The sequence below is a fragment of the Nelumbo lutea genome, chromosome 2 (genome assembly GCF_056320005.1).
Source record: "Nelumbo lutea isolate HS-2025 chromosome 2, American lotus-T2T, whole genome shotgun sequence".
Classification (NCBI taxonomy): domain Eukaryota; kingdom Viridiplantae; phylum Streptophyta; class Magnoliopsida; order Proteales; family Nelumbonaceae; genus Nelumbo; species Nelumbo lutea.
Window position 1 is genome coordinate 30,942,364 of NC_142685.1, and position 105,298 is coordinate 31,047,661.

At 37.6% G+C, this 105,298-nt stretch overlaps 4 protein-coding genes, 1 long non-coding RNA gene and 1 other non-coding gene across 10 annotated transcripts; 4 read left to right on the plus strand and 2 right to left on the minus strand.

The window, feature by feature from the left end:
- Positions 1-13,367: 13,367 nt before the first annotated feature.
- LOC148869620 (ethylene-responsive transcription factor ERF003-like) lies at positions 13,368-14,593 on the plus strand. The gene is made up of 2 exons (XM_088968279.1): positions 13,368-13,654; positions 13,751-14,593. The coding sequence occupies exons 1-2, from the start codon at positions 13,572-13,574 to the stop codon at positions 14,223-14,225; spliced, it is 558 nt and encodes a 185-aa protein (XP_088824405.1). The 5' UTR covers positions 13,368-13,571; the 3' UTR covers positions 14,226-14,593.
- Positions 14,594-22,736: 8,143 nt separating this feature from the next.
- Positions 22,737-35,276, minus strand: LOC148869621 (gamma carbonic anhydrase 1, mitochondrial-like). 5 transcript variants are annotated; one of them, XM_088967831.1, is made up of 6 exons: positions 34,901-35,224; positions 28,610-28,753; positions 27,771-27,896; positions 27,501-27,652; positions 23,954-24,234; positions 22,737-23,172 (listed from the first exon to the last, which is right to left on the minus strand). In XM_088967831.1, exons 1-5 carry the CDS (start codon positions 35,013-35,015, stop codon positions 23,956-23,958), a joined length of 816 nt encoding a protein of 271 aa, XP_088823957.1. In that variant the 5' UTR covers positions 35,016-35,224; the 3' UTR covers positions 22,737-23,172; positions 23,954-23,955. The 5 variants fall into 5 exon arrangements, with proteins under 5 accessions (XP_088823957.1, XP_088823956.1, XP_088823955.1 ...); XM_088967830.1 differs by having other exon boundaries at positions 23,935-24,234; positions 34,901-35,216; XM_088967829.1 differs by lacking the exon at positions 22,737-23,172 and adding an exon at positions 23,582-23,829 and having other exon boundaries at positions 34,901-35,276.
- A 6,826-nt stretch (positions 35,277-42,102) lies between these two features.
- TRNAG-UCC (transfer RNA glycine (anticodon UCC)) lies at positions 42,103-42,174 on the plus strand. Its single transcript has one exon. It is a non-coding gene; the product is annotated as a tRNA-Gly (tRNA).
- A 170-nt stretch (positions 42,175-42,344) lies between these two features.
- LOC148869623 (uncharacterized) lies at positions 42,345-49,429 on the minus strand. Its single transcript, XR_016106867.1, has 3 exons — positions 49,001-49,429; positions 48,743-48,869; positions 42,345-42,609 (listed from the first exon to the last, which is right to left on the minus strand). It is a non-coding gene; the product is annotated as an uncharacterized LOC148869623 (long non-coding RNA).
- A 2,173-nt stretch (positions 49,430-51,602) lies between these two features.
- On the plus strand, positions 51,603-73,907 carry LOC148869624 (uncharacterized). The gene is made up of 10 exons (XM_088967832.1): positions 51,603-52,140; positions 64,967-65,051; positions 70,011-70,085; positions 70,175-70,211; positions 70,723-70,806; positions 70,884-70,944; positions 71,051-71,157; positions 71,372-71,437; positions 73,382-73,536; positions 73,631-73,907. The coding sequence occupies exons 1-9, from the start codon at positions 52,056-52,058 to the stop codon at positions 73,475-73,477; spliced, it is 696 nt and encodes a 231-aa protein (XP_088823958.1). The 5' UTR covers positions 51,603-52,055; the 3' UTR covers positions 73,478-73,536; positions 73,631-73,907.
- A 22,596-nt stretch (positions 73,908-96,503) lies between these two features.
- LOC148869625 (uncharacterized) lies at positions 96,504-97,622 on the plus strand. Its single transcript, XM_088969923.1, has one exon. The coding sequence runs from the start codon at positions 96,504-96,506 to the stop codon at positions 97,620-97,622; it is 1,119 nt and encodes a 372-aa protein (XP_088826049.1).
- The last annotated feature ends 7,676 nt before the right edge of the window (positions 97,623-105,298 follow it).

A 105,298-nucleotide genomic window follows, 5' to 3' on the forward strand; every position in this document is an offset into this window, starting at 1 on the left:
GTCCCACACAACCCCCTCTATCTCTCTCTTAACATTGGGCCTCACTGGTCACCATGTCCCACACAATCCCCTGAGTCTCTCCCTTGACACTGGGCCCACTGCATCCAACATACAACCCCCCTCTTGATACCCAAAATCCAAGGTCGGATCTGACATTTAATCCTATTATCTCAGATTCGGATTATGTAATTATATAATCGGATCATATTTGTGTTACAATCTACATTTCATTAATAAACAAATCAGATTTGAATTTAATCCCATTCAATCCATTTAAAATCCAAAGGCAATTATATTATAATATTTATTAATTTTAATATATAAGTTTTATATTTCCTGCCCTGCATGTATGCATGGATACAGTTATGATGAATTTCGGAGTTCTCAACAGATGATGGTATTTAAGGCTAAAATTTTATTGAAAAAGTACAAACAGGTCCAAGGCAGATTTCTGAATCCCATTGCAGATCTATAAACATTCAAGATATTAAAAAAAATCTCACTTTATACATCGATGCTCGCCATAAATTAGCATCAATTTCGAACTGACACCTACCCTATACTTAGGTCTAAAAATTCTGACCTTGGGCTGAACCTTTATTCTCCCAAAATGTATTCCCTCGTCTGCACGTAGTCATCGTTGCTGCATCTCACGGCTCCCCTGCACAGAAAGCGTGCTTTGCCGTGATTGGGTCTCCTACTTCAAAACACGAATCCCTCGAGGGAAGTGAGTGAAAGATGAAAGAGTAGTATTTGGATGGAGGTCCTTTTAACTTTAACTGCTTAACAGAATTCTCAATCCTGCTAAAGATATTTTGATGCCAAACTCAGGAATTATATCCATCAGATAATCTGATCCCATGATATACATTTTCCATTCTTGTAGCTCAAGAACAAACAGGTTCTCTCCTCAAATTTTTGGTCCAAACTACTTTGGACTAGGATCAAATCTCCTTTCAGATGATTTCCTCCGGTAACACTAGAGTTGCTCGGATTAGCATTTTACCATAGTTTTTCTATTTTTCTCTCCCTTTTCCAGCGTTTTATCTCAGGAATCTTTTCACTATTTATGGGAATTCATTCTTTGCTCTTCCCTTTTGCTTGATTTGGGATCTCTCATTCTTAGATGGCTTTTCTCCATCAGGTTATCTCCTTTAATCCTCACCTCCTGTGAGTAAACAACATTTTCCATCTCCTTTTTCACTGGCTTAGTCTCCAAGCCCTTTTGCAGAGGGCCTAAAAGTTAGCCTCAATATGCTTTTGTAGACGCATTCTACGTTTTTTCTTGTTGCCTTTAACCCCCATTTTCGTACCTTCAAATAAACTGTGAGAAAACTAGTGACCTGTAAACCAATGCATCAAAACAAAATCAACTAGAAATCTTTGCATCTGTTTGGCATGGATGCTTTTGCTCTAGAAAATGGTAATATATCAGTGTTACATCAGAAAAACACTGTGCTCTAGGAAATATCCATTTGTTTGAAATCGTTTTTCCAGTGCTCCAAGCCATACCTTAGAAATCTAGAAGGTGTGGTTTGGAGCAACGCCAAATTTGATGTTTTCTCACATTGCAGCTCATCTACCAATAAGGACGTGATGTGCAGTGACATGGACTTCCTATAATGGGTATCAGTACTAAAAACAGACATGAAGCATTGGTACCAAACAAAAAGTGTTACCGTTGCTCTAAGAAACACCCACCTAACAGCGACGTTTCTAAATAGAAAAAAAAAACACAATTTTCTCAAAAAATGATGCTTCCAACCCACACATCACATCAGCAAAAAACGAAAAAACGATATTGTATCTATAGCATTGATGCCAAACATATACTTTGTATATAATTTAAACCATATCTTATTTGCTATTCAAATAGTAGCTTGGTAAAGGTGGATATTTCAATTGGATTCGGTGGAATTATGTAACAGTATGAAGAACTACCATGGCATTACCACAAATATGGGAAGTAGTGGAATTCAGGAGATTGAAAAAAAAAAAAATTCCAACCAAAATGGAGTCTATTTGAATAAGTCAAAACCCAACCACATCTATATAGATGCCCCAACCCCAAGGCCCCCATCCACGATAGAAGAAGCATCACAGACCTCCTTTCAAGGTTCAGTTCCTTACCCCTGCATAGCTAGATTCTACAAATCCAGCCGATAAAGGTTTTTAACAACAAACTCTGGTATGAATAGTTGAAATATCTATATCGGTGAATACTAAGAAAATTCCCGATGGAAATAAAAGCAAAATCTATACTATTTGAAAAAGTATTAATAGCCTTAATAATATTTTTCAATTTTTCTAAGAATAATATTTATTCCTCTATTTAAATTTAATGATAAAAACATGAGGGCAAATAGGATAATTGGTTCTTAATATTAAATGAGTTGAAAAGAAATAATTTAAAGATATTAAATGCATTCAATATTCTCATTAAATCCAACATTTAATTGGACTGGTCCAAATAGGTTCAAAATATTCATTGGATTGGATTGGACCTGGTCCATTTATAATAGACTCACATTGGACTGGATCAGATTGGATTAAATCTAGTCCAATTGACACCCCTAGTTATGTTCCTTTTCTTTTTGTTGCAAGTTCCGAAGAAACAAAACAAAACTAGTTTGTTTGAAAATAAAGGGGGAATTCAAAAACATGATTTTTTTTTTTTGTTGTTGTTTTCAAAAACAAATCAAAACCACCTGGTGTGTGTGTGTGTGTGTTTCTGAACCAAAAATGTCTTCTTGAATGTCTAGTTTGAAATTAAAGACGTGTTTTTACTTTAAATCATACACCATAGCCCATCATCTTTCATAAGCATACAATCTGTAGACTCCAATATTTTCTTTTGTTTTAAAAATTATCATTTGATGGTTTCAAAAACATGAAATGATTTTGAAACAAAACCAACTTGTTTTTTGCTTTTCAAGACAAAAACACAGTTTAATAACATGCTTTTCAAAATTTTAACTGATGAACAATTTTAAAAATAAATGAAAACAAAAACATTATTGTTATAGAACACCTCCTTAATCTACACCCCACCATTCATCTAACTAGCTACCCTTTTCTCAATTTGATAAAGGAAATTTCAACATTCAACTTGCTATTATATATAAACACTAAGGCCCGGTTTGCTTTTCGGTAAGTTACTTACCCGAGTAAATGACCATTTTAGTCATTTACTCGGGTAAGTGTATTTACCCATGTTCTTTTATTTTCCAAGTATATATGGCAATGACCATTTTAGTCATATAAATTGTTGGTTAATAGGGTCACTGAAACTTTGGAGGAGAAGCTCTAAGGCGCGTTTGAAGGTATTGTCTTTAGAACGTTATTTGCCCCCATTCAGTTTCACTGAGTTTGCCATTGGGTTACAAGCAAATCCGTTCCCAGGATACAACAGAGCCTTGGGCGAAAATCTGCAACAAGCAAAGTTGAAGAGTCTCCGAAAAAACCTTCTATGAAATTGTAGTAGACCGGAGAGAGAGAGAGAGAGAGAGAGAGAGAGAGTGAGTGAGTGAATTTCGAAAAATATATATTTTAGAAGTCTGATTCATGCTCCTTAAAGAGTTTATGAAGAGGTATGAAGAAAAGGTAGGTGCTGGTTCAGAGAAGACACCTTGAACAATCACAGTTTCTAACATTGTGACTGTTTAAAAGGTAGTTAACAGTTAATGGCTGTTAACTTTGAATAGTGCCTCTTGACCACACCCGATCGAATCGTGACCGTTGATCTCATCAACGATGATCAACAGTCAACATCACACCAAAACCAAAGCCGCCCTTCGCGAGCCACGTGGGTGTGAGCAAAGTGCACCTCTAAAGCGTCTCATTGCGCTACACACACGCACGCACATGCATTGCGCGGTATCAAACCTCTATACTCTCCTCTACTATATCTAAGGAGTGTAAATCATCTCCTATTAAAATACCGAAAACAAAGCTTATAATTTTCTAATGTATGACAAGTTCAAAACTGGGTTTTGTAAGAGAAAAGCAAATTTTCCAAACAAGTGTGCAGGTGCAACTTCTCATGTAATCAACCAATCAAACCCATTGGATTTAATCTCTTATGAGATTAAAATCCAACAGAAACTCATTATTAAAAGGGGCATTTTTGTCCCACTCAAGTGTTGACAACTTTCCCCCTATGTGGGAAAATTCTTTACCCACCTAGGAGATGAGTATCACTTTCCTGGGTAAGTGATACCCAGGAAAATAAATTTTCCCTAGTCTCTACATAAAATTGAAAAAATAACATGGGATTCTTGGTCAATGAGAACTATGGGTGGATTCGAGCCAAATAGTACCAGACTTGAGCTCGGTTTGAGCCAGAACCTTGAGTTCGAGCTTGGCTCAAGTCAAAAGTTCATAAGCTCAAGCTCGGCTCGACTCAACTCATTTTATATTTTATAAAAATATTTATTATATATTTTATAAAAATAAAAATTATATATAAAAATTTATTTTATATTTAAATTTTAAGAATTATAATATTTTTATTATATATATATATTATTTTCTATTATTTTATTATAGATATATTATTATATATATTCGAGCTGGCTTGCGAACCTCACGAGTTGAGCTCTAATAAGCTCAAGTTCGGCTCATTTATTAATCGAGCCACTGAATTGGGCTCAAGCTCGGCTAAAACCGAGCTAAGCCGAGCTCGAATAGCTCATGAAAAGTTCGGCTCGTTGCCACCCCTAATGGGAACCAAAATCTCATTGACCAACTTTCCCCCTCTCAAAATCCAAAAACAGAATGCCCCCTAAAAAGTGGATTTGATTTACCCAAGTTTCAAGGACAAATGGACTGAAAATAGAGAACATGCTTAATCCCTTGGTTCTTACTAGTTTCATGATTCTTTACTCGTGTCTTTTCTATTCTTCACATGATTTACTCGTTACATGAAAGCAAGTAGATGATTTTATCCATGTGGATAAGGGCCTCTTTGGGATGGCTTAGTTGAAGATACAAGCAAGCTGGTTCAACTGCTTTGAAACGCTCTAGATAAATTCTTCAAAAAGGTTGAAGATTTGGGCTATTTGTAATTATTCACTAAATGTAGATTATAGGTTATTTCTGTGGATCTTACACTATGTGTTAACCCTCTCAAATGGGCATTAATGATAATTTACTTAAACATGCCTTAAGTTGTCCAAATAGGCTAAAAATACCTTTCCAGTGTTATCTTAAACGTCTTGCACAAAAGAAAAAATACTTTTGCCGTTTATATATTAAGACGTGAATTGAAATAGGGTCATCTTCCACCTTGGAAGACCACCCTTTATCGCCCAGAGAATTGTTTAATCTCTATCTTTAGCTCTACAGCTCTTGACATGAGGGCTCAGTTTGAAAGAAGTACAAATACAAATATGCACAGTACAAATTCATATAAAATAAAAGGATTTGCACTCACTTGTTTGCATTTGTATTTCTTCCAAACTGAGCCGAGAATTCTGGACTCTGGATAACATGAAGCTTGCAGGGGGCAATAATCTGAACCTCTTTCTCCTTCAAGTCATAGGTCTCTTCAGCTTCTTTGGTGCTTTTGTCCCTGTTTTTAGGCTCGGAGGCATGTGAAAACTTGAACTCATTAGAGCCATGATGAAGAGGTAGGGCTGTCTTTTAATTAACATGTCTACACGAGAATTCTTTTTCCATCAAGCCCGTCTTTTTTTTTTTTTTTTTTGCCATTTATGGGGGTAAATGTTTCCCGGAAAACACTTACCCATTAAGGGGGCGTTTTTTTTTTCTGGATTTTGAGAGAGGGGAAGTTGGTCAATGGGATTTTGATTCTCATTGACTAAGAATTTCATGCTCCTTTTTTCAGATTTATGTGGGGACTAGGGAAAGTTTATTTTACCCATCTCCTAGGTGGGTAAATAACTTTCCCACCCAGGGAAAAGTTGCCAACACTTGAATGGGACAAAAATGTCCTTTTAATAATGGATTTTTATGGCTAAAATAGTCATTGCCTAATTTACATGGGAAATAAAAAAACATGGGCAAATGCACTTACCCGGATAAATCTTTCCTGAGAAACACTTAATTACCCAGGTAAGTACCTTACCAAAAAGTGAATGGGGCCTAAGTGTATATTTACCCGTGTTCTCTTATTATTTCCCAGTTGACTAAGATAATGACAATTTTATCCTTAAAAAGACAAAATTAGAATGAAAATTTGTCTATGACAACTTTCCCCCATATGAGAAAGTTGCTTACTTGTCCACTTGGGAAAAGGATATCATTTATGTGGGTAAGTGATACTCAAGCTATGTTTGGTTTGAAAGAAAAAAGTAGGGAAATGAAAAGAAAGGAAGGGAAAGCTTTACAAATCTTGTATAAGTTTCCTTGCATTTCCATTCCTTCCCTATTCTATCCTTCAAACCAAACATAGCATTAGGTAGGGCTGTTCATGGGTCGGGTTGGGTCGATTTACTGGCGTTTTTCCAACCAACCTGACCTGGTCGGTTTACCTAGAAATGAAATCGAACCCGACCCAATACTAAGTAAAACCGACCTAGTCGGTTTGAATCGGTTTGGGTCAGTTTTGTGAATGATTCTCTCGGTGTGAATGTTAAAGGATTCAAGTCTAAGAAAGTAAAAGCTGGATGCCTGGAAATTAAAAATTATTTGATGGATTAAAACTGATATTTTATATATAATATGTATATTTCTAAAATAAAGTTGTATATATATTTCCACAAATATCATATATATATAATATTTGAAATATATTATATATATAATATATATCTAAGTCGGTTTGGGTCGATTCGATTTTGATTTCACACATGAAAACCAAAACTGAACCGAACCATCGATTTATGCCTTTTTATAACCCGAAATCAACCGGTGCTGAAAAAAAACCAGTCAACTCAGATTGGATCGAACCGTGTTAATCGGTTGATTTGAGTCTTATTAAAACAGCCCTAGCGTTAGGGAAAGTAACCCAAATCTAAGTGGGTTGTGCCAGGCTGAACTTGGGCTACCAAGGCCACTACCCAAGTTTAAGTCAGGCCTAGGCCCAGCCCAGGCCTGAGTTTTAGCCCTACACTAAAACCATGTTACAAGTGTCCTGAGCCCATTTGAACTGAAAAGAGTCCATTGCTTAAAAAAGAAAAAAAAAGTTGGATGTGCCCAAATGATCCAACATAAGGCCCTGTTTGTTAATTTCCTCAATCATAAAAGAAAAAAAAAAGTGGGGTGCTCATTGTTTAAAGGTATCTCAATGCCTTAATCATAAAAACAAAAAAAACCCTGAAATCCTATAAAAATTTGAATTAAATGGTTCATTTCATGTTTCACCCAAACAATTATTTAATAGATGTAAGAAAAAAGTTTCCCAAGCGATGGCATACATTTCCCATATTTTTCTTGCTTTCCTTTTTTTATTTCTTCAGCCATCATCACATCTACTTCTTTCATTTTAAACCATCTCGGTGATATGCATGATTGGTCGGATGACAAATTCCTATTCATGTCTACTGCATGAACCATGATGAATCGAATTTCTTCTTTCTCTAGTAAAAGCTTAAGCTTTCATCAATTAAATCTCTGACAAGTGCAATTACCAAAAAAATGCCGAAACAGTACTAGAATTTCTCTTTTCTCTCGTGCTCAAGAGCTATTGATAAAGCTTCATCTTTCTGACAGAGAATAGGCAATATAGATAATACATGGAAATGGAACTACTGTTTGCAGAAAAGTGATATAGCAAACAGACTGGTATAACGGTGAAAAAGAGGAAAATAGTAAATTATGTCTCACAAAGTAGGAGATCAGTACAATTTTCCACCCAAATCGATTTTTTTTTCATAAAAAGAAAAAGACATTATTGCATTCAGTTCTTGAAGCCCATTAAAAGAAAAATGCCTGTTGAGACATTTTAATAAAACATAGGTAGATAATTTAAAGCTTTTTGTATTTAAGGTTGTGTTTGGATAAGCTTTAGGATTTGTATTTTTAAAGCATCAAAGCATCAAAGCACAAAGCCCCATTTTAGACTTTGTGTTTGGGTGTTTGAATACGTTTTGGTTGTATACGATGCTTTCGGAAGTGACTTTTAGCAAATGTTGAAAATGCTTTCTTTGGCTTAATTTTATTTTTCGCCACAGCCCAAAGCTCAAAAGCAAAACCTTTCCAAATGAAGCCTAATGACGATGCCAATTTCTTCAGAATGTTTTATTCAGAAAATGTTTATGATGTTTTAACAAATGTAGATCAGACAACGGAAATTAATGTGCTTGGTTATTTGTAATGTGTGGTATAGATTGTTCAATGCGAGAAAAGAACTGCAATGTGTGGAACACTTTTGGCCTGCTAACAAAGGTGCTAGATACGAGAGGATTCTCAGAATATCTTCATCTTTTTCAGACTTCAATTACTCTCAAGAATTTTGACCAAATTATAGTCTTTCCTCTCTCTCTCTCTCTCTCTCTTTCTCTCTCCATTTAAAGACTAAGAACTCATCTTGTGCAGTCACTAAAATTGGATTAGGCAACTGTTAATGGTTGGTTTTGTTCCTTTATAGGTCCAACATGAGGCCCTACATCCCTTTATATGGACTCATAATGGACAATCTATACAAATACGAGCTTCTCATCTAGACCATTTATCATACTTGAACCACAGACAGAACTGATTGGGACAATCAAAAGTTTCAATCAGATAGAGGACATCTTGGACCGGCTCTACAGTCTACACCCCTCTATTTATCTAACCCTTTCTCAATTTGATAATAGCATTTGAAATTTGAAATCTTAAATTTCTTAGGAGTTGTTCTTTAATGTTAGTTGTTTCTATTGTTGCAAGTTCAAAAAAGCAAAACAAAACCAGCTGTGGTTTGAAAATAGGCTGTTTCTTAAAACAAAAAACATGGAAAACATGAATCAATGAAATTTATGATGCATCTACTTATCACAATTGGTTGAATATGATGGTAAGTATACCTTATTAAACATGAATCAATGAAAAGTAAGGAAATTATAACATGATTGATTGAAACTTGAATTTAATGTGCAACCGGTATTAGTAGATGCATCATAGTTGAACTCTTTTTTCTTTAATATAACTAACTAGTTTTTGCTTCTCAAAACAAAAGCACATATCAAAAACATGTTTTTTGTTTTCTACTGGTTTGTCAATTTTAAAAGCCAATGAAAACAAAACCATTCATATTAAACCCTAAAAAATGGATCTTGTTCCCTAGGTTCAACATGAGACCCCAGATCCCTTTATAAATGGCCTCATAGTGACCATTATAGGGACACGGCCACACAAGCTTCTTATCTAAACCACTTATGCTACTTGAGCCATGGACATAACTGATCTGGACGAAATTCAGAGCATCCATCAGATATTGAACATGCTGCTGGGCCAGGTGCATCTTTAGAGCCCGTCCACACTAGCTCTATACCCCACCACCATTCATCTGACCATTTCTCAATTTGATAATAGCAATTCAAACCCTAAAAAGAGGATTTGGTTTGCCCAAGTTTCAGGGACAAGTGGACTAATTAAGGCTGCATTTGGCATTTCTTATTTTAAAGATTTATCTTCTTTTTGTAGTTACAAACTCAGTTTTTATAAGCGCATTTTAATAAATACTTAAAAATAAGGAATGTCAAATGCCGCCTAATAGAGCACACGACAGGCTTGGCCCCATGGTTCATCCTATGTTTCTTTATGAATCTCTGATATATTGCTGAAACCAAACTGCATCATATGTCATGACTGCACTCTTCACCATGGACTGAATCATAACTTCTACCCAAAACAAAAGAAATGCATCAGCGACTCTCATGGCCAGTACGATACAATATTTGTACCTCTCATTGCTAGCTCACCATGGCCAGGACACTCATTTCTTTAACACATGAATCTCCCTACATGCATGTATGCGCATGTCTATACGATACATAACAGCATGAATGAATAGCAGGTATGTCTGAGAAAAGCAAGGGACGATCACAGCTCTACCAGGCATGATTCAGAGTATCTATATGATCAAGTGTATAATCATTCCAATAGCTTTTTTTTTTCTTTTTCTTACTTTTTGAACTCATAATCTGTAAATATGTAAGAGAATTACAAGCATTTAAAACCATTAAATAGGTCTAAATCTAAATATTTTATCATGTATCAAGTGATATGTTTAGATATATAGTTTCAACCTATATACCCTTAAGTTAAAGGCTTAAATTTTATTAATCAACCATTGTCCAAAGGGAGGAATATAACTAACACAGTAGAGGATATAGCCCGCCTTGCCTTAGAACCCAAACCATGGTTTTCAAAGTCGAATTGGATTGGACGGTCAGATTGAAAAAATTGGGAATCGGTCAGATGATTGGTTTTGATTTTCCCCAAAATCGGATTTTTTTTTAAAAATCGTTGATTTTGGTCAGCAAACTACTGACTTAGGCGGTTAATCGTTTGAACAATTTTGACCATTTTTTTTATTTTTATTTTTTTGTGAGAATTGGCCGATTGCTCAGTTCGAATGGTCGGATCATTCAACCCGATAATCAGACCCCTGACTGGTTCAGTCTCCGGATCAGTTTTAAAAACCATAACCCAAACAAGAGCAAAAGAACACTACCAAATACCTAAAACCCGAAGTCAGGGTTTTCTTTTTTTTTTTTTTTCCGATCAATTCCTCTATTGCCCAAGAAATCAATACATCTATTTCCCTCTCTAAAAAAGGAGTCTAAATTTATCCCTATTCACATCAACTTTACGAATATATCGTGAGGTCGGTGTGAGATACGCTTTGTGAGTAACAAATCCCAATTATAAAAGAAAAAAGCTTTGGTTATGTGTTGCGACTTGTTGGTGGGCTGCTCGTGAAAGAGCTAGCGGGATGAGCGCCGTGACTCGGACCGGGCCGGCATGAGAGTTGAGACCAGGCGAGGTGACAGCAGACAAGTGATGATCGCCCATGTTATATGTTGCCTCCTGCTGGGCCCCTTGCCCACGCGTTTTGCTCCGGGTCCCACCCCCTCTTTTGACAAAATCTTCACTCTTCGACTCTCCTTTTTTTTTTATTGTCATGGGGTTAGCTGTAAACCAGAACAAATTACACTTTCGAGCTGATTAAAATCACATTAAGACAGACTATTGATTGGCTGAAATTGAGTGGCTCTCAACGCGCTTACATTATTTTTTTTTTTCTATTGTTTCTTTTGAATTATATACTGTTTTTCTTCATCTAATCACATGGCAGTGTGTTTAGAATGTTACACAAATGAGTTTTTATGCCTAATAATTACAAAAGTTGGTTCAAACCATCCGGTCCAACTAAAAATATATAGGAGCGAAACCATTATGGGCCGGGTTAATTGAGAACCTTATAAGACTAGATTGAATTGCGGTGTGCAAGAAGAAGCAATCAAAGTATAACAGCTGAAGTAGGAACTAAATGGCTTATTTTTGTTTTCTTTTTAGCTAATAAGTCAAGTCATTAAGTGCCGTTTTGGAAGGGCTAAAGCTGAAGCAAGCACAGCGGGGTTATGGCCTTTCAAGGTGGGCCCCATAAGAACAGCATGGTGAAAAATCGAAAGACCCCAAATCAACTGTCAGTCGGTCAGTTGAGCCTATTTGAGTATAGTTTATGTGGAGTGCTCCAAAATAGTTGAATCTTCAGCTCAATCCTTTCAAACAGGCCGCCCTAAGAAAAGGTTATGGATTCCTTAAATATTTTATTCACTAAAATACAAAGTAATAATTAATCCAATTCAGCGACTGCTATCAAATGGCCCCTTGGGCTGAAAGGCCTGTGTCCGGTCCACCCCTCTCAAGAGTCAAGACCGACCCTAGATGGTTGGGGTCATCTTTGGCCAAAAGGGCCATTAATTACCCCATGATGATGCTAGGTTATGCTTGTCTTTAACTTCTAATAATCGATCAAAACCACTTGCTAAAGAAAAGGAGAAGAGGTTGACTATATACGATGGAAAAAACAATATTAATGCATTTGATAAGGACCATTCATTCTGTGGGTTCTGTTTAACAAGGACAAGGCAATGAAGGGTTGGTTCCATTTGGGATAATGGAGGCCAAATGGTGCCCCGTGAGAACTAGTCGTTATTGAGTGAACATGAAGAAAGGAACTAACGGCATAAAGACTCTTCTTTTAGAGTCTAATAACAAAACATTAATATCAGCACATCTTTGTTGACTTCATTTCTTGAATTATCAACCCAATCTTTTGTTCTTTTACTACCTTTTCTTTCTCCAAGGGCCAAAGAATCTTGGATTCATTGGGGATTCAAGACGAATATTAGTAAAACTCTTCCTCCTACCATACAACCCTACTGCAACACTTTCAAACCAACGATGTCAATTGCCTTGGCCCAATTAGTTCCCCCAGGCCCCAAGGATACTTCTCAGTTTCTCAATTCTCACCACCTGTGAGGGCATCTAGGGATTTTGGGTCATGGGCTTTCTATAGCCACCTGGCATGTTTATTAGGCCTAGGAGACCTCTTACATGGGGGACCCACTTATTGATGGGCATTACTATTATGAACCATAAACATGAAACATATGCTCACCCCACCTAGGGCCCAACTAATTAGGGGCCTAGGACGGAAGTGAAGCTTGGGAAGATCTCTTATCTCTAGCTGGTCAAGTGAGTGAACGCTGAGCAAGTAGGCCTGGTGTGATGGGGCATGGGCTTCCAAAGTATCAGACACTACTGTTTCACCTTTAAAAACGGCATATGCGTAGGTTTCTTTGTTTGAAATCTGTGATGTGAACCATCCAGCCAACATCACAATCCAGCCATCAATGTCCACTAGCTTCTATTAGATTTATCATCAGCAATCCTGAATCCTATACAATGTAAGGTAACAGAAATTCTACTTGCAAAGAGTAAAGACTAAACAAGGAAGTGAGCATATACAATGAACCCTAATTAGAGCTGATCAATTAATTTCCTGAGGGCACTTGATGCGACCCATTTTTTCTCATTAAACAAACTTATAAGGAATGGAATCCAATCCATGGTTGCTTAACTATGAACCCATCTAACATTCTGGAGGCCCTGGACCTGGTTCGGCCTTGCCAGGGTGAGCCCACTTCTCAGTGGATCCATGTCCTCCATGGAACTGTGGAAGCTAAGTGTCTATAATATACCCCTATAGAACCCATATGACCATAGAGAGTATAAACTAAAATTCAGATTCGTGTTTACCCAGAAAGTATTGTTTGTAATATTGGAATAAACAAAACACAAGGGAATTAATTTGATTATAAATTCTCTCTTCTTCCATTTAATATCAGTTGATAAGAGCCAACTGGGGATGAAAGAAAAGAAGGAAAAACAAAACAGTTGTGGGCCCATTGTCCCCTACAATTTGGTTGCCAGGCAAAAAAGATCCCTCCAGTGTATCAACCATCAGCCATGAGCAGCAACTACATAAACCCCCTCACCCTCCTCACTCCAAACCCCTCTGCTCATGCATTGTTTTATGCATTTCTCTCTGTAATTCTATCTCTCAGGCATTTCCACAAACAGTTAACCATTTGAAACGTTTCTCTCACACGACAATGGCCAGACCACAACAGCGATATCGAGGCGTCCGTCAGAGGCATTGGGGATCTTGGGTCTCCGAAATTCGACACCCTTTATTGTAAGTTGGTTTATCACTCATGTTCCTACTGATATTTAATAGATGTTTCAACGTGTTTGGACTTAACTGAAGAAACGTTTCATTTGTCTCACACAGGAAGACTAGAATTTGGCTGGGCACATTCGAAACGGCAGAGGACGCAGCCCGAGCCTATGATGAAGCGGCGAGACTCATGTGCGGGCCTAGAGCAAGGACAAACTTTCCTTACAATCCTAATGCGCCTCAATCCTCTGCGTCCAAGCTTCTCTCTGCAACTTTGACAGAAAAATTACATCGTTGCCATTTGGCTTCTCTTCAGATGACAAATTCCATGATGAAGGAACCCCATAAAACTCCCTCGCCGGTGGTCTTGTCCAATAACAGCATTACCGAAGACTCAAAGGAAATGGGTATGTGGTCGTCATCGAAGAGACCAGCTGTGCAACATCCCGAGACTAATTGGGTCGTGAAGAAAGTCCAAATGGAGAGCAGCCAGCAATTCAAACCTCTCGAAGATGATCATATAGAGCAGATGATAGAGGAGTTGCTCGATTATGGGTCTGTTGAGCTTTGCTCTGTTCTTCCATCTTAGGCTGTTGAAACTAATTGGGTAGTGAAGAAATTCCAATTCGAGAATAGCCAACAATTCAAGCCACTCTACGATGATCGAATAGAGTCTGATAAAGGAGTGGCTTGATTATGGGTCTGTTGGTTTTAGCTATGTTCTTATATCTTAGCCTCTCTTTTGTAGCTATAAGCATCTCAGTATCTCTCTATCCTCATTTCAGCTAATGTAACACACGTATTCCTATTTAACCTTTCAGAGTCTCTCTTTAAGTGTTCTTAGATCGTCTATAGGCTTTAGTTTTTAAGTTCCAAGTGACTAATCTGATGGTGATGACACCATTATTATTAGATGTACAGTAAGGAAATTTCAAGGCAATTCTACTATAGTATAAATATTCTGGTCTCTACTGTTCATGAACAAAAGTAACCAAAGTTAAAGTTGCAAATCTAAAGCTAAAGGGAATTTAGAATGTTCAGTTCTTTTCCTAGCTTTTAAATTGGCCCTTTCTGTGTATTTTTGGCTTGCAAGGCTCAAAAAGTCATCTGGGTTCACTGAGGCTGATAAGTGGAGCCATCTATTTAATGATTTTGAGGCCTTGACATTTCGTAGTGGTGGGCTCTCTCTCTCTCTCTCTCTGAGCTCTGGTGTGATTGCCAATGCGTTCACATTTGGCGCAAATATGAATAGTATGAACATATTTGGAGATGATGAAGTCCTCTCTCTCTCTCTCTAAGCTCTGGTGTGATTGCCAATGCGTTCACATTTGGCGCAAATATGAATAGTATGAACATATTTGGAGATGATGAAGTCCTCTCTCTCTCTCTCTCTCTCTCTCTGCAATTTGCACTTGCTCATGAACTGAAACTCTGAAGGTCTGAAACAGTTCTGGCTGAGCTTCTAGCAGGTTTAGTCCTTTGAATTGACCCTTAAAAGGAGTGTTAGTGTTACTTTTGACCCATAAAATGGCTCTGTGAAGTACAAACCTCTACAGTGACTCTGGATTGTCTGAATTGATAGCTCGTAAAGCACTAAATTTAGTGGTCTCTCAATTACAGACACCATGGATGCCTTACCACACCACATATATTGGATTGCTCACGTCAACACGGTTTAATCACCTGTGATTGCGGGGATACTCTTTGGAAACCAGCTACAGCTACACCCAGATAAGAATTCAGAGGTCTACCAAAAATGTTTACTTGTTAAAAAAACCTGGACATAGACATACCAACTTTGGTGGGCCATCTCTTTGAATCTGATTGAGCTGAAAAATCTAGCATCAATCACAACTGTCCAATTCGAAAACTGGTATTCTTAAGGCTCTGTTTGGTTTGATGGGAAATAAGAGAAACAGAGTTTGAGGAAAGGCTCTTAAGAAACTTTGTGAAATTGCTTATCAACCTCCTGTTTCACTCTCTTTTTCTATCAAAAACTAAACAAAGCATACTAGTTATTACAACACTAGTCTACAAAATACAGATTTAAGTTCGTGGGTTTTCATGGTTAAGCAATAAGCACTTTTGTTGATTTAGATTACAGAGAAAGGGTAAATGCCCTTTTTCCCTATGTGTAATTATCATTTTTTATGTTAAACTTTATACCATTTTCTTTCCAAATATAAATGTTTTTGAGTGGTTGAACTTTCTGCTAGCTTTTCTTCATTAGACCAAATCTTGGGTTAGAAAGCTTATTATCTTTTGGGGGTCTCCTTTCACATTGGAGTCCCATCCCTCTCACTCTGCCTTAATGATTGTTGAGCCATTTGGAAATTGATTTTGTCCCCCACAACCATCCAAGAAATAAAGTTGTTAGTCTCATTATTTTCGTCTACTGTTAGTTCAGCAAAGATGATTAAAGGTATCACATGTTAGTGATGAATTTTGTTACTTTTTGTCTGTGCTAGGGTTTCACCTTACCTTACCAATTACCCAGCATCAATGAATATATCTTGTAAGATCATCATGAAAAGGAACAGAGGGGACAGAGACTCAGAGAAGCTCTTTTCACCATAAGCTTGCATGAATTACCAAAAGATCAATCAACATTTGCAAATAGATTTCAACAAATTTCTCATTCAAGCAAAGAATCTTTTGAGTGTAAGAAAATCAATACATCATTCAATATAGAAGTTCCTTATATCAGAGAAAATTGATCTCAGCTTTGGAATGGATGGGAGCTTAGAAGTCTAAAGACTATTTTTAACTTGGCCATGCAAAAACTGAGCCTTTTCATCAACAGTCTCAACAAATGGCCCTGAGCATCCAAGTGGAGCTCACTGATAATATGGAATCATGAGCCCATGCCAGCAGTTAAAAAAACCACTACCATCAAAGCAAATAATGTGGCATGGCCCAGTGAAGAAGTGGGAGACCAGTAACTGAGCAATCTATCTATACACTGAGCCCAAGATCACCCTGCAAAATTATTCCCTTGAATCAAAGTCCAAAGATTAAAAACGAGATAAAAAAGTCTAAGATGAGATCTTCCTTAAAAAAAGTAGTCAAAACCAATCATGGTGCATAGAATCTCATGTAGAAATGCAATTGGAAACAATCATTTGGGCCTAAGCAGAGCATAACCCCCAAATTGTATTCCAATTCTCTGTGATTGGTCCATATCATTGGCTTTAGATACAAAGAATCATTCCTTGAGTCATGCAAGATCCAAAGTTTTGTGGACAATGGTTGGTGGCCTACTCAAAGAAAAGCCAAAACACTTTCTTCAATTAATGATCTTTGAATCACAGAGTGATTTTATGTCTATATGTTATAGAGTCGAGTCTATAGACAAGACAGAAAACCAAATTATCTACTAAAGACTATGCATGTTATGTGTCAACCTTCTTATCTGCCTTCCCCCCATCCCTTCACATGGGCATGCACTAAAACAAATCTTCAACCCATTCAACCCATGTGCATGCATGCACATGGTTCTAACCACCCCATCTCATCTTTCTTAATTAGGTTAAGAGCCAAACCTCCCCCCTCCACCTCTCTCTCTCTCTCTCTCTCTCTCTCTCTCTCTCTCTCTCTCTCTCTGTGGCCATATGAATGGTGTAGTGGACATGGAGTTTTGAGGGCCCACATGTTAAATGTTGATATATTCAAAGAACAAAATCAAATAAATTGGATGAACCCAAGACACATGATGTGATGGAGTTCAATAATGTTTCTTCAACATGCATCAATTGGTTATTATTATGTGATCAAGACCTTTTCTTCCCAAGGCTGTCCCTTTGGGGGCATTCATCAAATGGCAGGTCGGCCCTTTTGACTGTGTTCCCCCTTAAGTCCCTGTCCCCAGAAGAGAATATAATCCTCTTCTTTCTTTTAACTATTTGATTAAGTGTAAAGGACATTCAACACATCATGTTATCACATGTAGTAATGCATGGCAAGAAAACCATCATTTTGATGGTTTGTGTATCATAGAGAGAACAGATCATTGTCACGGTCTATTAGAATAGTCAAGAAGCTTAGAATCTCTAGAAAAAAAAAATAACAAGAGAAGATTAGAACATTTAAAAAATAAAATATCATGATATTTAAATGCCTTCTCATCTTTTTTTATTTTTACCATTTTCTCTTTAATTGCTCAAGTACACAATATGTGCCCTTACACGAGTTAGGATGTTCTACCAACAAAAGACGTCCCAACCACTTACCAATGTGATCTAACACGCATCTCAACATAAGACTGGTATCCACTACAAATGTGAGACCTGCCCATGTGCAGTGACAGGTTATGTTGGTAGGTTGTTAGAATGAATTCCGTTGGCACGTGAATCAGACTCGGGAGGATATTCCTAAATCATGGGGTGGGGGGATGGGCTGTTGAGAGCCCGTCCCGTCTCCACTTTAGCTACCATCACATATCCAAATTCAATACTCATGAGTGGTGTTATGTTAGGGCTGGTGGATTCTCTTATGAACCCTGGTCCTCTTTTTAATCCTAAAAATCAGGATCATCATTTATACGGGAGGGAACTGGTTGGACGAATAGAGGGCAAGACGGCGACCCTAGTACGGTTCATAATTGTGACCGACCTTCGATGGAAAGGAACAGAAACTCTTTCCCTAAAATTCCATGCCCCACAAATCCAGAAAAAGAAATCTATCTGGTTCATGTCATCTTGACGTCTATTTGTATTAAAGTTTGAGATTTGAAGAAGAAAGAAACAGAGATTTCAGGGAAGTGAGGTGGGGTTGAAAGTTGCTTGCTCCTCCTAAGTATATATGCTTTAGTTATAATCAAGTATGTTGAGGGGCCGTTTGTTCAGAAATCAGCTGTTTCTTGAAGTCTTACATTAGGAATATCCTCCAGTAAATAAATACATACAAATAGAGAGATATTTTTAATGCATGATTTTAAATGTTGTGTAACCGGTGTAAACACTATCTTATAAGCACTGAAGCCGATCTCGGTGATTGAATGTGTATAAGAAATCATTTAGTTTGTATGATATATTTGATGTTGAATATTATTCTGCAAATGATAAAGCAATGAGCCATTCAGTTCAGTCACTCCAGTTATTAGTCTATAGTACTCATACAATCATGGTCCACCGTCCACCATCAATTGTGACCGAGTAAATTGACTATTCAACCTCATTAATCTGATCAACTGTGCAAATCGGCTGAGTTAGGTCAGGTTGAGTTCAACCCTAACCTAAAACCTGAACTTTTCAGATTGGGTTGGGTTCAAGTTGGCGAGGCAGTTTATTTAGTTTATTTTTCTGAAACACTCAGATCAGTGGATTAGAGTCCATTGGTTTTGGCTTTATTGCACATGTATGGCTCATATATAATGGGCCAAAGTTAAAATGCTTTTCGATGGTGTCTAGCGGCTCAATTGGTTAGGTCTCTAACCGGTTGTAGTGGAGTTTTGGGGTCAAATCCTGCCCTCACCAGGGTTGGGAGGGTATAGATGGATACCATTTATTCAAAAGGTTAAGGAGGTGTTTAAGAACGTGGTTGATTTTGTTTTTAAAAACAAAAGCAACTGATACATCAGCAAAATAATATTATCTTTGCTAGTATGACAGTTGCTTTTATGAGTCTGGATCTATTCCTCACTAGTGTGCCTCATTCTGACCTCACTTCATGTTTTGGCCGTGCATCAGGGACATTTCTCATACTTGTATTTATTATTCATAGGTAGATATTCCTAATATAAGGTGGGATGTGGCTGTCAAGTTGGTGTGAGGTGCACTGTGAGGAGAATCACAATTATGTTTTTTTTTTCCTAAAATAAAATCAACCATGTTATCAAACACCCCCTAATGCTGCGTTTGGCAACAATTTAAATGGAGTGCAAATCCCAATTCAGGGTAAATTTGCACTCTGGTTCACTTTTGCCTATGTTTGGCAACATTACATTTATGCATTGACAAATGACAGACCAATGCATATTTACATTGACAATATAATGTAAAAGTACATCAATAAAAAAGAAGTAAATTTGCATTCAAGTAGGCTTTTGATAAAAAAAAATACAAAAAATACAAAAACAAAACAAAACAAAAAGCATATGCTTTATTGGAGTTCATGTTTGCATCTGTTAGAGCTAAGTCTGTTTGGTAATAAGATAAATTTGTCCATGCAAAACTAACTCAATTTTGCAATTTATATGAACTGTTTTACACTCTACATATTTGCACTCACACTTATTTGTATTGTTTCCAAACCCAGCATAAATGTTTGGAGTGTCCCTCATCATTATGGGGGTGTTTTACAACATGGATGTTTTTGCTTTGTTTTTAAAATTTTTAAAGCAATCAAAAAAGCATGTTGATTTTGTTCAAAAAATAAAACAAATCATATTTTTTAAACCATCAAAATAATGGCTTTTAAAACAAATACAAAATTTATGGTACAGATATTGGAAGGTGATATTAAATAACCTAACAAAATCATGCTCTTAATTTAAATCAGAAATTCAAAAACATGTTTTCGGTTTTAGTTTTGAAAAACAAATAAAAGAAAAAGGAAAAAAGGAACCAAAAACCTATTTTTTGTGTTTGTGTTTTAAAACTCAAAGATGTTTGGTTTCATGGTTGTTTTTCAAAAGACGGTGACAATCAGGCACCATGTATGAGAACGGGATCTGCTCCTCACACTTGGGCGCCTCACATGCGCATCCACCATGCATTGGGAACATCCACCATTTCTCAGAAGTCAAAACACAGAGGAGAAAAATAGATGTCATCGCCACTAGGTATCCATCGGCCATCGCCACCAGTAATCACCTCCATCGTCACTTGTCATCACCCCATTCACCACTGGTTATAACGGTTGTCGCCTATTTTCGTTTGAAGCCAGGTCTTATTCCAATTTTTTCCTTCGTTTAAGCCATGTTTGGTTTGAAGGAAAAGGTAGAAAAAGGAAGAAATTGGTAGGGAAACATATATAAAGTTTGTAAAGATTTTTTTACCTTTCCTTTCCTTCCCCAACTTTTTCCTTCAAACCAAACGTAGCTTTAGGGCTCCGATTGTTGCCGGTTACTAGTTGGATCTTCTTGAAAAAAATAGCTTGTCCAGACATCATGATCTGAGACGGAAAAGAGAAAAAGATAGCCACCGGTTTCGATGTATGATGTATTTTTCATTTTTTATTCTCAATAAGTTTTTCTTCTCATGGCAATCATTTTGAAGCATTGGAAAAGCATCTAATGGCACTTGTACAATGCTTCATGCCTATGATATCATGCTGTTAGGTGGAAAAACGATCATACAAAAACAAAAACAGTAATCAAAAAGCAAATGGTTAAATACTTAAATACCCCTATAGCTTATTATACGGATTAAAACTTATGGTACTGTTCGCATGTGATATCACATGATTTAATCCTTTTGCAATTGATTTTATCATTCATTATTCTTTAAATTTTCAAAATAAAATCGAATGACAATGTATTATCAAAACCTTAGATGAAATTAAGATTAGAAATCCATGTGACACACAGAGCAAGATACCATTTCAATAATTCATTCTAACTTATTTACCTCCATGTAGCGTTGTCCTAGATGTTCTAGCATCATTTGTATTTGCATTGAAGAACCAGCATTCCATTTGTAAAATAGTAAGCCCGAGTCATGACTGGACGCTAATTAGACAAATGTGCTTCCTATCTTTGGGTTGTCAGTTGTGTTAGAAAGAGTGTTCATGAATCAGAGACGCTACAGCTTTTAACTCTGGAAATGGCCACGTCGCCCATATACGGCTGATAATTGAAAGTTTGAAACTGTATGTGGTTCTGTGATTTGAGGGCAATGATACATAAACATGAAAGGACAAGTTGTTCTTTGGAGATAAAGAATTGATAGGCTTCATTTTCCCCGCAGCATTTCTAATTGGTGGGTAGTTCCTATCAACAATTTGCAGTGTTCTGGCAAGAAATAAACTGATGAATTGGACTAGTTGGCATTAAGAATTAGGGTTGGGTTTTTAAGGTTCAGTTTGGAAAGAGTACAAATAGAAATATATACAGTATAAATACATACAAAATAATACAAAATGTAAGGTTTTACACTCTACATATTTGTATTTATACTCCTTCCAAACTGAGTTTAAATTTCTTCTGCTGGGTTTATTCTTATCAGATTTTATTTTGAAAATTCGAGAAATAAGATGATAAATTTGACATTTTATTTTTTTAATGGCAATGTCCATTATCATAAAACATATAGCATACCTTAGATAATTTTTAAGCAGTAGAGTAAGCGCTTTTGTCCACTTTATAACAATGCATAGGGTAAGCGTAAGTATTTTACCCTATATGCAAAAAACATTGCTACCAATGCAAAGCTGGTAGCAACCTAGAAACCCAATAAAATGGATAAACGTTTGGCATGGCATGGGTGTTTTCTCAGAAAACCCCATCCAAGAAACGCCCACAGAAACAAACACCATCCAATTTATTTTCAAACCAGATTTTATGATTTATTTTACAAGAAAATTCAGGAAAAAGGCTGAGCAGGAATACATAAATAGATGGATGGTTAGGTGGTACATATAAACTGTATTGTACAGGTTCCTTCCTCTGTAGTATTAATATCTTCGTAGAGGCTAGGGGGGCATTTGATTTTACGGCTGAAGTTGCTAAATTGAAAGAAAAGATGGGATAACCTATAGAAACCTTGGAGTAAGTTTCCCTACCCTTCCTTTGTCCTGCCTTTTCTTTTAAACCAAACACAATCTTAATGAATAAAACAATCAAGAATATAGTAATATACAAAACGAGCCACCGGTGACCCAAACTAATGGGTCCAGGTTGGTCCAGTTTCGGATTGGACTGGGTTCAGCTTGGCCCAGTTTCTTCACTTCATTTTGCTGAAATATTCTTATTTCTTTGAATAAAAATTAGTGGATTCGGGTTCACTAAACATTATCATTTCTACAAGGACAAAGCTACTAAATTGCACCACACTACACAACTTTTGCTTTGGGTCGGGTTAGCAGTTAGCCAAAGCCTTAACCCTTACCCAACCTGATGTTAAGTTGTGATCATATTCTTAACCCTAGCCTGAACCGTAACTTCAACCTGACCAAATCCAACCCAATTCTTTTATGGTAAATTTAGCATATGTTTGGCATCATTGCCGTTGCTCCAGAAAACGGCACCACATCAATGCCATGTCAAAAAAAAAATGGTGCTCCAAGAAACAGACATTTGTTTAGAACTGTTTTTCTATAAAAAACAGTGTTCCAAGCCACACCTTAAAAATTGGGAATGCATGGCTTGGAGCAAAGCCGAATTTAGCATTTCCTAGAGCTGCAGTTTATTGCTGCCAACAGGGATGTGAGATGGCAGTGATGTGGCACTGAATAATGAGTATCGGTGCTGAAAACGTCTCCTGGAGCATTAATACCAAGCAGAAAAAATTGCTGTTGCTTCAGAAAATGTCCTACCTTACAGTAACCATTGACAGAAAACGATGCTTCCAACCCACATATCAGCTACTGTGCTGTATCTGCAACATCAATGCCAAGCATATACTTATTAAACTTCTCCTGTGCTTTCTTTTTTTTTTTTTTTGGTAATAACTTCCCCTGTGTTTTCTGTAAATGCATTAACCTCCCCTCTATTTTTTTTTACCTTCCAAAATACGTCCCATGACATTTCAAGAAAAAATATACAAGTACACCCCTTCCATTAATCTGACGTTATGAGCCAAACAAAAATGATAGTGTCATGCATTCAAACATTTGAAAATTCCTAATTTTCCCATGAATGAAAATATTGAAATGTTTATTAACTGAAATACCAAAAAGAACTGTTTTACATATCCTCCTTTTGATTGAGAGCAATAGTTACTACTAGTTGATTAACAGGGTGAGTTGCATGCTTGCATTTAGGATCAACAACAGGACATAATGGAATGAACAAGAAGGTAAAGTTTCATGGAGAATTTAATTATTTCCATCATAATCCAAACCATCCCAAAATAAAGAACAGATCAATGAAAGCTCTAATCTGAAAAAGAGGTACAAAAAAATTGATAACTTGATCTTAGTTAAAGCGAAAATAACATCGAAGTACTTGTTGCAATGTAGCATTACGTTCTCTGGAATCAGGAAACAGGATTCCATGAAACTAGTGAGTGTATAGCCCCAAATTGATCCTTAACCTGGATGGGTCCCAAAAAATTATTGGAGAAGAGCGAGCCTAATCTACATAAATCAGCACATTACAACAAATATCCTTGATGCTAAAATCTCAAAAGGAAGATTACCTATCTTAGGTCAACCTACTTTTATGAAGCCTTTGTTGATTCTTTAGGAAGGATACTGTCAGGAAGGATAAGCTGTGGAGGGACTTCACGGACAACACCAAGCATTGAATCATACTCCTCATCTCGGCGAGCAAATTTCTTACGAAGCACTTTTTCCAACTCAATCTCGTCAAAGGTCTTTGCATTCTCAGCTGCATGGACCTGGGCTAAATTGGAATAATTGATAGCTGACTGAGAAATAAATGCTATCTCTTCTTCCGTAAGCTTCCTCAGAAACCTTGCTGGATTACCTCCCCATATCTGTGAGTTACAAATAAGACATACGTAAGGGTTTATGTACAAGAAAACAAACATCCAATTACTCTTTTTTCATCCAGTACAAGGAAAACATCCAACAATTTGTTAATGAAATCCAAACAGGGTTTTTTTTTTTATCGATAACAGAAATCTTTATTAATGAATAATACTTGTGAAAATTAATTACAGAAAAAGGGGAGGTAAAGTATCTTAACTCCCCAACATCAAAATGGCAACAAAATACTAAAAATGTGCCCAAAACAAAGAATCCTTAGCCACCCCTTGCTTAGCTAACCCATCAGCCATTGAGTTAGCACTTCTCTTCACCCAGCTGTATTGCACCTCCAAGTCCTTACACAGCCAAAGAGTCCCCCTCAATCACTAAGCATCTAATGCTTAATTCTCTTGTTCTTTGGATTCCTTCAAGAACTGCTAGAATTTCGGCTCTAAGAGAGTCACCCTCTCCAATTGGCCCAGAGAACATGGCAGTAATATACCCCTCCTCATTCCTGAAAACACCCCCTATCCCAGAGGGCCCTGGATTCCTTAAACTACATCCATCAAAATTCAGTTTTATGAATCCGGCGGGAGGGGAGGTCCAAGTGGGACTACAGTTCCTTTTATACATAACAGCAGTAGCAACCTCTTTCCACTTTCTCATCATGTCTGCCATAGAGAATTCAGAGAATATCTCCATTGATTTCAGCCAATGAGCAACCCTTGAAAGTATCAAATCTGTTAGGTTTTCTATGGTTCTTTCCTTATCTGAAAAAATTCGTGAATTTCTTTCTTCCCATATTGACCAGCACACTGCAGCCCTAATGCTTCTCCACATAATCTTCCCCCTTCTCTTAGGCCAACTAAAGAAAGAAGGAGAGAATAAGCATTGCACACTCCCGGGGGGATTCCAAGTATACCAAAGAGGAAACTGGACAAGTAACCATAATATGATAACCCATTTCCCCATCAGCTTTGCAAAGAATAAACCTATTAGAAAGTAAACAGCAGTTGGGCCTCTTTCTTTGAAGCAAGTCATTTGTGTTAACTCTTTCCAGGACAATTTTCCAACAAAAACTACCAACCCGAGGAGGAATGGGTTTGCTCCAAATCTCTTTAACCGGGAATGACAGCCCAAGCGGTGTAGTAGGTTGGACTAATGTCTCAAAAAACAAAAGACAAGGGAAAGAGCAGGATGAAGAAGGGGTCCAGATTCTGGTGTCTCCCTTACTAGGGTTCAAGAAAACATTTTCAATGATGGTTAGCAAAGATGACATACACCCCAAATCTGTATCCCTTATTGCCCTCTCAACCCCAGATTCCACCCAAACCCAGAAGAAGAATCAGAAGGAACCAAGGAGGAAATAGGTTCATTTTTCAAATCTGACAAAGCAAATAATGATGGAAATTGATCTTTCAGGGGTAGGTCCCCAACCCAAATTTGCTCCCAAAATTTTATTCGATTACTGGAGTTCAGATCGTACCTGATCCAAGGGGAGAAAACTGGAAGCAGATCATGAATGGCTTTCCATGGGGATGCGGCAATAGTCCTTGCCAAAATTCCAGGATCATCTCAGTCTTCTCATCCAGCCCATGTATGCTAGCCACAATCAAACAGGGTTCATTTTTGCGAAAGACAAACAAGTTTGCTCAGTGTGAAAGATAGGAAGTGCCACCCTTTTAGGATCAAGTTGTACAAACTAGATGGATTTCCTTCAAGAAGAGCTCTTGTGATTGGAAGATTTCAAGTCTTGTTTTGTTTTATATTCTAGTACTAGTACACAAAAAAAAAATAATGATAAGCAGTCTACTATTTATAGTGGGAAGAAGTTCAGTTTCACCTTTCAATACATCCAAAAATGATGTCTAATATTATACCTACCAGTGCGCCTCATGTGTACTCTGCCCCTAACTATGCAGTGGCAGTATATAGAAGAAGTTTTCCTTGGGGGAGCAATTATCCCCTCATCCTGTGACTGCTAATTGCCTGTGGGAAGTACAGCTTCACCTTAGAATATCTTTTCTGATCCATAACAACCTGATTTCTATCGATTTAAGATTACAAAACGAGTGCAGTTATACAACTATGCCTAGATCCATAACAACCTGATTTCTATTGATTTAAGATTACAAAACGAGTGCAGTTATACAACTATGCCTAGCACCTCTCTTCTGTAGGCTAGCTATCCACCCTCCAATACTTGATATTCTGATTTACAACCTGTCTCTTCGCAAGATCCTCAATACAACTAGTCATTATTAATAGAGTTGCAACTTGGGCAGGCTCAGGTAGAGAATTTGCTAAAATTTGAATGGGCTTGACCTAAGGACCTGGGCCCAATGCTGTGTAAATTCTTCAAGTTGGGTACCAATTACCAAACTTGCAACCCTACCTATCAACCCCTTGTCTAGCCAATGCATAGGCTAGGCTATTGGCTGATTTTATAATCCAGTTGAATATCAGTTTTATCTCCCTAGTCAAGTGTTTCACCTCTCTGATGATGTGTCTTTACTTCAAGGAGACCTCCTTCTTGTTTTAATCAATCCCACCGCCACCTCCGAGTCTCCCAGACCCTGTAAAGCTGCTATCAGAGCCCTTGTTGATTCACCATGTCCCATGAGCCTGCAATAAGTAGCTTGGACATAGCCAAGACAATCTCTAAATACACTGCCAATTCCTGAGTTCCCAGAATTTCCCAAGTTGCACTCATCAAAATTTAATTTGATAAAACCATTTTTCAAGTGTAGACCATTATGATCTCACAAGGTTCCAAGACAAAGAGGAGTTTGCAGCAATATTCTAGCCTCTAATTATGCCTCAGTAGAGAAAGATGCAAAAGCCACCATAGTCCCAGTTTTCCACTTTCAATCTTCACCCATTCCTCTTAATCAAACTTTGACAGATAGTTGATTTGGAAATTGGAATCCATAAATATTCTTCTTAATAAACCTCCAAAACTGTTCATTTGAAATTCAACATATGAGAACAATTTCAAACAACAAAACTTCAAGCTACAAAATCAGTTTCAAGCATCGACCAGAAGAGTTGAAAAATAACTGCCAGCCTTTCCAAGGCAGTTTTTAAATACATTACAAGAATAATTCAAATATTTGGTAGCACAAATTTGTTCTAACGTATAGAAGTTCAATATAGAAATTTAGTTTCATAGAACTAAAGAAAATCTGCAAAGGCATAAAATAATCATATTGTCAATCAGCAGAAGTAGAAGCATCAGGATGTCCTTGACAAGAAAAAGTGTTCATGAACAAACCTCTCCACATGGGATCCTGGTATTCTGCCTCACAAGGGATCCAGCAGCGACCATAGCATGTTTTTCAACTACCACACCATCAAGCAGAATTGCTCCCATACCAACAAATGCCTCATCCTCAACAGTACAGCCATGAAGGACAGCACTGTGACCTGCCAGGTACAGATTTTATATCATAATATTCATAATGCAAAAAATTGTGATAAAATTGATAGAAGAAAATATTTACATGCTGACATATCATTTAAAAATTGATAGAATGCCACCTACCTACAGTAACATTGTCTCCAATAATAGTTGGTAAGACTTTCCCACTTAGATTAGATTTTGCAACATGCACAAGGGAGTTGTCTTGTATATTAGTTCCTGACCCGACACTGATGCTGTTCACATCTCCTATGCAAGGAAATAATTTTATGACAAAGATTAGCAACAAAATGAATATACAGATTTATGTATGTAAACATGAACATATATGTATACTTATGTATTTGTGTGTGTGTGTGTGTGTAACTTGAATTGCATAATGATTTCTCTATCCTTCTTACCATAAAGCCTTTGATCATCCTATTTCTAACTGCTATTTATTAATACCGAGCAGGATTAAGACAAGGAGACTCACTTATAAACCTTTCTATTCATCCTTATCAGAGATGGTCACTAAATCATCTCACCTATTACTCTATATTGTTCAACTTTTGATCTATAACCTAGCTCTTCTGTGGCCTGTGGGGTGCTAATTCTGCTAGGATTACTGAAATAGCGTAAAAAATTTATGTCAGGTTTGATCATTGAGTTATGAGAAAATACTTAGTAATGAATACAAGGTAATATAACATTAGGTAAAAATGCATCTCTAATAAAATACAAAAGTTTTATTTACATGTTCATCCTCTATGTCAGACAAGCTTTAGTGATGTAAAGCCTTCTAACATGTATTATATGATTTTCTGATCAGTTACATGTACTATAAGGTTCCAAAGTTGGGAGCTTGCAATGCTTCACTTATTATAATCCACCATTAGAGAAAATGTTAAAAAAACAAAAAAAAAGGAATTAAAAGAGAGTAATGTACATGGAACGAAATGTTTGTTTACTATGTAACTTACCTCTCAAAACACAGCCATACCAAATTGAGGACCCTCGCCCCACCTGAACATCCCCAATGATGGATGCACTTGGAGCCACAAATGTGTCTTTATCAACAACAGGAGCTTTATCAAAAATGTTCATAAGCGTTCGATGTCTAGACACTATAATAACATGAAGATTGGTAATTGTTAGGTATACTCAAACGGAATTCCATAACAAACATGTAACCTAAATTAGGCAACTATTGTACTATTGAAGAACATATGCATGACATTATCGTTTACATCTAATAATTTAACAGTGGATATGGCTTTAACCAGAACGGATTGGTGAAACAGGATTCATGTAGCCAACCCATATAGTTGGGATAAGGCATGGGCGATGATGATGATGATGATTGTTTACATGTAGAACAGAACTGAATGTATATGGTATTAAATAATGATAGTCAACCACAGACAGAAAATATATCTATGCTGTAAGCCTGTAACATATAAAAGTAGCATATCTGTGTGTATTTTAATGTATATATTTTAAATAAGAAACAATTCAAGACATAGGACACATTTTAATGGGGAAAAAATAAGTATCTTTTAGAGAAATGAAAATATGGATTGGATCTCAAGGTGCAATCAAACTAGAGAAAATTGCAAAGTGACTTCAGCCAATATAAACAGGTAATGCCATTTCAGTTGTTCAGGTGATGACTTTGCCCATTCACAGGAATCTTGAAGAGAACCACCAAAAAAGAAGTCACCAGAGTGAGGCAGAAAAGGTCAAAAAGAAAAATACATGCCAACATCACATAGGAAATATGGGAGGAAAGGAATCAAAAAGTACTAGAAAACATAGTTGTCAAGGCGACTAGGCGCTTTACAAGGAGTGCCTCGCCCAAACACCAAGAAAAAATGTATTAGGCGCATGCTGTGGGGACTGAAACACATATATAGTATACAATATTTTATTAAATAAAAATAAATATATAATATATAATATTTTATTGGTTGGTTTTAGTTTTTATAATAGGATATGTTGCATGTTATTATGTTTTTGTTATGAGGAAACTAAAAACAAAATAATCTCAAGGGTTTCATTAACTTTGACAAAAGAATCAAATGAGGAAGAAGAGAGAATAGCCCTCCATCGTTCCAACACAATCCTCTAAGTCAAGGTGGGTTAATCAGTTTACTCCTTCGTTTTGTTCTCTTTTTCCACTGGTTTAAAACAGTGGTTACGCCCTATTGTTCTCCTCTTCCTTGTTGGACTAAAACCATTCTTCTTTCCTGGTTTGAATCATATCATTGGACTAAAACAGGGGCTCCGTCCCCTTCTTTTGTTCTGAAATTTCATGTGTGTTTTCAGCTCCTTTTCCCTCATTATTGGTGTCTGAAATTCTTCAGTCTTCTTTTATTTTAGTATTTTTTTCACCAGCTATTCTGGGTCTAGAACAGGGGCTCCACCCCCTTCTTTTGTTCTTAGCTTCTTGCATTTTTCAGCCCTTTTTTGTTATCATCATTGGTGTGTGAAACAGGGGCAGAGCCCCTTATATTCTTCTTCGTATTGTTTTCTTTTATTTTAATAATTTTTCACCTTCTTTTTCTGGGTCTAGAACAGGGGCTCCGCCCCTTACTTTTCTTCTTCATTTTCTTCTTTTATTTTAGTAATTGTTCTCATTAAGCAACACTGCATGAAACACAAGCACAAAAGTAAGTGCAGAATACATAAAACTAAAAAAACTAGTACAGAAGGGGTAGAAATCCATCGGCTTCTTATTTTTAAATTCCATCGCCTAGGCGAGGGCTAGGCGCCCGCCTAGGCGCCTGGGTGCTCCATGGTCGCCTAGCCTTGCCTTGGCGCTTTGAAAACTATGCTAGAAAATAAACCCCCTCTTTTCAAGGCCTTGTGAGGTAGAGTCCTCTGCGTGACAGGATTTTGGACTCCAGCAAGTCACTTCATGTAACAGCAGATGCAGAAATTTCCTTGCATATCTCCAATCATCACTGCTCCCACCAACACATTCATGAAGAGGTTAATCCAAGAGCAGCCTTTTTCCCAAGATATCAGATTTCATTTTGATGGAATATGAGAATATCACATGGAACCCTCTGGGCCTCCAGAACTGATGAATATATCTCAAACAGGAAAGGGCAAGTGGTAGGTATGGGTTATAGTTGCTCCATGGGTGAAGTCAATGCCACTGAAGCATAAGTGACTGCTATCCTTGTAGGCCGAATAGGTACCACGTCTCTGAGTCTACCCTCCCTTATAGGGGAAGGAGATCCAAGATCCTTCAAATGCCATCTGATGGATAAAGGGTTTGGAAGGGGGCCTTGGTGGCTATAGTATAAAACCTCCCTACTCCAAAGTTAAATGGAAGGACCAGAAACAAAATATTTTCTGCAATATCAAACCACTTGCAGGGTTGACCAATACATTTCAGCTAAGTACAATATCTGCACTGGTAAACCCATTCCCCAATACCAAGAAGCTCTAACAACCCCATTTGTTAATCTTGGGATCTAGCTGAACTAGATGACCATATTGGATGCCAATAATCTCGCCTCTCTTATGTGATATCGTATTTCCAAAGGAGCTTATAATGTAGAGCCCACCCAGCATAATGAGAGCTAATGAATCTGCATTGACCTCTGTGCCTTCCATGCCTAGGGAGTAACTATCCTTAAACCATGAAATAAAGATAGAGTTTTTGTCCTTATTGTTGTTGCTTCTCCAAAGAAACCAGAATACGCTGCTATCACCTCTACAATATGGTTTCTTTTTTTTTTTTTGTTTTGATAGTACAGAAATATTAACCTAGGAAAAAAGTCAAAAGGAATCATGACGTTTGGAGTAATGCCCCCAAGCATCAAAATAGCAAATAAAAGATAACTTCATATCCGAGATACACGAACTGGATAATGAGACACCATGACCAAGGAATGTGAGGTGATATGCTGCAAAGTTCCCCTCCCGCATGATATGCCCATAAGAAATGCTGAGATTGTGTCTTGTACAAACTTCCTAGCATTCTTCAATGAGGTTAATGATGTTGCATGGGGGCTTCATCCAATCAGGAAGACAATTGATGATAATACTTGAGTCTCCTTCGGTGATGATTTTACACTGAGGAAATCCGGCAGCTGCAACATGGGCCTTGAGGACAGCCCATGCTTCGGCCAGTGTTATAAAAGCGCAAGGGCACAAAAAAGGTGCAAGGGCCAAATTTCGCCTGAGGCAAGAGGCACAAGGCGAGGTGTGGGCCTTTTTCAAGCAAGGCGCAAAAATACAAAAAAAAAAAGCTAAAAAATCAAAAAAAAGTTAGAAAATTCAATAAAAAATAAAAAAAAAATAGTATACATAATATTAATAAGAAATATAAATTTTAATTTTAAAATTAATGGTTTAAAAAACCTATTTTCTAAAATTAAAATACATAAACATAACATGTAAAGCATATTCCAATGAAAATTTAAAAATAAAATCAAGCATATAAAACATTTTCAAGCATGTAAAGCCCACAATCTCTTTTTTCCTCAATTGCATTACTTCAAGTAGCTAATGTGATGTAAAACATATTCGCTCACTCACCGAAGCTCCAAGAACCCCCTATTTGCTAATGTTGTTCATTCATTCATCTTAATAAAACATCTTCTTAAAAGGCAATTAAAATTATAAAATCATTATTTTTTGTAAGAGAATTAAGAATTTAGGACCCAAACATGGACTTGTTTGGGCTTGCCTTGAGGGGCGTGGTCGGGGGTCCAGGGACAAAGCCCCTGCCCAGCCGCTAGGTTCCAAAAAGTATAAAAACATACAATTTTCAAAAGGCACAGGCCTAGGCCAAGGTGCAAGGTGCATCAGGTGCACGCCTAGGCACACTAGGCATGCGCCTTTTGAAAGTGTTGCGCCTAGGACCTAGGTCATGTACCTACCCTAAAATGTGCCTCGCCTATGCGCCTCAAGCATGCTTTTAAATTACTAGCTTCAGCTTTGTTAGGCGTGCGAACTCCAACATCACGACAACTAATCCAAACTGTTTTCCCCAATTCATCTCTCATAATGACCCCAATCGCACACTTACCATCTTGGCTTTTAGATGCATCAACGTTAACTTTGAAACAATCTCAGTCCAGCGGTTTCTGTCGAACTAAGATGTCTTGATTCTCCTTCCATGGGGGAGTGGGGTTTTTTAATTCCAATTCAACATTCATTTTTATCCTCTCCAAGAGGAGATGATTGGGCGACTGGGCGTGTATTTATTTTGGAAGAGTTTAACATTTCTCTTCTTCCATATGTTCCATAAGGCCATGCATCTGATTTCAGGATTCCACAGATTATTTACCTTAGATTTAATTACTTTATCCCACCAATCCTTTATGGACTCACCCATACTAGGTTTTATATCATTGATATTTAATCCCTCCCAGATTTGTTTCACCTCCTCACAGTGTAACAACATATGATTAATATCCTCCTCTCCACAGTGTGGGCAGCATGAATCATCACCAAACCCCATCTTCTAAGTCTCGCTTTCGTGAGTACCTTGCCTTTTATTACTAGGTACATGAAAAACTGGATCTTTGGAGAACACCTAGGATCCTATACTTTCCTTAGGTTTAACTCCATAACTCCAACATTTGAGTTCTTCTCAATCATTTTGTATGCTGATTTAATTAAGAACTGGCCTTTACCATCCGGTTTCCATATCGTGGTATCACTTTTGTCAACTGACAGAATTGGAATAGACCTTATCCTGTCACATATTTCTGAAGAAACTTTTTGAAGACTTTTCTCTTTATCCCACGCTCTTGAGATTGTTATGAACTCACTAACCATTAGATTATCCTCTAGATGGCTGCTGTCTGTAATTGTTTTTAAGGAGGATTCTCCTACCCATATGTCATTCCAGAAAAGAATATTCCTACCATTCCCTACTAATCAACCTACCCCTTTCTCCAGAATCTCTCTATGTTCAAGGATCCCCCTCCACGCCCAAGAGATTTTTTGGCTTTAACATCCCAAAGGTTCAGGTTTCCAAGATATTTATTCTTAACCACCTGGACCAGAGGTTATTTGGTTGGGTCAATATTTTCCATCCCAGCTTCACTAAACATACTCCATTAACCCACTTAAGGTTTTTCAGGCCCCAACCACCTTCATTTTTAGGTTTACAGATTGTATCCCATTTAACCAGATTTATTGATTTTTTATCTTTTTTCCTCCATAAAAAATACCATCATTTTTTTTCCCACTTCCTCTACTGTTGATCTTGGGAATTTGAATATTCTCATAATGTATTGAGGCATCATGTTTATAGATGCCTTAATTAGAGTGACTCTTCTTGCTAAAGAAAGAGTGCTTCTCTTCCATCCAGCAAGTTTATTATCAACATTTTCCTCTATCTTTTTAAAAGTTTTCTTTGTCACTCTACCCTCAATAATTGGGGCCCCCAAATATCTCTCCTCTTATAGCCAATGTCCCATATTTCCCTAGAGAATAACCATCAAAAGTATGCTTCACCTGATCATGAGGTGGGGGAGCTGATTCCCTTTGTGACATACGACATGTGCCTTGGGTGGACAAAAGATGCTACTGCATACCACCTTCTTATTGATAAAACCTCTTTTACTGCTACCATTCAGGGAATCCACAATCGTGCAAGAAAAAATACTCAAAACGGCATCCTTAGAAGCAAGTATGCATCCAAATGAAGTAAATGGTTCTCATTTGAAATTAAGAAGTGTTTAACGATACATTTAACCTAGCCTATCTATACATAATATTATGAATTAAGTTGTATTTTATACTTTCTGATAAAGAAATTAAGAAAAAAGTTCCAATCAAAAAGAAAAAAGTAAACACTTTTTAACTAGAGGAATCAATAGGCAGGACTCAGCCGCATGTACCACACTCTTCAGACACCAAATGATCAAATATTTCTTTTCCTTTCATAAAATATAACCAATCTAAGCTAGATATTTAACTGAATGTTTTTAAATCATAGGCCTAAATCAAACTCCTAAACAACAGGAATATACACTGATCAGAATTGGATAACGTGAAATGCAAACCTAATTTCCTTCCATAACATCAGAGAACATTCCAGAACCCCAACCCCTATTTGATTATGATAGAAAAAACGATTCAACAAACGAAATAGTTGGAAACTTAAAGAATTACCATTACAAAATGTTAGATTTTTGCAATCGGAAATCTGTGGAGTGGAAAGGATGAGTGCATAAATACGGATTTATAGGATTAGTAAGTTAGCAAAATGAGATCTATGGCTCGCCAGAAGATGGTCTTACGTTGTTCCTGGAAGTAATAGTTGCCTTGCAGGCGGCAGCCGAGACGATCAAGGGCTTGACCAGTCTCTCGAATCCAGAATCCAACAGTGTAGATCGCCTTTCCTAATGTACCCATCCTCTTCTAGTCAGAAGATTTCCTCGCTTCTCGTTTCCTGATTGTGGGAAATGAGACGAGATGGGTTTCTTTCAGCTGTGAGAGTAAAGCATACAGGGGAGAACGGGGAGAAAAGGGAGAGTGGTAAGTGATAACTGGTGAGCAACAGGAAAGAATTAGAGAGAGGGCAGAAGTAGGGGTCCAACATGCGCGGGTCCAACCTCAGCTTTACACGGGATAGGCTTGAATTTTCCTCCTGGCCCTTAGTAGCCTAAACCCAGCCCAAGCCCAGTCCAATTATAAACATACACACATGATACGTATATAGATATATATTTACATATAAATATATATATATAAATATATATATTTGCATACATAACATATATATATATATACATGTATAATTTTAGTATGGTTTTATTAATCAATCTAATTCTATCCTGGGCCCAAGCCCAATTCAAGTGCATCAAAATACAATGTGGGTTGGGTTTTGGTTAGAAAGATCAAGCTTGACCTCAGGCTTAGTCCAGTCTCATGCCTTAAGCCCAAATCTTAGGGTTGGGTCTAAGTTGACCATAAACCCCGCCTAATTCACCCGACTTAGACCCCTAGAGAGAAGCACCCAAGGCCAAAGTAGTGGCAAAAAATGAAGTGCCTCTTTTCTAGTTATATTACCAAAATGATCCCTTCTTCTTTGTAATTTTACAAAAGACCCTATTTCTTGGAGTTGTTAAGTAGTAACTAGGAGTGTAAGCGAGTCGAGCCAACTCACAAGCTACTTAAGTTCGGCTCGCTAAATATTTGAACTTGGCTTGAAGACAACCGAGTCAAGTTGAGCTTGAAGTCAAGTAGTTAGTCAAGCCAAGTTCAAGTCCAATTCGAGTAACTCGTGAGCTTAATCGAACTTCTAATAATTTATTATATTTCAATATTTTTTATTTATAATGTAAATAAATATTAATTTTTGTGTTGATTAATTTATGATATAAATAAATAAATTTATAGTCAAGTTCATAATATATTTTTTATTTATAATATTAATTTATTTATAATATTAATTTATTTATAAAATTTAATATATAATAAAATTTTCTAATATATTTTTTATTTATAATATTTTAAATATTAATTTTTTATTTTAATAGGGATTTATTTATAATAGACTTGAGCCAAGTCGAGCTCAAGTAGCTCATAAGTATCAACTCCATTAACTTAAGTAAAGTTCATGTATGAAACTCAAAACTCGATTGAGCTCAAGTCGAGGTTCAAGCTCCAAGTTTTTGAGTCAAGTTTGAGCTCAAGCCACCCAAAACTCAACTCTACTCAGCTCAATTAGACCCCTAGTTGTAACTCACCATCATGTTGTTAAAAATAGGTGAGACCCGAGAGTAGCCCAAACCAAGAAACAAAGCATCTTTAGGCCTAAACCAAGCTCCGAGTTGAGCTTAAGGCCTCTAGCACAATATAAAGGCTAAATTTTCTAATTGAGCCAAGCTTGAGATTAATGAAGCTCGGCTCGTGAAATTTGCAAGCCTAATCAAGCTTATATTATATATAATAATTTTATTTTTATATGTATAATAATAAATTATTTATGTATGTATAATAAGAAATAATTTTTATATGAAGCTTGGCCCATTGTTGAGCTCAAGCATATGATCTTTTAGGTTGAGTCAACTTGAGCTCGAATTGAACTCAAGCCTCTTATTTTTCTACCAAGCCAGATATTCAACTCGATTAGGCTCAAATCCACCCCTACTTGGAGCATAGGCTTGCATTGAAAAAAAAAAAAAAAACAACCAAAATTAGGTTGTGCCTAGGAGTGCTTATTAGCTTGAATGGGTTTATGAAAAAAAAAACATTTTTTAAAATATGATTTTTGAAAAAAAAATGCTCTTTTAGTGTTTGGAAGGTCACCAACCTTTTTGCTCAAAATAGCTTATTGCAAACATAAAACCCTTATCCAATTTTATATATCCCTATCTAATTTAATTTAAAAGAATATGATCTTATATACTTAGTTTTTATTATTTTATTTATTAGTAAAGTTGGTTTAAATGTAGTGCTTTTACTACCATTCAGCCAGGTTATTCTATTTCACGTTTCACCACTTAGAAAAAGAACTTTTTTTTTGTGTTGGTGCCTTGAATTTGAATTATAGTTGTGATTCATTTTATAATTCAACTAAAACAAAGTTGAGGTGGAGGAAAACCTAAAGGAAAATTTTCATGGTGGAGGTGGAGGAATGGTAAGGCAACAACAATTGAATTAGTTGATTGCAAGCAAGTACTCATCACAAGTATCTAGAATGCATGGTAGGTCATTTTGACATCACAATAGGCTAGTAATGCAAATTGTATTGCGATATAATCTCGTAAATTACAATAGCCTAGTATTGCAGACTAATATCACAAATCTAGACTCGCAATGAGGTCTCGTGGGACTCGTGAATCTGATTTTTAGCTGTTTGAATGACCAACCCAGATTAGGGTTTTCTCGTTATAAATAACCTTGTATCTTATAAATAATGACATATTGTATCTTGGGAACCAAGTAAGAGGGCAAGGGTGTGTGTGTGAGAAATAAGAGAGCTAGAATGGTGGATGTATTGGGAGCTAGGTTCTTTTGGTGAAAAGTCAGAACACTACAACTGCAAATCTCCATTACTGAATTGTGTGTGAGCTTTGTGTGCTTTGTTTTGCATTGTTTTTTTTTTCATTTTCTTCTTTACTTGCTAATCGTTATATTATTCTTAGATTTAGTAGAACCTCAACAAGCTTACTGATTGCTGTATCAAAACTTCTTACCTTGAGCGCATGCAATGGAGTCATAGACACTCAAGTGAAATCCAATCAATGAAATAATTTGATCCATGGATAGCATTGTTGTGGTAAAGGTCATAATGTAGGAGTAATCGTTACCACAAGGCATATAAGTGACATAGGATTTATTTTAAATATATTTTTTTTCATGATACACAACACTCAAAGCATGTCTAGGTTGAAATACTTTAAAATGAAAATTAAAAAATAAATAAATAAATATTTGCATATAATGCTCTCTATTGTTCAATTAAATTTTATTGTGGTTGGTTACAATTAAAAATAGATAATTTAAATTAAAAAAATCCCATAATATCTTTTTTTTTACCCAAAAAAATTTATAATTTGTTTTTCTAATGTACTACATTTGAGATTATCCTCTCCATTCACATGTTCATCCATGACCCTATGTCTTACCTTTGGCCTTTTAAAATCTTGTATCAAAGTAATTTTATTTCATTTTATTTAATAGTATATAATATTTTGATGATTCTTAGTTTTTATTAATGTTATTCGATTTCCAATTGCAATCCAAATTTTAGCCCATATATCCTAAAAATGCGTGAATATATTCAGAGCACAGCATCCAACCACACACATCAGCAATAACACCTATACTCAAATGTTAAATTCGTGGGGAGATATTCCCAATGTGAGACTGGATGCCATGCTATCAACATATTTGCATGCTTTTTGCTTTCAAGAATTCTTGTTTTCTAAATTCAATTTGAACTGGAATATTAACGAACCATATTTGGATGTACCCTATATCCAATATGATCTAATTCATTTGCCGCCTTCTTATTTTTAACACTACCAAATTTTTTTTTTTTAAGTTTGTGCTTGGGTTTTTCATTCAATCTTGGCTTGAACCCAAGCCCACTATTCACATTAGGTTTGAAAATTTATAAGTTGGTTATATATATGAAGAAATACATTACAATCAACATATAAGTGCATGTGGATATCATATAATAGCTTTACTAATAATGCATTAGCCATGAGCCCAAAACACATATTATATGGCTTGTTACAATATTACTACATATAAAAAACAATTAATATGTTATTATTTATTTAAATTAAATTACAAATAAATAATTTACTATAATTTACATAATCTTGATTTATTTTATAAATTACCAACAAATTATAAAAAAAATCACTTGTTGACATCAATTGTTGATAGATCAATAGATTTGATACATCATCCATAGATTCATCTTATAGTTTTTTTTTTTCCTACCGTCAAAACCATTTAAAATAACAGTTAATATGGCTTTAAATAGAACAGATTGGTAAAACGACTCATGTAGCTGAACTCATGTAATTGAGATAAGGCATGGAAGATGATGACCAATTTTTTGGGGAAAATTCATGGATCTACTAACACAGGCAAATTAAAACATCACAGATACAATAATGAATCAATATATCCTTCTGTTGTTGCTGCTGCTAAAGCTCCTTCTAAATTTTTAATTCTAATGAATTTTCTTCCTTCTTAATGTGTGAGATCCCAAGTGTATTTGCAAATAGAAAGTATCTCACATGCATAGAAAATGAAGATGGAAAGCTTGGAACTAAGATATGCTATAAAAGTGAAAACAACAAACATAAATGATAAATCACTCCACTAGCATGTGGCCAATATTGATTTATATCTATTGATGTGGGTTTGGATGCAACACAACCCCATTCCACTTGTGCCACATCCTATGTTAGCCTCCATGTAAACCAATATGATATGCCCCAAACCCCCTACAACACATCAGAACTCTCGATTTATATTGCTGAAGCCTCCTCTCCATTTGTTCATCCAATCATCCCTCTGGTGGTTTCCCATGTAGTATATAGCTCCTTGAACCTGGAACTAGAAGATGACTTATGGCTAGTTCATCATCATTCCTATTGGTATTGGTAGGAATGATGTAAAATCTACTATATTGAACCAGTTAACCAACTTAGTTCAAATAATAGAATTGTTTGTGTGACTTTTGGACAAGAAAAAAAACAAAAATTGATAAATAATTTCTTATTTGGGATGAATAGGGACTTTCTTTAGAGTGCTGCAAATGGATCATATTGCAAATTGGTTCAAATTAGGATTTAATCTTTCTACGCTAGATTTGAATTCATGGAAAGCTTTAGAAAATGGAATTCTAATTACAAAATGGGATTGGACCATTCAAGCGATACATGCTATTTGCACTCTTCCCAAAAGAACATTTCTATATCCTCTTCAATACTTAAACATTTAAATGTTTTTAAAAGGAAATGTGTAGAACTATCCTTTTCGAGAACCTAAAATCCCTAAACATTCTTTCAACAATCCACCACTAGGGGTGATCATTTCTAATAACAGTTCTAACAGTCTTCCTCCACATTTCATATTGATTATTAGGGATTCAACTTGGGCAGGCCCAATCCAAGCTTAGACCAACCCAACCCACAATTTTACATGGGTTGGCCTTAGATTTTGGTCAGGTTGGGTCTAGGCCCAAAGGTTTGTTTGTTTGTTTTTTGTTTTGTATGTTCCCTTAGGTAGTCCAAGACCATCCCAACTTATCCCAACCCAAGCTCGCCCTAGCTATGTATTTACATATGTTCATTTTTTTTAAAGACATACATATGTGCATATAAAAACACATATTTAAATGCATATACAATGACTAATTTATCCAAAAAAGTAACTATTGAAGGGACAATATTGTCCCATCATGTATTAGTGATTTTCAGCATGCATGGATAAGTAATTTACACAAATCTAAGGAGAGTATTACTTTCCCAAGTAAACGAGTTGATCATGAATCATTCTTTTTCATGAGACCCATTAATACCGAAAAACGAATATAAGTTTATTTCTTTTCTATGGGACTTGCCAACTTACCCGCCCTTACTTCCCAAAAAACAAACAAAGCCTTATATCAAATTTTACTATGGGCTAATTGACCAACCCAAACACAACCCGAGCCTGAGCCCAACTCAAGTGCATCAAATTTCAATACAGGTTGGGCCCAGGTTAGACAGTTTTGGCTTGACCTTAGGCTTGGGTTGAGTTTGGGCCTTAGAACCAATTCTTAGGATTGGGCTTGGGTTGTAATTAAATCCAGCCCAACCCACACGCCCCTAGGGATTATGTTGTTAAAAAATCTTTTAAGACACAAGCCGTTAATGCAAGCTCTTGTGGAGCTTTCTGCCACAGTAGAGATCAACATTTAGCTAATCAAATCTTTAAATTCGTTATTTTAAGTAGCTTTCAAGTTTCAACTGAAGTATATTAAGTATTGACCATTAAACTAACAATGCCTTCGTTGGAGACTATAAACGGAAATTCAGACTATTTAGCCTTTCTACCATGGTTTAAAACCATCGTTGACCCAAGAAGTCAAACCTTTCAGACTACAAATTGGTTTCCTATCTAGTTTTGTTTTCCTCTTAGTTCATTCTTTTGAAAAGAAAAAAAAAAAAAAACATTGAACTGCTCAACAATTTGGCGGCTAAACTATTCAACCCAAACAATGGTTTGTGGTTTAACAAAAATTATTTAAATTTTTTCAAACAATTAAAATAACCAAAAAAGAGGGAGAGAGAGAGAGAGAGAGAGAGAGAGAGCACATAGATCTCCACCATTGCCATTGTAGGTAACCATCACCATTGTTGTTGCTACTGCAAGTCACCATTGCCACTACTTATTCTTCTTTTCTTATTTCTTTCATAGCAACAGGGCAGGGTGGGGCGGGGCTGGGTTTTGCATGCCCCATCCTTGACCCCAAATTCAAATGCCTCGCCCCAAACCCTATTGGGGCTAGAAATTTCAACCTCATTCCTGTCCCCACGGAGAATGAGGATCTCCAAATTTTCTCCACCCCATCCTAGTCATTCCTACTTGCATATTTGCATTTTTTTAAACCTACCTAGAACTATATTATATATATATATATATATATATATATATATATATATATATATATATATATATATATAATAAAATATAGTTAGGGAGGGTCGGATCGGGGCCTAGGTCGACAAACTATGCCTTAATACTCATCTAATTCCCTCTTAGATTTTGTGGCCCCTACCTATGTTTACTACCTTTTGCCCCCCCCCCCCCTCCCCCATCCATGCTTGTTAGGTTTTGGTCAGAGTGAAAAATTACCACCCCGTTGCTAACACCAAGTATGGGGGTTAAGGGAATGGGGATGGGCTATCCCCGTTGCTATTTCAGCCTCATGAAAAAAACAGGCATGGATAGTATAGAATCTAGTGCGACAATTTAAATGAAAGCGTTTGTAGTCCAACGGTTAGGATAATTGCCTTCCAAGCAATAGACCCGGGTTCGACTCCCGGCAAACGCATTTGATTTTATTTTATTCAAACTACTACATCTATGTGGTTCCATAACTCAAGACTGAACGCAGTCGATGCCTTTAGTTTTGCTACTTCCAAGTTCCAATGCTCCCAACATTAACCCCAAATAGAGTCCTAAAAAAGGTGGAGATATCTAACAAAACAGCAACGAAACAAATTAGAAAATGCTTCTATCACAATTTCCTATCAATATATTTACGTCCAATTCCAATGGGCAAGCTTTTAATTCTTCCCATCAATTTTGATTCATAAAATAATAAAATGGAAGTAACCAAAATGGACAGTTAGAAAAACTGCTCAGAAGTCTTCCCTTTCAAGAGCAAGTTATCGTACAGGGCCTGGGAGCTGATACACAGCTAGTGCATTGATCACTTTGAAAACACCTTCCCTTTCAGTTGGATGTTCTAATTCACTATAGTTATCTGACATACAAACATGAGAATTGGAATGAAACATTAAATAGTAGAATAGAAATGCACAACAATAGAAATCAGAGTTACACCTCAGGATTTCAAGAAAGATCCCCATAAAGGAAAATGCATGGATTTGCTATTGACATTTTCTTCCACCAACATGGGTGTTTGAAAACCAACTCAAAGTTCTAGAAATTAGGTATGCAATAGAACACCAATTAGGATTAATGGTTAAAGAAAGCAAACGCACCTTCAATAATTTGATATGTGATGAAAACTAACACAATTGTATGTAGTCCAAGTAAAACATACCAATTGTAAACTTGTAAATGAAATGGGAAAACAAAACTTTCCATTGAATCATAATCAGGAAGTTTCCCCATGAATCAATCATACATCATATGAAATCAAAGCATTTGGCAGTAAGTATTGAAAACCAGACTTATTTCCATCCAAAAAATTGCTTGAACAACATTATGCTCCAAAAATAAAAAGTTAAGAGTTACTTTCTATTTGCCTCGGTAACTTTCTTTTCGTTTGGACAATATAATATATTTGAAGGGTCGCCTTTTGTGTATCCAATGAACATCTTATTGGTAATCCATGCATTTATATATTATTTTCTTTTCTTTTGGCTTGAACTTCCAAACTTGAGAATGAAACATATTGAGCATTGAGTTTTTCACGTCTAATTCATACTAAAATTAGTGATTTTGTCACTAAAGAAGTTGCGCAAAGGATATTTAAATGAAGAAATTGCCCTTTCTGCTATTGTTATACTCTTGAGGTTCAACAGAAAGCAACTGCCCCCAAAAGTGAGTGCTCAAGAGTGAAGTTTTATTTAAGATGAAACTATCTTGGTTCAATATTGATGAGGGAAGATTTGGCCCTTCAGTGAAATTGTGACATGTGGCACCTTGTGACAACTAGGCAAACACCCAGGCAACTTACCAAGTTGGTGTTCCACCCGGGCACCGGTCTGGCCGGCCTGGCGCGACCTGCACGCGGCCTATGGGCGACCTGGCGCGGCATGCACGCGGCCTGGCATGGCCTACGCGCGGCCTGCACAACCTAGTTGGATCAGCCTGGCACATGATCCGACCTGGCAACCCATAAGACGCCCACCGATGAACAATAACGGCATACCATGCGAGCTCGGTAGCTCACCAAAGAGCTCGCCAAGGAGCTAGGCAGCTCTCCAAGGAGCTCACCACCAAGGAGCTAGGCAGCTCAGCAAAGCTCGCCACAAGCAGCTTGGCATAGCCCAAAGAGCTCGACATAGCTCCCCTGGGCAGCTCGCCACTTGTAGGGTAGCTCGATACAGAAGAGTAGTTTGGCGTATCGTAGGAAGATCTCCTGTCTGACAACCTGGCCCAGACACTAACCTGCTGACTGACACAGGTGCCGACCTGACAACCTGGCCTAGACACCGACCTGCTGACTGACAAAGGCGCCGACCTAACAACCTGGCCTAGGCGCTGAACTGGTCGCTGACAACCTGGCCCAGGCGCTGAACTGGTCGCTGACAACCTGGCCCAGGCGGCCAGGCGCCAACCTGACAACCTCGAGGAGTTCACCACCGTACCCCGGTTCTGACGGGATATGACGAGTCTTACCGTTTGAAGGCTTTTCACCCACCTAACCCGCGAGGACACCACTATATAAGGACTCTGATCCCCAAAGCCAGAGGGAAAGGATGGTAACCCCTGCTCTCTAGCTCTCTCATTTCTCTCCAAGCTCTCTGTAATCAGAATGCTAACTTAGGCATCGGAGAGTCTCCGCCGCGAAAATACCATCGGGTCCTCTGATTCAGTTCTCGCAGGTCCCTCAGCTCCCGCCGCCTACAAAGGAGAGGAAATCACCTCATGCAGAGGGCAGTCGGGTTGCGCTGCACCAGGGAGCTCCACCATCCTCTTAGTTGCAGGCCGCCTAGGAGCAAGTCAAATGACAAGTCCACCAGGCAGTTCTCCCCCAGGCAGTTCGCCACCAAGGAGTTCACCACCGGGCAGTTCACCACCAGGGAGTTCACCACCAAGCAGTTCGCCACCAGGCAGTTCTCCCCCAGGCAGTTCGCCACCAAGCAGTTTGCCACTAGGCAGTTCGCCACTAGGCAGTTCGCCACCAAGCAGTTTGCCACCAGACAGTTCTCCACTGGGGGTTCGCCACCAAGCAGTTCGTCACCAAGTATCTCTCCACCAGGGAGCTCATCACCAAGGCACATCACCATCGGGTCAAATAACGAGGTACTTAGCCAAAAAATTTTATACATCACAAAAAATTGGTATGTGACAAGAAACGGTTACATCAATTGGCACCGTCTATGGGAACATGTTACAAAAAGCTAAGTTCTCATCCTACAAAAGCTAATTTCTCATCTTACCAAATCTAAGTCCTCACTTTTTAGAAATTGAAGCTATCGCTTTATAGTTTACATTTTTTATGAACTCGAAGACTATGCAGGGAGCTAACAGACTAAGTAGCTTTACCAACCTTACTTTCAATTCAGATAATGTCTCATCAGTCTTCTCCACGAGGTCCCCCTACAAAGATGAAGCTCTTCGTGGCTTCCGCGAGAGTTGGCGGTCAACAAACTACATGGGCGCCCTTATCGGTCAAGCCTTCCAAGGCTCCCGTGTGAGCTGGCGACCTAAAGTTAGTAGTGCTGCCCCCGAAAGTCGAGCTCCTAGTAGCTTCATGTAGGAGTGGGTGACCGGCATTACGAAGCTGATGCAGCACAATCATAGCTTGACACCTCATAGGCAAAGCTTACGGGCCACATTACTGCTTAAGACTCGATCGCCTCTCCGACGCGGGCAAAGTAAAAAAAGAGTAGACTACAAGTCACTCCCAAAGGCTACATGCCACATTACTGCTTAAGATTCGATCGCCTCTCCGACACGAGCAAAAGTCAAAGAAGAGTAGACTATGAGTTACTCCCAAAGCCTACGGGCCACACTATTGCTAAATATCCAGTCGCTTCCTCAGTAGGAGAAAAATCAACAAAAGTGAACTATTAAGTTGCCCCAGAGCCTAAGGGCTACACTATTGTACTGGCGGAGACCCCCTCGCCTTACTGGCAGCTCGCCACATACAGGCAACTCCCGAAGCCTAAGGAATTGGATCAACACTTACTAGCTCGTCGACTTACAAGCCAAAAGAAATCTACTCCCTTCGCTGAGTTACTCTCAGCTTGGGAGTGGGGGGCAATTGATGAGGGCAGATTTGGCCCTCCAGTGAAATTGTGACACGTGGCACCTCGTGACAACTAGGCAAACACCCAAGCAACAACTTACCAAGTTGGTGTCCCACCCGGGCACCGGTCTGGCTGGCCTGGCACGGCCAACGAGTGACCTGGCGCGCCCTAGCAAGGTCTGCGCGCAACTTGGCGTGGCCTACGCACGACCTGACACAGCTTGCACGGCCTGCGCGACCTAGCCGGATCAGCCTGGCACATGAGCCGACCTAGCAACCCATAAGACGCCCACCGATGAACCATAACGGCATACCTCGCGAGCTCGGTAGCTCACTAAGGAGCTCGGTAGCTCACCAAAGAGCTCGCCAAGGAGCTAGGCAGCTCTCCAAGGAGCTCGCCACCAAGGAGCCAGGCAGCTCGGCAAAGCTCGCCACAAGCAGCTTGGCATAGCCCAAGGAGCTCGACATAGCTCCTGTGGGCAATTCGCCACTTGTAGGGTAGCTTGGTATGGAAGAGTAGTTCGGCGTATCGTAGGAAGATCTCCTGCCTGACAACCTGGCCCAAACACTGACCTGCCGACTAACATAGGCGTCGACCTGAAAACCTGGCCCAGACACCGACCCACCAGACACCAACCCACCGACTAACACAGGCACCGACCTAACAACCTGGCCCAAGCGCCGACCTGGCCACCTGACACAAGCGCCAGCCTGACAACCTCGAGGAGTTCACCACCGTACCCTAGTTCTGACGGGATATGATGAGTCTTACCATTCGAAGGCTTTTCACCCACCTAACCCACGAGGACACCACTATGTAAGGACTCCAATTCCCAAAGCCAGGGGGGAAGGATGGTAACCCCTGCTCTCTAGCTCTCTCATTTCTCTCCAAGCTCTTTGTAATCAGAATACTAACTTAGGCATCGGAGAGTCCCTGCCGGGAAAATACCCCCGGGTCCTCTGATTCAGTTCTCGCATGTCCCTCAGCTCCCATCACCTACAAAGGAGAGGAAATCACCTCATGCAGAGGCAATCGGGTTGTGCTGCACCAGGGAGCTCCACCATCCTCTGAGTTGCAGGCCGCCTAGGAGCAGGTCAAATGACGAGTCCACTAGGTAGTTCTCCCCTAGGCAATTCGCCACTAGGCAGTTCTCCCCCAGGCAGTTCACCACCAGGGGGTTCGCCACCAGGCAGTTCACAACCAGGGAGTTCGCCACCAGGCAGTTCGCTACCAGGCAGTTCTCCCCCAGGGAGTTCGCCACCAAGTAGCTCTCCACTAGGGAGCTCGCCACTAGGCAGTTCACCACCAGGGAGCTCGCCACCAAGCAATTTGCCACTAGGGAGTTCACCACCAAGCAATTCATCACCAAGTAGCTCTCTACCAGGGAGCTCGCCAACAGGTAGTTCTCCATCAGGGAGTTCACCACCAAGTTGCTCATCACCAAGGCACGTCACCATCGGGTCAAATAACGAGGTACTTAACCAAAAAGAATTATACATCACAAAAAATTGGTACGTGACAAGAAATGGTTACATCAAATATGTTTAAAGACATACAGGGAATGATCATTTTATGCAATTCTTTATTCAAGAATCAAAATGAGTATCATTCTTGGATGCCCAAATAAATCCCAAATGCTATGCAAAGGAACACCTCCCATACAAGTGCTAGAGAACAAAAGAATCTAATAGGTTTTTCATGGTAATCTTCCCTGGACACTCTATCCCCAGATCAACTTTAAACTGGGGAATTGAGGACAAGTTTCATTTAAAACACAATATCAGAATGCTAGGCACTCTCTCCAGAAGGGAAGAAAGAACTCAAATATATGGCTTTCTTCTTACGGAAAATTCCCGATTAGTACCCTATACTTTGGGCCTAGTGCCATTTTGATCTCCGAACTTTAAAATGCAATAATTCAATACACGAACTTTTCAAATGTGATAATCTAGTACTTAACAACCGTTATGTAGCATTTGAAAAAGACATAAATGCCCTTCAAGTGTCAACTAATTTTCTTTATCAACCATCTAAACGTTGGCAAAAAAATAACAGTCCCAAATCTTTGCCTTTTCCATTCAAGAAAGTTAGGGCCACCTTTGAATGGACATTCTAGGAATCTGGTGACCTCAACTTTCTTGAATAGAAGAGGTAAGGATTTGAGACTGTTAATTTTTTGTCAATATTTGGATGGTTGTTGAATAAAATTAGATAATACTCAAAGGGCGTATGTGTCTTTTTAAATGTCACTTAACAACTAATTAACAAGAAGTACTAGATTGCCATGTTTTGAAAATTCGGATACTAAACTGTCGCATTTTAAAGTTCAAGACCAAAATGGCACTAACTCAAAATTGAGGATTCTAATCCCGAATATTCCACTCATCAAAGTCTGCGTATTCTCAACTCATATGAAGTTGAAGACCAAACATATTTTCAAATACATAACTCAAAGTTCAAGACCAACTTATAAACCCCAGAATTTACATATCTCAAAACTTGCAAGCACCTTCACTTTAATGCAATCTAGCTGTAGAAAACCCAAACGTATTTTCAAACATGAAATGTACAATCTGGATGGTCAGATGCTATTCCACCATATATCCACATCTTGACTACAGTTTCAAAGGAAACCATCAACACCAAAATCAATTCCAACAAAGGCATTTCCAGTGAAGGATTTCTTTCTGGTTCCCTTTATGTGTAATGGATCATATGGTTCTTTCTCTATAATAATATGTTTAAGTAGAACCCGGTTAGGAGAAACAGCATTGCAGATTAAGAAAAAATAAAAGAGAAAAAAGGAATTGATTCTAAGAAGAACATACAGCACGCAAGCCAAAAATTGTGTCGTAGCCACCAGAATGATTAATTAGACAAAACAATTCTGCTATCAATCAACCTATATCACCAAAGCCATGAATTTGAGATTGGAGATAGCTGAACTACCAGGAGCTAGATGTCCACGATCAACCCAGATATGCCACATGGGCCGGAGGTGATTCAGTTACGATCACAGAAAACTCCAAAAAACATAGGTTATCCCAAATGCTAAGAAAGGTGTTGTAATGGAATTCTGCAGATTCATTTGCAATTTCAAAATATGCTACACAAATTTGAATAAAGATATAACCAAGAAACTTTAGCTACGACACAAAGACAACATAATCGAAAAAATCAACGAAGCAAAAGCAGAGAAACCTTGACCTTGACAGAAAAAGCTAGACTGAGTTGAGTTGGTGTTGATCAGAGAGCAAAAAAATAAAGGTAGTCGTCCAATTGAGCTCGACTCCTACGGCATGAGTGGATCAGGGAAGCATCCTTTCCACCGACGGGAGCGGGAGGTTGTCGCTGCTCTGTGAAACCAGCCTGACGCGGTGCCCTCCGCTTTAAGAGTCACGACACGACACCCTACCTGTCGGAATTGAACCAATGTTCGACCACACCAACGCCCCCGCCCGGGTTAGAAGCTTACGTTAACAAGCTCTAAGACATCAAATGGTCATAAAAGAATAGACATGGAACTTGATCATTTTCTACTTGGCCGATGTGGGAGTTCTAGCAAAAACGTTTGAACCTTGTAAGAAATCTTCTAGTTCTAGTTCTAGTTACGCTAGAGAATTTGAGCTATCGATCTAAATCTAAAATCACTTCGCCAAGAGTCAACCATTTATCCGAGACATTCTAAACGGTGTGCCATGAACCGACCATTAAATTAATCTAGGCCATCTATTATGTGCAAGATTCAACAATTTAGATCCAACCTCATTTTGTTTTTCCAAATGGTATATGGTGTGTGACACAGGCAAACCCGCATATAGGAATTCGGATGTGCTCGGGAGATGTTCCTAATGCACGGTGAAATGTGCATATGGGCACTTTTTATGGATAGCATTACAATGGCCAAATGAATTGGACCTATTCAAACTAAAATTAATTTGGATGGATTGGACAAACCAATAAGACAAATTGAATTGGACTAGTCAAAACTTAATGGTCTAAAGTATTTATTGATTGGATTGAACCTGGTCCATCCGTAATAAATTTATATTAGATTATGTTGGATTGAACTAATATTTGATCCATTGATGGAAGATAATAATATAAGTGTCAATGAATCAGGTTTGAGTTAGAATCAATCCAATCAAACAAATTTGAATAGATTAGACGGTCCAAACATTAAATTGTACAAATCCAAAATGATTCAAAATATTCATTGGATTGGATTGAACTGGATCAGATTGGACCAAATCCAATTCAATTGACACCCCTAATGGGGTGCTAATTTTGGCTCATCCCATGATAATATGATATACCACACAAATAAAAACAGTTAAACTGAAGCAAAAGTAAGGTGCAAATTGATAATAGCTGAAGATGCTGGAATAAACGGCTGAAATTGAAATTGGGTAGATCACAATACTATTTAATTATTTTATCAACTAAAAGAGAAAGAGAAAAGCAATAAATCTTTAGGCTCATAAACTTCAGCTGTTATCGAATGACCCCATAGCTAATTCATACTCCTTTGCATTTAAATCAATGCAAATGAAATTTGCACTACAAACTAAAACTAAGGCTGTGTTTGGTTATAGTGTAATTTTATTTGCATTAATATAAATGCGTGGGAGTGCAAATGAAAAAAAAATGGTAAGTTCTCTCAATTAATCTTGTTTTGGGTTTTACTTTATTCCGTTTCGTGTCTTAATTTACTTCATACGTACTACAAACCTGCAATCAAACAAAATAAACTAAAATTTAAAATAAAAATGGATTAGAATTTACATTCAAATCATTTGCACTGTCATAGCTTTGTATCAGTACAAATTTATTTGCATTGCAACCAAACACAGCCTAATAAGTTAAGATATTTGCACTACATTTCTGTTGACCACAATCTAGGCCCCCAATGAAATGTGAACACACTAGCATAAATTTAAGGCATCAATTGATGTGTTGCAATCATCTTTATTGCAAAACGCTGCTATGTTTATGTTCCCATTTCATTGGGGTTTCCTGATTGTGGCCACGAAATGTGAGATCTTATAAACTGTGGTGTTGATGGGGTTTGGTTCATGGATATTTAGATGAGTGGTTACAAATTTGGGTTCATTAAGGCCGTTTGTATAGGTTTTCCTTTCTTTTCCTTCAAATCAAACATAGCTAAAATGGGTCTTTTGCTCCATAGAAATTGGCAATATCAAATATGCATACAATTAAAAGATATGAATGATAGATGTAGGCTGTGTTTGGTTTAAGAGAAAAGATAGGAAAAGAAAGAGAAAGAAAAATCTATATAAACCTTGTACAAATTTTCCTACCTTAACTTTTCTTTCAAATTAAATGTAACCTTATGGACTTTGAAGTCCAAGGTTGGTAAACTTGTAGGCTCAGATCCTTTTTAGATTAGAATTACCACTGGTTAGAATGAAATCCGAATTTGATTAGTTTATATTTGAATTCAAATTGATTCTTATCCATTGGATTTGACTAAAATTCAGATTGCAATGGGATATTGGCAATTTTATATACAAAACTTGAATATATCAATATTTAGTAGAAAAAACACAGATATGACAGATCAGTACAGGGATAAAATTTGTAGGCCCAAAGTACTGTTGGGTATGTGCGAGCTCAGAATTGATGCAAATTAATGAGTTGACATCCATGAATAAAGTGTGGGTTATAGACATTTTAAATGTTTGTGGCTTTACAGTGAAAATCAGAAATCTACATTAGGTCTGTCCGAACTTTTCTGTATCAATATTAGATATGATATAAATCTAATCATATGGAGAGAGAGGCGTGAAAAAGCCCATGTCCGATGTAATTATAAACGGATCGAATTCGAGCCATCGTTAATGGGTCGAATACGAATTCGGGCAATCAAATACCCGTTCTAAACCCTTGCCAATCGGGCTTTGGGACCGGGTCCGGGTCTAAAGTGTGAGTTGCGGAACGGGCACAATTTATTACCTCCATGGACCATGGATGGCTCCATCTTCGTTCTTTCGGCGAAGAAAGTCTGAACACGAAGGGAAGTCGGTGACACCACCTCCCTCTCCCTCTCTTTTGTCTGTCTTATTTATCTTTATATATCTGAAAAAAAGAGAAAAACGAAATCTCGTTTGGCGCTCCGTGAAAGATTTCGGGCGACGAAAACAACAAAGCTTAGCTTGCTTGTTCGCTTGCTCGAGGGTTTTTCCACCTGAAATTTTAATACTATTCCTTCAGTTTGTTTCTGGTTATTGAATTCAGCAAGATGAGACGGTCATCCACCAGGAAAAGCGGGCCTGCGAATCACGCATCGTCGGTGAATTCCTCAGCGGTTGATATCTTTCGCTCTGGTAATCGATCTCTCTCTTTTCTTTTATTTCCAGCGGTTTATGTCTTCCTATGGTAACCGCTCTGGCAATTCAGTTGTATCTACTTGTTTCTGTGTTCAATTTGATGACTTAAATCGTTTGCAACGAATGATCTTTGTTTGATTTAAAGCGGTTTCTCGTTGCAACAATTTAATCTAGTTTACCTTCAGAGGGTTAAATTGGCGGTTTAGTTAACCGAAGGCTAAAATAGAGTTTTTCCTCTCTTTTTCACTAGGGATCAATTGATGTTTCAGATAGTGGATCACTTAGTGTAAGTTTTTGTTGATGTTATCTAATACGTACCTCTGCAAATTCAGTAGTTTGGGCGACTAAGGAAATTATGTATCCTGATATTGTCCTTTTAATTACTTTATTAATTGACGCCTCTTCGGTTTTTACTGACCACAGTTGTTAAAAAAATCTAGTTGTTGTGATCAATCTGAAGAGAGGATAATAACAGGCTCTTCTTTGATCATAAATATTGACCTATCAGCTATTTAGTAGTAAGATGTTTCTTTTGATCGTGATACAACTTGAATGAAGGGCTTACTCGTTTTACTTGTCTCCTTGCTCTACTTTATTAAGCTCCTTATTTGGTATATTTTACTGCAGAAGTATTTGGGAACAATTTTTCAGGGTAGGAAAGGTGATGAGGTTTTTCTTTTTATTATCAAAAGGAAAAGGGGAAGACTTAGATTTTACCCCTCATTGTTAATAAAAGTTTCTGTTAATTATCACAAAATAAAAGAGAAAAGACTTTAAGGGTTTCCGCTGTCCTTGGAAAGAACTAGTTTATGACATTTATTGTTCTGTTCACTTCTGTAAGGTTAACTATCTGGCGGTTGTCATGTTAACATATGCTTAAAACATTGGGGCTGGATTGTGTTAGGGGTAGGAAGCTATCGTATTTTAGGGTTTGAAGGATGACTATGAATACTGGCTTACTTTTCTGTGGAAGAATTAACTTATGGCTTTGATAATGTCTCTTGACCTTCTCAAGCACAAAAGGTTAAGGTACTTTTCTCTTTTACAAAACATGCTTAGGCCAGGAAACATCAATTGGTTTATTGAACATGCTACAAAATAAGAAGTCCTGCGGCACCTGCCATTTCTCCATGAATTCCTTGATTAGAGGAAACATATCTCCATGACTGAGGTTTTCCATGATAGCAATCATTTGTGATGACTGAAGCATTTTCTTCTGGTGATCTAAAATTAGTGAGAGGAAGAAAAATACTACAAACTGAAATTTTGATTACCTATTGCTTATATTTGTAACCTTTCTATTTTTTTGATTTCTAAGAGAGACATTTTGTTAACAATCAAAGTAAAGAAAGAGAATGAAGCTAGGGGACCCCCTTTCTCCTTTTCTTTTCACATAAATTGCAGATGTCCTAAGCAGGATGATTTTGAAGGCAGATCAGAATAATCTGTTTAAAGGCTGGAGGGTAGGAAGCTTGGAGGTTGCTGTAACTCATTTTCAGTTCGATGATGATACTGTTTTATTTTGTGAGGAAAGCAGCCTTGAATTTGCTTCAAATCTACGAGAAGTAATTAGTTCCTTTGAATCAGTCTCCACTCTGAATATAAATTGGACTTTGGAGAAGATCCTAAAATCCCTTCCTCCACCCTCCTCTTCCCACTGGCCCATGTAAAAGTTTGCACATTTCCAGAATTCCTGTCTTGTTTCAGTCCTGACTGGTAAGAAAGCTAGATTAAAGATTCTGCAGGTCTCACTAGGTGGCATCTGCCTGGCATCCAACTGAGGGAGAAAAAGTGTCCAAATAACATAAATGCGAGAACAAGATATAAATGGTAATGCATGGGTTCTCCATTATTGTTTTGTAAGAAGCACACATGGGAGATTGTTGGAGGTGAAGGTGACTTGGATGATAGCCTGGTAAGTGATGGCAGGCTATAAGGCTGATTGTACTCAGGTCCAATAGGGGAAGATGACTCAGTGAGGGTAAAAATGATGACAGCAAGTTTAGGTGTACAGAAAGCCAAGCAATTGGGAGCTGTAAGATTGATCGTTGAAGGTGACTCTAAAGTGGTTATCAGTTGGTTGTTGAAAGAGGAAAAACACTGCTTGGTGCTATAGGAACAAAAACAGGGGGTTTAAAACTTTAAATGGTTCTCAATGGACATGCAGATGGAAGTTAAATGGGTACAAAGATCAGCAAATGGCTTGGCTGATAGCCTGGTAAAGCAGGGAGTTAATCGACAACAACTTTTTTGGGCTTTGTGTTTGGGTGGGTAGGAAAGCTAATGCTTCCTGTAATTGTTTCTTTTTCTCTTTGTTTGTACTCACAGCCTCTTGATGTACCTTTTCTAATTAATGAATGAAATTTTGTTTCCAACATAGAGGAATTAGACAAGGAAGCGCATGGGACTATTGGTGCTGAGGAATGAGCTATGAGGTGCAAATTAAAGAGAGCATTGGAAGAAACCTTACCAAGGGAGGAGACCAGCTAGAGACAAAAATCTAGGTGCAAGTGGTTAAAAGAAGGGGATGGTAACACAAAATATTTTTCATGTTTTGGAAAATGGGAGGAGAAAGAATTATGTGGGTAAATTGGAGATAGAAGGGCAGGAGATAACTAATTAAAGTGAGATTGCTAGGAGATTTGTAGACCACTTCAAGTCCATATATATATATTTTTTGAAAAAAGGTAAGGTAGTTTTATTAAAGATGAGTTAACAGTACAAGATGATCCTCCAAAAACCAGATTTTGGGGAAAGATCAAACAGATCATAGAACATTGCAAATTCCACAAATTCTCAGAGGACAATCTAGCCCCCATAGGGACCCGAAACCCCTTTACAGCTGAAATGCAAGAAAGCAATTTTCCAAATGAAAATGCAATCAGATCTTCTGGTTCTTTGGACAGATTTTGAAAAAGTCTTTTATTTCTTTCTGCTCAAACAGTTCTGATTACAGCCTCTGGAATGAACATGAACCTCCACAGACTTTTTGCTAGCTTTGACAGACCTTGCAGCTCCCAACATCTCAGCAGCTCCTTTACAGACCTAGGCTTGACCCAGTCGAGTTCCAGGGCAGAAAAGTAGTGATTCCAGATCTTAGCTGAGATAGGGAAGTGAAGAAAAAGATGATTACCATCCTCCAAATCTTGGCCGCAAAGCACACATATAAGAAGTGTTGAAGCTGAAAACCTTTTGGCCGCAAAGCACACCTCTCTAGAGTTGCAGCCCAAACCAAAGCATTAATCTTTGAAGGAGAGATTGAGTTCCAGATTATAGATGCAGACATCTCTTCCAGGGTGTTATCAGATGGGTAGTAGGCAAAGGATTTGAATGAGAACTAGCCATCTGAACTCCAGTTCCATGCCCAGCTATCCTCAGATTGCAATTTGCACGTTCAGGTGCTGAAGGGCTAGCAGCTCAAGTAGCTCTGAAAATTTCTTAATCTCCCAGTCCTGAAAATTTCTTCTAAACATAGGATACCATGCCATTGAGTTATCATTCAGTTCATAGCATTCAGATATAGTTGCCTCTTGAGACTCAGATAAAAGGAATATCTGTGGGAACAGATTTGAGAGAGGAGAGCTGCCACACCAAGGGTTGTTCCAAATGGCCAGCCTATCACCCTTGCCCAGCTTTGGACTTAGTCCTCTTCTGAAGGTAGGACAGATTTCCATAATTTTCTTCTAAATTGAGCAACCCAAAGACATGAAAGAAGAGGTGGTAATCCAATCTCCTTTATCTGCATTATATTTGGCTGCAACTAACTTCCTCCACCCATTGTCCTTTCCAGACCAAATCTCCAAATCGATTTCCCTAAAAGAGCCCTCAAGTGTCTAATACCTAGGCCTCCTTGTTCCTTAGGGGAGCACACCTGATCCCACTTCACCAAATGAAATTTCTTCTCATCTTCCTCGCATTTTCTCCATAGGAAATTCCTCTGCAGTTTTCAATTCTCTGAGCTACTTTCCCCGGAATCGGAAATACAGATAGATAGAAAGCTGGCAGGTTAGATAATGAGCTTTCCAGCAAGGTAATTCTACCTCCCAAGGACAAATACTTAGCCTTCCATGCAGCCAATTTTTTCTCCAATCTTTCCAGGACAGGTTCCCATATCAGACCTTTTTTTTTTTGATAAATGAGAGTAATTTTATTAAAACAAATATCAGAAATACAAACAGCCTAGGAAGAGGCACGAGATGTTACCTCCCCTGAGGACTGAATCATAAACACTAAACATGCCCAAACCTGAGACACAAATTACAAAGTAGCCCAAAACAGATCTCCCCTTGACACATCCCTTGCTTGGCCAGAGAATCAGCCATTGCATTTGCTGATCTGCTGACCCACTGAAACCTAACAGTCATATTTCTTGTCATCCATTTAACTTTCTTTAACAGATCCCTGTAGCCCCAACAAACTGTGTCTGGGATATTCAGCCAGCCCACTACCACCTTGGAATCCTCTTCTACTAACAAATTGTTAACTCCTATTTGACTAGCCATCTGTATACCTTGTACCGCTGCTAGTAGCTCTGCCCTTACAGAATCACCTTCACCCACTGGTCCTGAGAAAAGAGACAACATATTGCTGTCTTTATCGCTCAGAATCCCACTACTACCTTGGAATCCCCTTCTACTAACAAATTGTTAACTCCTATTTGACTAGCCATCTGTATTCCTTGTACCGCTGCTAGTAGCTCTGCCCTTACAGAATCACCTTCACCCACTGGTCCTGAGAAAAGAGACAACATATTGCTGTCTTTATCTCTCAGAATCCCACCAATTTCGGATGGCCCTGGGTTACCTTTGGCAGCTGCCATCAAAATTCAATTTTTCCACTCCATCTGGTGGGGGTTTCCAATCAACTTGTAATTTGTTCTTGGTGGAGACTGTAGAAGCCACTGCTTCCCAATTTCTCCTTAAGTCATCACAGGAGAAATCTGTCAACAATTGTGAAGATTTCAGCCATGAAATTGTCTTTGTCAATATACATTCCTTGACTTCAGCAAGACTTCTTTCCTTTTCTTGAAATATTCTAGCGTTTCTCTCCTCCCATAAAATCCACAAGGTGGCGGCTCTGATACATTTCCACATTAGCTACCTTCTTTTTGTCAATCTCCCAAGAGCAGCCGGAGTGGACAACAGCTTTACTTCAGAGTGCAGGTTCCCATATCAGACTTGAAGTGCATTTATCCCTAATGGGAGTCCCAAGTATTTTGTTGGTAGAAAACCCACCTGACAAGAGAATCTTTCTGCCAACTCCTTGATGCTTCCCACATTACCCGAGGAATCATGGGAGTCCTAAGTATTTTGTTGGTAAAAAACCCACCTGACAGGAGAACCTTTCTGCCAACTCCTTGATGCTTCCCACATTACCCAAAAGAATAAAAAAACACATTTTCCAATTTATTTTCAGCCCCGATACTACCTCAAACCAAATAAGCACCCCTACAAACAAGTCAAGTTGATCCTCTTTAGCCTCCACAAAGCACAAAGTGTCGTCTACAAATTGTAACAGCCAGGCACTTTCCCCTCCTGGAATCCCCTTAGAACTTTTGACGAAACCCACTGATTGGCCATTAAGGAGAACTGGAAATTTAGGAGAAGATATACAGACTTCGATCCAATTTCTCCATTTCTGCCCAAAATTCATCTTATCCAAGACAAAGTCCATACAGTTCCAACATACACCTGAATGACAGAATGGAAATGGAGGATGCTGATTTGACTTGCTTGCAATCTGAAAAAGTCTGCTGGTTGGAAAGGAATTTTGAAGAAGAGGTAAGAAAAGGGAATCTTCTCAATGAACAGATTCAAAGCCCTGGGGCTAGACGGTTTCACTATGGCCTTCTATCAGGATTTTTGGGAAGTTGTTAAACATGATCTAGTTGAGGTATTCAATGAATTTGCGGAGAGGGGCTTCATCAGTTTGGGGATAAATGCAACTTTTCTTACTCTTATCCCAAAGAAGCCTGATGCTTGCCATCCAAAGGATTTTAGACCGATCATCTAGTGACCAACTTGTATAAGATTATTGCTAAGGTCCTCTCTGCAAGGCTAAAAACAACTTTCCCAGCCTAACCAGCCAGCAACAAGGGGCCTTTGTAAAGGGGAGGCAAATAGCTGACCAAGTCATCATTGCAAATGAATGTGTGGAAGTGAAAAGATCAAGGAAAAAAGGATGTGTAAATTGGACCTCGAGAAAGCTTATGATTTGTTGGACTGAACGTTCTTAATTGAAGTAATGAAATCATGTGGATTTGGGGAGAGATGTTGTAATTGTATCTTTGGATGTGTTAATTCTTATCACTACTCGATTTTGGTCAATGGGTTTGAGGTAGGGAGACCCCCTTTCACCTTTCCTTTTCACCCTTGTAGTGGGTGTTTTAAGTAGAATGATTTATAAGGCTGAAAGGGAGAATGGATTTAATGGATGGAAGGTTGGAAGGGATAGATTATCGATTACTCATTTACAGTTTGCAGATGATATTATAATCTTTTGTGAAGGGGAAAAACAACTTTTTGGTGATGAACCTGAAAGATTTGGTGAGAAAATTTGAGCTTGTCTCCAATCTTAAAATTAATCTTGAGAAAAGTTGTATTGTGGGACTTAACATGGAAGAGAGAGACCTTACAATTGTTGCAAAAATCCTAGAATGTTCCATATCTAGTTGGCCTTTGACTGACTTAGGGCTTCTCCTAGGTGCAAACCTAAGAGAGTAGATTTTGGAGTCTAATCATTGAGAGGTGCATCAGGAGACTAGCAACTTGGAAAAGAAATTATATCTCACTTGGGCGTAGGATTACTTTGATTAAGTTCATGCTTGCTAATCTACCAATCTACTACTTGTTAGTCTTTAGGATCCCTAAAAAAGGAGATAAAAAAGATTGAGAAACTGATGGACTTCTTATGGAAGCTGGGAGAAGGCAGAAAAGACCACTTGGTTAATTGGGAGACTATGAGTAGAAACTTAGAAGAAGGATGCTTGGGAGTTGGGAATGTGGATAAAAAGAACTTGGCATTGCTAGGAAAGTTATTATGGAGATGGCCATGGGAACGAGATAGACTGTGGCATAATGTAATAGCCAGTATACATGGTAGGTTGGGGAATGGCTAGGATGCATGTGCCTCTAACTGGGCTATGTTATCATCTCCATGGAAGGCAATTCCCACTCTCTTCTAGTTCCTCAGGTATGATGCTTATTTAGGGGATTCTATCAAAATTTAGGAGGATGTCTAGGTTGGTTCTTACCCTCTAAAGGATCTCTTCCCATCCTTATGTTCAATCTCTTTGTGCAAGAATGAATGCATTTCAAAATTCATTGTCCCCCCTCCCTCGTTCTCCCAGTGGATCATAATTAGGACTTTGGCTTTCGCAGAGGGTTAAGAGATGAATTAAGGGCCTGTCTAGATTTGCTTCAAACTCTTCAAAGTGTATGTCTTAATCCTAATAAGTTAGTGTATTTGGACCCCTCACCCTAAGGGTTGGTCTTCATGTGCTTCCTTCTTCAAGTTTCTTTGTAACTCTATGCCCTCTTCTTCTTTTCCCTTGAAAGAGTTCTGGTGCCTAAAATAAGAGCCTTTTGTTGGGAAGTGATTCATGTAAAAATTAATACTTTGGAAGTGCTACAGAAAAGGAGACCCAATTTATGCCTCTCCCCAAACTGGTGTGTTTTGTGCAGATCTGATAATGAGAGTTGCTTTCACTTACTGATTTCCTGCTCCTTCGTTGCTGATATCTAGAATTGGTTCTTTTCCTTGTTTGGGTGCAAGTGGTCTTTACCACTGGAGGCTAATCTACTATTTGATCTTCTCTCTTTTCCTGTCCAAAAAAGAGGGGGAGGATAATGTGGAGGTGTGTTAGAGCAGCCTTGGCTTGGACAATTTGGGAAGAGAGGAATGCAAGAATTTTCTTTGAGAACGAAAGAAGCAAGGAAGAGATAACGGATTTTGTGATGTGTAGGGTGATCCATTGGATCAAATCCTTGCACTTGTTCTCTCAATTTTCTCCTGATGATATATGGAGAAATCCATCGGATCAAATCCTTGAATTTTGATGGGACTAGCAGGGGAAATCCAGGACCTGTTGGTATAGGAAGGGTTGTGAGAGACTTGGAAGTTAAACTGAGAGCTTTGTTTCTGGCCAAATGGGGATTGGGGAATCTCTCAAGGCAGAATTGTTTGCGGCCTTATAAGGTGCACAAATTGCTAAGGGAAAATTTCTTAAACTACTCCTAAGGTTTAAGGAAATTAACTAACTCTATCCCTACTGTTTCAGTATTGTCTTAAAATACCCCTATTGTTTCTGACAATTGACTAAATCCTCCCCTACTATTAACTTTCCATCACACCCGATTGCATATGACATCACGTGACAGATTTTTTTTCAAAAATCCCAAAAATACCCTTTGAAATCTTTCTTTCTTTCTTTTTTTCTTTTTTTTTTCCTGTCACATGCTGCCGCAACCTTATGTAGTGATTTTTCTCTCTCATCTCTAGCTCTAGTTCTCCCCCCCTCTCTCTATCTCTCTCTATTTCTCGCCGGGCAAGGAAGTCCGCGACTGTGCAAGCACTCTTCCAAAACTAATCTTAGGGTTCACTATACAAAAACACAAAAATCGGTTTGTCTTTGAAGTAGGGAATATCCTCCTCTACTTTGCCTGCTTGCCCATTACATATTTGAATAACATTACGACTTCAAGTACACGATGGAGGGAGAATCAAGGGGGAAATAGGGAAGATTTTATTAAAAAATCATTCAATTGGAATCCAAAAGATGGGATCAAAAAGAGAAATTGAGAAAAAATGTCAAACCTTGGTGTGACTGGTAGTGGGAGGGACTAGATCTTATCAATGTCCTTGTCCTCAAACTTGATGTAATCATCGGTGGCTCCCTCATCTTCCTCATTGAGACCAGCAACAATGCCTTCATTGAGCCTGGTATTCTCAGGCAACTCGTCATAGGCCTTCAAGAGAAATCGAGAAAAAATGTCAAACCCTGGTGTGACTAGTGGTGGGAGGGACTAGATCTTATCAATGGCCTCGTCCTCAAACTTGATGTTATCATCGGTGGCTCCCTCATCTTCCTCATTGAGACCAGCAATAATGCCTTCATTGAGCCTAGTATTCTCAGGCAACTCGTCATAGGCCTTCAAGAGCCTAACCTCATCGGGGCCATCACTACTGATCTCGTCGGTTGCCTCTTTTCTCCCTCTCTCGATCCCCTTCTTCTCTCTCTCTCTCTCGTTTTCTCTTTCTTTGCCACTACAACTTGGGCTTTAATCCATTTATTTTCTTTATTTATTCTAAATTATTATTATTTTCAAAATCAAGATCTAGTTGCCCTTTTCCTTCATAAAAAATCAGACAGAAACCCCAATCTAAAATCCAAGCAGCTCAGGTAGAAAATCAGGTCTCTCATTTTGAAAAATTGAAGGAGAATAATGGGTAAAATAGCCTTCTTCATTTTCTCGTTAATGGACGTTAATGGCAAGGAGGATTTAGTCATTTGTCAGATACAATAGGGGTACTCTTAAGACAACACTAAAACAATAGGGGTAGAGTTAGTCAATTTCCTAAACCTTAGGGGTAGTTTAAGAAATAACTAAATATAACCAACTTGGTGATTGAAAGAGATTCAAAATTTGTAATATGGTGCCATGGGGGTGAGATAAAAAAAATTCTTGTGGATCACTAAGGCCCCATTTTGGTGCGCCTTTCCGCGTGGGCTGCCCGTTGTTTAGAAGCCCGACAGCCCACGTTTTGGTCTTTTCCTGTTTGGTTGGGAGAAGATCTAGCTCCCAAAAGATGTCACCCCAAAAAAGATGCAGAATCCCGTTTGGGCTGTTTTCATCGTGTCTTCAGGAGAGAAGACATGCCTTAACCAAACGGTCTTTAGGCTGCCAAGATCTTAATGCAAAAGCTCACATCGTCTTTTGGCTGTCAGGTCTACCAGAAGATCTTTCAAAACAGACTTGCCAAACGACATCTAAGATATGAACTTGAGGATACAATGGATGAGGAGATCAGCTAATGGGTTAGCGAATGCTTCGGCCAAGCAAGGGGTGAATAAACAGTCTATGTTTTGGTCTCACTTGTAATTTTTATGTTTTATTTACAAAGAGGTAGCAAATTGTGCCTCTCTAAGGGACACTTGTAATGCTTATACTTTTAGACTTAATAAAATTTGCACTCATTTATAAAAAAAAAAATCAGCTGGTATTCATCAAATTTCATGGGAGGTTTCAGATTGGTCAAAGTTCTTCCAGCATTATAGATATTTCTGTATAATAAACATTATTGAAAGCATGCCAGTTAAGGTGGCCTATTGGGTAAATTTATTTGATGCCTTCTCTCATTTCACTACTCATGACATCATCTAGAATTGGAATATTGTGACTGACATGATTAAGTCCTCTCTTGGGAGATCATCAAACATATTATGGACTATTTTTTTTTTTTGATCAATACCAATAACATATTATGGACTATGCCCCTTCTCTATACTCAAGATGAATTTTGATGGCTCTAGTCTTGGTAACCCAGGGGCTTCGAGTGGAAGGTGTGTTTAGAAACCATGAAGGGCATATTGACAGTATTCTTTGGCCCCAATTGGGCTTGATGACTTCAGAAGTGTGGAACTTGGCAGTCCAATATGAATTTATGTTGGATAAACCTAAGCTTTAGAGATGTATTGGTGGAAAGTGACTCTTATGTAGTTGTTGGCTGGCTCACAAGTGGAAATGGGGGTTCATGGTAGTATAGACATGACATTGAGACATTAAAGTGATGGATAGGGAGATTGGAATCCATTGCATATGGATACCAAGATCAGCTTGTAAGACAACGTATATATATATATATATATATAAAGTAAAACCTCGTTGATATGCACAACGAAGTTTAGAGTAAACAACAAAATGAATGCCTTGTAGCTAGGGATGCAATTGAGCCGAGCTGAGCCAAGCCAAACTTTGGCATGTCTTGGCTTGACTCGACTATAATACTACTATGTTCGAGTTTGCTTGATTCGTTTAAATATTTAATGAGCTTGAGTTCGACTTGAATGCTTAAAAATGAATATATTTTTATATTATATTTATTATATATGATATATTTTTTATAATATATAGGTTCTTATATTATATATTGAATATAAAAATATTTTCATAATATATATTATTTTTGCATTTATATATGTATGTATGAAAGCTCGCAAGCTTTCAAGCCAAGCTTTTTATTGGTTGAGCTCAAGTTCGAATAACTAATTGATCTTACCCTGAGGTTTAAACTTGATTCGACCTCAATTAGAATCAAACTCGAATCTTGAGCCTGAAGTATTCAAGCTCGAGTTAATTTAGCCTCAGAAGGCCAAGGTCAAGCCCACTTTATGAATCACCATGTGAGGTCGCCTCACGAGTCACCTTGCGAAGTCGCATTATCTTAACCTCATGAGTCGTTTTTTAGTATTACGTTATTACCTCACGAAGTCATAGTACCTTAGCCGTATGAGTTGCCTCATAAAGACCTTATTAATTTCTCCTTGTAAGATTAAACTACTTCACCTCGCATGGCTGCAATTAGCTAGCCACATGAGGCACTCAAAATCAAATTATATGTCTTGTGAGGCAAGTCAAATGCCGATTGAACAAATGCCATGAGGCTAGAGTAAGATACAGTAAGGATCATGTTGAGGGTGTCAGACGCGTGATCAGTACCCTAGGGAAACCACAATTGGCTATACCTGAGTGTCATATTGACACACACCACTCTTTGAGAAGGCTCAAGATCGTGCTCTAACAACCTTGTGGTCTTGAGGGACACGTGTCCCAAAGGGAGAAACAAATGGGATTTGCCTCTAGGCATTGCCCAAGTTGAGAAATATTCTGGAATTCTAGATCCATGCAACGGAGTTTTGTCACCTTACTTCTATGAATAGGGAGACCGTCTTCTATGAAAGGGATCGAATATTCATTCCGCTTAGAGCTAAGTTCCTTCTCTTAGGGCTCGTTTGACGTGTCTTTTTGGGAAGATCTTCTAGTTGCTTTGATAGTCAAAAGACGCATTGAGCTTTTGCATGAAGATCTGAGTAGCCCAAAGCACGTTTGGCAGATGCGCATCTTTCCGTGCGTCTTCCCGCACCTTTCCGCACGAGAAGCTTCATTTGGAGCTTCCTGAAATCAGCCCAAAATGGGCTTTTTGCGTCTTTTCGGCGTTCCGTCTTTTGGCGGCTAGATCTTCTGCGCGCCAAACGGAAATAGACTGAAAGTTTGTCTTCCTGGCTTGTAAACAGCCGAAAGACCATGCAGAAAGACGTGCCAAACGGGCCCTTATTCTCTTCGGTGACATCTTCCTTCTTGCTTCCAAGACTCTTAAGTCCATCCTTATCCCCATTTGCTTACACAACAAATGTATGGTTGATGCACTTGCAAGACAAGGAGCAGGTAAGGAATGAATTGTTTGGGGATTGATCCCACAAGAGGGAAATTTGTACTTTAAGAAAGGAAATGCAAGGATGGTTAGCTGGTGCTGGCCCATTGTTAGGATAGCTTTGGCTTATTTTACTTGTATAGCATTCTTTATATCCAAATTAATAAAACTTGACTGTTACTGATTAAAAAACAGTCACCACTAAAATCTCATCTTACTCATAGACGATGACTTCTTTTTTAGTTTTCTGCGTCAGATTCATTTTTCAAAATTTAGACATTCATATGGTTTTATTTTTTGATTTTATATGTTACATCAGATTCATATTGTCCCTTAGTTTTATTTGGAGATACAGCGGAAATGTTACTCTGACTATATGAATTATATTGCTCAGCCTCAAGTAAAGCTATTATCAAGGAGTTGGAAAGGATTGATAACCTCTTTCACTCATATGCAAATAAGTCCTCTGGCATGATTGAGTAAGTACATTCCATCTGAATATTTGATCTTTGACTTGCATTTGATTTAACATAGTTCAGTTATACTTATAGAAAATCATGTATTCATTGTGTTTCTTTGTATTAGTGATTAAATTCAATGTGACTACATATGGTCACCAACTTTTATGGTCTTCCACTCAGAGATGGCTGATGGACACATCAATCACGGTGGTAGTTATTAACTTCAGTAATGGAAATGATAACCTGCTAATGAGATAAGAGTGTCCCTCATTACTTAAATGAGACAAAGTAAACCTTACCTTGGAGGATTCTTCATTTCTTGCAAGATATTCATGATATTTTAGCATCCATTCAATGTGACTTTAGATGGATTCCCTGAAACTTAAACTGTTTGGCAGTTACTTCAGCCAAAGCTGGAGTGGGAAGGGATTTTTGTATAGTGCAAATTCCTATCAACTATCTTTGGCTTTTGGTTTTTTGGTATGTGAAGTACCTGTTTATACATTTCCTCACATACATCCTTACGTTTTGTTTTGAATAAAAGTTACCTTTTCTTCTGAATCTCCAGAAAAAAAAAACACTCTTACCTAATCTTCTGTTGTTATAATGAAAAGTTGTAGAGGAGAAATCTAATGCCTCAGCCAATTTTTGTGTCTCTTCTATGTTCTCTCCATGAATAATCTGGTCTCTCCAAATCTCATAATCTACTTTTTGATGCACACCAACAGAAGAATAGTCTCTCTCTTTATTTCATCATTAGTAAGTTTCTGCCATCTTGCTTCTAATCACCAATTAGAATGTCTCTCCTTCTTCCCTTCTTTATCAATGTTCATTCTTCAGCCATGTTTTGGTTATTTTCGCTAGAAGCACTGATTTTGAAGGAGTAGGATTTAGGGAGAGGAGGAAAAATTCAAAACAATGATGACATCCAAGCAACTAACAAATGCCTTGAAGCCTCAGGTATAAGCAACCTGAAAATACAACAGCCACCACAAAAATGAACAAACACATCTTCTTTTCCATCATCCCAACCAAGCACCAACAAAGATCCCAACAAATTCAATCCCTTCCACTTAATACTTAGCTCAAACTAACACATGGTAGATTGGAGCCTTCCTGCATATTGGATCTCTTCCTTTTCCTCTGGTATCTATACCTCTGCCATATCACTTTCCATATATTTCTTTCTGTTCTTGACACCAAATCTTTCAATTTCTTCCTCAATATAGCTTGCCTCCATGAAGTCAATATTCTCTTTCCTGCTCTCTATGGATCCTTTGTAGTCCTCTGTCCTACTTTTCCAAGTACTGAAAGTATTCAGATACAAAACATTGGGGTAAGGAAAGCTGAAAATTAAGTATATGACATTATAAACATAGTTGTCAAGGCGAAGCCTAGGCAATAAGGCGCTCATGGGGGGCCATCTTGCTTAGTCACCAAGATAATTTTTACACAGTGCTCTTGGATACTTTTATATTCTTAACTTTTTGATATTATAATAATAAATAGACATTTTTACACTAAATTATTCAGTTTAAGTTAAAATACTAGTTTCTTTTTATTATTTTTCTCAATTGTTCCTACCTTGAACACTCAAAGACTTCAAAACTTAAACTAAGCATGGAACAACTCAAAATTTTATCCAATTCTTCTTTTCCTAGGACAATAATAGCGGCTCTACCCCTCTGTATTTTCTGAAGTTTCTTTTTTTTTTTCCTTCATTTTTTTCATGAATATGTTGATTTTTTATTGGTTTTGTAACCCACCAGGATCTTTCTAACAGTATAGATAACCTACTAATTGTCATCATTATAGTAATAATACTAAGGTGTTGGAGAAGCTTTGAAACTTTCACTGGCTTTTAACTTTCTAGGATAAAGCAATTGCTTTAAAACCAGACTGGACTGAAGCTTTCGAACTATTGCTGACCTGAACCAGTCATAATTTGGTTTGATCCAGTAAATAAACTAAATTGATAAGAACCCAAAAACCATTTTATGGACCATCTGCTATCGTTTTCAAAATAAAAATTAAAAATGAATGAAGAAACACAATAAATACATTCATAAAAAAGAAACACAACAAATACTAGTGCTATCAAAGTGTTGACTGGTCAGTTGAGGGCCAGGCCTGCTGCATCATTAACTAGTTGATTGATACTCATGATGTGTCTCCTAGGATGACTACGCAACAACTAGGTAGACTAGACAATTAACGACTAGTCAACCTAGTCAACTACAAAGTTATTTTAAAGCTTTATTTGTTTGTGTTTCTTTGAATAATATAGAAATATGCTTTTATTTATATGAATGCTGTTGCTTAAAATTTTGTGATGGAAAATGATTGGCTGATGGCATAGTTTTCAAGGCACCAAGGTGAACCTAGGCGACAAGAAAGCACATAGTTGCCTAGTCACCTAGGTGCCCGCCTGTGCCCCTGTTTTTTGTTGTAGAAGTCAAGGTTCAAAGTATCGACTTGGCCGATACGTATCGTTCTGGGACCCCACTGATACGCCCCTATAGTGGGTGTATTGGGGGTCTGATCGGTTCAGGGGATGGAGGAGACCTAAACCAGCCCCTCTGAACCGGTTTCAGAAAAAAAAAACTAAAAAAATAGTATCTATTCGCCCGATACGCCCATACCGGCGTATCGGGCGTATAGATATTTTGAACCTTGGTAGAAATATGAGTAAAAGTAGGGGTCTAGCCCCTATTCTTGTCATAGAAAAAAAGAAAGCATGAATAAAATCCTTAGAAATGATGAAGAAGAAAGGGTAGTTCCCTATTTTTGTTTTCCAAAAAAATGGGGTGGAGACCCTGTTTTTGTTCCAATAAAAAAAAAAAGAAAAAGAAGGGGCGGAGCCCATGTTTTTGCTCCAAAAGAGAAGTGGAAGAAGGGGTAAAACATACCTTCAATGATTGTTGATTTTCCTTGTTTCTTCAAAGACTCCGAATAACTATCCTTGTTTATTCAGTCTTCGAATAGCCATCAGAACCATAATGAAATAAGAAATTAATAAAAAATATATATTTTTTATGAAAGAAATAAGAAGAACGATTGTGTATATACTTATTTTAATATTATAAGCTCAAAATATAAACAAATATAATCAACGCTATAAAACTTGAAGAGTTAATATATAAATGGCATGTCATTTGGGTGAGGCAAGCCCCAAAAAGCTCCGAGGCCTCATATATGAAATAGAAGGTAAAAAATAATGGATGAGTGGTGTGTTGCCATGAAGCTGCCACAAATAAAGGGCATATTAGATAGTCAAGGCTTGCTTTCTCTAGGAAACAAAGGCAGTTCCCTATTTTTTGATCATTAAACAAAGAGTGTGAAATGAATGTTCAATATCATTCTTTTATTTCATGATTTTAGTCTGCGTTGACTTATTTGCATCAATATTTTAAACTCAGAAGATATATCGTTTCATTTTTTTTTTGGTCATTGCATCAACTAGAGAGGCCAAACAATGTCATCACTTCACCACATTCATTACACTAATAAACAAAAAGCCCTTTTCTCCAAAACATAGTCTGTGGCCAGACATTGGTTGGTTGAGAAGTGTAACAGGAGTCCTAACCATTCCAGTGGTGGCCATATTTGTTTTTGATAGTGGAGTACCAAAGAGTTGACTTGGGAAATGGTGGCTATAGGCCCATATTTTCAGGAGTATCAAGAAACACTTTGGGTCAAACTTCTTGTCTACTTTAAAATTGGTTTGAGTCCGTTTACCTCAATAGAAGGATGATGTATTAGGTATTTTGGTTATGTTTTCTTTTTCTGTTTCTTAGGAGCAATATATTAGCTATACTTTTTGTTGTTTTTTCTGTACCAGGGTGATGCCTTGCCACCCTTAATCTCCTGAAGGTTATGTAGTCTTTCTCTATCTTAATAATACTTTCCTTTTGTCTGTTACCAAAAAAAAAGCCAATTCCCAAAATGACACATTTTCATCTTTCGATCTCCTAAGTTCAAACCACTATTCAGACATAGTACTCCAATATATGTAGTAGTCCTTTTAGAGTATTACTCTCTCAAAGTAGTTCCTTTAATAGTCTTCTCTTTTTTCTTAATGATTTTGATTTAGGGGGTGGGGGGCATAAAAGCAATAAAAAGGAGAAAAAATGAAATGATCCAGGAGATTAGTGTATATGTATATGTATTTGATAAGTGTAACCCTACCCCAAAGAGAGGTAGTTCTTTTTAACATTCTTCAGATATCTTTTATCATCATATGCGGAAAAAAGAAATAGACCCAATGTTCCCTTCTAAACCCTAACTCCTAGTGCAATCCTCATATGGATCCCCACAATGTTATACCTTAGAGAGAGAGTCCCTAATCCCAACTCTGCCACTCAACCACAGGGGTGTTCATGGGTCGGTTTGGTTCAGTTTTAGGTTGTTTTGCTAACTGAACTGACCTGGTTGGGTTGGGGAATTGGTCATCCGAAACCAAGTGACCATTAGTGAAAACCAGCCAACTCCGATTGTATCGGTTTGGGTCAGTTTTCGGTTTGGTTGGTTGGTTCAAAAGATTTAAACTTAAAAAATTAAATTTAAATTTTAAAAATTACAGCAGTATTGTCAAAAATAAATAAAAAAAATAAATTTATAATATATATATCTGTGGTTGGTCAGTTCGGTTTTGGTTGGTTTACAAATGGCCAAACTGAAACAAACTCGACCTGGTCGGGTTGGGAAATTGCTGAACTGAAGCTGACCGAAAATACTAGAAAACCGACCAACTTGGGTCGAGTTGGCTGGTTTCATCGGTTTGATGAACAACCCTACTCAACCATTTGAAGAATAGACTACAACTTTATAGTATTACACGGTTTCTAGGATATTATTCGTTTGCTTTATAAAACCTGATTGTACTTATTACTGATGATGTCGCATGTAATCTTCGTTAAATCTTTATTCCATGAAGCCCATTACATGTTTCTCGCATGCATGAATTTACTTGAACAGCCCAGAAGGAATAGAGGCACTTTGTTCAGATATAGAAGTGGATCATACTGATGTGAGAATCCTGATGTTGGCTTGGTGAGTTATCTGTTATGGATATATTTCTGCAGGGTTCTTTTCAGTTTTCCCAAGAATGTATTGTAAAACTAATAAACTGCATCCATTAGGAAAATGAAAGCTGAGAAGCAAGGATATTTTACCCTGGTATGCCACATAATTCTCTTATGTAATAGTTCTTAGTTTCCTTGGTGGTTTGAATGCTAGTATTATCATTTATTATCTTGATGATTATCTATCTAATATGGCCTTCTGTTTATCTGTTGTCTACTCCGTAGTTATTTGTCATTACCAATTTGGGCTATCTGTTCTTAGATTGTTTATGCTGTTTATCAACAGTAAAACATTATATTATGGTGTCCATGGTGGGAATCCAAGTTGAACATTGATGGTTCCAATCTACTTGATGTTTTATGTCAAAGATCAGTTTGGTAGGATAGGTGAATGCTATGTATATTACGGTTACCTGATTCAACTCATTTTGATATTCATGGTTTCATACATTCAAGTTGGAACCTACTGAATGGTGGGCCCATACCCTTTGGCATTTGTGCTAATTAATGTGGTATTCTGATAGTACATAATCTACATTACCTTGAATTTCCCTTCCCCTTGTGTCATTGTTTGATATTAAGGGAATCAATCCTTCTCTTAATAGGATGAGTGGCGAAGGGGTCTAAAAGCATTGCGAGCTGACACTATTAGCAAATTAAAGAAGGCACTCCCTGAGCTGGAGAAAGAGGTATTTAGACTGGAAAAGAGCTCTCTTATAAGAAGATAAGTTTGTATCTGTGCTGATGTTCTTACATTCATAAACAGGTCAAGAGGTCACCAAACTTTGTGGATTTTTATGCTTATGCATTTCAATACTGCCTAACAGGTGGATAATTCTTTTCTGGCATGTGGCTTTACACCTACTGATTGAAAAAAAAAAATCAAATTTTCTACCACAACCACTAGTTTTGACTTGCTATTTAATGTCTTAGAGGAGAAGCAAAAGAGTATAGACATTGAGAGCATCTGTCAATTGCTGGATCTTGTGTTAGGTTCACACTTTCGTCCCCAAGTTGACATGCTCATTGAGTATCTAAAGGTGAGTGGGCAATCAGTTTCACATAGCTTCTTGAGTTCGTAACTTTGGGTGAATTTTTTCTGATTTGTCTTAACTGCCAGGTTAATTTTACAAGATCTTTACCTGTATATCGGGCAAAAGTTTCCTGTCTTGTTTTCTCCCATTTATGACGTTGCTAAAATTCCTAAACTTGATTTACTAAAATATATATATGTTTTTTACCAACTGCATACAGACCCAGAATGATTACAAGGTGATAAACATGGATCAATGGATGGGCTTTCTCCGATTTTGCAATGAGGTATGCCTAATGGTCTTGCCATTGCTTTTTCGAATGTTTTCTATAGCTTATGAGTATGCTCTTTCATTTTTCGTTTTAATTTATGGAAACTGGCATCTGATCCAACATTTTCATTTCCAGATAACATACTTTCTAAGTTGAATAAATTTTGTGCTATGTTTTGGGTCATCTTGGATTCCACTAAAAAACATTGAGGATTTATTTTCATCTTATCTATTTTCTTGTCATACAAAAGGCAAAAATTAAAGTGGGATTGCAAAAGAAGTACACCATTGTAGAGCCAAAGAAATGCAAATGATGAATATTATCATATGATCCCTTAAAAAGTATTGCTATGGATGAATCAATGAGTTGTGTTGACAGATTGTAGCTGGATTTTCAAATAGAAGGCAGAAAATAATGACTAAAATGGAGGGCCTTGAGTAAGGAAGGAGAAAATTTAAATTTTGTTGGGTGGAGCTTGGTAAACAGGAGGCTTCGGGTAGGAGGTGTGGTTAGAGATAACAGAGGAAATATCTTACTTAGATTCTTAGGGCCCGTTGGTATTGGAAACTGTTTAAGCGTAGAACTATTAGGCCTATTACAAGCCACAGCTACAGGCTGGACAGATTTCCAAATTGAAGGGGACTGTAAATTGGATGATATCAGGGGAAGAAACACCGTATTTACTAAGATATGTGGTTAGAGAAGCAAGAGGCTTGCTATAAATCAGAATTGTTGGTTTATTTTCCTACTTTGTTTAGGAAATTATTAGTAAGTCAACTACCTTTTTTCTCTGAGTTTCTATTTTGTGAATTTATATTCTTCTCTATGGTTCTTTCTTTTTTCTCTTGAAAATCAGTATTGGAGAAAAATGTTAGTCTTCATTTGATTCACAGGAATAGGGGTCCGGAACTGGAATGAGCTGGTATCAGAATGGCCCATTCGGATTCCATCTGTTTGGTTGGGCAGAATCAGAATCCGATTTCCATTCCTAGTGGAATGGCATTCCTCCCTTTGAGCGAATGGCCATTCCCTCCCCTTCAGAACTAGAATCCCATTCCATCGAATTCCGGTTCTGATTCCCATCTGAACCAAACAGGTGGGGGAATAGATTATTCCAATTCAGATCTCAGGGATTTTGATTCTTACTATGATTCCAATTCCAACTGTGAACCAAACAGACCCTTATTTCTTTTTATCTCTTCATTAATTTATAGCGGTTTTTCTACTACTACGAGAAAAAATGCAACTTTTCTCTTGATTTTCTCTTGGGTTCAGAGTATATTTTGTTGGCTTTTATAGCAAGGGTACCCATCAACATTGCCTTCTACTAGCCCCTATTTTAAGTAGATTCTCTAGTATGAATATAGTTCACTAAGGACAATCTTGTTTGGGGTACATCAAAGGTGGAGAGAAGTAAAAATCTTTCATATTGAATATGGTGTGAACAGCATTTTTACTGTTCTCTTTGTGCTCTGCAATCCACTCGTCTAGGCATTAGGGTTATTATTCATATCAATGTTCATTATTGTTGCTGATTAAAAGTAAACTAGACTTGTGCTGTTTAGCCATTGTTCGGTGATTCTGATAATTTCCCATGATTCCTTTTGAAAATAAAATGAAAGAAGCAAGGAAAATGAAATTTCTAAGGTTGAATATTATAGTGAATGGATTTTTACCCTAGTGGGATCTATTCGGTGGATTTCAACTAGTAGGATGTCCTTAAAATTCTTGCATTTTGCATTTATGTAATACATACCAAAGAGGGATGATGGCATCTTTCGTTTTACATCCTCATGCAATCATTCTCTGTAGAAGTAATGTGTCTTCTTTGTGGTAGGTACTAGAAGTTTGTGTTTGAGTTCTATGTATAACTAGTTTGAAGTCTATAGACAAGTTGTAATACACACAACAAAATGCTCTATGCAAGCTTTCCACTAACTAGTTTTGCTTTGTTAACAGATCAGTTTCCCAGACCTTAGCAACTACGATCCAGACCTTGCTTGGCCCTTGATCCTGGATAATTTTGTTGAATGGATGAGAGCTATGCAAAGCTAGGTTATGCATTTTTGGCGATATTGATTTTCCGCCCCAAATTACAGAGTCGTTAGAAAAAGGTAATGTTTTCCCTCAGTGTTTCAGTTCAGTTTGTTGAATATTAATGCTAGGTAGCTAACCCTAAATTTTTGAATGGATGGGCCTTGTCTGCAGGACATTTTGTCAAATTTAACACATGGAACGTCTTCTCACCTTCTAAATATTCATCAGGGCGCCATTTCTGCAGAAGTTAAAACCTTTGTGGTATGGACACGCTTGAGAGAGTTTTGGTACATTTACCCATGAGCTCTGATGCTACACTATCCAATTGTTTACCTGCCACTTGATTGACTGGTTTAGCAAAATCCATTTGTTGTTGGAATTCAAAAAGGTACAATCCTTTAATTGAGAATCGATTAAATACAAAGTCATCCATTCTATTGCCTTCAAATTTAGGAACTCTTTTTAAATGTTTTGCTTTTTGTGTTTTTTAGTGGATTACATTAAACAATAAAACATTTGAGGTATAGTGACTAACCCAATCTCAGCTGCAGCCATTAAGGAAGTTCACAACCTCCATAATTACTTACAAAAAGACAAAGCAATACGTCAATTCAGTTCAGCCACTTGAGAGTAGACTTGATTTAGAATATGTAGACTACAGATTTCTGTTTTAAGCATACAACAAAAAAAAAGGGTAAAAAGAGAGATTCATCAATCAAACTATGGGTATAAAGTGTTTCTATCGTTAAATCTTAGAAATTGATACTTGGATACGCATGGGTACACTGATAAATTCCACAAATCGAACAAATATATGCATAATACTAAACAAGAGTTTAAAATAATTATGAATAAGATATATACATATATATGTGTGTTTGTGTGTGTATGCGTGTTATGTATGTATGTATGTATGTTTATATGTATTTGTATATGTATTCAGATAATGAATCCATTAGTAGTTAGGACATCAAACAAGAACCGGAGATACGTTAGACTATTTTACAAACTATTTTGTGTTGTTATTTATTTAAACTATTAATTAGTAATTGCAAAATTCTACCATTATCATCACCATCATTTAAACTATTAGTTAGTCAGAGCAAGTTTTTTTTTTTCTTTTTTTTTCAGTAAAAAAATTCTGAAAAAGTTTATCAGAAAAATTACACACATTGAGGGTTATTTTTGCTTCTTACCCAAACAGCTTCATTCCGCATCTCCGTCTTCAGAAAGAGCATTCCGCATCTCCGTCTTCAGAAAGAGCCTTTGTTCAGAATTGGGTGTGACGGCCAAAGTTTTCTCACTCAGATATTATTTGTTTCTAGGAAAATCTATGCCGCTGGAAAGATATGACATAGAAAGGAGTTTGGTTTCGGTCAGGGCAAAGTTCGTTCCAACAGCCTTTACAGCCTTACGCTGGGAATATCTCCCTACTTATGTAATTTACTTCATGAGAAATATTCCCAGCCTCGGTGAGATACTCCCAATGCAAGGTTCAAGGGGCTGCTCGAAAAGTGTGAGCATCGAGTTGATCTGACAGAAGCCGAACTCCACCAAAAGGGCTTTGAGCGAATTTGATTAAAAACTATCTGATTGATACCTTGATTGGTTGCTAGTTTTTCTAGCATCATAGTGTATCCCACCAACCCTCATTTAACTATTGATCTCAAATTAAGGTCGATTTGACTTAGAATGTTGATCATTAAGGTGATTTGGCTTGATTCGGTATCTCAATTTTCTCAATTTGGGGGGTGCGGGGTGGGGAAGAGAGAGAGACCTTAGGCCCCATTCATTTTTCAGAACTTATTTATTTGGATAAATTCACTTACTAGTGTTATTTTGATTCTTAGATAAGTAATACAATGACCTTTTTTTAAATCATAAAATATCATTATTAGAATGGATAAATTTGTTCTATTACATCTTGTCTACTTTCCACTTTGGTGGGATAGTTACTTATCCACCCCTACAAGTGATATACAAGAAATAAGAACTTTATTATAGGGGCCCACAACTTACAAAAAAGTGAATATGGGAAAGTTGATCAACGAGAACCATTTTTTCATTGACCAACTTTCCTTTCACTTATTTCTCGAAAGTTGAATGGGGACTTACTTTTTGTTGAAAATTATTTTCCTAGTTCATCGATAATCTATTCAAACATGTTAGCTAACACCCACATAGACCTGTTCATGGGCCAGGCCGGGCCAGGTTCGGGCTGGGCTTTGCCTCTACATTAATAGAATATGTTCAGGACCGAGCCCGAGCCCGAGCCTGGCCCGACCATCAAGCCTAGGTCTTGAGTTCGAGCCTAACCCTCATATAAAGCTTGAAGCTTGGGGCCCAAACTCGAGCCAGTTAGGCATTTGAAAAAAAAAGATTTTTTTCCTTTTTAATTCAATTAAAAGCTATTTTATTTATGCTAAAACACCTCAAAACCTAAAAAATTATGAAAAGTCTCATTATTACTTGAAAAAAGAGAAGAAAAATATATTATATACATGCTTTTTATTATATAAAATATATTTTTATTAATATAATACATTATCAAGTCGGGCTTAGGATTAGGCTGGGCTTTTTCGAGAAAGCCCGAGTCTGGCCCGAAAAAATGTCAGGCCTGAGCTCGAGCCCACGGGTCTCAAATCTTGTCCATGCCTAACTTAGATCGGGTCGGCCCGTCGGGCTACCCGGCCCATGAACATGTCTACACTCACATAAAGAGTTGTGAACTCTTGGTTCCTGGGCAAAGTTCAAAGTACCAATACATGTGATATGCAAAGAAGTGTTTTTAACTTGTCATTGATTTGGACGATTGAACTATTCGAATCATCACCCAGTCACAATTCCAAGTCCATTTTTGAACTTGAGATTTGGCCAAAGCCAATTGACTTAGTAAAAAACAAATGATCTAGGTATTTGAACCGTTGATCCATTCAACTTAGTCACCAGATCATGGGTTTCACACTCAATGCATGTGCAAACTTTAGGAGGCCATAAATTTGTGCTTGGATGTCTAGTTGTGGTGATTTTTTTTTTTGCCTTGTCATTTTTGCCAAAACAACCTTTTTTTGGTCTCAAATTGTAACTTTTAGCATTTGTTTACAAATAAAAATTAAAAACAGAATTAAAAATATAAATTAGGGAAAATCTACGATGTCTAAAAGACATGGTATTGGAAAAGTTTTGACCAATCAAAATCCATTCATCAATTTTGATAAATAAGACCTGATTGGTTATCACGTTTATGATAGCGGTTGATTGATCAGAAAATCTTTAGACTATCATGTCTTTTGGACATCACAGGCAAACCTATAAATTAAATATAAAATAATGCATATGTTGCTTGTAGAATATAATTATACGTTAATTATTAATAAAATAATTATACGTTAAATTTGCTGATGTGGCACAATTTGACCTATTCAACCTTTATGGTCGAACCGCTGACCTGCAATCAGGAAAATGGAAAATTGTCGCAAAATGGAACATCTCCCAAAATGGAAATCATTCTCGTAAATTGCATATTATCACCCTATACTTTGGAGTAATGACAATTCCAACACATTTTCACTTCTCCGTTAACTGGATTGATGGAAAAGGTTAATTTACTAAAACGCTCTTTTAGAGGATAAAGCAGCTATTTCTTTCTTTTTTTTTTGTCCACTTTGGATGAGAGAGAAAAAAAAAAGAAAATGTGGTTTTTACAAGTATGTAAAAGAAAGGACAAAATGGCCTCATAAATTAAGGATAGTTTAGCCATTTAGAAATGTTTAACAAACATATAACCGTCAAATGATAACCTGTTTTGAAGTTAATTTGGTAGAATACTAATGGAGAGGGCAAAATGTTGGAATTTGAAAGTTTAGTAGTATTTTGTGACAAATGAAAATTCAGGGACTATTTCACTACCCTCAAAGTACAAGGGGGTAATTTGTAATATACCGTTTTTTTTTTTTTCAAGAATTGAGCTAAAAATTTTTAGGAAGGGTATTAGCATTCAGTGTCCAACTAATCCTTGATGTTTACTATATAGGTTGTGATGAGGGCAAGTTTGCCTCTCCACTAATATCATGACACATGGCATCTCGGAACAAATGGGTGACACCCAGAACCACTTAGGCGACAACTTGCCTTATCCAAAATGATGGAGTACCAGCTAGCGATCTGGCATTGTCGCCGACCTGGCGACTTGCCCTTGGTGCCAACCTGGCGACCTGCCCCTAGTGCCGACCTGGCGACCTGCCTCTAGCGCCGACCTGGCGATCTACGAGACGTGCTTGCCGTGGATTTCTGCATGCATCCCATCACTCCCGGGTCTCTCGGAAGTCAGTTCTCACACCAAATGTTTTAAGAGAAACCGAGTAAGGTGCAAAGATTGGCCTACGTGCATGACTACCTCCGAGGACTTTGGAGCAGTTGGGCACGTCCTCCCAGAGATCCCGGACATGTTGTGTGATGCTCACGCCAAACAATGCCTATATAAAGGCCTTACCTTCAACTCTAGGGGAGATGCGTAAGTTAGTTCTCGCAGCTCTCTAGCTCTCTCACGTTTAGCTATCTTAAAATATCTTATTCGCTAACTTAAGCATCGGAGTGCCCACCCCGGGTAAAGCAACCCGAGCACTCTGACATTGTTTCCTTGTAAGTCGCATTAGAGCCACCTCTCCAGGTCATCACCATTCAACTAGGCAACATAGCCATCTCTCCAGCTCGTCACCATTCATTTAGGCATTAGAGCCACCTCTCCAACTCGTCACCATTTATTTAGGCATTAGAGCCACCTCTCCAGCTCGTCACCAATTATTTAGGCATCAGAGCCACCTCTCCAGCTCGTCACCATTCAGCTAGGCCTCTAAGACACCTTCCAAGTGGGAACCATTCAGCTAGGCATCCAAGCCACATTCTAGGTAGGAATTATTCAGCAAGGCATCCAAGTCACCTGCTAACCAGGGAGCTGCCAAAATGCGCATCATCAATTGGTGTTGTCTGTGGGAAACACTACCAAAATGCTCATCATCAATTGGCATTGTCTGTGGGAAACACTACCAAAATGATCATCATCAATTGGCATTGTCTGTGGGAAACGCTACAAAAGGCTATTTTCTCACCCGATTCTCTGAGCCTCAAGTAATGACATCTTCAAGCAACAACAACAATGCTCGATCGAAAGAACCCCCTAGGGGGGGTAGAAGCAAAATGATTAGCCTAGACGAGTTCTTGCAGTCTTGCCCTGACAAAATCTCCCTAAGCTCTATGTGATTTCTGCGAGAGTTGATGACCAATAGATTGTGAGGCCACCCCACAGGTTGATCCCTTTGTGGTTCCCGTGGGAGTTGATAGCCAACAAACTGTGAGGTTCGGCGCAGATCGAGCCCTCCATGCTTTACATGGGAGTTGATGGCTAGCAGGTTGTGGAGCCACCCTCATAGGCTAGTCCTGTCGAGGTGATGAGGTGTCTATAGGCTGAGGTGCTGAGAGCAAAACTAGACTGTCAAAATTCTGATGACCTAGTGACCTAGAGACCTACCTCCGAACTGGCGACCTGCTTCTACCAACCTGGCAACACATGTAATAAGCTCGGACAAGCCTTGTCAGCTTTGTTCGCGAGGTTCCCCTATAGGTCGAGCCCTCCGTGGCTCCCGCGGAGTCAGCGGCCAATAGACTATAGTCACCCTTGCGGGTTGAACCTTTCAAGGTTCCCATGCGAGTTGGCAACCTGTAGTTAGTAAAGCTGCCCTCGCTGGTTGAGCTCCTTGTGGCTTATCGTAGGGGTAGATGACTAGCACCTTAGAGGAATGACACAGTGCAGCCGTAACACCGACCCGCTATTTAAATTCCAACATCGACGCACATATCACAAGGGGAAGCCAAACTGCCTTCAGCATCAAGGACCCCTAAGCCGACCTCAAAATATGTTGGTAACAGGCCTAGAGACCTACAACGAAGTACAAATCTACTCCCTTTGCTGAGCTGATCTCAGCTCAGGAGTGGGGGGCAATTGATGAGGGCAGATTTGCCCCCCCCACTAACATCATGACACATGGCATCTCGGAACAACTAGGTGACACCTAGAACCACCTAGGCGACAACTTGCCTTAGCCAAATTGATGGAGTCCTAGCTAGCGACCTGGCACTGTCGTCGACCTGGCGACCTGCCTTCACTGCCGACCTAGCGATCGGCCTTCACCGCCAACCTGGCAACCTGCCTCTAGCGCTGACCTGGCGATCTACGAGATGTGCTCGTCGTGGATTTCTGCATGCATCCCATCACTCCCGAATTTCTCAGAAGTCAGCTCTCACACTGAATGTTTAGGGAGAAATCGAGTAAGGTGCAAAGATTGGCCTATGTGCGCAACTACCTTCGAGGACTTCGGAGTTGTTAGGCACGTCCTACTGGAGATTTCGGACGTGTTGCGCGATGCTTATGCCAAACAATGCCTATATAAAGGCCTTACCTCCAACTCCAGGGGAGATGCGTAAGTTAGTTCTCGTAGCTCTCTAGCTCTCTCACATTTAGCTATCTTAAAATCTCTGATTTGCTAACTTAAAGCATTGGAGTGCCCACTTCGGGTAAAGCAACTCGGTTACTCTGACATTATTTCCTTGCAGGTCACATTAGAGCCACCTCTCCAGCTCGTTACCATTTAGGTAGGCAACAGAGCCATCTCTCCAGCTCGTCGCCATTCAGTTAGGTAGCAGAGCCACCTCTCCAGCTCATCACCATTTAGCTAGGCATCAGAGCCACCTCTCCAGCTCGTCACCATTCAGCTAGGCGTCTAAGCCACCTTCCAGGTAGGAATTATTTAGCCAGGCATCCGAGTCACCTACCAGCCGGGGAGCTACCAAAATGCACATCATCAGGTGGGTTTAAAAACCAAAACTTATCGTATGATATGCACTGACACCATGTGATACTTCTAACATTGGTCGTAGGTTCATCCATTCAAATTTCATTGAAATTATTTATTTTATCCAAACCAGGGTAGCGGTGAATAGAGTCCCAAATCCACCATTGTTTACAACAAGAATCTGAAAAATGTTCCCCAATGGATTTTAATATGCTTTTTGTAGTTCTTGTCATTCTCAAACAGATAATCTTATTAAAAAAAAAACTGAATTTATTCACTAATCAGAAAGGCCATTGAAATAGAAAAAATAAGAAAAATAAAGGCAAAAATGTTGTTGTTGTTCTTTGTATGGGAGAGAAAGAAAAGATTTAGGATAAATTGAGTTCAATATGGTTTGTTGATAATGAAAATTAGATGATACTTCTGCCCTTTTACAGGCCACTTAACGATAGATAACGATTATGGATTAAATTGGCAGTTTTCGGAAATTCAGGTATTACAATGATACATTTTGAAATTTAGGTATTAAAGTGAGATTAAGTCCAAAGTACATGGTACTAATCTGCATTTACCTTATTAAAACCGGAGTAGCACCCCTACTTCTGGTATCATGTCTTTCCAGCATAACAGATTTTTCTCATCTTAGTTAATGAGTTTTGAGAAAATCTATGATGTAAAAAATATATGATATGAGAAAGGTTTTGACCAATCAAAACCTCTATGAATTCTAAATAGAATTGAATTGATTGGTTACCACTTATATGATACCAATTGATTATAAGTCTTTTCCATATCATGTCTTTCTGACATCATAGTCGAACCCTTATCCAAATATTCAAACCCAGTCCAAGTCTGATCCGAATCCAATGGATAAGATTTCGTTAAAAAGGGATCTAATTCGGATCTAGGTATTACCCTAATTCGATCCCATCCATTTGTAGCCCTACATTAGATGGATCTTGGTTCCTATTAGGTCATAACTTACCACGTGTTGCATTTCTTAAGGATTAGGACCCACCATTACATGGGCCTAGTTAGCATTACGGTCAATGCCAGATAACAATGAATTTTTGGAACTCGATCTTTCTTTCCGCCATGATTGGGGACATAAATCCAATTGCTCCTTGCTGAGTTGCTGGTTGGAGAACTCTTATAACTAAAAGTAAAAGTAGTTTGATGTGCAAGTGAAGTTCAAAATATTGATACACTCCGACTCTGGACCTCCTACTAACAACTTTTCTCACACATCTACCAACAGGATATAACCACTGTGTTGGGAACATCTCTCTTTTGTCCCCTTGGATGATAAGATAGATATTCCCAATGTGTGCCTGTATTGTCAATGTGGTTAAGTATGTGCGAAGAGTCAGAGCTCCATCAGAAGGTGTCTATAGGGAGTTTAAACAATACAAAACCTTTTTCTTAGTTTTATTTTTCTTCAAAATTTTACAGGGGCCAGTCTTAGCAAGGCCTACCCCTGAAAATATTAAAATTAAAAAAAACTTAATATTTATCGGGATCAGGCCGATACAATGTGCGATCCATCCAATATGTCCTGATAAGTGACAAAATTTTCAATCTTATTTGTAAGCGGCATATCATTATAGCCAATTGAGTGGTGGTTCGGTTGACACATAAACTAAGCAACCCCAGACGGTATGCAGTCTCGAGCCCTGCTAATTATGCCAAGGGGAATTGAACTATGGCCCTTATGGGGCAAAGGTGAGTAATTAATATAAAAAAAAAGTTGGTTAGGATACTTGGATCTCATGTGAGAGACCCGGGTATAAATCCCAACAATACAACGTCATTTTTTTTTAAAGAGATGTACTTTTTTGCTTGATTTTTAGACTAATATAAGAATAAATGCTATGCACATGCAAAAAATAAATATCTAACATTATATATGATATCTAACAAAGATTCACTTTATATAATACAAATTTATATAGTATAGACTATAGAATCATAATTTCTTTTGTGTCAAATGTTTTAGTTTAGAGATCAGGAGTTCAGGACCTACCATTTAACGGCAAATGATTTGAATGTAAATTTCAACTTATTTTTGTTTTAAATTTTAGCTTATTTTGTTTGATTATAGTACAAACAAAATAAAGTAAAATTCAAAATAAAATTAAACAAGAATTTATATATATTTTTTTCATTTGCACTCCCATACATTTGTACTAGTGCAAATAAAATTACATTACAACCAAACACATTGTAAGGCTCATAAGTCATAACCCATAAGCCCATCTACAATTTTGATAAATTTTTACTGAGAATTTTGATAAAATTAATATAGGGCCCCATTATCCTACTTAACAATTAAAAAATATTAATAAATATTAGATAAACCTGTAAAGGCTAATGAATATATAATTGACGATATGAAAATATTCCAACAGTTGGGTCAGCTCTTTCAACCCCTTAAGAAATCCTTTGAACAAGAGGAATCTCTCTACCTGGAACACATTGAATGAGGCCCCTTGCAAGGCTTTTGTTTATGTAGAATCGATATAATAATTAATAAATTAGCTTTTGTTTTTCCGGAAAATACCTACTCTTAGATGTGTATCTGAGAACCACCATGGACACCAACATAATAGATATGGAAAATGGAGTTATTGAAGGGCATCAGCATTTGGTCTTGGGTTCACAGTTCACACCTAGGCCAAAATGCAGTAAACATTTTTAATTTGGAAACCTACAAATTTAAATGTTCAGTCTCAATGATACTTCCTAAAGCAAGAGCTGGGGCCTAACATGTGAGTTTTAGTAGGTTTAAATGCCATATACACGTGTTTATTAAATGGTTTTGTCTGTTTGATTATATGATTTAATAAATCCAGGTTATGAAACTGTCTACTAATCAATCAAATTAGGGTTTAATGAAGCAGAAAATCAGGAAGGATTTGTAGGATTTGTTGGTTGAGTTCAGACTTGCATCCTATTGTTCTGACATACATGATTGAATTTAGTATTTTGAGCTTCTTTGTGTCATTTAGCCCAACCATGATATCATCTAACTTTTGTGTTAAGGAATATCTCTGCAATATAAAATCTAGATTCGCAGATCATAATCAGGATTTCTGGGGCAGAGCTGAACTAATTCAATTGAGCAACAACTTAAAGTGTCAAGAGAAAGCCAGTGAAAAGTATCTCCTTGTGCTTGATGGGTGGGGAGGATTCCTTTTGAAGTCATCAAAAGACCATTTGTGTATTAAGTTTCTCTAATCAATTGAAGAAGCTCTAATCATTGTACAAAGGACAAGATGGATTGACTGGTTGGGATGAATTAACAACCTAGTGGATGGAAAAGTTGGAGTTGATTCATGGGTACTGTTGGATTAAATTAAGTGGAATTTTGTTTGTTGGTTCAGCTGGCCAGAAGGGTTGGAGATGACTTGAGAAAAAGAAAGAAGGAATTAGGCAAGTGTTGTTGGAGTGTGATGGAATCCTTGCACATGGTGAGGGTCCATTGTTTGTCCTGTTTGGAGCTTAAAATAAAATAAAAATTAAAAGCAAGCCTGCTCTTACTTTTGAATTTCGAATTGAAAATTGAATTCATCAATCAAGGCCGCTCTGTTAAACAATTGTTGTTTAGAGTTGTAGTAGGAAGAGGTTAATACAGTCAAATGCCCTAATTGCCAATCAAAGAAGAAAAAAAAAAAAAGAAAACCTAGGTAGCCTCCTTCTAGTTGGGTTAATTGAGGCCAGCCAAACCCATTATAGCAGATTTAACATAGTTAGATTAAGGCTTTATTAAGTTGGACTGGATTGCTTAATCATGCACTTTTGTTTGAGAAGAAAAGAGAATAAATAAATAAATAATGTATCTAAGCTTTGCTTCTGTATTACATATTACAAGCTTTTTGTAGTTTGGTTTTAAACCCAATCTGATATAGCCCGACCCAAAAAGAAGTTGGTTTGATTAATTTGGTCTGGTTCAACACCCCAGTATTGATTTTCGGGCCGGGTTGGGCTAATTTGTCGGCCCTTCAGCTCCAACTATTAAATTTGGAGATAGGGCTGTAAATCGGAAGTCGGAACCAGATGCATCCGACTCCAATCCGATTTAAATTTCAAATCCGAGTTTGAGAGAATCCCAATTATCCAATATTTCGAATTTGGATATAATTCATTCCACTCTATTGTTATTAAAATAAAAAAGAGACTTAAAAATTAATTAATATTTTTCTTACATATAAAAAATGTATACAAATATAAAAATTAATTAATATTTTTTTTAATATGTACCATGGGATGTGCACGTGTTGGACTAATCATTAAATGATATTTGCATTTAACTTTTAGGAACCTAACACAAGTATTTACATTATATATATATATATCATGTGTTATGCAGATATGCAAATGGTACTAACTACATGATATATGTTGTTTAGATTTAATTTTTATGACAAGGACAGAACCCAAGTCAAGTGTCTCTTTTCTACGAGAAATGTAATTTGGTTTCATAAGACCATTTTCACAGTCAAGGTTCAAAATATTGATATGCTTGATACGTTACTTTTTTTTTTTTTTTTTGTCCGAAACAGGTCTACGGGAACTGGTTTAGGTTTCCTCCACACCCTGAACCGATCAGACCTCTGATACATTCACTATAAGGGCATACCGGAGGGGTCCCAAAATGATATGTATCGACTGATATGTGACGATACTTTGAACCTTGCTCACAGTGAATACATAGTCCCAAGAAATCAACCATCATAGCCTTGTATTAGGAATATCTCCCCATGAAATAAAGTATAGAAGTATGAAGATATTCCTGATGCGAGGCTGTAACGGCTGTTTAAACAATGTTCAAACGGGCCTTGCACTGACTGAAGCCTATCTCCCCTCCATAGCCCATTTATATCTATTCCCTCCCTCACCTCTCCTCAATCCAGTTTACGTTCTGACCCCTCATAAAAATTTCTAGATCCGCCCCCTAATTATGAAATAAACTTATAATTATAGAGATATTTCCAATACATGACTGTGAAGACAGTTCTATGAAAACCGAATCCAAACTTTTTATGTACTATAGATATCTCTATCTGTATAGTATGTCCATATATATATATATAGTCATATCACATTTTTATCCGACCAGCATATCAGGCCCACATCTAATCATATCATTATTAGATCAAACCCACACCCAATTATATCATTAAATAGATGCAGATTTTAACGTCTGAGTCAAGGTTTTTAGAACCGAATTAGACAATGAATTGTTCAGGGTTTGGTTCTTGGGTCAAATGATCTGATCGTTCGAACCAAATTAAAAATGGATAAAAACTGTTGGATGGTTTGAATGGTTTGGCCGCTTGAGTTAGCAGTTTGTTGATCAAATCAATGGTTTTTTGTCAAAAAAAAAAAAACAATTCTGGGGTAAAACGGAACCGGTTAGGAGACCGATTCCTAATTTTTCTGGTTCGACCATCCGGTCCGATCCTGTTTTGAAAACCATGATCTGAGTAATCAGTCAGAGTCCATTGACCCCACTATTTGGAGAGATTAGGTTGGGTCAGTGCATCACACGTGCAAACAGCTCTTACAGTCTTGCATTAAGAATATCTCTGTACTTGTGTGTTTTATTTCATCAGGCTGCATTTGGAAACGATGCAAATAAGTGTGAGTGCAAATATATAGAGTATAAAACGGTTCATTAAATTACAAAGTTGGGTTAGTTTTGCACTGACAAATTTACTTTCTTACCAAACAGACTTTTAGCTGTAATGAATGCAAACATGAATTTCAATAAAGCATATGTTTTTTTATTGATGTGATTTTACATCTTATTGTAAATGTAAATATATATTAGTCTGTCATTTGTCAATACATACATGTAATATTACCAAATATAAGCAAAAATGAACCAGAGTACAAATTTATCCTGAACCAAAATTTACACTCCATTTACATCGTTTCCAAATGCAACATAAGTAAATATTTCCAATACAAAGTTGCAAAAAGATATTGAAACGGTATGAGCTACTGACTTACACTGATCGAAGCTAAACTTCTATATAGCCGTTGACTACAGTGACGAATCACTATGATGCAATCAATGCCACAGCCCACTAGAAATGGAGGGAAGAAAATCAGATATCTGGCACCCAAGTGTTGCCACGTGGATCATGGTACTATTTATTAAGTGGGGCCCGCCCATTCAATAGGGAGACAAGGTAAACCCTGGCTTCCCATGAGCTCCAGATTTCATAAGCAAATGAGTTTAGATCAAACCAGTCTTATTTGTACTGCGTTTAGGTCTCTTCCCATTAAGGAGATGGTCTAGAAAGAAACCAAACTGGAGGGCTTCTGATCAAAGAACTGGAGGGTCATATTGCTATTTGTTTCAAATTGATTGAAAAGACCAACTGCTTTGAACGGTTGAACCTATTCAATTTGATTCCTGAATTTAGTCATCCTCAAATTGATGATGGATGTAGACATGTCTCCACTGCGTATAAACCGAGTTTGACTCGGTCAGGTTTCTAAGTCAGCCTCCGAGTCTGTTGGTTTCTTTCATTGTGAGTTTACTTTGACCTGATGACTTCTTATATTACTCTGCCTTTCTGCTTGCACCTTCCCTGAAAGACTTGAGGAGGTCGACTGCCAAAAATCAAGAAATAAACAAACAAACAATACTTCAGGAATAAGATCAAATCAACCCAGATTAAATGACACGGCATGAAGGCACCCACGTTAATCTGAAATTTGGACACAGATAGGGTGGAATAGTAGATATGTTAGCTGATCTCAAATAGTCGAAATAAGATAATATGTAGGTGCTTAATTCTGAATTGAATTGAGATTTAAGGAGATTAATCCTGTTTCACAGCTTTATACTGGTGTTCTTTGGAACAGACATGGTTACTACTTATTTGCTAAATTATTTCTGTTTATTATTCACAAATTTAGATAAACCATTTCATGCTAATTTTTCATGAATTCATGAATTTGTTTCATGAGATCCTTACATGAAATTCTGACTTGCAGATGAAACTCTTACATGAAATTCAATCCAAATTCTGTCGAAATTTAAAAAACTGTACGGTTGATTTAGGCACAAATTCTAATGAGAATTTTGATTAATATGTATCTTCATATTGATTGAGCAACATGGAGTATGAGATTAAGATTGATAGAGAATTTGGAACTTTGAACTTATTTTGGTGAATATAAAAGAAATTGTATAAATGCTAGTTATGACCGGAAAACCGTGTATTTGATCAAAGCATACCCATAATCCACCAATTTCATGTTATTGATACATCTTTGGGTATGGGAAGGGTGTATCGGTACTTTAAATCATGCGTCTTTTTATTTTTTTTTTAAATTTCAATATATATATCCAAAAGTACAATATGATAGGGGTGGCAATTTATCACCCATCCCGTTGAACCCACGCAGTATTTAATCCATCCATAGCAGGTTGAAAATGGGTTGATCACCCATTAGGTCAATTAAAATGGGCTGTATCGGGTTGAGTTGTGGATAACTATTATATTAACTATTATATTAACCATTAAAGATATAAATATTAATTCCTTAGTTTTTTTTTTAATTTTTTTCATTTGAGTGAAATAATTTATAATTAATGTATTATTTTTTATTAATTATCAATTAAAATTAGTTTTGCCCTGAATCAATACACTTCACCCAAATCGACATAAATCTAAATCAGCCTGACCCAAGTCCGAACTAGTTAAACTCAATTTAAATATGAACAGACGCAATCACCTTGATTCGATTAGTTTGGGCCAATTAGCCCAGTCTGAACCCGATTCTGGACATATGGGGTCAATCTAGGTCAACCCAAATCCAAAATGATTCTGGACATATTGGTTTGACCCAGGTCCGATGTGATTTGACCCAAATTTGGACCAGCCCAATTTGTCCCCATTGACCCACTTGGGGCTAGTTGGTTTGGTCCCAAACCCGTGCACAACCTGATATGGGTCAATTCAAGTCAAATTGTCATTGACTGACCGGCCCGATCTGATCCGATCAAATTGATCCGAATCCAAACAATTCAACCACTCTTGATGTTATTAGCTCGAACACTATCCAATTAGATAATTTAAGTTGGTCTGACCGGTTTGGACCTAAGTAGTTCGATCAAACTCAAAACCTATAGTCAAATGGCTTCACCACTTGTGTAAAAATAACATGCATGTAATGTGATTTGAACTTTCACCACTTGTGTAAATAACAATTACTATTTCCACTAAGCTATGACCAACTTATTTAATTTTACATAAATATAAGATTAATGGGTCTAGATGGGTTAAATTAGATCAAGACGGATTTGGGTTGAATCCAATCCATTTAATTTTATATAACTGGGTCACTAATGGGTTAGTGGGTTAGATGGATTGATTTGAAAGTCAACCCAACCCGCCCAATTGCCAATCACTATAATCGTCGTTGTCGTCCGTTGTCATCAAAGCCTTATCCCAATTATATGGGCTTATTGATTACACAAATCCTATTTCGTTATTCTGTTCTATGTAAAATCATCGTATCCATTATTTAACTATAATCACTTAAATCATTTATTTATTTTTATTTGGCCTTGACCCTTCTAGCCCTTTCTGCCAACCAAATCTTATAAAAATAGTCATGTTAAGATTCATGTACATGTGGTTCAGCTTCAAAATTAATGGGACAAAGTGTCTCATAAAAATTTGTATTTTTAAAAGTCTTTCGGGGGGACAGCAGATGGTGGGGTGTGTTTGTTCTTGAGTGTCTGATAGCAGCTAAGTTACTGGTGTTGGTTTGTTATTCAGTAATCTCCAAATGCTTACATTTGATAACACAGTTCAGTTCATTTGGCTCCATCAATTGAGTTGTTTCCCAATGTTTTTATTCAAATTGAGACAAAGGGTCCCACAATCAATGGTTAAAATTGAAGTGAGATGAAATGCTAGGCATCATCCAGTTGTTGCCATCTAGCTTCCTAGCTATCTTATTCCTAATCAATTGCATGTGATTTTAAACCTTGAATAGAGGCCTTGTGATCTTCTCTTTGTATCATGTGGGCATGAGTACCTCTTTTCTTTTTTCCCCCTTTTTGCTAAGATGTTGATGGATTGAATGAAATTTTATCCTTATGAAAGTTTGTGTGACATTAAGCTTAATAAAAGTCATCTACTTTGGGTTCAATTTGATCTTTTTTTTTAATAAATACTTTTTTTTTGTATTATTCATTGGTAGTTTTATAATATAGAATGTGTAGTACTGATATATTATATAACCACATATAATAATATATACTTATAGTATTAGTAATACGTAGATTCGGGTTGTTCATTCTCTCAGTGAAAGAAAAAAATGTGGTGACTATTTAGCTAATTTGGGATTGAAAGAAGTTACATGGTTTTTTAAAGTGGATCAGCCCTTCTATTTAGAGGTGTCAATTGGACTGGATTTGGTTCAATTCGATCCAATCCAATGAATTCACTTACAAATAGACTGGATTCAATTCAGACCAAATTCAATCCATTAAAATGTAAATGGATTGGATTGGATTCAATCCAAACCAAATGAGATATAAAAAATTATATAAAAGTACTTTTGGCATTAAAGTATTCTTTTGTAAAAGTACTTTGATAAAAGTGCTTTTACAAAAGCACTTTCATAGACTTTTATAAAAGTACTTTTGGAGAAGTGCTTTTATAAAAGTATTTCCATAAAAATGCTTTCATAAAAGTGTTTTTGTAAAAATACTTTCGTAAAAATACTTTTATAAAAGTACATTCGTAGAAATGTTTTTATAAAAGTGCTTTCATAAAAGTGTTTTTATAAAAATGCTTTCATAAAAGTGTTTTAATAAATATACTTTTATAAAAGTACTTCCATAAAAGTTTTCTGTAAAAGTGATTTTATACAAGTGTTTTCATGTAAATGTACTTTTGTAAAAGTGTTTTTTATAAAACTACTTCTGTAAAAGTGCTTTCATAAAAGTACTTTGGTAACAATGCTTTCGTAAAAGTATTTTTATAAAAATGCTTTCGTAAAAATACTTTTTATAAAATTACTTTTATAAAAGTGTTTTTGTGCAAATATTTTCATAAAAGTGATTTCGTAAAAGTACTTTCATAAAAGTGATGTTATGTTTGCTTCAGCTTTGATTGATTTCAAATTGGATAAGGGTTTGGCCTCATGATCAAATTATTGAAAATTTGGTTTAAGTCCAATTCAAACCAATAAGAATATGGACCAATTTATTTTGGATTGGACCAATCCAATAATTATAATGGATTGTCCAAATCCGATTTGATAAAGTTTGAATTAGATTGGATCCAAACCAAAACTGATCCTTTAACATCTGTACTTCTATCCGAGACCCCTAAATCGGATCGGATTTGATTCAGATGTGACTAGATCTTATCTAAATCCAACCCAATTATAACCTTATTTATGTGTCATGGATAAAGTAACTTGTTCACGTGATTAAAAGAATTCTCCCCATGAAGAAACTTCAAATTTCCCTTGAAAATGCCTTTCTTAATGAAAATGACATGATTTGCCATAAAATGGGAAACATTCAAAGAAACATTGAGAAAATATATGGAAAGTATTAGGGAATCACATAAAGAAGCCCTTCAATGTGCTTAGTATTTACCTACAAAACATAGATGTTTTGATGGAATTGGCATCTTAATACAGTTAATGTTATTTTCCAACTGTTTCTCTGAGCAAATTTCTCTTTTTCTTTTTTGGGTTTTCTCATTTGTATCTTCTCATACTTTCCCCCATTTACACCTTCTATCAAAAATTTGGGTTCCTCTTCTCAATTTCCGCTTCCACAGTTTCCTGCACCATTTATTGGGCATGTACACATTGTGGGGCCCAATCAACCTGATGTTCCATAAAATCCAAAACATGACACTGTTGAAGCTACTTTAATGTTGAAAACTCTTCCAACTCAGCAAATTGTGTGCTTCACAAACCCTCCCTCTTGTATTTGTTTCACATGTCTATAAGTTGTGTTTGGTTGCTTGAAAATTGATAATCAATAGGAAAATAAATCATATTCCTAATTTCCTTGATGCCTCGTTTAACTCGGAATCGTATTCCTGATTCCAATTTCATGGTTAGCCAACCTCATATAGTTGGGATAAAGGCTTAGATAGATGGTGATGAATCTTCCAAATCAGGTTTTTATTGTTAGAAGAGAATTAGGTCTTCAAACACTACTTAGTACTTACTAATAGAAATGCATGAAAATATTCTAATAGTCCAAGCCCTCTGTCTCTCACTCAGTTTGTTTGTGAGGCATATCCAAACCAGATGCAATATATATTGCACCCCATCCAGATTTATGTGTGTTTGTAATTATGATTTGCACCTCTATTCTGATGCACAATTTTCACACCTTGTCTCACTTGCACTCATTGGAAGTGCAAACTTTTCATCACAAAAACTTATACATAATTTGCACCTGTTTCTTCCTACATCATTCACACATATGAAGTTGGTAACGTATCATTTTACTCCCAAACAATTATCCTCCTTTTTGTATTCTCATATGAAATCAAGACCACATCATTTTTGCTCCCACTTTCACTCCTCCAAAACAAGCAAAGCAAAGTCAAAGTGAAATGAAATAAAACCAGAATTTCCAGTCCCATACATGATACATTTATTATACCAATACAAATGCAATTTGCACTTCAGACAAAAAAGGCCTTGGAATTCTGGTAAACATTGTGTTTATGCAACTGTTAGAGACTTCACCCTACAAATAGGCTAGGGATGATAGCCTTTGTCCTAACTTGTCAATGTAACAAAAGGATCTTGTCCTTAGACTAAAAGAAAAAAGGTGAAAATTTGTGCACTTCTAATTTTTGATAAACCAGGTACAACATTTACTGATGTTCAGTTTGAAAAGTGTGTAAATACAAATATGTACAGTATAAATGCAATACTTTTATTTGTATTTATCAATATGTATGATCACCCCTTGTAAGGGCATTTTTGTACTTCCTTATATAAGGCCACGCCACTTAGTCAACTAAGAGATAGAAGGAACAATCTAATCCCTTCTCTATCTCTTCTTCTTATAGTCTTATTATCATACATACATTGATAAAACTAAGTATCTAAGGGCTGGGTATATATTTTTCTTTTTTATTTTAATATTAAGAAGCAATGTTTTTAAACTGTCATTGACTAAAACATTTGAACGGCTGAACCAGTGACTCTGACAGCTATCTGGGTCCCCATTTTAATTGTTACCACTTGAAGAATCAAATTATTGGTGAAGATTAGGATAGAACACCAACTGATTAAATGGAGAGATCTAAATAACTTACAAGATGAACTTTTTGGAGAAAAAGTATAGTAAAGGATTTTAGCTCACATATTAAGGGCCGTTTCTTGGTGTAAGGGTAGAATCTCGAGATAACAAGCATAAAAATGCAGGTTCAAGTCTAAGGGAATCCACAGAAAAAAAAAACACTAAAGTTTAAAACTCTACCCAGTCTACCCCTCCCAAGACCTGAGATAGATGGGACCAAATTTGGGTAATGGCCTTCATCAGATGCCTTTGTGTACAAAATGCTTATATATATATATATATATACAACCACCATAATACATCTCAAAACTAGAAGGCCTTCTCCAATGAAGCCAAATCTAGCAAAAAGAGATCATGTATTGAAAGGGAAAGGTGCAATGGACTGTCTCTCTTTTTGCTACATGTCAGAGAGATGTGAGGCTGAGATTGCACTGTACGTAGGGGATCCAATGGTGTCCACATGTGTATAATGTAGCCAATGCAGAAGTAGTCAATTTAAAGCTAAAGGTCGGTTATATATACTCCTTTGCCATATGGGCTGTCTAAGGAGGTTTCAGATTCAACCATGACGCCCTTAGACAAGGCCATATGGGGGTACATTTGCATTTTATTGGAGATTTACCATCTAAACCCAATCAACTTGTTAATCCCTTTATTGATTGTATAATATGTATCAAGTAAGGGATTCTTTAATTAAATATAAGAACCCCTTCTAATATCATAAAAAAATAAGAATATTGGCCCTTTGAATCACGTGACATGCAAAACCGTGTTTACATCATTTATATAACCTTTTATAGCTATATATTGGGAATATTTCTGTACTTGTAAATATTTTCTTTATGGAGAGATATTCCCAATATAAGGCTGTAAGAAACCGTACGATGAATGTTAACACGGTCTTGTGAGGACCAAATCCGATTTTCATATTCATATATTAAACCATGTATATCACCCTTCCATCTAATTAGTACATTCAGTAAGCACACGATCAATATGTAAGACCTGTCCCATAGGTGTGTTCAACACATCACGGAGGTCTTGACTCTAAAAAAGGGTTACACTATAAATCCATTAAGGGGCCCCTCACATAAGGAGGGGTATTTGGTTGTACATTTGGATTTTGATTTGATGTTAAACTATATATCAATCTTACTGTCCCCTAATTTTTGGACCCGTTATTTAACCACGACTTGGTCCAAAATGAGGGCACGGACTTTTGAAAAGGAGCCCCTCCCTCCCCTCCAAACGTACTGGGGAGGGACCCCCTGCCTTCTAAACGAGGGCATTAGGGCAATCCTAGGCTGTCTCTTTAGGGTTTTGTCTGGATTCCCTAAAGAAGGGCCTTTGTTCTTACCCTTACTCCACACTTATATGGTGGTTGAAGGGCCAACCAATTAAAATGGGCTGGCAAGAGAATTAACATTGAAAATTCAAAATTAAGTCATGGGCCTGATTTGTGCCACCACTTTATAAAGAAGCATCTTATTCAAAATCAAACAAGAAAAAGAAAAAGAGGGCGGTGAGACAAAAGGAACAGGATCTGCTGTCAGCCAAAAAAAAAAAATTGCTAATACACTGATAGCACAGCAACTCAGCTGAAAATTTGAAATATAGAATGATAACATACAAGTTGGGAGATGTTCCTGATATGCGGCTGGATTGTCATGTTGTGAGCATGTTAACTCGTTTTTGCCGTCAGCGAATCGAAAAAGAAGATAGAGGGTACCTGCTAAACTTGTGACAAAGTAAATTGATGTATTGGGAGCAAAGGAATAGTTCTTTTCTCAATAAAAAAGCCATTTGATCCATTTCTATACCCTCCAAAACCCTCTCTTAGAAGCTATCTTGCTTAACTTAATCTTCACGGCAGGATTTTTTTTCTAATTAAACAAACTTAATTGCAATCATTAGCCCAATTGTTTATATGTTTGGGATATTAATCAAACACAGATAAACCATGATTTAGCAACACGGAATGTGAATCAGTTTGGACCAAAATTAATATTTTCTAACTGCAAGAAAAAAATAAATAAATCTTTAGCCTATGCTTTTAAGTGAATCAATGTATTGTTGTGCTCATGAGACTTTATGAGTAAGGTCCAGCTGTGGGATCATTTCAGGTTTCAATTTCATCAAAATTGCTTTTATTGCAATCTTAGCTGAAAGAAAAGAAGAAGAAGAAGATAAAAGTTCTAAATATCCAATATTCATAGATAGACTTATTTTAAGGATTTATCTCTTTTTTGAAGTTAAAATGTTCCCATGAACATTAAGTTTTTAATCTAAAAAAATAAGATAAGTCCTTAAAATAAAGAATTTCAACTGCAGCCTAAGTAAGATATTAAATGACTGAAAATGCGCTTTCCTCCTATCTCTTGTTATTTGACATATAGTGGGTTCAAAAATAAATACATGACAATATATGGAAGTGATCAGTTAGATGTTAGAAAGTGTATGCTGGACGAAATCACATAAATGACCTAGCAATTTCAAGTGAATAAATTGATGTAGTAAATCTAAAAACAAGGTTTTTAAAACTGACCTAGAGACCGAACTAGTTAAGGGTCCGGTTCCCGGGTCGAATAGTCCGATCGTTCAAACTGAGCAATCGATTCATTCTGACAAAAATGAATAAAAAAATAAAAAATGGTCAAAATCATTGAATGATTTGAATGGTTTAACTGTCCAAGTCAACAATTTGCTAATCAAATCAACGTTTTTTACAAATATCTAGTTTTGGAAAAATGGAACCGATCACCTAACCGTTTCTCTGTTTTTTCAGTCCGATCATCCAGTCTGGACTGGTTTTGAAACCCATGCTAAAATTAATGGGTAGCTTTGGAATTCCACATCCACAAGAGAGCAATGAAAATGAGCAGCCATTATCAAAAACTGAAGTGATCCAAATTCAACAGGCAACCCAAGGAGAACATTTAAACTTTATAAACTATTTCAGTTAAATTTTAAACTAAATCTGCCAATTTAGAGATGTTTCTTAATTAAATATGAATTAAAGTCTAGCATTTTTCACTTCCCCATTTAATTCTATCTTATTTAATTAAGTTTTCTAAGTTAATGGTTTTACAACTAGATGCTCAACCTTAAACCCCACCCCAAGAAAGAAAAAGGAAAAGAAAGTTGATCAAACAGCACAGAACAGAAGAGGAATGATTAAATAGAAATTGGTCTAGTTGAATGAAAAGGGATCCTAGTGGAAACCCCACAATGGAGGGACCCACGACTTAATAGGTCCCACATAACCACATTGTAGGTTAGTTTTCTAAAACAAAGTAACAAACCGGGTGATTGCAATCTTCCCAATTATCTGATTTGTTCTATTCCTTCATGTACTCCAGATAAAACCAATTCTGACCCCATCTTGCTTTGTTAAGTTTTGGCTCATGCAGCTCCCCTGGGTAGGATCCATTATATGGTTTGCTTCTAACCAATCAAACCTGCCACGTACTCCATATTCATTTCCCTGTTACTAAACTTGAAGCTTCCTCCTTAATACTCCAATGGAATCAATGTCTACCATTTTACTTTGACTGAGAGAGAGAGAGAGAGAGAGTTGGGGTGGTGGAGGAATTCAGATCCAAGGTTCAGACTTGAAAAATAATCTACCTACCAAAAGCCAAGTCCGAAGTCCAAACAGAAAAATACTTGCTAATTGCTAGCTGTTGTTTCTCTCTATAAACATAATCCCTTTAAATAAAAAATTTAACTAAATTAAAAAGTTAAAAACAAATTAAAAATAATAATAAATGCATTAGACGAGCCGCTCCCCTCTCCTGTCTCCGCCTCCCTACCTCTTTCTCTCTCCATAAAACCCCATTTCTCGTTCAAACCTCTGACGACAGAACCCACGTAAAACATGTCGGACTACTCGGTCTCTTTTCCATCTTGCTTCCGCCCCAGCAACGCCACCACCTCCGACGACCACCCACCAGAACCACCGCCGCCACCGCCACCACCCACCTCCGGCAACGCCAATCTGACAACATGCCTCTACTACACTAATCTAGGCGTCTTCGCCCTCACCTGGTGCCGCTACGTCATTGGTCGAGCTCTCCAGATCGACCTCCGCTTCGATGACCAAGAAGAAGAGGATCTCTTTCCCACCTTCCGCCTCCACATCAAGCCATTTTTCTTCTGGAGAAAATACGGCTCAAAGAAACTCCACCTTAACAACCCAGCAAAGAAGGTCGAAATCTACTGGGATCTAACCAGAGCCAAGTTCATCTCCTCCAGCCCCGAACCCCAATCTGGGTTCTATGTCGCCGTCGTCGTCGACGGCGAGACGACCCTTCTTGTTGGTGATTTGCAGAGGGCAGCTTACGACAGAACCAAAACACGAAAGCCCAAGAGGAGAAACCAAGTTTTAATTTCGAGGAGAGAACATGTTTTTGGCAACAAGGTCTACACAACGAGGGCTAGATTCGGGGGTAGGACAAGAGACATCTCGATTGACTGCAGCGTGGGTGGTGATGAGCCCAGGCTTTGTTTCAGTGTCGATAAAAAGAGGGTTTTGCTGATTAAGCGATTGAAGTGGAAGTTCAGAGGGAACGAGAGGATTGAAGTGGATGGGATCCCAATTCAGGTGTCGTGGGACGTCTATAACTGGTTATTCGATGGAGGCGTCGAAGATGGGCACGCCGTTTTCATGTTCAAGTTCGAGAAGTCGGAGTTCGAAGAAGAAGAAGCAGCAGCAGCAGAAAATGGGGTGGAAGATTTGAATGAGAAGACCGGAGGAATGGTCGTTTGGAAGCCACAGCAGTCTCCGGTCAGTGGCGGAATGGGAATGAGTGGGTTCGAGTGGAAGAGAATAAACAGAGGCTTTCTGAAAACGACGAGGAGCTCGTCATCGTCTTCAATGTCGTCGGCGTCATCCGGGTGCAGTTCATCGGTGATGGAATGGGCAAGCACCATGGATGAGAGCGAGTTACAAAGCCCATCTGGGTTTTGTTTACTCGTTTACGCCTGGAGGAGTTGAAGATGGATTGATCATCAGATCTCTCTCCTGGGTTCTCTTCCGGTATTATTTTAGATTCGTAGTTTCATTACTAACCCCATTTGTTCATGAACATATTCCAGAATAAAAATCAATCAATCAGCATAGCCAGCCAGAAGAAAGATGACAGACTAGACTTTGGTGGGTTGATCTAAAAGTAGTCTTTCCTCTGTAATTCTTCCTCTTTTTTTTTGTAGATTTTGTTGTGATTACTAGTTGAGCTTGGTGGGTTTGGATTAACTGTTTCTGTAAGAAAAGCTAACCCTCAAATTGCTGAAAAAAAAATTGAATTTTGTTCTTCTTCCTCTCGTTGTTGTATACATGTAATCCTCTGTTCTACTGTAAATCTGAAGAGCTGTAGCTGTATACTCTCTCTCTCTCTCTCTCGTTGTAGCCTTGTAGGTGGTGTGTCAGCTGTTCGAGGCTGCATGTGAGCTGGGTCTCATTTGTTTTTGGGTATTCAGCGTTGTCTTACTATTATTTTATCATGGTTAGTTGGTTGGTCCATCAACCCGAGCCGTTGGATTGGTTGATAGACCATCAAATCTTCTGTTGGAGCCTGTAATTGATGTGATCCCAGCAATCAATCCTTGTTATGGACGGTAGATGATCTTGAGGGAAATGAAACAGTTGGGACTAGGGAGTACTTGATAGAGTTGAATTAAATTAAATTGAAGGGTTGTTTGGGTTGTTACTTTCTTGCTTGGGATTGGAGGGTTGACTGTTTGACCAAATCGAACAGGAATTTAGAGCAGCAGCCCAGCCAGTTTCAGTCACTGTGTGGCAGGTGAAGGTTAAACTGATTCTTTGCTACAGCGAATCTATCTCCCACAATCAGTTCGGATTCAGTGCGTTTGGACTCGAAGGGATTTTTTCTTCGAGTCCATTAATATTTTGACACGTCATTCAGTGTTTAATTGACCATCACTTACAATCGATTGAAGACTTATTACAAATAAAAATATTTTTAAATAAAAATTGATAACTAAAGGTAATGCTGAGAGAAAATTCCAATGCCCTCGTAGGAAACAAACGTTAAGATGTACGCCAAATAATCAGGATTAACACTGCCAGCACATAACGAGGTCATAGAGGATGGTGCGGTAGTGCTGAGAAAAATAGGGTAGTATACACTGGCAAGCTGATTGATTGGTGCCAAAGCCATAGGCGAGGATGAAGATCTTGTCGCCGGTACCAGTGACCGAGGGCTTCTAAGAGAGTGTTTTTGTTGAACGGGACCCTCTCTGACTACGATTCTACGAGAAACACTTCAGACTTAGACCCTCTTCTTCTTCTTCCCTCATATCCTTCTCTACGGCGCTCTTCCTCTTCCGAGTTAGGCTTCTTAGGTACAAGGTTTATGCCTCTCCTCCTCTTCATATATATATATATATATATATATATATTTTTATGATATAAAGAAGGAATTCACCGTGCCAACCAGTTCCCCTTCTCATACTTTTGATGTGTCATGAAATGGTTGGAATCGAAGGGAAAATCCCTTCGAGTCCAAACGCACCCAATTCGACTGGATGGAAAATGTTGGCATATAATGCACTAGGCTGTGTATGGTTGCAGTGCAAATTTATTTGCACCAGTACAAATGCATGAGAATGCAAATGTAAAAAATACAAATTCTTATTTAATTTTGTTTTTGGATTTTATTTTATTTTGCTTTATGTCTTAATTTACTTCATTTGTATTGCAATCAAATAAAATAAAATAAAATTTGAAAAAAAAAATGTTAGAATTTACACTCAAATCATTTGTACTCCCATAGTTTGGCATCGGTGCAAATTTATTTGCATTGCAACCAAATACAACCTTAGTTTTTTTTCAAAAATATGCATTGTACCTTTATATCTATCAATTCATATGAAAATTTACCAAAATACTCCCAAAAGAACTTTTCACTTTTAATTAAAAATTTCCCCAAATTAGGTTGAAAGGAATAAAGTAATTTTACTATATAAGAACATTAGCTTTAGTGAAGTCTAGAAGGGAAAATCTAGCATTTTAAATTATATTAAAAGTGTTTGGGTTACGTTTGACCTGACTAAGGACGCCAGGTGGCAACCTTTGTGGCCATCTTATCTCTTTAACCACGACAACACCACATGGGATGGATAAACACGACTAGGGGTGTAAACAGATCTAATTCAAATCGGATCAGGTAATATCTGAATTTGAATCCGATTAGAAAATATGATATTTGAATTCGATTCAATAGCTAACGGATATTGAAAAATAATATTCGAATTCAAATCCAAACAATATTCGAATATTCGATTCGATTAATTAATTATTTTAGATAATAAATATATAAAATAAATATTTTATTGATATAAAGTATATAAATATATAAATTATTTATATAACTTAAATATTATATATAAATTATATAAATATTTTATATATTATATATAAGAATTAAATAATCGATCAAATTTGGATATTTATCGAATCGAATCCGGCCATATCCAAATTCAAAACCGATTAACAATTTGGTAAGAAAAGGATATCCGAATTCTACTGATTAGATATTCGAATTATCCGAATTCGACTCGATTATGTTGAATGTCGAATTCAAAGTTGGATTTTCGAATACCGTTGATACCCCTAAGCACGACCAAGGAGAGTCACGTACGGACAAGGAAGACAACTCCCCCAAGGAAGAGGACTTATCCCGACAACCCCGAAAGCCTCATCACGGATCTTCGGTTATAAATAGGTAACCTCCGCTCAGGGTAAGGGACTTTTGGATCTTTGGACTTCTATCTTTCCTTTTCTGCTCGAACTAGCATTGTTCTCATTTGCTCGGCCCAACCACTTACCTTTCGTGCCACTGACTTGAGCGTCAGAGTGATTACCTGGGGAACAACTCCTCGGGCCATTGATCTTTTTCTTTGATTTCAAATCTTGGTGTGCGGCTTTGTCCTTCCACCTCGGTTTCACCACTTGATAGGACTATCTGACTATGATCTTAGTTCAAGACACCTCAAATCGAACAACATCAAATTGGCGTCATCTATGGGAATCGCACAAAAATCCATTTAATAAATCTCTTTCTACACAATCAGGAAAACCATGCCAATAAATGTATTCGACCGCTCTAGAGCTTGATCCCCATCTTGGAGATCTTGTTCTCACTGCAACTCTCCACTTTGGGAGCCCCAAAAGCAAGCCATGGTTGATCCGGCATAGTTCCAGGCGATGCAGCAAAAGGTCGACCGAATTCTTGCGATGATGGAAACGTTGGGATAGCCAGCCCAAGCCTCCCAAACCATTCCCCTTGCCGCGAAGGCGCTTACTATGACTAATCCTCGCAATTAGGACCCCAAGAAGCACCACCCAGATAGGTAGAGGGTTCAGTCGATCCGGTGCAGTTCCAGGTGATGCAACAAAAGGTCAACCAAATTCTTGCAATGATGGAGATGCTGGGATAGACAACCAAAGCCCCCCAAACCATTCCCCCTGCTGCGAAGGCGCTTACTATGACCTGTCCTTGCACTGAGGACCCCAAGAAGTGCCACCCAGATAGGCAGAGGGTTTGGTCCGACCAAGAAAGACAATCATCAAGAAGATCAGACTCTCTAGTTCGGTCCTGCACCGGTGGTGTCCACAGCAAGTCACACCATTCCACCCAGGTTTCGGCAAAAGAACGACTCAGCCAACACCTGCCACAACCACCAATCTCGGTAGCTAAATCCAGTTCAATCCAAGATCGGCCCCTAATACCAAAGGGAGAAAAGTTCGTAGGCGTGGTCCCAACTGACAAAGACACCAAAATCAGGGAATCGAGAAAACACCTGGCTGAACTGGAACACAACCAAGCAGACATAAGCGTGGCTCCTCCCGTAGCCCAGCCCATAGAACACCATTATGAGCAGCCTGGCTCGTGAACATTTTCTGTTAATATAAAGGCAAAGCCCGGCTCGGGCTCAGACCCAAACATTTTCTGTTAATATAAAGGCGAAGCCCGGCTCGGCCTGGCTCGTGAATAGGTCTAATGACAACCATTTTGAGCGGCTTGCAATCCTCCGCGTTCAACTTCTCTTTACAAAGAACCCTCCTCCCAACCTAACGATGCTCATGAAGCATGCACAAAAGTACATGAACGCTGAGGAGGCCCAAGCATTGCAGAGGAGCGAGCAAGAGCAACAAAACCGAAAGAGGAGAAACCATGACGAACGCAAGCCGGACCAAGAGAGCAAGAGACAAGACCGACGATTTGACCAAAGACCGAGTACCCTACATCCAACGCATAGGAACTTCACTCCTCTGAACGCACATCGCTCCTAGATATTAATGCAGATCCGTTGGTGTAGCTTCATCAGATGGCCCGAGAAGATGGAGTCATAGAATAACAAAAGAAGTCAAGACACCTCGGTTTAGACAACATCAAATTGGCAGCCTCCACGGCCATCTTATCTCTTCAGCCATGTCAACACCACGTGGGATGGATAATCACGACCAAGGAGGAGGGAAGAAGTCTTGTCCCGAAGACAACTCCGTCAGGGAAGAAGTCTTGTCCCGAAGATCTCAGCGGTCTTCATCCCGACAACCGCAGAAGCTTCCTCCGAATTGGACACGGATCTTTAGTTATAAATAGGTAACCTCCGCTCAAGGTAAGGGACTTTTGGATCTTCGGACTTCTATCTTGCCATTTCTGCTCAGACCAGCATTGTTCTCATCTTCTCGGCCCGACCACTTACCTTTCCTACCACTGACTTGAGCATTAGAGTGTTTACCGAGGAACAATTCCTCAAGCCTTGATCTTTTTTCTTGATTTCAGATCTTGCACAGCTTCGCCATTCCACCTCGATTTCACCAGTTGGCAAGATTATCTGATTGTGATCTTGATTTGAGACACCTTGGATCGAACAACATCAAAAAGATGTCCTGATAAGTTAGTTGTAAGGATAATTTTGTAAGTTTGAAGCCTCCATTAGTGGGACAAAGATGGAAGGAAGGTAACTGCAAGTTTTTGTAAAACTATAGGGGAGGCTTTTGTTAAAGTAAAACCTCATGATAGGTTATTATGATTGTCAAAATCTTTAGGGGAAGTTTTATATTTTACCCTATTTGTTATTACTATTTTCATATATTTGGTTTGATTTAAAATAAAATAAAAACTGAATGTTGAAGTTAAATAATTAAGTTCTTAACTAATTTTACAAAATTTGTTAAGAACTTTCTCTTAAAATTTTTTATTTCTTATTTTCTATCAAATCAAACATAGCCTCAGGGTTTTATATTTTTATATTGATTTTCCATAAATTGTGTTTTATATATTTTAGTAATATATAAAAATACATATTATTTGTTATGCAAGCACATGTTGTATGTTAAAATATGATCTAGATCATCATTATCATCATCCAAGTCTTGTCCATTTCCTATTTTTTCTGATATTTTGTTTTTTGCATCTTTTGTTGTTAAATGGGTTGAGTTGTCGAATTGGACGGTCAAACCTTTCAATCATGGTTTTCAAAACTGGACTGGACCAAATGGTCAGACCGCAAAACCAGGAACTGGTCTGGTGACCGGTTCCATTTTTCCTCAAAATCGGAATTTTGTCAAAAAAATGTTGATTTGGTTAGTAAATCATTGATCCGAACGGTTGAACCATTCAATGATTTTGACCGTTTTTTTGTTTTTTTATTTTTTTCAGAACAGGCCGACTGTTCAGTTCGAACGATTGGACCATTCAACCCAGGAACTGGACCCCTAACTGGTTCATTGTTTGAGTCAGTTTTAAAAACCTTGATTTCAAACCTGTGACTAAAATGGATTTACTCTCGGTTTGAACCTGATAAAACATTGATCCCAACGTCTTACATGCATCAGAAAATAATGAAAGAAAATTAAAAAGGGTAAAGATACTTTGAAACATTATTTGTTGATGTTATTTTATTTATTTATTGTTTATATTGTTGTTTTGTTAAAATCATGTGGCATAGACTTGTTTATTAGTTATATGTAACACGAACTAAATGTGGGTTGTGGATCCAACCTGCCCCACCTTCAAATGTAGGGGAGAGGTCCCCATTGCATCTCTCAGAATCTCTCTCTCTCTCTCTTCTAGGTTAAAACATTTGTGCTCCTTCCTTTTCAGTGTCAATCATAAATTGACGATTAGAGTATTCATCTTCACAATCATAGCTTGTCCCTTCCGACTTTGATTGTTATTCCTCTTCATTTAAACCATGCATGTACTTCTCTTTTTAGTTGATTTATTCTTCTATCCTTTTTATAGAATTCTGTGGCATAATGACCATTATATTCACACTTAAAACAGATGGGCATTTTTCCTTTCTTTTCTTCTCGTTCTATTTTTTTCTTAATTCTTTTTTTAGATAACTTCTTTGCAGAGAGTAAGTGCAAAAAGGATGCATATTAGATACAAAACCCGAACAGCTCATCTTTCCCTTCTCACTTTATCCTATCATTAGGAATTTAAGGACATATAACGTTCATAAGGGCTGTAATCGGGTTGGATTGATTCTGAAATGTCGGACTTGGATCACACTCTGATTTTAATCTGATCCGATGTCCTATTGGGTTTCAAACTTTAGGAATCTGTTGATAACCCTAGTGTTCATTATTTTGAAATATACTCTATACATCAGAGTTATATTTTGTTATGGGGTGCAACTTAGGTGAATTTGAGTTAGACTTTTGTCAAAATTTGAATGGGCCTGACCTAAACCCAAAATAGTATAAGGTATTAATTCGGACCGGTCCAAATTGCATCTCTAATATCTAATCCTTTAGTTTTAGTTTGTAGTCTTAAAACTGAAGGAGGGGGGAACATCTAAAAGAAACTACCCTATCCCAGTTACTCCTAAGGCCCCTAAAATTATTGAAAAAAAAATGCTTCAGAGTTCAGATCTTGGGTACAAAGGAGTTTTGAAACTAGTATATAATACTTCAGGAACATGGAACCAAACGTAAAAGAAAATTATTTCACTAGATTAAGAAAGAAGTGCTGAGTATTTTTGCACGTATTTCTAAGTTTCAAAGTGAATTATATAATCATTGTATATTAATAAGAAGTTTTTACTGAAGATAGATTATGAGTTAGTAAACCTTGTGAAACATAAATCAATAAAAAATAATTACATCTTTAACGTGATTGATTCAAATATTAATAAATACACTGTAGTTTGACTCCATCCAGTATTGAAGCAAATATCTACCCAATGGCAAACCATCTTAATCTGTATTTGATTTCAAAATAGAATATACTAAAGAAACTAAGAATTCTTTCCCCGACTTAATAACTAGAGCATTCTTGCAGGAGAAAATTTTAGATGGCTACCAGTAGCAACAATAGTAGAAGGAATGTAGCTTTTATTTTACAAATAACTTTGTGGAACAATGTTTAATTCAGAAACATCAAAAACAATTTTAACACATAATGCCAAAAGGGGAAAAAAGAGTACTTTTTTCAGTTGCAAAACAATTTATTCTATTCATGGGCCTGAACTTGGCCCATTTGGGTGGCAAACCATAAAAAAAAAAAAAAAAAAAAAAAAAAAAGGTACTTTGCTTCAAATTTTCACCCACTTTTGGAATTGCTTTAATCAAAAGGCTTCCCTTGGTTAAGTTGAGACAGCCACGTTAATTAAATTTTCTAAGATAGCTTAAAAAAT

Coding starts and splice junctions, on each gene's coding strand:
- LOC148869624 (XM_088967832.1), top strand. CDS start 52,056: ATGAGACGGTCATCCACCAGGAAAAGCGGGCCTGCGAATCACGCATCG. Junction 65,052..70,010: donor AAGTCCTCTGGCATGATTGA/GTAAGTACATTC, acceptor TTACTTGAACAG/CCCAGAAGGAATAGAGGCAC. Junction 70,945..71,050: donor ATTTCAATACTGCCTAACAG/GTGGATAATTCT, acceptor TTAATGTCTTAG/AGGAGAAGCAAAAGAGTATA.
- LOC148869621 (XM_088967831.1), bottom strand. CDS start 35,015: ATGGGTACATTAGGAAAGGCGATCTACACTGTTGGATTCTGGATTCGA. Junction 28,754..34,900: donor CTATTACTTCCAGGAACAAC/GTAAGACCATCT, acceptor ATGTTATTATAG/TGTCTAGACATCGAACGCTT. Junction 24,235..27,500: donor CCAGGATCCCATGTGGAGAG/GTTTGTTCATGA, acceptor TGTAACTCACAG/ATATGGGGAGGTAATCCAGC.
- LOC148869625 (XM_088969923.1), top strand. CDS start 96,504: ATGTCGGACTACTCGGTCTCTTTTCCATCTTGCTTCCGCCCCAGCAAC.
- LOC148869620 (XM_088968279.1), top strand. CDS start 13,572: ATGGCCAGACCACAACAGCGATATCGAGGCGTCCGTCAGAGGCATTGG. Junction 13,655..13,750: donor GAAATTCGACACCCTTTATT/GTAAGTTGGTTT, acceptor TGTCTCACACAG/GAAGACTAGAATTTGGCTGG.